Source organism: Mustelus asterias, chromosome 10 (assembly GCF_964213995.1).
Source record: "Mustelus asterias chromosome 10, sMusAst1.hap1.1, whole genome shotgun sequence".
Classification (NCBI taxonomy): domain Eukaryota; kingdom Metazoa; phylum Chordata; class Chondrichthyes; order Carcharhiniformes; family Triakidae; genus Mustelus; species Mustelus asterias.
The window spans coordinates 56,858,299-57,002,477 of record NC_135810.1 but is presented as its reverse complement, the minus strand read 5'-3'; the positions used below and the strand labels follow the sequence as shown (position 1 = coordinate 57,002,477).

Genomic DNA, 144,179 nt, shown 5'->3' with positions numbered 1-144,179 from the left:
ATTCATATGCTTCACCTCACCCCCACACACTTGGCATTGCTACAAATCCGACACTTACATTTCACAGTTTGCACACACTGTTGGCTATTCAACCATGACAGCCACATCATTCACACACTGCACACACTCACAAATACATTTCTCTCTCTTGCAAGAGAAGGTGGAGCACTGCTAAAGGCAACAGGAACAAACTGGAGGGGACATCTGAAACTCTCATGGAATGGAGAAGATGGTACTCATCATTATGGAAGAACCATTGCTGAGGCCTTAGCTGTGGGCAGGGCTGAAGCCATTGAAAATGATGGTATCCTCATAACAGCTCCTCCTTCTCACATTCCACCTCACCCCGATGCTACCATCTTTTCTGATTAACAAACTACAGATGGCCCAGGCACTGAAAGGACAGCAGAAAAGCAGTGAAGATGGTGAAGATGCGCCATCACTTGATCACGCTCACAGCCACCAGCTCCGATACTGACACTGCATATCATAGAGGATAGAAAGCAGAGGGATCTGCATGTGTTCTGTAGCCAGGGCAAAGAGCAAAGACAGTGCAGAATGGACCAGGCTACACAAAAAAGGTGGATATACTCACAGCAAAATTTTTCATGCATTGGGAAGCTTGCCAGAAAGCAACTGTTCAATGTTAAGGAGCATGGTGAAGTCTGACACTAGCTTGGCACACAGCTTTGCAGAGGGTCTAGTGCACATCCTTTCCAGCATGAAACTAGTGGCCAATTCCATGAACACACTTGTGAATCCCCCTGGTGGCTCCTATCTCAGGTTTCACTGGGGCAGTGGACTAGACCCAACCATTTCCAGCTGCTTCATTAATGACCATTCTACCTACATAACATCAGAAGTGAAGATATTAGCTGATGAATACACAGTGTTCAGTTCCATTTGCAGCAATTCGGGTATGAAAGCAATCCCTGGCTGCATGAGGCAAAACCTAGACAATGTTTAGGCTTGGGCTGATTCATGACAAGTAACATTCATGCCACATAGGTGACTGGAAATCACCATCTCAAATAAGAGAGAATCTACCCATCTCCTCTTGACATTCAACAGCATTACCATCACTGAAACCATTGACATTATACGGATCATTATCGACTAGAAAGTTAAATGGGTCAACTATATAAAAACCTTGACTACAAATGCAGGCCAGAAGCTGGGAATTCTGTGCAGGTGACTCATTTCCTAACTACCTAAAGTTACCATCAAGACACAAGTCAGAAGTGTGATGGAATGCCCCCTACTTGCCTGGCTCACCTGGGGTGGCACAGCGGCACAGTGGTTAGCACTGCTGCCTCACAGCGCCAGGGACCCGGGTTCAATTCCTGGCTTGGGTCACTGTCTGTGCGGAGTTTGCATGTTCTCCCTGTGTCTGCGTGGCTTTCCTCCGGGTGCTCCAGTTTCCTCCCACAGTCTGAAAGAGGTGCTAGTTAGGTGCATTGACCAGAACAGGAGCCGGACTGTGGCGACTAGTGGAATTTCACAGTAACTTCATTGCAGTGTTAATGTAAGCCTTACTTGTGACTAATAAATAAACTTTACTTTACTCACCGCAGTTCCAAAAACATGAGATTCAACACCGTCCAGGACAATGAAGCATGCATGATTAACACCCCACAGATCCACCAAATATTCACACTCTCCACCACCAACCCAAAGTTGTGGCAGTGTGTACAATACAAAAGATGCACTGCAGCAACTTACCAAGCCTCTTTCAACAGCACCTAACCTCATGATCTCTATCACAATAAAAGAGCATGGGCTGTCAGCTGATAGAAACACCAACATCTGATCATTCTCCTCTGGGTCACATCCCATTCTGACTCGGTACTACATCACCTATCCTTCACTGTCACTGGGTCAAATTCCAGGAACTCCTTCCTTCGCAGTATCGTTGATGTACCAACACTATATGAAATGAAATGGTTCAGTTAGGGATGGGCAATAAATGCTGGCCTTGCGAAGGATGCCCACATCCCATGAACGAATAAAAAAAATTATTAAAACAATGTAACAATCCTGGAAAATCAGGATGTTGTGTGGGAAAGCTAGAATGCTTATCTCAGCATCCCTACAGTGCAGAAGGAGGCCATTCAGTCCATCAAGACCTACAGAGGACTTACCCAAGCCCTATTCCTGTAACCCCACGTACTAAGGAGCAATTAACTACGGCCAATCCATCTAACCTGCACATCTTTGGACTTTGGGAGGAAATGGGAGCACCCGGAGGAAACCCATGCAGACACAGGGAGAATGTGCAAATTTCACACAGACAGGCAACCAAGGCTGGAATTGAACCAGGGTCGCTGGTGCTGTGAGGCAGCAGTGCTAACCACTGTGCCACCGTGCTGACCCTTATGGGTCATATCAGATGCTTATCTCTGTAATAGATGATGGAAATGCTGTTTATGTATAATCGTAACAACTGATTAACAAATTTTTGTGGAAAAAAGTCAAAGCGGTAATATTGGGTGGGATTCTCCGGCCCGTGCTCACCCCAAAAGCGGAGAATCCTGCCCGAGGTCAATGGGCCTTTGCGTGGTCCCCCCCCCCCCACCCGCTACGATTGCTGTGGAGGCGGGACGGGAGAATTCCCCTCATAGATTGTGTCCTTTTGATAACATAAACATGTGTCTATCTTTCACAAAGTGACCTGTGCCAAATGGTTTCTCTGCAATCACAGATTTTCCTCAATGATTAATCTTTGAATATTTCACATACCTTGCGATAAAGTTATTACTTTTCAGTGTACAAACCTCCTAATGACGCTCTTTTTTCACTGGGTTTATACATGCCGCTGGTCACACTCTGCCCTTCATTTCCTCTCCTGATGGTTATCCACCATTCTGACGCTTCACTGTGCAATTAGTCCAATAGAAATCAAAGTTGCTTTTCGACAGTATGATACTTTCAAAGGAGATTGTTGACTGTGCTGTTGTGGTTAAAGGTGAGATCTGTGAAAACCCACAGTGTAAGCAAAAGCATTTTGATAAATAGTGTTTTAGCAAATAAAAATCTGGGAAAAAAATGCAACTGTAAAATTTGAAACTATATGAATGAATGTTTTCCAAAAGCGTGGCTGTTTCTTTCAACGGTGGTTCTTGGGATTTTACAGCCACGCTCGAGTGAGACCGGAAATTCCCGCCCGAGGTCAACGGACATTTCCGTTGTCCACCCCTCGCCCGCTCTGATTCTGTGGTGGACGAGGCAGTTGAATTAACCATCCTGCAATCCTTAGAGTCAATGAGAAGTGAATGGAACATGCAGATTAACTGCTTGACGCATAACCCTTGCATTTAAATGAGAGTACAGATGAGTTAAGTTAATGCACTGTGCAGACTGCCATTTATTCCATGATATCCATCTTAGATCTATGTCGGCTCTAGAAACAGGTATTTGAGGAAGATTTTAACCTTCAAACAAAACACTGAGCAGTTAATAAGTCACAGGTTACTTAGTCACTGGATAGATGTCCAGACATGATCATTTCTGATTGTAATGGATGTCTCAGGATAGGGGACTGAGCTGCTCACCCAGAGATGACAGGGTCTCACTCACTTCTCCAATTCTAACCGGAGTTTGATGATATCATTGAGCGGCAACAACAGTCTTAACTTTGATCTGAGTGGAAAAACCTAACCAGGTGAAGGATACCATGGGGAGGATCAGGGAGGTGAAGATGCTTCCAGGAAAGATTTTTAAGACTTTTCTTCAAGCCATGAGGAGCTGATGTTCTCCACTGGATGCTGCAAGGACAATTTAGCCATCCCTGTCATGGCAATGCCTCTTTCCGACTGTTAGACTCTCCTAATGAAACTTCTCCACACTGGTGGGCAGGTAATATGGGCCACATAATTTTTCCAGAGGCAAACAACCATATCAGGCTCACTTCCCACCCTTTCCAGTTGGGGGGAAGGATTGGGCATGTGATTAAAAATCAGCATGGCTTCTTGTTGCCACATCATGTCAGGAAACTAACTGAGCCAGAGGTTTCTCACCAGAAATCAACTGGCAATGGAAGAATTGAAATTCAGCTCCTCTGCTCCCTGCTACCCCCCCCCCCCCCCCCCGGCAAAAAATGCCACTCATCAAATCACCCTCCCCTACCTAGTGTAGTAGAAAGTAAATTAATAAAGCTTAGGACCTGCAATATTGCGCCTCTCCTTCTGGAAGCTCTCAAAAAGTGATGGTCGCTCTATGACTTCCTCACATTAATAATTTCAGAGCACTGGCCTCTTTGTCAGAGTGTACTTGAAGGTAAGAAGCTCTTAAAAAGTTACGAACATTCACTTGCCAAAGAATAACAAACACGCTGTTCTAAAATTACATTGCTTGGGAAAAAAAATCCTGAAATGTTCTCATTAGTCTAAGACCGGCTGAGAGACAATTTTCCTCCAAGGGAAAATTTTTGTCTTTAAGGGCATTGACCTCCAGGAAGAATTCATACCTCTACTGAATTGGACAGGAATGAGCCCGGCCTTCTGGTTAAGCCAGGGACTTATTGCATCTCGTTACAGAATGACAAGCTCTCATACTACAAGGAAGAGTTAATTGCCTTAAGATGAAAAGTTATGGGGAATTATAAAATCTGATTTATATCCCCACTGGTAAAGGTGGCCCATAATTCACGAACCAATTTGATGAGTTACATGTTATTGTTGTGAATGGGACTCTAAATGTTGTTTCACAAATCCCAGTAAAATGTTATTCTCAAACCATATGTACAATGCATATAAAGTCACATTGCTGGATAGTTTTCACATGCCTTGACAATGAATCCCAAGTTAGATGTTAAAATACTCAGGCTTAAATATCAAGATAACTACAGTGGACTGTTAAAAGGGTCAACAGTGCCTATATATTGTCAAAATGAACTTTATTTTTCTGCATTTCAGCTCAGAAAAAAAGTTAGAAGTAAAACATGAATAAGAATTAAATGTACCCAGAGGTTAAAAGATATTTTTCTCTCCAAAATTTGTGGAACAGAAAATCCAAAGAGGGAAAGAAATGAACACTCTCTTGCCATGCAGTCTTCTTGTTATCTGATGGTTACTAAACATGTATTATGCCCAGATATCATGAAGGGGCATTGTCTAATTAGAAACACAATTGGAAGTTATACAGTTAGATATGGACAGAGAGGTTTATACAGGATATTTTCTGATAGCTCTATTGTCCATGTTTTAGGACTAGGAAATATCAAAACTCTGATATTAACTCTTTATTAAATCAGTAAAATACTAAAACTGAACACTTTGGGGAGAATTTTCCTGTCCCGCCCACCACAGGAATCGCAGTGGATGGGGGCGGGCGGGTACGGACTATGCAAAGGTTCGTTGACCTTGGGTGGGATTTTACGGTTTTGGAGTAAACACGGCCGGAAAATCCCGCCCTTTATGTGCAATGTACATGAGATATAGGGATCATTTATAACGTTATAATTCACATACCAGGGATAGCCTTTGGGACATCAATGGTATGTCTCAATTAACCACTTAAACTAGTCTGAGCAAGACAAGAAATCCATGGTTTCCCATCCTTGAAATAATGTTGGTGAATCTACAATGTTATGCTCTCTATAATTTCCATGCCCTTTCTCTGGGTACCAGAACCACACTCGGTACTTTGTGTTCTAACCGATGTTTTGGATAGATTTATCATTTACTAGATTACTCTCCTTCTCCATGGCTCACAGGAAGTGACACTTTGGCCTGGAATTTAGTCAGGAGGCAGATTCTGGTGGGGGGGAGAAAGTGGGGTGGGGGGGGGGGCAGGGGGGATGTTGCTTTGAAGGTGAGAGACATGGAAAAGTGGGTTCCCCAGGAGTCCTGCAGAATTTAACTGGAGGCTGTGTTAATTTTTTTTCTGTGGGTCTCCCATCCATAAGCGGCCTGATTGGCAAGCTGAAGGTCTTTCACATTGGAAACCTGCTTCATAAAACCAAAGCCTATGAGAGCAGGTTGCTGGATTGGAGGATTGCAAGCTCCTGTGAATGAGTCCAGATCACATGATGGTGGGAGGTGGGGTGGTGGACCATGGGGTGGGGGACCATGGAGTGGGTCCAGATTAGGGGGAGTACGGGGTGGGTGGGGGGGGGGGGGGGGGGTGGGGGGGCACTTTGCAGTGTGGTCTGATTTGCAAAGAGGGTTCAATGTGAGACAGAGTAAGTCTTGATTACAGTGAGCATCTGATGATGGTTAGGATTGAGGGAGCAGGCAGATCACAAGGTATGGGAGGTGGTTTGCTGGGTAGCATGTTGAGCCTGGAGGAAGCATTCTTGCTCCTCCTGTCCCACAAGCAGTGCTGTAAATGCCAACCTGGTGGATCCAGCCCCATTCACTTCCTTTAAGCTGCTGCCTTTCCCGAAACTCAGGAAGAGTCTGTGGTTAAAATAGAGTAACTGTTCAAATGGAAGCAGGAAGCTTCATTCAAATATTTAATTGACCAATCAGCTACCTGTGTGTATATTGGTTATCTGCCTTATTCTGCATCCGTTAAAATATTTTGAACTTTAGCCTTTAACACCTGTTTTTAGAAGTCAAAATTCAGCCCTTTCAATAACGCAAAAAAAAGGGTAGTCATGGAGTAAGTGATTTCCACCATTATTGCTTTTAATGCTTTCCTAGAACTATTGTGTTATTCCACCCTTCCCTTGCCAAAATTGGTTGAAAAATAGTTATCATAGCTAAACCCATAATGAAATCAATGAAAATCACAATTTTCCTGCACATAAAAGTGTCTCTTGCAAGGTCCTAAGTTATCTGGCATTGTATGATATTACTTTTATAGTGTATTCATTAGATTAGACTTTAAATACACAGAAAATAATTTTGAGGTTCCAAAGAATTTGATTTATTTGGGGTATAAATAAAAATGATCTGTGAGCTAAGATTTAGCAAGGAACTGTCAAGAAATGTGACCCCTTCTACTTGGTTAAAATAAACATCCATAAAAAACTCAGGAGGCAGATTTACAAGCTGTGTGTGTTTACCAGCTCTTAGAGCATTCAAACCAACGTTATCAGTGGAAAGCATATTTTAATAGCTGTTCCGTATTATCTGGCATTTTTTACAAACACGAGAGTTTAATAGACCTTACAACTCATGATATGTGCAACTGCTCGAGAAAAATAAAATCCAATTGAAGGAATGCAGCCCTCACAAGTCTCAACCTTGGAGTCTCATTGAAATTATTTAGAAGAATGCAAGACAACCTTATTGAGACATATAAGATTCTCAGGGAGCTTGACAGGGTAGGGGCTGAGAGATTTTTTTCCCCCTTATGGGAGGGCCCAGGACCAGAGGGCAAAACACCAGAGGAAGAGATCGTCCATTTAAGACAGAGATAAGGAGAAATTTCTTCTCTCAGAGGGTAGTGAATGTGTGGAATTATTTACCTCAGAGAGGCTGGGTCATTAAGTATGTTCAAGGCTGAGATAGACAGATTTTTAATCAGTAAGGGAATCAAGGTTTATGGGGATAAGGCGGGATAGTGGAGATTGGTCTTATTGTGGGCATGAAATACATTCATGTAGTTTCTACTGCCACTAAACTAGACTCCTTACTTCTGTAATGATCCCAGCTGATGTTGCTTATGGATAGGCAGATTCCAGAGTGTGTCCCTGGCTCACTGGGTTACAACTTTTTTTTAGGAGATGCGGATGAACAGAGTCACAGGATTACCAATTAACTTCCAACAAAAGAATAAAACATTTATTAAACTTGCCTTTGCCAAGGATCCAGTTCAATATCTCCCTTCAGTTTTTCTCCTCCTTGAATTGCTGTATGCATTCAACAAATTGACTGCATCCTGCTTCTCACACAGCACAACCAGTTCAAAATTTGGAAATCAAACAACCCAGAACCGCTGAGATAGTCCACATTTGAGGCAGGATGCACAAAGCAGCAAGATGGGCATTAGCAGAGTTATTTAAAGAACCAGGCACCCAGTCAGGTAAGTTAAATGTATGGAATGTTTTTCATCGGAAGGTGCCTGAAAGTATTCGTGAGTTTTTGGAGGTTTTAGGGTATTTGTCAGAGAGTGTTGCTGCATCTTATCTCTCCTTGATTTTCAATAGCTTTACTATCATTGAATCCCCTACCGTCAACATCCTGGAGATCAGCATTGATCTGAAATTTGACTGGATCAGCCATATAAATACAGGAGGCTGGGCGTTATGCGGTGAGTAACTCATCACCTGACTGCCCAAAGTGTCTCCATCATTCACAAGACCAAGTCAGGAGCATGATGAAACACTCTCATTTGCAGCTTTAAGAATGCTCAAGAAGCCTGACAACATCCAAGACAAACCAGCCCGCTTGATCGACACGCCATCTACCATGTTAAACATTCACTCCTTCCGCCACCAGTGCACAGTGATAGCAGTGTGCACCATCTACAAGATGCACTGCAGCAACTTGCCAAGCATCCTTCAACAGCACCTTTCAAACCTGAGACCTCTACCACCTAAAAGGACAAGTTGGGCAGATGCATAGGAAAATCAGCGCCTGCAGGTTTCACTCCTAGTCGCACATACGGCGCTCTATCATCATTCTTTTACTGTTCCTGAGTTGAAACCCAGAAACTCTCTCCTTAACAGCACTGAGGGTATGTCGATACAACACGGACAGCTGCAGTCCAGGAAGGTGTCTCACACTACCTTCTAAAGAGCAATTCGGAATGGGCAATAAATGCTGACCTCACCAGTGAAGTTCAAATTCCAAGAATGACATTTTTAAAAAAGAACTGAAGAAATACTAAAGGTGATGGCCAATTCCCTATCTCATAATAAAAACAGAAAGTGCTGGAAATACTCAGCTGGCGGAATTCTACGGCCTCGCTCAAGCGACACCGGAAACTCCAGGCGGAGGTCAACGGATATTTCCATTGTCCACCCCTCGCCCACTCCGATTCCGTGGCGGGCGGGGCGGTAGAATTGCAGCGAACAGGCCTGGCAGCATCTGTGGCAAGGGAAACAGAGTCAATGGCCTGGATTTTCTCTCCTGTGCTGGGTACCTACCTATCTCTGAAGAACGTACCCTGAATGGCAGGAAGTTCCTTCTGGGAAGGCAGGTATAAAATGGAGTTTGGCCCTCTGCTCCTGGAGATCAAAGGTTGTCAAGTTTCAAGGCGGGTTGTTTAAAAGATCCACTTTGATTCTCTGGGGCTTTTCTTAAGCATTGAGCCCTCTATTCCTCACATACCTCAACCCCCACTATACCCCCATGCCTATACATGCCAACTCATGATAACCCATTCCCCCTACCCACCTCCAATGGCTTGTCATAGCCTCCATGCTCAGTCATAATATTCACCCATCCCATGACTTTGTAGCTCCTATATCATCTTAGTGCCAACACCTGCCATCTTATGAAATCCACCCACTTCAATGGATCCTTATAGCATCTATGATAACTTTGTGCAAACCCATGCCAACCACCAATCCACGTGGTACCTTTTAGCCCCTATGCCAATTTAAAGCCAACACATGCCTTCCAGCCATCCCATGGTCCCTTATAGCCTCTGTGCCAAGTCACCCAGTATCCATCTTGGGCAGACAACAGACCTTGGGAGCCATGTTGAGATGAAATAAGATTGTGATAATGAGAGGTTGTGGAAAGCAGTTGAGCATTAATAATACTATAATATTAGCATTTGCTGTTATGTCAACAAACAGCTATTGAAATTATTAAATTTTTAAAAAACTGACTGACAAAGGTGGACAGTTTATTTTTCAATTTTTAACAACTGAGATTTAAGAAACTCAACAGCTTGAGAGTTATACATACCTTACCTGTTCAACAGGAGCACTTATGCCTACCCTAAAAAAATGTAACTCATACACTGCAGGATAAAGCCCTTGCAACCAGCAAAAAATGGACTTTGTTTGAACTCAGCGCTGAGTTCAAATGGTCCCGGTGGGTTCCATACATGGAAGTCACCTCCCATTGCACCACCCCTGATTTCCCCACCAGCAAAAGTGATTTCTGTCGGATATGGGCCTGGGACCTCCAGATCCGGGGTCCATTTCCTATTTTGTATACGCCACACAGTCTCTGCAACTCCATAGAAATCCAGGCCTAACACCCTTATCAAAATGGCATCTGCCACAACCTGCATCAGAAGTGAAGGCCTGCTACAGTTGGTATTTTGGCACAAAACCGCACCATGAACTAAAAATATGAATATTATGCAACCAAAATTTGCAATCTCAATGTCAGTTCAACTAAATTCTTGTGGCAAAAGGGCCAAATTACCAAAGGAAATTCTTATTTTAACTATAATTTAGATTCTTTTTTCATCCACTGCACTAAATGTCAGCTTTTGCAGTATCCTGGTGAAATTGCAAGAAATGAGTTCCTGTGAACACTGAAGTGTTACATCATACTTACCTTTAGACCACTCAACTTATTGGCAGGAGAAAAAAAATAATGAAATCCCTACTAAAGAAAAAAATGAAAAATATTTAGAAATCTACAATATAATGAAAATGAATAATCAACGTGGATTTTAAAAGGGAAAGTCTTGCTTGTACTATTCATTGAAGAGTAACAGAGAGAATTAACAAGAGTAATGTAGTAGATGTAATATATCTAGAGTTCCAAAAGGCTTTCAATAGCATACCAAATAACAGATTAATGAGGCACAAGTCGTGACTGGATACTTCACTGCCTGCCAGACAGAAAGCAGAGAGGAAGGATAGAGGGTGCTACGCAGAGTGGCAGATGCTAAGAAATGGGATCTGTCTACTTCTTGTGCACACTCCCATCACTTAGACTAACACCCTTATCAAAATGGCATCTGCCACAACCTGCATCAAATGTGAAGACCTGCCACAGTTGGTATTTTGGCACCAAAACAGCACCATGAACTAAAAATATGAATATTATGCAAGCAAAATTTGCAATCTCAATGTCAGTTCAACTAAATTCTTGCAGATTTTTATCAAATTGAAGGTGCTGGACTTGGATAATTCTGTGCTAAGCACAAATGTTGGGTGACTTGATTGCTGGTTGATATCCGAGCAAAATAAAATCCATGTCACTTTTCTTGTTTACATGAGAGAGTTTGCATTAATGAATTGTAAACTGTTGGATTTTGCACTATAATAACAGATACTCAGTCTTTTCAACTACTCTACTGTTTAACAGCGGGTGTGACTTTGATTTATTTGTATCTCTTGTCAATTTAGATCATTGCCAAGCCCCTATCTATTATTTCAATTGTAACAACCACATGTTGTTTGCCTGCATAAGTAGCTTGTGGCAATATCCAGTCGCAGAGGCCAGCTGTAAAAGATCTCAGAAAATGACAATTTGTTGTTACAAGCTTCCATACTGATGAGAACATTTGAACATGGGTAGAACAGTCAGCCTCGAACCTATCGCACCATTCAGTAAGACCATACTGATCTTGACTCCATCCACTCTTTATTGGATCCATATTCATTAATATTAATAAAAATTAATGGCTCCGGGAGGCTCAGGCTAATGGTTCCGCCGAGATCTTTCAACATAAAAACATGGGCTGACTACCTTTCACTTACCCCAGGTTCTGTGCTAATTATTTAGAGCTTCTCCCAGAAGGTTCAATGGGCGGCACGGTGGCACAGTGGTTAGCACTGCTGCCTCACAGCGCTAGGGACCTGGGTTCAATTCCGGCCTCCAGTGACTGTCTATGTGGAGTTTACATATTCTCCCCATGTTTGTGTGGCTTTCCTCTGGGTGCTCCAGTTTACTCCCACAGTCCAAAGATGTGTGGGTTAGGTTGATTGGCCATAATAATAAATTGCCCCTTAGTGTCAGGAGGGCTAGCAGGGTAAATAATTGGGGTTGTGGGGATAGGTTGGATGAGATTGTGGCCTGTGCAGACTCGATGGGCCAAATGGTCTCCTTCTACACTGTAATGATGTTATGATTCTATGATGATCTGTTCTGCCTGCATCAAAGGTTTCAAAGTATTTCATTTCATAGTCTTTCATGACACAGCTGAGTAACGGAAATCTATTATGAATGCCTGGCTGACCCCCAAACCCACTACAGCCTCAGCACTGGAGGAGAATATTTACACAGCTATGAAGTGAACAGTTGTCTATGTTTGATTGCTAGTTTTATGAGCTTGGAATAACTTTATCTTTTTCTCAAGTATTTCATAATGTCTGTGTGTTAATTTTGACAAGATTAAGCGGTTATGAGGATTACAGCTTTTTTTAATGGGAGGCTGAATGACTGTGCTTTTATTCACAGTTTTATGAGCTCTCAGGGGAATTCTGTATCTTTAAAATGGTTTTTGAATTGATGTTTGTTTACCTTGACTGTTTTATGAGCATTTCAAAGACTTACCAGTATTATTATAGAGCTTGTTTGTTCTATATCTTGTTCATGCTGGGAGAATGCGGAGAGAAAATGCATGGGAAGTTTGGAAGGGTATGGGTGGTATGATACTGGACTCTGGAACCCACATGAAACAATATTACTTTTCTCTGTGGTCTCCGTACTATACAGCTTTCCTCTACCCTTCTTTTACTTATGAATGCTAAGGAGGCAACTTTGAGACCCTCTTCCTATATTTTGAGTGTGTGCAAAAAAACTAACCTTTTGAGTTCATGCTATCTCAAGTTTGCTGTGGGGTTATTAATAAAAATTGGGTTGGGAAATACACCACTGCTTATGAAGGGGGGAAGCAAAACCAAAGCATTTTTCTGTTTACCAATAAGTGTCAAGAAGAGAAATTAGTGCTGTTTAAATTAACTCTTTTCCTGTCCATAACACAAACATGTTGCGAACTAGATTGAAGGCCCAGCAAACAGGCCCAATAGCCTTCTAATCTGCCCACCTCAACATTCATCCAACTTCCAACTCCTGATTCCTGCCTCGAAGACAAAAGACCAGTCCAAAGTAACTTTTCAATAAATCGGGTGTTTATCTGTCTGTATTTGTGATATTACCCAGATCCCTTTTTTCAAGTGCCTTTATAACTGTTAACAACTCATTTTCCTTCAAATAAAATGAAGAAAACTGCTCATGTTAAAATCTTGATATTCCTCACAAGTTTCACTCTGTGTACCCTTTTGGCAGTTCTTACAATCTTTTGTTTCTCCTTTTACTGTTCTTTATAGTCTTTCCCTGTCCCCATAATCAGGTAAAAAAAGAGGCAAAATAATAATCATTTAATAAAACCTCCAATCAAATCTAGCCAGGATGATGTATGAATGGAGAAATCAACCACAAATTGCTAACTATCGTTGCTCAGCTGAAGGGATAGAGTATCTGAGTCATTGGCCCAGTCCTTATTGTTGATGGTAAGGCTGTGGCTTTTAGCCCTGACTACACTGGGAACTGGGAAAGCTTATGGTATTTGCTACCAAATAAACCTGTTGGACTTTAACCTGGTGTTGTGAGACTTCTTACTGTGTACACTGGGAACCACAGCTGGAATTCTATGACCTTGCCTGCGGCTGGGATTCTCCGATCCTACTGCAGTGAATGGAGTTTTGGCTGCGCGCCAAATTCTTGCTGGTAACGGTGGCGGGGCAACAAAATTGGACAATCCCACCCCACACATACCTTTTCTGGAAGAGCTTTCGGGACTCACTTCCTTGGTTGAGGGATGCAACTTCCAATGAAGGGAGTAACAAGGGGCGAGGTGCAGAAGCACGCAGGCCGTGCCCCTTTTGATATCATCAGCATAAGGAACAGCAAGTTTCAGCAGTCTGCAGGGTAATGGTGAGGTTTTTAAAGAACTATTTATAATCTTTCAAAGCCTTTTAATTGCTTTGATGAGTTGTATAACCTTTTATTTGCTTTGAGTTAACGTGGGAAAGTCTTGAAATGAATTGAAAAAATGCTTCAAATAAAATAATTACTAGAAGTATATTAGATCACTGAGTACTTTGATGTTTTAGAATTACTTGTTTATCCGATGGATTATAAATTGACACAACTGTTCCCAAATGCATTAGGGCTCAGCATGCATTGATTTTTACTAGTAAATCAGTTGGCTGCCTACCACAATTCAATGATCTTTTTATCGATAGCAACTCATATGATATGTTTAATTTGTTTAAAGAAACAAATTTAAATTCTTAAACCAGTGTTACATGAATTCTTAGAACTCAATATTCAAATATGTAGCATCTATTTTGTGGCATTATGATAGGTGATCTTAGAAACTAAAATGTCAGGAGCAGCCTGTGTGCACACTTCTGATGTGAGTCACGCTGGATACCATTTTGGTGAACATATTAGCATCCATGCAGTGAATGATTGCTAGTAGTAGGCAGAGTAGGCACATCATGATGTCAATCAATGTGTAATCAATAAGGAGTGGAAGATGCTCCACCAGATTGTAGCACCCCCAGAATATTGTAAGGAAGTCTGGACTTGTGTTTGATGTGGTGCTGCCATTGAGGATTGCAATGTTCCAGCTAACAGCCAGTCTTGATCACACACAGGTGAGCAGACATTGAGCAACAGAAAGAGTGATTTAAAGGGATCATCAACTACTTACAGATTAGTGTTGGTTCTTTCTAGAGATGCTTAAAGCCACTAAAGTCCACAGGAAATGGTGTGGCATGTTCTGAAGGTCTTGGTCCTGACTTTAAAGATTTTGCACAAACTAATTGCAGACGCAGACACAGGAGGAGGAATTCATCTAGGAATACAGCACAACTGGAAGATGTTGATATTTCCATATGATTAGCAGGCTCAGGATGGTATTCTCTGGGCCCGCTAGTGTCTCCCCCCTACCCCCCCCCCGCCAGGGATGGTTCCATCCAACAGCATTTACGACTGTTCCCCATGAATGGGAAACAAGCGCCTGACCCCGCTGGAGGAAACAGAGTCCCTTGAGGCCCCCCAGGAGGTTGGGTGTAAGGGGTTGCCCCTTGGGCAGTGCCAGCCGGGCAGTGCCAGCCTGGCACCCTGGCACTGCCCAAAGGAAAAACTGGCACTGCCCACTGAACACCGGGCAGTGCCAATGGGGCAGGGTCGGAGGGGGAGGCCGGGCCTTCTGGGGGGGCGGGGCCTGTTGCGGGGTGATCGGTGGGGGGGACCTGCTGTCACACTGCAAAAAGGTCATGGGGGGGCGGGGGGTTCAGGGCGACATAGGGCCTGACCCAGGAGGTCCAGAAGACCAGCAATCGGGTGGTGAGGGGTTTGGAGGCCAGTGATGGGGGAATTGCAGGGAAGGCCAGTGATTGGGAAAAGCACTTATCGGGAGGCCGGCAATGGGGGACCACTGCGCATGCGGTGATCTCCACTCTGACAAATCAGTGCATGTGCAGAGGCCTGCTCAGCGCTATGTTGCCGGCCTCTTGGGCAGGAATAGGCCCCGCCCCCTACTTCCCAGAGTGAATCCCACTGAGGTACTCTGCATTGCTCAGAGTGTCGGAAACTCACTTTGGTAAATACACTAAAAAAAACAACGGGAACTACTCCCATTTTCCCACACGTTGGGAACTTAGATTTCTTTGGGAGAATCCCTGCCAAAGTATCCATTTCTAGATGCCATGCTAACAAGTAGGACCCAAAAATGGTGTTTGAGATGTGCACACACACACATCCAATGAGAAGCATGCAGGAATTTGTAAAGGAGTTTGTGCTCACATCTCACACCTGCCAACAGCATGCAAAGCAGAGTAGTGATGATGGGAATGAGTGTGCATTGCTGAATTGGACACTGCTGCTATTTTGTAGCACCACAGTTCAGCAATCATTCCGTATGAACCTTGCTCAACTGAACTTGACTTTAAACAGAATGAAGAAGCCTCCATCACTGTTATTTAAAGGGATCATAGGGTATTTACATTTTGTATATTGGGAATAATTCGTCATGGTAATTGTACGTATTTCCTATACTTGCTGTCTTCTATATTCAGCAAATCTTCAATATATTGCAACATGGATTTATTCAAAAACAAGCACTCCCACTATTTCTTGCAGCAGCAATGCACCTCCCCCAAAAGAGGCACAAGTTATGTTTAGGTAGTGCTCACCACCCATGATATTGGGTTCCCTGCTGCTGCATTCACCATTGTAATGAACGATGTGAGCAGTACAGGCTACATGTAGCATCCCTTAGAACAGCAGGCAGCACACATTTAATGAGCTACCTGCAACACAATGAACAGTGTGTGGTTATCTGCACACCACAATCCTTATTCTCATTTTTGAGAGGTGTCCAATTTAAGCCACCTTGACTTCTAATGATCCAGATATCCGTTTAGTTCGGGAAAGTGGCCCTGGGTTGGGCAAATATCTCATAATTGCTTTTTCCTCCATTTTCTTCCATATTGTTATTAGAATGGGAATATTAACAAAAATATACAGTACTGTGTTTTCTGGACTCAATCATCGGAACTATAGTTGCCCAAAACCAATTTGCCTCACCAGTTTTTAATATTGTGCATGTATAAAACTGTTGTGACATTGTTTTCCGATTAATGTAATCTTTTAATTTCCTTAAGAAAACTGCAGCTCCAGAGATTTCTTTCTTTAAATCACATCTGACATAATGCACCTACGGGGTATTGCGTGAATGAAAATTGTACCTTTCAAATTGAACGATTTAATTGTACCTTGTAAACATTTATTTTATTTTCTGATGGGCTCATATACTACTGGAGATCCATTTCGAAAAGAGATTTTGACACTTTTTCAAGGAGTATGAAAAGCAAGATTTATGATTAAGTAGTAGCATAGAAATAGCTCATTTTCAGCTGGTAGATTCATTAAAATATACACAATCATTACTTTCCCATGCCTGTATTCTTAGTTTGTTTTAAGGCTCACAGTTCACTCAATCTCATAAAACATGTTTTCCATTAACAAAAATAACTCATTCCTCACAAATTGTAAATCTAGTTCCCGCAGACCCATGCTTTATAACTCAAACTCACTTAAAATCAGAATCCAAAAGGGAAATGCCACTTACTGAAAATGTACACATGTAAAAAAATAATGGGAGGAATTTTTCGATTGTGCCTGCCCTGAGACTGGAAATCGAGGTCAACAGGCCTGTCAATGGTCCACCAAATTTTCCATCCAGCCCGCGACAACTTCCCGGCAGGCAGGATCGGAAAATCTACCTCATCATTTGTAATCCATCACTTTATTTTTCCATGTTCTTGTTGAAATAGGACATCGGTAACCAACTGATGTGACTGAGGTAAATATTTTCCGGAATATATTTACACTTCAACAGAACATTCAAATGAATGTAGAAGCACAAAGTTCCTGTTCTTAACAGTGTTGCAATTAGGAGAAGAAATAGTGAATAGAGCTAGTACTGGATAACTGTTATGTATCTCTGAGTGGACAATAGAGAGAAGAAAGTAGCTACAAATCTCAACCATATAATGACATGACCAGCAAGAAACAGGGACAGAAACAAATAGATGAAGCATCAAGATGTTGCAGGGTTTTTTGGTGTTCAGCCTTTTAATTTATTACAACTTTGTTCCCTTCAAGTAGCCAAATCAGGTCATGGCATTTTCACAGCGGCTGTTTAATTGAGCTATATAACTAGGACCCTGGACCCTGGAAAGTCAGCTAGTGTCCAGCCAGAGTACAGAATTCAGTATTATACAAGCCGATACAGTTTCAGATTTGATTACAAGTAATTAACATATACCAATCAAGGCATAGGAGTTATCTCTTTCACAACTATTGATTAGAGTTACATCATGCATAAGAATCATCTCACCGCTCTGAGATATTTTAGATCATTTCTCCAAGCAAGTAAGTATTTGAGCTCTCAATCATTCTGATAGCATAAATGTGGAAATTTGTTTCTCTTGTGTAGTATGTTCTTAGTAGGGGTATCGAATTTCCACCTTCCTTTCAATCCTGATCCTCAGAATATATCTATATTTTGCAGACTGGTGGATAACTCCTTACTCTCCAGACCCACTCGGATTGTTGATAAATAAGGGATCCAAAAGTCACAAGGAACTCAGATGTTGGTATTTTCCTGCTTGAGGCAGAGTTTTTACACCACATCCAGCCTGACAGTCTGTGAGATGATAGTATATTTGAGCAGAAGGAGAGATTATAAATGTGGCTGTTAAGATGGAGGTGGAAGGTTAGACTTTTATGGAAGAGAGCAATGACACAAGTTCTGAACAATGCCTGTGGAAAACAATAGTGGATAATACCAACAAGTATTAGGTCACTTCAGTGATCAAAAATAAGTGACAAACATAAAAACAAAAATAAAATGCTGTTGATTGAGCAATTTCACAATCTTTAAGAAGAATTAACAGGTGATAGTTCGCCTATCTATCATCATATGGTGAAGTAGCATTATTCCTGTCAAATGGAAATAGTGTTCCACGTTGATATGTCCTCAACACCTCCACCCTCAACAGCCCGCTTTCAGTAAGAAGTCCCACAACACCAGGTTAAAGTCCAACGGGTTTCTTTGGAATCACAAGCTTTCGGAGCACTGCTCCTTCATCAGGTGAGTGACTCAGCACTCTGAAAGCTCATGATTCCAAATAAACCTGTTGGACTTTAACCTGCTCTTGTGAGACTTCTTACTGTGCCAATCCCAGTCCAACGCCAGCATCTCCACCTCAAGTCTACTTTCAACCACATATTCAACCAGTCGAATGTGATTAATCACATAGACATGAATCATTCTGTTGGAATAATATCAATTGCTTTCCAAGTCAATGATATTCACCGCCTCACTCTTACCTACCGAGTCAGTAACCTCCTCAAATAAATCTGCGATCATTTTGGCCAAATGTCAGACGTGGTGCTGGAACTCCTGGAGGGCTCTATCTCTGTCCCTCTTCTGCCCATAGAGTCATCTTTGCCCCTCTTCTGCCCATGCTCAGGGCTCTATCTCTACCCCTCTCCTGCTCATGCTCAGAGCTCTATTTCTGCCCCTCTTCTGCCCATGCTCAGAGCTCTATCTCTGCCCCTCTTCTGCCCATGCTCAGGGCTCTATCTCTGTCCCTCTTCTGCCCATAGAGTCATCTTTGCCCCTCTTCTGCCCGTGCTCAGGGCTCTATCTCTGCCCCTCTCCTGCCCATGCTCAGGGCTCTATCTCTGCCCCTCTTCTGTCCATGTGCAGGGCTCTATCTCTGCCCCTCTCCTGCCCATGCTCAGGGCTCTATCTCTGCCCCTCTCCTGCTCATGCTCAGAGCTCTATTTCTGCCCCTTTTCTGTCCATGTGCCGGACTCTATCTCTGCCCCTCTCCTGCCCAAGTGCAGGGTTCTATCTCTGCCCCTCTCCAGCCCATGCTCAGGGCTCTATCTCTACCCCTCTCCTGCTCATGCTCAGAGCTCTATTTCTGCCCCTCTTCTGCCCATGCTCAGAGCTCTATCTCTGCCCCTCTTCTGCCCTTGCGCAGGGCTCTATCTCTGTCCCTCTTCTGCCCATAGAGTCATCTTTGCCCCTCTTCTGCCCATGCTCAGGGCTCTATCTCTACCCCTCTCCTGCTCATGCTCAGGGCTCTATCTCTGCCCCTCTCCTGCTCATGCTCAGGGCTCTATCTCTGCCCCTCTCCTGCCCATGCTCAGGGCTCTATCTCTGCCCCTCTCCTGCCCATGCTCAGGGCTCTATCTCTGCCTCTCTCCTGCCCATGCTCAGGGCTCTATCTCTACCCCTCTCCTGCTCATGCTCAGAGCTCTATCTCTGCCCCTCTTCTGTCCATGTGCAGGGTTCTATCTCTGCCCCTCTCCTGCTCATGCTCAGGGCTTTATCTCTGCCCCTCTCCTGCTCATGCTCAGGGCTCTATCTCTGCCTCTCTCCTGCCCATGCTCAGGGCTCTATCTCTACCCCTCTCCTGCTCATGCTCAGAGCTCTATTTCTGCCCCTCTTCTGTCCATGTGCAGGGCTCTATCTCTGCCCCTCTCCTGCCCATGCTCAGGGCTCTATCTCTGCCCCTCTCCTGCCCATGCTCAGGGCTCTATCTCTACCCCTCTCCTGCTCATGCTCAGAGCTCTATTTCTGCCCCTCTTCTGCCCATGCTCAGAGCTCTATCTCTGCCCCTCTTCTGCCCATGCTCAGGGCTCTATCTCTACCCCTCTCCTGCTCATGCTCAGAGCTCTATTTCTGCCCCTCTTCTGCCCATGCTCAGAGCTCTATCTCTGCCCCTCTTCTGCCCTTGCGCAGGGCTCTATCTCTGTCCCTCTTCTGCCCATAGAGTCATCTTTGCCCCTCGTCTGCCCATGCTCAGGGCTCTATCTCTGCCTCTCTCCTGCTCATGCTCAGGGCTCTATCTCTGCCCCTCTCCTGCCCATGCTCAGGGCTCTATCTCTGCCCCTCTTCTGTCCATGTGCAGGGTTCTATCTCTGCCCCTCTCCTGCTCATGCTCAGGGCTTTATCTCTGCCCCTCTCCTGCTCATGCTCAGGGCTCTATCTCTGCCTCTCTCCTGTCCATGCTCAGGGCTCTATCTCTACCCCTCTCCTGCTCATGCTCAGAGCTCTATTTCTGCCCCTCTTCTGTCCATGTGCAGGGCTCTATCTCTGCCCCTCTCCTGCCCATGCTCAGGGCTCTATCTCTACCCCTCTCCTGCTCATGCTCAGGGCTCTATCTCTGCCCCTCTCCTGCCCATGCTCAGGGCTCTATCTCTGCCCCTCTTCTGCCCATGTGCAGGGTTCTATCTCTGCCCCTCTCCAGCCCATGCTCAGGGCTCTATCTCTACCCCTCTCCTGCTCATGCTCAGGGCTCTATCTCTGCCCCTCTCCTGCCCATGCTCAGGGCTCTATCTCTGTCCCTCTTCTGCCCATAGTGTCATCTTTGCCCCTCTTCTGCCCATGCTCAGGGCTCTATCTCTGCCCCTCTCCTGCCCATGCTCAGGGCTCTATCTCTACCCCTCTCCTGCTCATGCTCAGAGCTCTATTTCTGCCCCTCTTCTGTCCATGTGCAGGGCTCTATCTCTGCCCCTCTCCTGCCCATGCTCAGGGTTCTATCTCTGCCCCTCTCCAGCCCATGCTCAGGGCTCTACCTCTGCCCCTCTCCTGCCCATGCGCAGGGTTCTATCTCTGCCCCTCTCCTGCCCATGCTCAGGGTTCTATCTCTGCCCCTCTTCTGCCCATGCTCAGAGCTCTATCTCTGCCCCTCTTCTGCCCTTGCGCAGGGCTCTATCTCTGTCCCTCTTCTGCCCATAGAGTCATCTTTGCCCCTCTTCTGCCCATGCTCAGGGCTCTATCTCTGCCCCTCTTCTGCCCATGATCAGGGTTTCTGATTCTGCTGCTCAGGATGCCACTCACCCCATCGCCACCTGTTTGCAAATGCCTGACCAACAGAACTCCTTGGCAACAATGAGAAATTCCACATTCCACAAGAGAATGCCCCACAAAAGGTGGGATCCAGCATCCAGCCCAGAAGTCTGAATCCAGGTGTCGCGGCTCTGCGCAACTGGTGGCCTTTAGCTGCACATCCATCCCAGCAGGCATGGAGTGCCTAAAGGCCCATCTGGAGAGCTGGTGCCCCAGCCTGCCACTGTGTGCCCATCTGCCAGCAATAAACCTGCATGCCACAATACAGCAAACTGGAGGCCTATTAGAAAATCTCAGTGGGCCTCCATAACCCAGGCTTAACAAGACACTTATTGAGCCTACTTGCCTGTCTACCTGCCTGCCTGTCTCATGGGGGCAGGCAGCCTTCCTGAGCTCTGAACCCTTCTGGCCAACGCCAAGAGTGGGGTTGACAGGTCAACATGTCAACTGGCCTCATAATTTGCAGGCCTCATCTACCTTTGCACTAAATGTCAGTGATGGGGGTGAAAATAGTCTTCATGATACCACAGAGACAGTCAAAAGCAGACATGTTTTTCGCTTATCAAGATTTGAAGTCAATGGAAAATACAATGGGACAGGGCGTAAATCAAGCAACGATTCATTACCAAGCATTCCGGATTACTGCCAAAGACCAAAGCCACCCCCATCAACTCAGTGAGACTAAATCAAGAGCTGTGAATTTTAAACACCTGAAGGGAAACATTAAGCAGCACAATCGTCCCTAAATGTTTCAAAGGCTCAATTTTTATGCACACATTATAATTTACAATAAATATATAATGCAATTCATTTAATACTCAGTGATGCTCCCTTTTAATCATTCAATTTCAAACAGATTAATGAACTGATCCTTGAAGAGTTTGTATTCAGTAATATTGATGCTCTGTAGAAGTTACTTCAATCATCACGGGTTTTAGGTTTTCATTAATCTTTTCATGTGGAACAGAAAGTGAAACCCGATCAATTTGAATCATATTCCCCCCTTGTCTTTGGGAAGCAGGGAGGGTGCAGATACAGCTGAATCCATCAAAACTGGTCAGGTGTAACTTCAGCTCCAAGGCAGGATCCCAGTCCCATTCTGTAGCTTTGTCACGAGCCAGGCTGCCTGAGTCGATGGGGGTGGCTTTGGTCTTTGGCAGTAATCCGGAATGCTTGATAATGAATCATTGCTTGATTTACGCCCTGTCCCATTTTATTTTCCATTGACTTCAAATTTTGATAAGCGAAAAACATGTCTGCTTTTGACTGTCTCTGTGGTTAGATTTAAGGGAAGTTAACCCTATTCTGTTTTTGAACTCTGTGATGGAAATAGAGTGAAAAATGTGGACATTTCCTGTCTGAGTCAGCCTTTTACATTTAAAAGGTTAGTGAGAGACTTGTGGAGGGTGGTTTCCCCGCAATTGGGCCAGAGCTGAATTTGAAGATTACCGTTCAGTGAAGAAGGGTTTGGCAATTGGGAGGGAGGTGGAACATTGACAATTGGGGAACATGGCAATCATCAACCTGGAGGCTGGGGAAGATTGGCAATCAGTGTTGGAGCAGTGATCAGTTGGAGCAGGGGACAAAATAGAAAGAGTCGAGAGCTTCAAGTTTTTAGGTGTCCAGATCACCAACAACCTGTCCTGGTCACCCCATGCCAACACTATAGTTAAGAAAGCCCACCAACGCCTCTACTTTCTCAGAAGACTAAGGAAATTTGGCATGTCACCTATGACTCTCAGCAACTTTTACAGATGCACCATAGAAAGCATTCTTTCTGGTTGTATCACAGCTTGGTAGCTCCTGCTCTGCCCAAGACTGCAAGAAATTACAAAAGGTTGTGAATGTAGCCCAATCCATCACGCAAACCAGTCTCCCATCCATTGACTCTCTCTACACTTCCCGCTGCCTCGGAAAAGCAGCCAGCATAATTAAGGACCCCATGTACCCCGAACATTCTCTCCACCGCCTTCTTCCATTGGGAAAAAGATACAAAAGTCTGAGGTCACCTGCCAACCAACTCAATAATTGCTTCTTCCCTGCTGCCATCAGACTTTTGAATGGACCAACCTTGCATTAAGTTGATCTTTCTCTACACCCTAGCTATGACTGTAACACTACATTCTGCACTCTCTCGTATTCTTCTCTATGAACGGTATGTTTTGTCTGTATAGCGTGCAAGAAACAATACTTTTCACTGAATGTTAGTACATGTGACAACAATAAATCAAATGAAATCAGTGGGGGGGAGGGATGAAGATCAGCATTCAGAAGGAAGAGAAAGTCAGCAGTTGGGAGGGCTGAAGGTAAACTAGCACTGGTAAGAAAGTTTCAGTTAGGAATAGGGGTTATTGTGGGAGGGGAGTTGACAATGAACCGGGCTGGAGAAGGGGAAGCTGGAGAGCAGGTCTGAGGCCAAAACCTTCCTGGAATTGCAGAATGGAATACTCCTCCTTTGCCTGGCCCACACGGAGGGTTGGAAGTGCTGCTGCCTTGAGGAGCCAGCACCTATATTTCATTATCCATCTCATTTAAATGTTAGCTGGTTCCTCCCCTGGAGTAAACAGATAAAAAAAATCAAAGTGCTCTTTGTTTGGAAATTCAATAAACAAATTTGTGAACAGGGTAAAGCTACACAATTCTGGTTTCTATAATTCAAATGTTGGCCGGGATTCTCCCCAAAAAATCTAAGTGCCCAACAGATGGGAAAACAGGAGAATTTCCTACCCGTTTTCTGGGCACACTTACCTGAATAAATCTCTGGCACTCTGGGGAGTGGGGTGGAGCCTCATCCTGCCTGAGAGCCTGGCAGCATAGCGCTGAGTGGGCGGCTGCACATGCACCGATCTGTCAATGCGGAGATCAGCTCATGCGCACTGGTCCCCCATCGCCGGCCTCCCAATCGCTGGCCTCGCAATATTTACTTGGACTTTAACCTGGTGTTGTTAAACTTCTTACTGTGTTTACCCCAGTCCAATGCCGGCATCTCCACATCATGACTCGCAATATTTTCCCAGACCCCCTTCACCCTGATCACTGGCCTCCCAACCACCGCCCTACTGAACCCCCCCGGCTCAGCCCCGACCCCTGCAATGGCCAGCCCCGACAACCCCCCACCAATGGCCAGCCCCAATCACTCCCTCTCCCACTGACCCAATTGCACAGTGGCAGCGGATCGTACCCCACCACAACTGATCAGTCCCCATAGGCCCCACCCCCAGTATGTCCTGCCCCCTCTGGCCCTTCCCAGTGCACAGTAGGCAGTGCCAGGGTGCTCAGTGGGCAGTGCCAGGGTGCGAGGCTACACTGCCAGGCTGGCATTGCCCAAGGGGCACCACCTTGCCCCCAATCTCCTGAGGGGCCTCTGCCCATTGGTGGGGAGCAGTTGTAAACCCCGCTGGTAGGAAACTTTCCCAGCAGGGAAGGGGAAGACACTGGTGGCCCGGAGACTACCATTCAGACCCGCTAATCATATGGAAATTTCTAAAAAAATACAGCCTCTGAGACTTGTGGTTGGCTGGACACTGGTCACAAGTCCCGCTAAAGACCTCCCGCTGATGTCTCCTGGCCCGCTGCGCTACTCGAGGAATGCAGCGGGCTAAGAGAATCCCAGCCATCATGTTAAGATCTATAGGTTTGTTTTATATGTTAACAGTATTTTGTCTGCAGCGCCCCCTTGAGTCTCTCAGTAACTTTTTCGATGTAAAAGGATGATTCAGACAGGCAGTGTCCGTATTTTTCACTCTGTCACCATCACAGAGCTCATAAACAGAATAGATTTAACTTCCCCTAAGTCAGCTTAACCATACAGCCTAACCTTAATCTTGGAAGTGTGGCAATGGGGGATTGTTTTAATTCACTTTTTTTGTCGCTATAATGAGTGACATTGCTAATTTGAAATTCTCTGGATTCCTATCCAAAGAAACAGCTAGGATTTGAGCTGACCAAATTAATATTCCAGTTCATACAATCTTCAGCTCACTAATGTCATCTTGAGAATGACTCCCAATATTCCACATGAATGGGCATTGTGATGTTAGTGTACCTTTAAGAGTTTTTTTAAGAATCATGTTCTCTGTTGCTCACAGCCTTAGCTGATCTCACTGTGGCACCGGGTTATCTACTCGGAGACCTTTTGGGCCCGATTTTACCATTTTCATTCTAAGTGCTGAATCTGGGCGCAATGCAGATCTGACTTAGAAACCTGCGCTCAGGCGCCCCCATACGCACTCAGCCTGAAAAAAAAATTGCGGGTCTGATTCGCACAGTGGGCGGGGGTTAGCGCAGCCGAAATGATCAGAGCTCTGAGCTGCGCATGCGCAGTTAGAAAAAACTTTTGAAAAAGCGCACCTGTGTCAGATTGCTCCTGGGCCGCAGAAAGCGGAGAAAGCGGCCCGGGAGCGAAAAGCAGGAGCAATGTCCCCCTTATCCACCCCCCCCACTACCCACACACATCACTGTCCCTCTTATCAACCCCCCCCACTACCCACACACATCACTCCCCCTTATCCAACCCCCCCCACTACCCACACACATCACTCCCCCTTATCCAACCCCCCCCACTACCCACACACATCACTCCCCCTTATCCAACCCCCCCCCACTACCCACACACATCACTCCCCCTTATCCAACCCCCCACTATCCACATACATCACTGTCCCCCTTATCCACCCCCCGCTACCCAGACCGATTGTCACCCCTCCCCCTCACCCCCCACCGATTGCCGCAGAGTGGCAGCGGACTCCCCTGCCCATGCCCCCACCAGAGATCCATCTGCCCCCCTCCCCCCACCAGTGAGTGATCGGGCCTCCCCCGCCCCCCCTACCAGAGATACACCTTGTCCGCCTCCCTCCTCTCCCCCCAGACAATGATCTGGCCTCACTACCCCCGCCACCCCCCCGAGAATGGTCTGGCCTCACTCACCGCCCCCCCCCCCCCCACCCCCCAGACAACGATCTGGTCTCACTCATCCCCCCCCCAGAGAATGCTCTGGCCTCACTCACCCCCCACCCCCCCAGAGGAACATCTGACCCGCGTCCTCCTCCCTCCCGACCAGACAACGATCAGCCCTCCCCCCCCCCCCCACTACCAGACAACGATCAGCACTCCCCCCCCCAGACAATGATCGGCCCTCCCCCCCGCCCCCCCGAGGAACATCTGACCCGCCTTCTCCTCTCTCCCCACCAGACAATGATCAGCCCTCCCCCCTCCCAACCAGAGAATGATCTGACCCGCCTCCCTCCTCCCCCCCACCACTGATCAGAGTCAGAGAGCCGTTGGAAGCTCGGAACTCGCTCTTCAGAAGCTGGAGCACCCGATTCAGACTTTTATTCAGCAGGTCCATTACGGCGCGGTTCCGGATTGGCAAACACGGTGGTAAAGGGGGAAATGCTGATAAAGTTGGGCGGGCAGTTCATTAATTCAATTTAAATACATGCAAATACACTTAAATCGTCGTTGCGCCCGTTTTGGGCACGAAGCGGATCGCCGCCATTCCCGGGTTTCGGTAAAGTGGCAATCTGCGCGGACGCGGGCATGGATCGCATTAATAGCCTCACACCCAACTTTACCACATTTTCGCACCCGAATGGTAAAATCGGGCCCTTTATTGCTCCTTAAGTGACTTAAATGGGGGTTGTTTATTTTTATTTTGGGAATTAGTTTTAAATCCCTGCACTGTCAGAAGGAAGAATGTTTGCAGGTCAGGTGATAAGAGCTCTTTCATTTTCAGTCCTGAGCTGCAGGCCTTAATTTTAGAAGGGAGTGGACATCAGACTGAAAGCAGTATCTCTCTCTCTCTCTCCCTGGTTTTGGGAAATTCTGCTGGTTAACTGAAAGTAAGACTTCTTGCCTTCCTGCAGTAGGAAATCTGCTGTTGGTGGCTTGACCAGAGTCTCTCCCTGGTGTTTTGGGAAACTGTTCTGACTTTGAACTATTCTGAGTGTATTAATAGAACCGCGGCATTCATCCAAAGGACTCAGTTCCAGGATCACGTGAGCTTTAGTCTTTGCTGTGTTAAACCTGCAGAAGGGTTTTGTCTGATGGAAATGTTTTGTTTGATTGGAACATCTTAGATATATTTGTTAAGTGTTATACATTATTGGGGTTGTTTTGTTTTTGTTTGTAATTGATAAAAGATATTACTAATTTTCTTTCCGTACATGTTAGTGATATTCTTAAATAAACTTTGTTTGATAAAAGCTCCCTCGTGGGTCAGTTGAATCGTACCTGAGGTGAACATATCCTGCATATCCTAGCCAAATTCAAGGTGCAAAACGTATGATCCAGGCAGGCTTCTTAAAACACTTTGGAGTTTCTGACCTGAACCATAACAGCTTCTCAAGGGAAATGGTCATGTTTGTTGGGGGCAATCATCTCAACATCAATACATCATTGCAAGAGTTCTTCAGGATGGTATCCTAGGTCTGACCATTTTTTGTTGCTTCATGAATGACCTTCTCTCCAACATGAGATTTGAAATGTTGGTGATGAGTTCAGTTCCATTTGCAATTGTTCAAATACAATATTAGCCCATACCCTCTCATCACGTAGGAAAATATTTGCATTATCATCAGTGTCAGGCAATGATCATCTCCAAGGAAAGACAGTAGAACTACATTCCCTTGACATTCAATGGAATTACAATTATCAAATCTTCCATATCAACATCCTGAAAATCACCATTCACCAGCAATTTAAATGGACCAACCACATAATTCCTGCAGTTACAAGAGCAGATATGGCTGGATATGCTGCAGCAAATGATTCACAAGTTAAAGTTCCTGTCCACCATTATGAACACCAGTATGAGATAGAATCATATAATACCTGCAAGCAGTGCAGAAGGAGGCCATTTAGCCCACTGAGTCTGCACTGGCAACAATCCCACCTAGTCCCTATCCCTGTAACTCCACATATTTATCCTGCTAATCCCCCTGACATCCCCCTCACACTAAGGAGCAATTTAGCCTGGCCAATCAACCTAACCCACACATCTTTGGACGAACAAAAAACTTCCTTTAGTTACTGGCTGGTTCATCGAAAGCCTTCTGTGAACACCATATGGAATTTTAATTTTAGTTTCTCCAGCCCTCACAGTTATAATTTAGTTTATTAAACTTTGTTTTAAATAGTCAGACCCTGAAAAAGGTAAGCGAAGAAACATTTGACTGTATCCCCATCGGATTCCGCTTATCTGGGGCACTTTAAGATAGAATACTTTTGTAAATACGTGTATTTACAAAATAGGATCTCATTGATGGGGAAAAGACAAATAAATATTATTCCAGTAGATAACTGCAGCCGAAGGTCTAGCAGCAGCTAATGGTGTGATGGGCCGGCTGTCCTTCACTATTGTCATCGCTATCATTACACAGGATCCCATTGATACTTCACACAATTGCTGTTTAATGTTGCAGCATGCATTACATTAATTTACATCTTAACACGCCTTCCATTCTTTAACCTAAAAGCTTAATCCAGATCATTTTATATTTGACTATATTTTTCAACTAGCTACTAAGCTTGACATAATCAGCAAATGTCATAATAGTAAAAAATCTCAGCTCCAAATCATTTATGAATATTCATGTTTCTACTAGTATCACAAAATGGAGTGTTCTTATTCTTCAAAGCTTGTATTGTGTGTGTTAGAAGATGTGACCGTCCAGTCTGACTAGGATCAATTTGTTCTTTCTTTCCAGAAGTTGTTATGTGTGATATGCAAATACGATGTGAGAAAAAGCTTTTTCACACAATGTGTAGTTTGGGTCTGGAATGCACTGTCTGGAACTGTGGGGGGAGCAGGATCAGTCGAGGCATTCAAGAGGGCATTAGATGATTACTTGAATACAAACAATATGCAGGGGTACAGCAATAAGGCAGGCGAATGGCACTAAGCCACGATACTCATTTGGAGAGCCAGTGCAGACATGATGGGCCAAATGGTCTCCTGCATTGTAACAATTTTGTGATTTATTGCAGTAATTTCCATTTGGGAAAATCAAATGTATATAAGAATAAAATCCAACTCCAGTATCTTTGATGTATTCAGCAAAAATATGCCATGTAATTTTGCTGTTTCTTTAGCAGACAGAAGCAATGCATTCACTCAACTGCTTGAGATTCTGAAATCTATCATTAAGTTATACCGCATCTTGTACCAGTAAGACAACGACAGCGCTGTGATAAGTGTTATGCAGCTGATGTTAAAATGCACATGACTGCACTAGGATATAACGTGGCTTCAAGAATCACCATATGATCCAAATACAACTTAAAAATTTGTGAATGTAAATTTTAACTTGCAGTTCATGTGAAAATGTTAAACACCCTGCTCTTCACACAGAAATCAGTGGATATAATTGATGCACTATTCTTGACAATTTAGTTAATGTAAGTGAGTAAAATTTCTTTATTTGGAACTGACTTGATTCAAGGGAGTATGCAATCTTCCTTGCTTAAGGAAGAACTGTTATCCAGTAAAGTGATCATTTTTCCTCAATATGAATCATATAATTGCTGATTGCATTTGCATTTCATTTTAAAATATATACCTTAATTTCCCTTCCTTTTTTGTCTATGAATGTCACAAGAAAATATTCTGGCTGATATGCAAGCTCTATTATCCCATTCCAGCTTGCAAACTACAGACAAGATTCATCCAGTTGGCTTATCCATTGAATATACTCTTTCCCCCTATTGTAATGTGCCACCTCCTGAAATTCTAGCTAAGGATATTGTGATAAGAGTAACACAGAAGCTAACAGGAGTAAATCGAATCGCAATCATAGAATCATATAGTGCAGAAGAGGCCCTTCAGCCCATCAAGTCTACACTGGCATGTGAGAAACACCTGCTGACCTCCCACTTAATCCCATTTACCAGCACTTGGCCCATAGCATTGAATGTTATGATGTGCCAAGTGCTCATCCAGATACTTTTTAAAGGATGTGAGGCAACCTGCCTCTACCACACTCGCAGGCAGCGCATTCCACACCATCACCATCTCTGGGTAAAAAAGTTATTCCTTACATCCCCCTGAAACCTCCTGCCCCTCACCTTGAATTTATGTCCTCTCGTGACTGACCCTTCAACTAAGGGGAAGTTGCTCCTTATCCACTCTGTCCATGCCCCTCACCTGGTGTTTGTACATGCACAGTTAAATGTGGAAACCTGGAAGCTGCTTTCAGAGATCCCCATTCATCCACAAGGTTTTTCTGAAACAGTCCTTACCATTGGACGCAGCACTAAAAGATCCGCAATGCTATGGACTTGGGATACTCGCCCACGAGTTCCCCACTAAAGGCACTAAAAATATTAGGGCTGGTACATTCAGGAGTGATCGTTGGTATGATAAATGAAATCATTGACAAATAACCTCTCTGGCCCTGAAAAATAATTTTACAAGGAAGGAGTCTCAGAGGACAATTAGTTTTGGGATTTTTTTTTCAGTCTCTTGTATATCATTCTCTCTGTTAACCCCATGTTTATTTCCCAATCTTCAATTCCTTTTTGGTACAAGATTTAAATCTAATTTATATTTCCTTCTTTACAGTTCCTGGTTTAGACTCTGTGGGGGGAAACGTTGATAACCTTGTAACTGGGCACATGGCTCATGATCATAATGTTTAGCCCACTCGCCTTGTTTTCACTGCAGGCAGCTTGCAAATTTGTATGATTGCTGCATGCAGCCAATTCTAAACATCTGCTGAATGGCTGTGCACCTCCACAATTCTAACACAATTTCAAGTTAGCCCGCTTAAAGTTAAAGGCAAGCTGTACCTTTTAAAGGGGAGGTGCATTCTGGCTGGAGCCGGAAACATTTCTAGAAGTAAAATCATAGAATGCCTACAGTGCATTGGCCAATGGAGGCCATTGAGCCTGCAATGACAGCAATCCCACCCAGGCCCTATTCCCATATCCCCACAGCCTCACATATTTACCCAGCTAATCCCCTTGACACTAAGGGACAATTTAGCATGGCCAATCAACCCTAACCAACACACCTTTGGAACGTGGGAGGAAGCCAGAGCACCTGGAGGAAACCCAGGCAGACACGTGGAGATTGTGCAAACTCCACACAGTCACCCAAAGCTGGAATTGAACCCGGGTCCCTGGCGCTATGAGGCAGCAGCGCTAACCACTGTGCCACCGTGCCGCCGTGTTAGACTTTAAATGTTAACTCTGCTTCCTTCTCCACAGATGCTGCCAGATGTGCTGAGCTTTCCCAGCTCTTTCTGTTTTTATTTCAGACCTTCATCTTCTGCAGTGTTTTGCATTTATCACATTTAGGTGTTCACAGCTTCACCTCGTTCTCACGCACATAACATTGCTACAAGCTGCACCTGTGTGCTGACCAACAGAAACCAGAAAAGCACATCTCTTGTACACCTTCAACCATTATTCAAACTGATGACACCACACTCACTGACCACTTTCTTCACTCTTGCAGCATGAGGTGAAGCGTAACAGTGAGCACAGATGTGGCTGAAAGTCTTCCCTCCACTGGACAACACATTGCTGAGGCCGTGACTGTAGTGGCACTAAAATCATTGAAGATAATTGTATCCGCAGACCAAATCCTCAATCACACATCCCACCTCCCCCTCATCCCACAACTTCTTTGATTTACAAGTTGCAGATGGTACAAACATGCGCCTCTTACAACCACACCCTGCCGACGTCTGACCCACCCCATCACAACATTCCTCACCAAAACCCTACCCTTGGATCTTTCAGAGCTGCAGCCTGGTTAGAGAATGATGAAAGAGCAGGAAGACAGCGATGATGAAGAAACATTGTCAATCACTCTCATCTTGCCGTGATCAGCCCAGGCGCTGACATTGCACTTAACTTAGAGGATACCTGTGGTGAACCATAGATGGTTACCACTATGGGTACTTGTATTTATGTTACTCTCGTTGCTGTTGGGGTTAGGGTTGGGGTGTTCCACCTGTTATCACTGTTTATGTGGTACACTCCGTTCGGCTCCGCCCAGGACTCCGCCTTCTTACAGGAGTATAAAGGTCACTGCTACTTCCTAGTAGTCTTTAGTCTGGGATAATATTGTTGAGTAGTGTATTTGTAGTGAATAAAAGCCTTTATTCCCGGGTACGTTCTAGCCTCCCGTGTGAATCAATCGCGCATCGCGCATCAATACCTTAGAGCAGAAGTGGATTGACTGTGAAACACACAGCGCTGCAGCGCAGGGCCCGGCCAATGTGGGATGTGTGGAGGGGGGCAAACTGAGAGGGGGCTGTGGGAGCATCAATCAGAGCCTGGTAGCTCTGAATTTACTGATAGGCTCTTGAGAAAAGATAGGCTCTTGGGAAAACACACTCTGTCCCAGTTGAGAGGTGGTGCTGACTTGAGAGCAGTTCAAGTGGATTTTTTGATTGTCTGGTGAGGTTTTGGATCTTTTTCCCATTAGTAAACCAGCAGCCTTCCGACATTCAGGCAGGGAGCCAGAGGCAACAGTGAGGTCCCTATTACATCAGGGTGCAGGCCTCCAAGGCCTACAGCGAAGACCAAGGAAGAGATGCTGGCAAACAGCCATCGAGGGGAGCAGCTCAACCTCCAGGCTAAGGCCAAGGAGGGCAAGCAGACACACAACAAACCAAACGAGGACAGAGCAGAGACTAGGCCAAGGTAGGCCTGATTGAGCCAGCGGCAGCCAGGCAGTGAGCAAGGCTGTTATTGAGACTTGAGGCCCGGCCACCTGAGCAAGAGGTGAGCAGTCAGGAAGTGCGAGGGCCAGGCAGGTGCCAGCATGGTTTTCGGGGAGCAGCGAGATGAATCGACCAGAAGACAGGTATGAGAGTGAGGACTGTGTGGTGAGGGCAAGAGTAGAGGCCAGACAGTCAGCAGCAGCAACCAGGGCAGGCTAGATAAAGGCAGAGTCAGTAGCAGACTGTAAATTGGGGTGGGGGCTTAATGTCACTTGGGGTGGAGCTTAATGTCACTTGGGGTGGACCGCCACATCACCGGGTGCTGAGCATTAATATCATGGGGAAAGCCCAGCACAGTGGCAGAGCTCGGGGCCCCCAAAAGTGTGAGTCCACCTCTGCCTTTGAGACAGGGTATGCATGCAGTGAATTCTAGTTGTTACAGGCCTGCAAACGGACAGAGGGCAAGAATAGTCCAGATGTCAGCTCCCCACAGGGCAAGGTCACACACAGCTTCTGCTGTAGGGAACTCAGGTGAGAACTTCAATAGTGTAGATTTCAGAGCAAAGCTAATGTGTATGAACAATTGTAACGATGCACTTTCACAGACTTCATTAACAAACACAAAAGGTATTTATAAATAAGAATTGTTCAGCAGCTACATGGCTGCACCTAGCTCCCGACATGAGTCTTACCGAAGAGGACTCCATCCATTGGGATGATTACCCACCCTGAGGCCCAATTGGTCACCCAAGCCAGCTGACCCTTTACAGCTCACACAACAAAAGCAGGAAATGCTGGAAAATCTCAGCAGGTCTGGCAGCATCTGTGGAGAGAGAATAGAGCCAACATTTTGAGTCTGGGTGACCCTTTGTCAGAGCTGAAGACAATAAAAAATAGGGTGGTATTTATACTGTTAGGGTGAAGGGGTTGGGGGAGAATTGACAAAGATGTCATCGACAAAAAGACACAGGGAATGTAAATAGTGGTGATAAAGACTGAGAATGGTGCCAATAGTGGCACATTAAGGGATCAGAATGAACAAAGGTAAGCAGTGTGTCAAAGGACAATCTGAGGCATGCAACAGATGACCCAACTGGAGTGGGGGGAGGAGAAAATGTAGTAGGGGGGAAAAGATGGAAAGTGAGATTTTAAAAAAGGTGGAAAAATGAAATGATGAAGGAAATTACAATTTTTTTAAATTTAAAAATTAAATGAAATGAAATAAAACAAAATGAATGAAAATGGGATAACACGACAGCATGATGGCACAGTGGTTAGCACTGCTGCCTCACAGTGCCAGGAGCCCAGGTTCGATTACCACCTTGGGTCACCGTCTGTGCGGAGTCTGCACATTCTCCCCGTGTCCGCGTGGGTTTCCTCCAGGTGTTTCGGTTTCCTCTCACAGTCTGAAAGGCGTGCTGGTTAGATGCATTGGCCATGTTAAATTCTCCCTCAGTGTATCCAAACAGGTGCCAGAATTTGGCGATTCGGGATTTTCACAGTAACTTCATTGCAGTGTTAATGTAAGCCAGTGTTAATAATAAATAAATAAACTTCAATAAAACATAGAGGAGAGAGTTCATGCTCTGAAGTTGTTGAGCTCAATGTTAAGTCTGGAAGACTGCAAAATGCCCAAAAAAAGATGAGATGCTGTTCCTCCAGTTTACGTTGGGCTTCACTGGAACATTACAACAGGCCAAGGAGAGACTTGTGGACATGAGGGCAGGGTGCTGTGTTGAAGTGGCAAGTGACAGGAAGATCTGGGCCCTGCTTACAGACGGATTGAAGGCGTTCTGCAAAGTAGTCACCCAGTCTGTATTTGGTCCCTTCAATTAAAGTAAAGCGCATTGGGAGCAGTGAATGCAATAGACCAGATTAAAGGAGGTGCACGTGGAGCGCTGCTTCACCTAAAACGAGTGATTGGGCCCTTGGATAGTGAGCAGGGTGGAGGTAAAGTGGCAGGTGTTGCACCTCCTGTGATTGCATGGCAAAGTGCCGTCAGCAGGGGGTGAGGTATTGGGTGTGATGGAGGAGTGGACCAGGGTGTCCAGAGAGCATCAGAAGAATCATGGAAAAAATCTTTTCAGCTGTTTGGTCTTAAAGGGACAATCACCACAACAATGAAATCCTTGGTGAATTAGCAAACCTATCAGAAAGCCTATACATAATGTCAAGGGGTATGGAGAAAACCGGCACCAACATTACACTGGGTTTTGCTGAGAGTCATGATGTGGAGATGCCGGCGTTGGACTGGGGTAAACACAGTAAGAAGTCTAACAACACCAGGTTAAAGTCCAACAGGTTTACCTGTTGGACTTTAACCTGGTGTTGTTAGACTTCTTATTTTGCTGAGAGCACAGGGATTCTAATTTCCAGGATACAAATGTTAGCCATCTGTACGGCACACTTGTGGACACAAATGTGCTGCACTCTGTGATGGACAATATCACAGCTGCTATTGCAACACAAGCAATGTAAAGGATGGAATTCTCCCATGCCCCTGCTGGAAGGATTGTAGATGGGTGTGGGGTGGGGGGAGGGGTGGCAGAGGTGGGGGGGAGGTGGGTGCAGGGGGAGGTGGGTGCAGAGAAGAATTTGGTGGGAGGTCCAAAAGTCAGTTTCATTTTGTCATGAAATTACAACAGGAGCTTCGGATGTTGCCCACCATGGTGGAATGGGAATCCTGCTGAAGTCTAGTTTGAAACCAATTTGCATCCCGCTAATGGATTTCTGATGAAGGTCCAACTGCAATCCTCTCTTCCAAGTCAAGGCACAGTGGCACAGTGATTTTCACTGATGCCTCACAGCACCGGGGACCCGGGTTCGATTCCCAGCTTGGGTCACTGTCTGTGCAGAGTCTGCACGTTCTCCTCATTTCTGCGTGGGTTTTCTTTGGTTGCTCTGGTTTCCTCCCACAGTCCGAAAGACATGCTGCTAAATTCTCCCTCAGTGTGCCCGAAACAGGCGCCGGAGTGTGGCGACTAGGGGATTTTCATGGTAACCTCATTGTAGTGTTAATGTAAGCCTACTTCTAACACTAATAAATAAATCTTTAAATTCTCCGCCAGGCCAATGGGAAAACATGCCTGAACCAAGGGGTGTGCAAAACACGGGACTTACGTGAAGATGGCATTGGGTGGATGACAACTCTGAGTTAAAAGATCAATCACGTTATTATTGCTTTAAGGAACAAATGAGTAAGATAATATCTGAAATTGTTTCCCTCCAAGAGTCCTAGTTAAATGGAACATCATTTCCTTTTCTTATCCCAATCCTTTGCAATGCATTTAAAAATGAAAATGCAATTCATGATTGCAATTGTTTTGAAGTTTGTTCACAGCTGCTGCAGTTAGTCCCAGAAATAAAACCTCACACAACTACAGAATGTCATTGTTCCACTCTGCTCACATATCTTTCTAGCTTGTTCTGTTTCAAGTGTTCATGTACTTTTCATTTCAAATGTACAATGATCTCTCTACGCCCCACGAAAAGCCAATACAAAGTCTAAAACTTATCTTCGCAAAGACCTTTCTCCTAACCTCTCTCCTCACCTTCATAACCTCTCGCTGTTGAACCTCCAATAGATTTTTTTCCGAATAGGAAATTTAATAGATTGGAAAATCTTGGGCTGGGAATTTTTCTACCATGCACTCTTGGCATGTACCAGGTGCACTGAAGCAGGTAATAGTTTTCTAAAGTGCATCAGACATCTGCTTGCCTCCTCCTTTGACCTGTTGACATCCTACTGAAGTCTTGCTGTTCGCAAACCCTCTGCCTCTGTATAATCAACATTTATGCATTGATCAACAGACAATCGGATGTTTCAGAGGAGGTCTGCGCAGAAGAGACTATGGTGGAATTTAATGTCCTGCCCCATGGTGAGTTTGGTGGTGGGGGCATTTAATTGGGCAGGAGGACAAAACTGGGTGTCCTCCTAGTTATACAAATGGCTCCAAGATAGAACAGTACTGCCGGATCCTGGGGAATAAGTTTGCTGGAAGTGCTCAGACCGTAAATAATAAACTCAGCTCACAGTATCATTGTGCTGGGAAAAATGATCAATTCTCAGCCCAGGTTTCTAGGAGGGGCTGACAGCTTCAAATAAGAACTTATGAAGGCATTAAAATGCATAGGAGACAATTCAGTCTATAAATATGGGAGTGATATTGTCCTGAAAGTCATTTTCTTTTTACTTTATTTCCACCTTTATTTTGTACATTAAATTTTCAGTTAGAGAACAAATAATATGGAATAAGATACATTTTAGATATCACTTTGTGTGATTTGCAGCAAAATGATAATATACCACCTGGGCTGTGTTCTCAGCCCCCTACTACACTCCTTATACACCTATAATTGTGTAGCCAAATTCCCCTCCAATTCGATTTTCAAGCTTGCATTAAGCTTATCTTTCTCTACACCCTTGCTATGACTGTAACACTATATTCTGCATTCTCTCGTTTCCTTCTGTATGAATGGTATGCTTTGTCTGTATAGTGCGCAAGAAACAATACTTTTCACTGTATGTTAATACATGTGACAATAATGAATCAAATCAAATCAAAATAATTAAATAGTGCCAGCATCTGTAATCACAAAGTGACAAGAAGCAGTTAACAGAAGGTGTTTCATTTTTATATGGAAAAGATACAAAAGTGTAACCAAAGCTTGGGCAACAGGAAGCAGGGTTCCACGGATAGATAACAAGGACATCTATTTCTGCCTTTGTTCCCAGGTGTTAAAAATGTTATATTAATATAAAAAATATATATTTGCATCACTGTGGACATGGTTGCCCATGGGCAGGAAGAGGGGCAGAAGATCAACTTTTCAGCACGCCTGCATTTCAACTTGCACCCCTCCCTGGTCACCATGGTAATCAAACCACACAGGCTGGTTGTGGGGCAGAACTTATAACAAAGTTTAAAGTTAATTTATTAGTGTCACAAGCAGGCTTACGTTAACACTGCAATGAAGTTACTGTGAAAATCAGATCAAATTACTTCATGACTTCATCTTGCCTTAATTGAAAGAGACAGTTTAAGACATAACCATCTTCTAAAAAGTTGCATTCATATCACCCTCCCCACGAAAAATCTTTTGACAATATCAAAATTTAACATTGTAAACACCTTGACAACTAACTGGATATATAAAGTACAAGTAACATTCACTTCATTGTGACATTTTACATTTAAACAGTCTCTCGAGGTAGCATTTTAAGGCATAACCCAACTGACCCAATCTCGTGATATTAGGATTTAAAATTCATATGCGTCTTTTCATTACAGTCATGTTACCCCCCCCCCCCCCCCCCCCCCCCCACACACACACACCCCCACCCACCGCCCCAACCCAAGACTCTGACTTTATAAATTCAGTCTGTCTGGAGGTTTCTGGTCACATTTGGATGAGTGCTAGACTCTGCTAATTTGGGCAACCACTGTTCATTCGGAGTTTGAGTTGTAGTCTGTGTTTTGAGCACTTGGTTGTCTTCTAATTCACTTTATCCTCTCCTGAAAGTTGAACTTCTCTTTGTCAGCTCCCCATCTGCAATGCTTGGGGATCACTGTCTTGTCCTATTCTTCCTGGAGAGGGTATTCACCACGTTCATTCATTGTATGGATCCAGATTTTCTTTATCTGTGTTGTCCTCTGTGGGAGTTGAGGTGTCTCCCTGTCATTCGGATGTTCCTCGTCAGTGAGTTTACTTTGCAGTTTGGCTTTTACCACAACACTGTGTTCACCCATGTGTCTCTGTGTCTCATTGAAGTGTGCTCTGGCAAATTGATGGTCATTAGTTCCTTTCTCCAGCATCACCTTGCAGCTTTGCATGTTGGTTGGAGGTTGCCGTGTCTGTGCCATGATGTTTACAGATAGTGTGGCAGCAACTGTTGGAATCTGAGGTTGGGGCTCATTCTTCTGTTGCTAGTCATTTTCCTGTGTGTCTTCCACTCGAGGTACAGTGGTTATTATCTGAAGGTTTAACTGGTCTGACCAAAGAGGATTTTCTGCCGCCTGCAAAGTAATTGGACAAACCAGCTTTGTGAAGAGTGAAGACAATTCAGAGCTGAAGTCCCAGTCAAGAGTTGCTTTACTGCTGGGCCTCATGGGAACTCGCCGTCCCAAGTAGCTGCCTTGAAATCTTCTGCCATTTAAAAAAGTTAAGGGCAACACAGGCATTTCTGTTCAAGAGAGAAAAAGACTGGTTTTGGATAGTGTACATGGTTTTGAGTATCTGCTTATTGCTATACTTTAGTTGTCCTAGGATCTTGCCTATGACTGGAATGTGTCTGTGGTTTGTAGCCAGAGGCCTCTCAGCAATGGCTCCTTGCCAGAGAGGACCATAACACTCGCTCCCATGTCCAACTTGAAGTTGATGAGATAACCGTTTACTGTGAGGTTTGCGTTCCAAGAAGAGAATCCAGGATCCCTAACCGTATCCAAGAAGCATGGTTGGGTCTCTTCCTGGAGTGATATCTCAATTCCATGCATTGTCTTGGGATCCTTCCAAAACAACTGGCACAAATTCCCAGAGATCTCAGACAGGCCTTTTAACCAGCATGCCTTGACACTCGACAGTCCCTGCAGTTACCTTCAAACTGTTTAGAGTGCGCCAAACCCGGCTTCATCACACAGCCCTGCCTCGGAATGAATATCACATCCATCGAGACGTTGTCTCCACAGGCAGGCATGCTGAGCCAGAAAATTTCCCAACTCCCACTTTCCACTTCTAATATGAATATCCAGCCCTTCCTCTGGATTCTGCAACTCCCTTTATTCTTCTTTAACGCCTTTGGTTACATTGTCATCAGGGTGCGGATCTTTCACTGCTGTCTTTCATCCACCTTATTCATGTTTAACTCTGTATTTTCATTCTCTTTAATGTTTGTAGCTTTTTAATGTCCAGGTCTGTAATGAAAGTCTCAGTGGGCCATTCAGCTAAATCGTCCTCCTCCTGTTCAAATGCAGGATCACTGCTGTGATCAGTTCATTCCTGTGGTTTAAATTCCCAGAGTTCTTCTCCAGGATGTGCAGGAGTAGCACTTTGTCCTTTAGTGCAAACTACTCATTCTCCCATCAAGTAAAATCCTCCTGAGCTACTTTAAGAACTCAGTTAAAGATTGATGAAATTAAAAAATCCTGATACTCTTTTTTTAGTCACTGGCTCTGGTGCTAAGTCAGGTGAATGGAGAAAAGCAATCTTCGCCATATCACAATCACCCTGCCTCACAGCGACAGGGACCCAAGTTCGATTCCTGGCTTGGGTCACCGTCTGTGTGGAGTCTGCGCGTTCTCCCCGTGCCTGCATGGGTTTCCTCCCACAGTCTGAAAGATGTGCTGGTTAGGTGCATTGGCCATGCTAAATTCTCCCTCAGTGTACCCGAACAGGCGCTGGAGTGTGGTAACTGTAACTTCATTGTAGTGTTAAATAAGCCTACTTGGTGACACTAATAACTAAACTTTAAACTATATCCAAAAGAGATGAGTACACCTCCAACACTTCCCCCCCAAACATGTCTTGCAATAATTTTTTTATACTTTGCAGCTGCCTAACAATGATTTCAAACAACACCAAATACATTCAACTTCTTCCTCGCTGAATTGAGACACTAAGTGAATATTTCTTACCAAATCAAAAGCAGGAGTGAAATCTGAATCACGGTCAACATTTCCTGCCACCCCATCTGCACCATCTAAGTTTTTGTCTGTCAAGTTCAAATTTCCTTTCTAATTTGTCTCATTCCAGTTTCCCTTTATCTCCTGATCTTTCCCAGTGAGGTGCAATGTTTATTTTTCATTTGTTCTTTAAAATTCAAGTTCAAGTTCATGTTTTCACATTTCTCATGCTTCTCCCTCATTTTCTTTCTGAAGTGCAATTTTGTTCATTTCTTTTCGAATTCCAGTTGTTTCACTCTATGTGCTGTTGAGATTCTGTTTCCCTTCCTCCAAGTTCAGGTATTGAGCCAGCACTTCAAAATTTCTGCTTTTTAGCTTCTATTTTTCAATCTATTTCCAATTTCTCTGCTACAGCCTTTAGATTAACCTGTGCTCACTGCTGCAAAGCACTCAATCTTCCTATAAAACACCTGAGCAACAGACAATGCCATGCTGGCTGTTCAATGAACACAGCAAAGGTAACTGTGGAATCTTGTTTGCTTAAACTCTAGCATATTCCATACTCATACCAGCCTCTGATTCATTTCTCAAAAGAGCTCCCAATTTCTTAAACTTTCCATAGAGGCTGATAACTTTTAAATTCCCAGTGACTGACTTAAAGAAATCACACAAGTTTTAAGATTTTTATTGTAAAAAAGCAAATTAAAAGCAACATCAACTAAATATTTCTTTAAACATTTTCAGTTTTACTTGTTAAAATGTGTGGATCACTTTCCTCAGAATTTCTTTTACATCACCCTAACTTCAATATATGCTTGGTGGAAACCCCATTTATGCACACAAATAAGGTTTCCACTGGTAGAATTTTCTTTTATTTATTCTTTTATGAGCTGTGGATGTCATTGGCCTACTTTCCCTTGAACTCAGCAGCTTGCTAGGCCATTTCAGAGGACAGTTATGAGTCAGTCACATTGCTGTGCATCTGGAGTGACATGTAGGTTAATGACAGATTTCCTTCTTTAAAGGACATTAGTGATCCCAATGGGTTTGTCACAACAATTGATGTGGCTTCCTCATCACCATTACTGAAAGTAGATTTCAATTCCAGATTTATTAATTGAATTTAAATTTCTCCAGTTGTAGGGGGATTTGAACTAGGCCCCCGATTAGTCTAGTGACATTTGCCAGTACACCACAGTCTCTCCTGTAAATTGTATCAACAGAGTGGGAGATGCCCTGGGGAAATTTGCCTCCATAGTTTTGAACCATGTAACAAAATGAATAAAAGGAAACAATCCTGATTTAAGTGATCAAATTCAGTTAAATACACACACGTGAACGCACATTCACACAGAGACACACACACACACATATGCAGGCATGTATGCGCACAACACACACACACACACACACAGACATACACACACAGACACATACACATTTCCTCCTACAGTCTGGCTAGATGCATTGGCCATGCTAAATTCTCCTTCAGTGTACCCGAACAGGCGCTGGAGTGTGACGACTAGGGGATTTTTACAGTAACTTCATTGCAGTGTTAATGTAAGCCGACTTGTGACACTGATAAATAAACTTTAAAAGTTTTGTCTGAGTCCAGTGAGCTGCATCAAGATGTCAGATTGTCACTCACAACTCACCAGTTAAATTGAGGCCATTAAATTGAATAGGCAGGCACTCTGCCAGTTACCCACCCACATGTTAAAATCACCCCATGAGATAGAATTTAGCTTTACCTGTATTGCCAAACTGGAGGCATCACAACAACTGTCTGTTATACATCTTATCCATTACTCTTTTCTATTGTCTGGAATGGCCAACTATTTTGTGCCCAGCAGTAATAATTTATAATTTAGATCTCAGCCAAGTTAAAATAAATAGACAGCATTAATATCAGAATGCCAGTAGGGGGCAGTCAAGTTCACAATTTATGATCGAGTGCTGAAATTCATTTATTCAGTATGGTAACCAGATTCCTACATTATTCCTTCTCTTTGTCAACATCTGTGAATTCTTTGTGTTGAAAATTACATCAGACATTTTCAATAGGAAATTTTCATTTACTTCACCTAGAAATGTGCTCCAGCTACAGAACTCGAGGCTCAGAGACAAGAGTGCCACAGACCTCCTTAGACATAATGTTTATGTTCCTTCCAATATGTGACAGAAGTGATGCAGTTTCATCAATTTTCCAAAGTCACAGTAAACCTTCAGAGTGTCAGAATCGGTATCCATTCCATCTCACCAATGATAAAGTCACAATGGTGAACTTCCCACTATTCCAAGATCAGCCTGCAGTCAACTTCAACAACAAGTTCAAAGAGCTCATGGATTTTTTTATCACTAAGGTTAAGACCACCTGTTCAGTTCCCTCCACTATAACCCTCACTTCCACCAGCCTGCCAGACCAAATATCCTTGATATCTTCCTCCTGCCCTACTTCATAGTGGTTAGCACTGCTGCCTCACAGTACCAGGGCACATAATAAGAATATAAGATCTAGGAGCAGGAGTAGACCATCTGGCTCCTCAAGACTGCTCCACCATTCAATAAGATCATGGCTGATCTTTTCGTGGACTCAGCTCCACTTACCCGCCCGCTCACCATAACCCTTAATTCCTTTACTGTTCAAAAATGTATCTATCCTTGCCTTAAAAACATTCAACGAGGTAGCCTCAACTGCTTCACTGGGCAGGGAATTCCACAGATTCACAACCCTTTGTGTGACGAAGTTCCTCCTCAACTCAGTCCTAAATCTGCCCCCCCCCCTTATTTTGAGTCCATGCCTCCTAGTTCTAGTTTCACCTGCCAGTGGAAACAATCTCCCTGCTTCGATCTTATCTACTCCCTTCATAACCTTACATGTTTCTAAAAGATCTCCTCTCATTCTTCTGAATTCCAATGAGTATAACCCCAGACTACTCAGTCTCTCCTCATAAGCCAACCCTCTCAACTCTGGAATCAACCGAGTGAATCTCCTCTGCACCCCCTCCAGTGCCAGTATATCCTTTCTCAAGTAAGACCAAAACTGTACACAGTACTCCAGGTACACAGTACTCTAGGGACCCGGGTTCAATTCCCGGCTTGGGTAACTGTCTGTGTGGAGTTTGCATGTTCTCCCCATGTCTGCATGGGTTTCCTCCCACGGCCCAAAGATATGCAATTAAGTTGATTGGCTGTGCTAAATTGACCTAGTGTCAGGGGATTAACAGGGTGAATATGTGAGGTTACGGGAATAGGGCCTGGGTGGAATTGTGGTCGGTGCAGACTCAATGGGCCGAATGGCCTTCTTCTGCACTGTAGGGATTCTAAGGAATTAGATGTTTCACTTGGGGCAAAGGGGATCAAAGAATATGGGGGGAAGATGGGAACAGATTACCGAATTGGGTAATCAGTCATGATCAGAATGAATGGCAGAGCAGGCTCAAAGGGCCGAATGGCCTTCTCCTATTGGGGTGGCACAGTGGTTAGCACTGCTGCCTCACAGTGCCAGGGACACGGGTTCAATTCCAGCCTCGGGTCACTGTCTGTGTGGAGTTTGCACATTCTCCTCGTGTCTGTGTGGGTTTCCTTCGGGTGCTCCAGTTTCCTCCCACAGTCCAAAGATGTGCGGGTTAGGTTGATTGGCCATGATAATTTGACCCTAGTATCAGAGGGAATAGTAGGGTAAATGAGGGTTACGGAAATAGAGTCCAGATGGGATTGTGGTTGGTACAGATTTGATGGGCTGAATGGCCTCCTTCTGTACTGTAGGGATTCTATGATTCTTTAGCTTTTCTCCTATCGCTTCTCATGTCCTCTGTTATCTCATGTTGTCCAGGAGACCCACCTCATGTTCTCATAGAATCTCTACAGTGAAGAAGGAGGCCATTCGGCCCATCGAGTCTGCACCAACCACACTCCCATCCAGGCCCTATCCCCATAACCCCATGTATTTACCCTGCTAGTCCCCCTGACACTAAGGGGCAATTTAACATGGCCAATCCACCCAACCTGCACATTTTTGGACTGTGGGAGGAAACCGGAGCACCCGGAGGAAGCCCAGGCAGACACGGGGAGAAAGTGCAAACTTCATACAGACAGTGACCCAAACCGGGAATCGAACCCAGTTCCTTGGCGCTTTGAGGCAGCAGTGCTAACCACTGTGCCACCATGAGGTTCTGTCAAACCTACTCCCACCAAACTACTGACCATCCAACTTCCTCCTTCACCCCAATGTTGTTATTTTGTTACGTTTTCTCACTTAACATACTGCCCCTTGCCTTCAAATCTGCTATAACCAACCTTCTGTTCAAACTAATAGCCATCTCCAACTTCTCTTTCCTTTCCAAAGTCCTTGAACATGCTGTTGCCTCCCAAGTAATATCAGCTGGTAAGATACCTCGACAGGGGAACTGCATCACAGAACCAGCTCCCTCCCACCCAGCCAGCTCATCTGATCAGAGCCAGTAAAAGCCTGGTCTTTAAATATGTCTCTTTCCTCACAGTGCTGACAAATATGCTATTTCCAGGATTTTCTGTTTTTAATTCCAAATGGTTTGCAAATTTGGTGTCATTATTTAACTCCAAAATGACCTTCATTTCTTTTTGGCTTCTCTCCTTCCCATCTCAGTTATCACATCCTGCCCTATCACCCTTTGAGATAAAATGCATTTCCATAATTCTGGCCACATTGGCAGCCATGGCCTCAGCTGTGTTGAGACCCTTTGCACTGGAGTTCCATCCTAATCCCCTCCACCTTTCCTCTTCAATAGGATACTTAAAACCTGTCTCTTTGGTCAATCTTTTGTTATTTGTCCCAATGTCCCTTTACCTGCCAGTATCAAACCGTGTTTGCTAACACTTCCGTGAAACACTTGCAATATTTTACGATGTAAAAGGCATTTTATAAATGCAAGTTGTTGCTGTAGAGTTGTTTCCTTCACTACCATCTATCCCAAACATATTGTTCCAACTGCTGTTGGTTCTTAAGTCGGTAAATACAATAATATTAACTGACCCTGCAATTTCTGATTGGATCAATATTCAGGGTATTGGGTAAGCAGAGGTCCTGTTCCACTCCAGACTTTTGGAGGTCCAAGCCCTCTGCTGTAATTTTTTCTTCTTTTCCTTCCTTCTAAACATTTACTGGTTTCCAATATCCTGTAGAATGTTTTGGGACTCTTTTTGTACATGAGCATTACAGAAATGCATATTATACGTTCACTGCTTTTTAATTTTCTTAACACTGCTTCAACATAAACATCAAAAGGTGAGCAATATTTTATTTCAATGCCAGGATTTTTTTCACCGTGACAAAAAGGTCCACAGAGGGTGGGGGGGGAGGGGATGGGTGCGGGGTGTGGGTGCAGGGGGGTGGTGGTAGTAGTGCATGGTAGTTAGCACTGCTGCCTCACAGTGTCAGGGACCCGGGTTCAATTCCAACCTTGGGTGACTGCCTGTGTGCTCATTCAGAGAGTCAGTGCAGACTCAAATGGTCTCCTTTTGCATTGTAGGGATTCTATGGTTCTTTGGAATGAATCCCATCAATTATGACAACCCCACGGCCATTTCATTGGCTAGTGGCATCACTGAGAGTTTTTGACCACCACTCTGAGCTGGGACTGCAAGCAGTCCAACCAGTCTATGTACCAGAGCCCACAAGAGCAGTCAGGTCCAGGTCTCATGGCAGGGATGTGGGAGGGTGGTTTGGGTTAGTGAAGACAAGGCCAGGCAGGGAGTCAATTTTTTGGCCTCTCCAAACCCCTCTGCACCTCCCCTGGCAGAAGCCCATAAAATTCTGCCCAGTCTCTTTTTGCACCTACAATGTTCAATTAGGCAGGTATGTTTTATCATCTCCATCAATCATTTTGGAACTTACAAGAGCAACAAATAAATGTTTTATTCTTAAATAGTTAAATTATGAGACAATTCCTTACTCAGGAGATATGTCTGTGTATTTAAAGATTTGATATGATTTCCTACATGACATTTCATTAAATAAAAGAAAATGAAGTTCTAAAGTTTGGATTAAGGCTGTCTGGACAGAATAGTAAAAGGAAATTAGAACATTGGATAAGATCAAAACTAGTGTGCAATCCAATAGAGGGTGGATATTTTTATCAAGAAACCATGAGTGGCGTGGTGGAACAGTGATTAGCATTCACAGTGCCAGAGACCTGGGTTCAATTCCGGCCTCGGGTGTGTGGTGGACCTCAGTTGTGCCTTTGTCCTATATGGACCACCGTTGTGTGTGTTTGTCATACCTGGACACATCCCCTTCCAGTTTGGTTCCTCCCCTCAGCACCTAGTATAAAGGTGGCTGTCTCCTCCCCCTTGTTCAGTCCAGGTGGGTTAATTGTTGGGATCTGCTCCTGATTCTGTTGTGAATAAAAGCCTACACTTACATTGGCATATCGGTAGTCTTTCGCCTTATTGATAGCGCATCAATTTTATTCACAACAGAATCAGGAGCAGATCCCAACAATTAACCGACCTGGACTGAACAAGGGGGAGGAGACAGCCACCTTTATACTAGGTGCTGAGGGGAGGAACCAAACTGGAAGGGGATGTGTCCAGGTATGACAAACACACACAACGGTGGTCCATATAGGACAAAGGCACAACTGAGGTCCACCACAGGGTGACTGTGTGGAGTTTGCACATTCTCCGCGTCAGCGTGGGTTTCTTCTGGGTACTCCACTTTCCTCCCACAGTCCAAACATGGGCAGGATAGGCGGATTGGCTATGCTAAATTGCCCGTTGGTGTCAGGGGAAATTAGCGGGTAAATACGTGGGTTATGGGGATAGGGCCTGGGTGGGATTGTTGTTGGTGCAGACTCGATGGGCTGAATGGCCTCCTTTTGGGCTGTAGGGATTCTATGAAAGAATTTACAATTGAGAATCAAAATGTTCATCTGCTATTTACAGTTTAACTGATCATCCATCTCTGGCCTTGTGGTATCTTACAGTTGCTACATTCACATACAGTACAGTAGTTATTAATGTATTTGAAGTACTTTGGGCAGCCTATTTTGCATCCCATTGCACCGAAAATAACTTATTCTTTGAAGACCTGATGTCTACTGATACCATCCGTGTGTTTCCAAACCTTGAGTTTCTGGTTTAAGATCCTTTGTTCAATCATTTAGTTCTGCAGTGATGTATCCTCTTCAATACCACTGGGTATCCAGTGTAATAGGGACCTTTAAGAAATGGTATTGTTTAGAGCTGTATAGCTTTGTAATGAAATTAGCTAGCACAGCATTAATCCTCCCTCTGGAAAAATATCAGAAACAATTCTAAGGAGTCAGGGACTAAGACAAGACAGAGCTACAAGGTTGCAAAGATTGTGCTGCCCGCACTGAGGTCACTAGACTTTACAAACATTCCTGAAATGATAGTAGGAAGCCTTCTGGCACCGTGTACCTCTATATCTAGCAAATGGCCTCCAGCATGAGGTTAAAAAGTGACCAAGTCAAAGTGATGGTCAAGAAAAGGTGACCACCCTGACATCTTGGATACTTGTCCTGGATTTGTTGGTCAGAAGGGTTTGAATGAATGATTGACATAGGGTAAACCCCTAGAAATATATATTGAGTGCTCCGAGAAAGCAGGCCAATCCTTGTGAGGCAGCAATGCTCATCAGGCTTGTTCAGATGGTGGATGGACAGGAAAGTGCGAGGAATAAGGGGGAAAACACTTCAGCTAGAGAGACAAGCTACTGAGATCAACACACTCCACCTGTTCATCCTCTGGGATCAGTGAACTGTTCTCCACTCTCACGGTTACATACTTGTCTATTTAGTGAAAGCATCATGTTTAAATTGTCACTTCTTAAAATTACTTTGAAATACTTGACTGCCTTGCCTAGGTATCTGTGACCCTTAAGCTCAAAGTCTTAGGGCGGAGGTTTTTCTGTCCTGCCTGCCACGGGAATCAATGGGAGGTGGGGGGAGTGGGGAATCGTGCAGAGATCCATTGACCTTGGGCGGGATTTTCCAGCTTTGGGGCGAGCGCTTCCGGAAGTGTCAAAGTTCCTCTTGAAAACAGGAATCCCAACAGGAGTCTGACACACATACCTCATGAGCCTTGACCAAGAGGATGGGTTGGGGTTAAGTCAAACCAAAGCTCCATCCTGTCAGAATACCACCCCATTTTTCAGAACTGTAACATTTCATAGGATTATTGCAGTGCGTTGCTCTTTCCACATAATGCAGTGATGTAACAATACTGACATCATTTACCTCACGCTCAGCAATGTACACAAGAACCATGGTCTTCCTGGTACAATGATTTGTATCAAAATTATAAACTATATTGTTAAATAGACATTTTACAATAAAATTTGCACGTAGCTTTGGCACTTTAGGTTGATGGCATTTCTCTGACGTCATCAGCTCAAAACCTTAACTCAGTTCTTCCCTGCATAAACACTATCTGACCTGCTGCTATTTTTATTTTGGAACACCAGTATTTGGCTTTTATTGTAGCTTTAACTTATACATGATATATCCATTAGAGTTGTGTTAATATGTTCAGGTATTTGTACAACATTGTAGGGAAGAGTGCAGCTTCTTAATTGCAAACTACAAAGCAGCTTCTGTTCATAAGAAAGAATATAGTGTCTTTTGGAATCAATTAGGAATAATTAGGACTGTCATTTCTATGATAATCTTAGTTTGAGGGTCTGCCAGTATGCGAGTTTACCAAGACCACTCAGCTCCTGACCCCTTATTACAACCTTAATCTAAACATGGACAAAAGACTTGAACTCCAGAGGTGAAAGACTGCCCTTGACAGCAACGCAGCATGTAAGCGAGTATGGCACCAAGGAGCCCGAGCAAAGCTGAAGTCAATGGGAATCAGGAGAAGTCTCCAATGCTTAGTGTCATACCTAGACAAAGGAAGATGGTTGTGGTTGTTGGAAGTTAATCATCACAGTCCCAGAACCTTACTGCAGGAGTTCCTCAGGATAGTAGTGCCCCAGACTCAACCATCTTCAGCTGCTTCATCAATGATTTTCCTGCCATCATAAAGTCAGAAGTGGACATGTTCGCTGATCTTTGCACAATGTTCAGCACCATTCGTGACGCCGCCAATATTGAAGCAGTCCATGCCCACAAGCAGCAAGACCTGGACAACATCCAGGCTTGGGCTGATAAATGGCAACTAATATTCACTCCTCACAGGTGCCAGGCAACGAATATCTCCAGCAAGAGACTTTCCAAACATCTCCCCCTGACATTCGATGGCATTAGCAACACTGAATCCCCCACTATTATCCAGAAACTGAACTGATCGAGCCACATGAATATTTTGGCTGCAGGACAGTCAGAGGCTGGGAATTCTGCAGCGAGTAACTCACCTCCTGACTCTCCAGAGTCTGTCGACCATCTTTCAGGAACAAGTCAGGACTGTGATGGAATACTGCCCACTTGCCTGGATGAGTACAGCTCTAACAACACTCAAGAAGTTTGACATAATCCAGGACAAAGCAGCCCACTTGATTGGCACCCCATTCACTACCTCCAACATCGACACCCTCTACCACCATGCACTGTGGCAGCAGTATACCATTTACAAGGTGCCTTGCAGCAACCCACCAAGACTTTTTTGACAGCATCTTCTAAACGCGTGACCTCTATCACCTTGGAGAAGGGTAGCAGATGCAAATGAACATCATCGCCTGCAAGTTGCCCTCCAAAGCTCACAACATCCTGACATTGGAACTATAATGACTATTCCTTCACGGTCACTGGATCAAAATCCTGGAACACCCTCCCTAAAAACACTGTGGATGTCCCTATACCACATGGACTACAGCCCACCACCACCTTCTCAAGGACAATTAGGGAGGTATTAAAACTGCTGATGTAGCCAGTGATACCCATGCCCCATGAAATAATTTTAAAAATTGTTAGTACTTAATGTAAAGCATAAGTGGGCGGCACGGTAGCACAGTGGTTAGCACTGCTGCTTCACAGCTCCAGGGTCCCGGGTTCGATTCCCGGCTCGGGTCACTGTCTGTGTGGAGTTTGCACATTCTCCTCGTGTCTGCGTGGGTTTCCTCCGGGTGCTCCGGTTTCCTCCCACAGTCCAAAGATGTGCGGGTTAGGTTGATTGGCCAGGTTAAAAATTGCCCCTGAGATGCGTAGGTTAAGAGGGATTAGCAGGTAAAATATGTGGGGGTAAGGCCTGGGTGGGATTGTGGTCGGTGCAGACTCGATGGGCCGAATGGCCTCCTTCTGCACTGTAGGGTTTCTATCATTCTATCTATCTATAAACATACTTTTACTGTGCTTCAGGAACTGCCAACTAGCTAAGTGCTGTTGACAAGACAGTGGCAGCATAGAGGTGTAAGCAAATATCACATTTGGTATTGGCAGATGTTAGCTTAGTTATAAAAAGTGTTACTTTATAATTGGGTTATAACATCCAACACAGCCACATTAAATTATGAGCTTCTTTGAACAAATTATGAGCATGTTTTTTGAGACGTCACCCGTTGCCAAAAAAAAACTGCACTGCCTGGTACTTTTGCCCCAGTCACATTAAAGAAGACCACACATAACACCCACTACATTTTCTTATACATGCAAGGCCCCATTGGTGGTAAGCAGCTTCAGAAGATTCTACCCCAAATAGCTAATGGCAACATAAGTGGCTCTTCAAACTCATTTCCCCATTCAGAGAGAATAAATTGAAATTAGAACAACCATTTTCAAAAAGTGTATATCTTTTGTTTGTTTAATGCAGCATTAGCAATGTTTACACAATGCCACTGAACGCACAAAACACAAACACATTCCAGGTCAATGCAAGCAAAATCTCTCATCAGTGCAGGACTTGAAACCTTGAGAGAAGATCACACGCATACATCTTAGGAAGGCAGAAGCTTCATTGTTTGCCACATGTTAATACAAACTTCGTGCATATGAGAATTGCAATAATTGTTCATATCCATATTACAATCATTCTGAAAATTTTTACATTTTTCCTTCATCTGCTTTCTTGTTAGGGTTGAAAATGGCTAAACGTTTTTTTTTTAAATGTAGTTTTTTCGCGATAATGGGTGGGATTATCAGCCATTCATGTCGGTGGGATCTTCAGAACCAACCGACCACACACACCCCTGCCAGAACCGGGTGGATTCAATGGGAAATCCTATTGACAGTGGTGGGGCCAGATCTGGCCAATGGCAGGCTGCTTCCCACCGCCAAGAATGACACCATAGGGAGGCCAGAGAATCCCACCCAATATGTTTCTTTTGCCCTAATATGCCCATCATGGATAAACATAAAACAGCTTAAAACTCCCTCCTTTGAAAATTATAACCTATCTCTTGAACAGTCCTTAGGTTTGTAACAATGAGAAATTGCATATTTATCAGGTGGATTTCTCCATATGTTAGAGCATGTATCAAATGCATGGCAAAGATCTGGGACAGTGAGTGACATATAAATTGTAATCATTTATTTATCAACAGTGTTTTGTTACATATGGTTGAATGTTTCAAAACCTTATGACATAGTTTATCATTAAAATCAAGACTTTGATGCTAAGAACTGTTAGTAAGGTCTGAATGACATGGTCATTATTTTCTAACTTTGATTCCACACTGGGCTACAACTGAATAAAAGTATATGGGACAGTACAAACAAGAAACTTTGACCTAATATTACTTTGCAGGCAATCCTATTTCATTGCCATAACTTTAAAGTCATAGAATCATTATGGCACAAAATGAAGCCATTCAGCCCATTAAAGCATTCTGAAGAACAACCCAGTCAGTCCCATTCCCCCACTCTATCCCCATTATACTGCAAGTTAATTGCACTCAAATGCCCATCCAATTCCCTTTTGAAAGTATTTATCATCTTTACTTCCACTACCCTTGTAAGCAACGAGTTCCAGGTCATTAACACGTACTGTGTAAAAAACACTTTTTCTCACATCATTACCCAACAACACCCCCCCACCCCCACTCCCCACCCTCCCCGGACCCCCAGATCTCTTGCCAGAAATGTTGCAGAAACCCCATTGGCCTGTGTACATGTATTTTCCATGGCACTTTTGGTGAAGTTATAGCTTTAGTGAGAATAGTTCCGAGGAAATTCTCGGCTTATTATTCCAGTTTATTATGAGAACAATATAAATACATGATATCTCAACAGATACAATGAAAAACGGCCAATTTCAGTGATGTGAAATAGATGCCACAAAATAAAAGCACATTTAAGTAACAAGATGACACTGAACACATTTTGTTGTTCTATGGAATAGTAAATGAAAGACTGTGGCAGAACAATAAAAACATTCATTAAGAACAGTAAATGATTTTTGTTTCAATTGATTCCAAGCTGAAATTAAGTTAGGCACATTATTGGACATCGGTCAGGTTTGTACAGCTCATCACTTTATCTTTAAGGATCTGGATGAAAAAACAGACAAGAGACATTAAAGGATCCATCTTTCAGGAAGAGTATCTGTTTAGTACATGCCATTGACATTTTATCAAACATTGTGTACATTTAGATCCAAATGCTGTTAAACATTTTTGAAAAAATCTCAAGTAAAGTAACAAATTTAATTGCATGAAAGTACTCGCTGAAGAATCAACTTGGTTCCCTCAATGGCTCATTGGCCAAGAAGAGCAGAAATAGATAGGGAGGATAAACGTGTAGCTTGAGTTATGGCTTAGATGGGAGAGCTTCAGATTCTTGGATGTTGGAACCAATCCTGCGGCAGGAAGCATTTCTTCACAAGGGACATGTTGCACCTCAATGCAACTGGGACTTTGCACTGGGATTCACTGGTGTTGTTGGGGAGAGTTTAAACTAACTTGGCAGGAAGGTGACACCAAAATATAGGAGTCATAGAGAAGTAGAAAAGAGGAATACAGGGAGTGTGCTGGGTAGGAGCAGAAGGGCCTGTGAAAGGAAGTTGGGGTCAGAGAATGTGGAAAGGTTTCCAAAATCTTCCAATCCAGATACTTAGGAGGTGCCAAAGGATTGGAAAGTGGCAAATGTGAAATTCTTATTCAGGAAAGAATGCAAGGAGATTTCTAGAATCTACAGGCTATAGACTCTAGTCTAGTTTAACAGTTAGTTTAACATCGGTGATAAGGTTTTAAAACAATAATCAGGGGAAAAAAATCTACAGACACTTGCAGAGAATTGAGTTAATTGAGGAGATCCAGCATAGATTGGTAAAAGGCACGCCATGCTTGAATAATCGAATTGAATTGTTTCATGAAGAGAAGGTTGATGAAGGATCTGTAATGCATGTTGCCTGCATGGATTTTAAAAATAGTTTGATAAAATACCATGTAAAAGGTTGGTGAACAAAACTAAGGTTCATGGAATAGGAAGATTGGTGTCAGCTTGGGTAAAATAAATTGGCTTAAGTACAGAGTACAGTGAGTGATAAATTGTTATTTTTCAGACAGCAGGATGGCATGGTGGCACAGTGTTTAGCACTGCTGCCTCAAAGCGCCAGGGACTCAGATTAGATTTCCGTTTGGGTCACTGTCTGTGTGGAGTTTGCATGTTCTCCGTGTCTGCGTAGGTTTCCTCTGGGTGCTCCGATTTCCTCCCACAGTCCAAAGATGTGCTGGTTAGGTGCATTGGCCATGCTAAATTCTCCCTCAGTGTACCCGAACAGGCACCGGAGTGTGGCAACTAAGGGATTTTCACAGTAACTTCTTTGCAGTGTTAATGTAAGCCTACTTGTGACTATAAATAAATAAACTTTGTTAATAAAAACTAAATAAAACTTTGCTAGATTGTGGTGTTCCTGAAGGGTTAGTGTTAAGACTACTGATTTTTTCATATATATATAAATGACTTGGATGGCAGAATTGTGATGGGATCAGACTCTGCAAACCACGGATCCCATCAGTAGAATCATACCCCACCCCGACTTCACCAGTGCCTGACTAATTCTGGCAACCCTCCACTCCACACATGGTGAGGACAGTATCCATTGATGCATCCTCTCAGTTGGGTACAGGCTCAACACTGGCCACTGTGTCTAATGTGCTGCTGGGGCTAAAGTGCTACAAAACCCTCCAATTGACTTGCAGTTCTTGGAGGTGGGATCTCAATCCTGAAAGGGAATGGAGACCCGGTTCATTAGCTGCATGTCAGGCCTGAAATCTGGCCGAGGATCCCACAAATGGCCAAGCTGAGGTTGCCCTGGTTTCTCAACCCAACATTAGGCCACCACTGATAAAATTCAACCAATCGAGAGAGTAATTAGCAAAGCATTTAAGAACTTGGGCTTCATAAATAGACAAAAGAAAGGGAGTTCTGATTAACCTTTATAAAGCTCAGACCACAACTACAGTACTGCAGCCAGTTTTGGTCACCCCACTTTAGAAGGGGTGTGAGAGTCCTTGAGAGGATGCAGAGATTTACCAGAATGGTTCCAGAATGAGGGATTTTAGCTACAAGGTTAGGCTGGAGCAACAGAGTTGTTCACCTTGGAGCGAAGGGAAGATTTGATAGAAATGTACAAGATTTGACAGGTTTAGATAACTTAGACAGAGAATATCTATTCCCATTAGCCAACTGCACAAAGACTAAAATGACAGATTTATGGCTCGGGGCAAGAGATGCAGTGCCACTTTACACCTCTTCTGCACTCCCTCTAAAACTTGGAGAGGTTGGGGGTAGGTGGGTCAGTGGTGGGAAGGCCACCCACTGGGTTTTACTTGCCAACCCCATCTTCAAATCTGCCAGCAAAATGCAACCTGGCCGTGATCTAGTGGCCATGTTGACTGTGGATGCAAATCCCATAATTACTGCTAAATCTCCCCTTCCCCTGTTTTCAAAAACGAAAACCAGTTGAGTTGATCACACTAGCACAGATAAGTATAGGTCCCAGGTGGTGAGGGACATGCCCGGGTATTTCCCTGGCACTCCAGTACTTCTAGGAGGCCCTCTGGAAAGCTCCATTGCAGGATTTCCCTTTATCAGTAGCGGTTGGGAAAGGTTGTCCTTCTCCGTGGGGATCTCGATGTCTGTGGGGAGGGTGTCCTTTACTTAAATTGGAGCACCCTTAAAAAATGGTGCCCCGATCTCAGGATTCCCCACGTTGCTGGCTTAAGCCCAGCCCCTCCAGCTGACTGCATGAATCTCACTTCACCTTTGTGAGTGCTGTTCAATGCTGCGAGAAAGCCAATTGTGCAGCCTGCGAGTTTCACATGAACCAACACTCCTTGTGCATTTTTGGGAAGATTCCAGCCTCTAACTCTATAATGTGGCACCATATTTAATTGACCAGTAAAATTGGATCTATAATCTATACTAAACGGGCTGAATTAAACAATTCTGAATGGTGGGGATGATTTGTTTGTGTCCCTGGTCCGCAGAGTGGAACAGAAATCAGCCAACTCTCATTAGCTAGAACAAATTGATGTTGGCTGCTATGTTCTTCCAAGTGACAATTCTCCCTAAAGGTTTACCTATCCCTGCCTTTAAGTTGCTTGACCTATAGTTTCAAGAGTCATATCTTTCTCTTTTAGAACAGGGGTGTAATATTTACTGCCAATGCCATGCGTGTGCAGATGTATGTGTGACTGCCAACTTTATAGGTGGCACATGTCCAGATGCCATCTACATAGGGGGCAATGTGTGACATGAATCCAGCTTATTTACTTTAAAGAACTATGGACCATGCATCAACATAACACAGTTGTCAGTACATTGCAAAATCATACATTTTTTCTATTCATTTTTACGGGACATGAGCATAGCTGGCTGGGCCAGCATTTCTTGCCCATCCCGTTCTCAGTGTCTGTGTGGGTTTCCTCTGGGTGCACTGGTTTCCTTCCACAGTCCAAAGATGTGCAGGTTAGGTTGATTGGCCATGGTAAATTGCCCATTGTGTCAGAGGGACTAGCAGGGCAAATACGTGGGGTTAGGGGATTGGGTCTGGGTGGGATTGTGGTCGGTGGAGGCTCGATGGGCCGAATGGCCTCCTTCTGCACTGTAGGGATTCTACGATTCTATCCCTAACTGCCCTCCATTTCAGAGGACATTTGATAGTCAACCACATTGCTGTGGATCTGAAGTCAGACTGGGTAAGGATGGCAGATTTCCTTCCCTAAAGGACATTAGTGAACCAGATCGACAATGGTTTCATGGTCATCGCTAGACTTTTAATTCTAGATTGTTTAGCTCTGCAACATCATTAATTTATTGATCCTTCTTAAACTGAAGGGGTTTGAGAATGTGACAGAATATGCAAATATTTTAAGGCAAAATCCTGCCCCTTCACTAAACCACTTGAATTAGTGAGCTCAGTATGTGGTTGCACAGAATGTTGAGCAACATATTTTCAGGGTGCTTATGAATAGTGAGACAGAAATCATTAAACTGAGTTGAATCATAGGCATTCAATGATGATTCTGGATTGTCTCTGTCACCCCTGGTAAAACACTAACATTTTCTCTATGTGTCAATAAAATGCTTGTGAGCTAGATATTCTCAGCAGCCTGCCAGCTAAGTGATGCGTGGGATCCATGCTAAGAGCAAATTGCAATAATGGAGTTAGAAAACAAAATGAGTTAGTGGTGCGCTGAGTAAACTGATGTGTGCACATCACTGGATTTCTGCGCATTCAGAGACCAGTGCGCACGTACCGATGAGTATCAGTGGCCATCTTGCATGGCCATACTGCATTGGCAGAAGAGACAGTGGGCGAAATTTTACTGGCTTGCCCCACCCATTGATAGGCTGAGCGAACCTGTACAATCGCGCAACAGCCAAGAAATCAGGATCATGCCAATTTTTCAGCTCTCGCGATTTTACAAGAGCCCAATTTCCGGCGAGGTCAGCCTCTCACCGGAAATGGGCGCGAGGCTGAGTAATTTATTCAAATGTATTTAAATGAGGGTTTACATGTATTTGGTGAGCCTGGCATTCAATCGTCCAGGCTTACTTGCCCTTATGGCCTCGCCAGGAGAGGTTCTCTCCACTGAGGAAAACACCTGCTCCCCCCGAATGGGGAACAGCCCTGTTGGCCTCGCCAGTGGAACAGGAGGCCATTGAGGCTCCCAGGGAGGGGGGGTGGTGCCCCCTGGGCAGTGCCAGCCTGGCATCTGCCCAGCAGACACCTTGGCACTGCAGTTGCGATAGGATCAGGGAAGGGAGGGCCTGATTGGTCTGGTCGCGGGGAGAGGGGCGGGGGAGGGATCTGCACATGCGCAGTCATTCCCTCTGCAGGCTGGCTGGCGAATTAAGCCCAGCTCACTGCCTGCAACAGCAAGAAATGGGCTAGACCATTTTTTCAGTGACTTAAGTGCATAAGATTGGGCGTGAAAACTCGCACAAAAAACGGATCAGGAACTCTCTCATTTTCACACTGGCTGGACACTTAGAATAAATCTCGTAAAATTCCACCCACTGTATTTATATCCTCTTGTCTTCAAACCCCACTTCTTTTCTAAGGAGGATTGGAAGATTAAAACCAGAACACGCACTATTTTTACCTTTCTTCCCTCAAAAATCTAGACTGGGTGCTTTTCCAGTTTCAGTACTACTAAACATTTTATCACTTCCTCTTTATTTCCTTTTATCCTACCCAATCTCATTATTACTTCCTCCCTCACTAATAACATTGGCAGCATCCTGGACTTTAGTGATAACAAATGCAAAGTACTCATTAAAGTACCTCAGCCATGCTCTCTGTGTGCACGAGATCTTTTTTTAGATCCATAAACGGCCCCATGGGTTTCTTCAAATCTTTTTAAGCTTATAAACTATCAAGAACAACTTTAAAAGGCATCTGTAACGTCAGTAATTATGTTACTCAATTGAATTAGTTTTATCTTTAATCATACGGAAAATGGGTAGGATTTATTTACCATCTGTTTCTTCTAATAGGCAGCCATAAACCTTACCGTAACATTTCTGATCAAGCTCTGTAATTTTGGAACTACAACATCCGCCAAGCTCCACCACGTCCTCCAGAATTTTGCTCAAAATACATGAAGTCCTGAGGGGAAAAAATGTTTCACAACCGTGTTTGCAGTACATTCATCAATCTGTTGCTGGTAAACATCAAAAACATTTCCAATGTATTATAAGGATCTTAGTCACCAAAGTTGTGGTCGAAATTCTCAGAAGATTTGGACTTGGATTATACAGGGCACATGGGAACCTTGGCTCTAAAAACAGAGGTATATGGCATATGAGTTTAGCTAAACCTTTATGAAATATGAATCAGACCCCAGCTGGACTATTGTGGCCAATTCTGAATGGCATAAAAGTCCCTAATACTTTGGAGTAGAGAAAATATTTACCAGAATTTAACATTGTAAATGGCATTGACAGTTTCTCCTCATTTTGTTTCCAGTGGTATTAGAGTCAGTAACCAAAATATATTCAGGGGAAAGATTTGTAGAGCTATGGAGAATGAGCAAGTAAGTAAGGCTAATTGAATAGCACTTTCAAAGAGCTAACAAAGAGACAATGGGCCAAATGGCCTCCTTGCATTGTATAATTCCTTGATTCTATGATGTTCTATGTAACTCCTGCTGGGATTGGGGCCAGAAGATGGGATCAGCAGTGGAGTCCACTGTTTTGCTAAGTGTCTACAACTGAGAGGATTTCAAATCATTGGAATGCAGTCAAGACAAAGTGGCAATTGTTGCAGGAACATCTGCATATTTTGGTGCTTTCAATATCGCAGTAATGAAGTGCACATTTATTACAAGCCAAAAGTGAGCTACCTGCCATAAGGGTGGAATTCTCTTGTTTTGAGAAAAGTACCGTGGCAGGGGTGGGAATGTGGAGTGTTTCCTGCTGTGGCAGCTGGTGGTAGAACGTGCCTCTGTGCACGAGATCTCTTTTTCTCTTCCTTATGCCTCAACCTTATTAATTATGGAGCCAGGTGCTTCACACCATATTCAGTGGTGGGGTAGGTTGACTGGCACATAGTCCATTATCATGCCCGGGTAGAATATCGAAAAGGCACCCAATATCATTAACACACTATTGAAGAAAGAAGGTGGACCATCTATAACGAAAATGGATCACTGGGAGCACTCTCTGAACAGAAGATGGACCTCCTGCAAACAAAGATGGATCTCCAGGAACATTCTGAAGATGGACCCTTTTCAGGACACCGAATCTGAATGGTCCACCTGCGGGTGCTCCCTCTGACCCACTGGAGGTAGTCCCAGGCATGGTTCAGATGAGTCTGATATCTGCACGCCACATTATTCCAAACATGTTTCACGCCGGCATGATTTCCCGCCAGTATTGCGGAGAATCTGGCATGGGCAGGTCGGACATTCACTGCATCCCATTAATGAGATGCAAATGAGGTTCATACCAGCCTCCAGTGGGTTTTCCGGCCTGGCCATGGCGGGCACCAGCAGAAGACCCTGCTGTAAATTTACGCCAGTGTGAAACTGATTTCTGGACCTCCCGCAATGTTCTCCCACCATGACCACCATCAAATCCACGGGTGGGGGCTTGAGAGAATTCTGTCCATTAGTGTCGGCAACTCCACTGACATCAGGAATACCCATTAGAATTATGCTAAAAGCCAAACTGGTTTTTCAAATACGATTTTGTGTTTTTGCAGAACTGCTTCCAATTTTAATATGAACCAGTGAACGACTCAGCAGCTGCTTAAATTGCCTTCAAAATGCAGCACAACCTAGCAGGAAAGACCTCTGTTCAGAACTATGACAAGGGTCCACGCTAGTTTGCCATTGTCAGCTGCTGGTTAATTTCCAGGGATTGTTTGATGTCTATTATTGAGGATGTAACAATCAAGGTGGATAAACGGGAACAATAGATATAGTGTATTTGGCTTTCCAAAAGTCATTTGATAAGATGCCACACAAAAGGTTACCACACAAGATGGGGGCTAATATATAGCGTTGATAGAAAACAAACAGGAAACGGTCACAACATATTGGGTCATTTGCAGGTTGGCAAATTGGAATTAGTGCCACAGGAATTCGAGCTGGGGCCTCATCTATTTACAATCCATATTAATAATTAGATAAGGGGACCAAGTTTAACCAAATTTCCTGGTGATTCAAAGTTAGGGAGGAAAGCAGGTTGTGAGGAGAACACAGTGATTTTGCAGATATAGATGTGAAGTGCTGGGCAACATTTGGCAGATGAAGCATGAGAGAAAATGGGAGGTTGTCCACTTTAGTGGGAAGAATGGCAAAACAGAATATTATTTAAATGGAGAGAAACTGCAGAATTCAACAGTACAGAGATCTGGGTAGCCTGGTACATCAATCACAGAACGTTAGCATGCAGTTACTGCAAATAATTAGGAAGGCAAATGGAATGTTGGCCTTTATTGCAAGGGGATGTGGTGTAAAAGTAGGGAAGTCTCGTTACATCAGGACAGAGAATTGCTAAGATTACACATGGATTTCATGATTTAGGAAGGAAATACTTGCTTTGGAGGCAGTTCAGAGAAGACTCACTAGGTTGATTCCTGTGATGTAGGTGTATTCTCATGAGGAAAGGTTGAGCAGGTTGGGCCTATATTCATTGGGAGTTTAAAAAAATGTGAGGAGATTGAACTTAATTGAATCATACAAGATTTTGAGGAGACTTGACAGGGTAAATGTTGAGAGAGGTTTCCAGTCGTGGGGGAAATCTAGAACCAGATGGCACAGTTTCAGAATAAAGGATCTCTCATTTAATATTGAGATGAGGGGGGTTTTCTTCTCTCAGAGAAGAATCTTTTAATTCACTACCCCAGAGAGCAATGAAAGCTGTGTCATTGGATATATTTGACATTGAGTTAACAACATTTTTGACCTATGATGGAGTCAAAGATTACGGGGGTAGACAAAAAAATGGAATTAAGGTCACAAGCAGGTCAGCCATCACCTTATTAAATGATGGAGCAGACTCAAGGAGCCATGTGGCTTATTTTTGCTCTCACATCTTATCTTCTTATTCTAAATCAGGAATGTTCATTTTGTCTAAAGAACAAGATGTTCATGTTGATGTGGTTGTTGGATAGCTACGAGATAGTTTGACTGCAGTTAGAGCAGAAAGAGCTGAATATGGTTTCTTGGTTTCAGACAAAGCTCAGCACAACATCGTTGGCCGAAGGGCCTGTTCTGTGCTGTACTGTTCTATGTTCTATGGTGCTGCTCAAGGATAGTGTGGGCGAAGGCTTCCTGAGGACAGAAGGACAATCCTTTTCTGATTCCTGCAGTTAATCACGAGAAGTGGTCAAAAGCGAAAATGACCTCTAAAGCAGCTTCCCTTTAAACAATTATCTTGCCTTTGATGAGGGGATCCTATAAACAGTTATTGCTGTTTACAATCAGAAGATATCATGCAAAGTTTGAAGTAATTAAGCGAGACCTGGCAGCATAATCTCACACTAACATTGTGATCCACATATGACCGTGACCAAAGATTCACCCTTCTTTATGCCATCCTGAAACTTCCTCCAAAATATAAAGTAGCGGCTTTGGGATTGAAACCCACAGGATCTACAAATTCCTGCCACCATATAAGTGAAAACTCCAATTCCTGCTGTGTCCAATCCAAGGAATTTCCGAGCCCTAATCTTTGAACAGTGAAAAGTTTGACATTGCTTTTGGTCCTTGTGTCCTTCCCTCCCAGTAATGCAACTGTAATTTTTTTTATTACTTACCACCAGTAAACATGCTCCAAGAAGTACAGCCTTTATTTTCACATCCAAATCCATTGGAAACTGAATTCCAAAGTTATCAGTATCTGTGAGGTATTCTCGAATAAGCCCTCCCCACTGCTTTGATATCTTTCCAACAATGCTGCTTTCATCCAGACTTACAATCTATTAAAAATAGTTCAGAATAGAAAACACTATTTTGATCAAAGCTAAGATAATTAGATTACATTATTCTTTTTCTTCAGCTGACTTTCAACTTGTCAATTTAAGTAAAAAGGATAGGCTATTGAACAGAATGCTGGTAATCCCACAAGTGATTCCTTTCCCCACTTAGAAATCAAGGTCGCTAATCAAATAATGTTCTACCATTCTCACTCAATGGGCAGGATTTTCTGGCTGTTTCCACTGGCGGGATCTTCTGGTCCCACCGATGGTGGACACCACCCACCCCCTTGTGGGTTCCATGGCAGTGGTGGGTGCGAACAACAGAAAATTCCGTTAACAGCAGTGGGACCAGAAGGGAGGGAGTGAGTGGGTGGGTGAGTGGGTGGGCAAGGGGCTGGGGTGGTTGTTCATGACAGCTGATATCATGATTTTCATTTAGCACATGGGCCAGCGTACTTCTTAACACTAGGTATGCAACAATACAACCCCCTTCCTCCTTCCTAATCAGCCTGGATAGAAGACCATCCAATAAGAATCATGTGGTTGAAGTAAACAGAAACTAGGAACAGGAGTGAGTCATTCCGCCCTTCAAGCCTGCTCCACTTTAATGTACTTGTGGGACACATCCTAATGTAAAAAAATCAGTCTCACCTCAACCAAGGAAAGTACAACATGGTCTTTAACACACTCTTGAGGCACAACCCACCCTTCTCCTTTCCACCATACTCAAATTATCCCAAAGAGGAAGAGAACAGCATAGAAAGGAAAAATTACCAAGAACCATAACTCATTCAGACAGGCAAAGGCAATAACTACAATTAAACGATGGGTAACAACCTCCTATTTTCTAATAATACAATGAATCTCAGAGATCATAAAGAATAGAATTGCTTTAACCCTTAAACTTTCTATGCTTCCAGCCCAAGCAAACATAGGCTAAGACACTTTAAAGTGCTTGTAACTAATGCACGTGACTATGTAAATGTAGAGTAGCTGCCTAAAATATATATTTATACAGAGAAAGAGTTGAGTGTACCAGAAAAGGGTTTCGGGCCTGACAACATCCTGGCTGTACTGCTGATGATTTGTGCTGTGGAACCAGCTGTGGCCCAAGCCAAACTGTTCTAGCACAGCTACAGCACTGGCACCTACCTGAAACATTTCCCAAAATACGTCCCACCCACAAAAGGCAGGATACATTCAATCTGGTCAAGTACTGCCCAATCAGCCTACTCTCAATCTGTTTATCAATGAATAGTCCTACAAGAAACACTTGGTCCCAACCTCAGTACAGCTTTTCTCCAAGAGCTGAATTCTAGAGATGAGGCAAGAGTGATTACACTTGACATCAAGTAGCCAGAGTACAATTGAAATCATTGGGCATCAGGCAAAAAACTGTCCACTGGTTGGGGTCATACCTGGCACAAAGGAAGGTGGTTGTGGTTGTTGGAAGTCAATCATTACAGTCCCAGGACATCTCTGCAGGAGTTCCTCAGGGTAGTGTCCTAGGCCCAACCACCTTCAACTGCTTCATCAATGACCTTCCCTCCAACATAAAGTCAAAAGCACGATGTTCAATGATGATTGCACAGCAATTACATTCTCAATACCTGGATATCATTCTGCTATGGTTGATAAGTGGGGTCAGTAACATTTATGCCCCCCATGAGCCAGGCAATAACCATTTCCAAAGCAAGAGATTCCTTCCATCTCACCTTGACATTCAAATTCCCATCGCTGACTCTCCCACCAACAATAGTCTGGTGGTCAATATCACCAGAAACTTAACTGGACCAGCCATATAAACACTGTGGTTACAAGAGCGGGTCAGAAGCGGCATATTATGCAGTGAGTAACTCATCTTCTGACTCATCAAACCCTGTCCACCATCTACAAGATGCATTGCAGCAGCTCACCAAGGTTTCTTGAAGAGTACCTGTCAAGGCCACAATTCTACTGCCTAGAACAAAGTAGCAGGCATAAGCTAACACCACTGCTTGCAATTTCTCTCCAAGTCTCACACCATTTTGACTTGGAAAGATATTGTTGTTCCTTCATTGCTGCTGAATCAAAACACTGGAACTCCCTTCCTAACAGCATTGTTAAGGTGTCAAAGATTATTGCTGAATCAAATGCATCTATTTCCACTCCTGTATTATTGCCACCTCTCTCCTAAGTCCATTAATGTGCCTCCACAGTGATTTTATATACTTCAGTCACCTCCAAATAGCTATTCTAATAGTCCTTTGACTGACGTCTTACTGTTCACCTATTAACTTTAGCCAATGCAAAACACTGCTACCACAGGATCTCCTTATCATTTCCAAATCAAGTCCTGTCCTCACTGAGCTATGTTAACTCTTCTGTCTTTGCAAATTGCCATTCTATTGACCAAAACCTTCCCACTTCAAAGCTCTTGAGTATGAGGTTGCCTCTCAAGTTTGTGCCCGTATTTCCCACAACTTCATTTGGTTCTCTCCAATTAAGGTCTACTCCTGCAACAATATGTCTGAATCAGTCACAAATGGCATCGTCTGTGATGGTGGTGCATTATCCCCTTCTTCTTAACCCTTCTGCAGTCTTTGACACAATCAAACACAACATCCCCAACCACTGCCACTCCTCTCTTGATGTGGAGATGCCGGCGTTGGACTGGGGTAAACACAGTAAGAGTTTTAACAACACCAGGTTAAAGTCCAACAGGTTTATTTGGTAGCAGTCCTGTCAGACAGGCTGTCCTGTCTGGAGACAATACACATCTCTTTAACCTGTGGTTAATGCTCCCTCCACTCACATTGTCTGTATCTTTAAGACCTGGTTGCCTGTAGAGATTCGCATTCTAATCAGTATTCTGTAACTTGATTTTGTGTCTCTGTGCCCTGTTTGAGAGCAGATATCCATTCCATCTGACGAAGGAGCAGCGCTCCGAAAGCTAATGGCATTTGCTACCAAATAAACCTGTTGGACTTTAACCTCGTGTTGTTAAAACTCTTACTGTGTTTACTCCTCTCTTGTCCAGCTTAGTGCACTGTCGTCACTTAGTTCCACCATACCTTTTCTGGACATAGCCAAAGCCCCAGAAGAAATGATTTCTGTTACTGCACTGTGACCTCTGGAGTTCCCCAAGGATAGATTCATTCCCTTATTTAAATACTGCCATTTAACAAAATCATCAGAAATCGTGACATCCAATTCTGCAAATATATTGACTGCATTCATATGTACTGGGCAATTTTTAAAATATTTACGCTGTTTTGGCTCTGCCAAGAAAACCGGCATGCAGCTCCCCAGCTGTACAGCTGGTTTTTCTTGCCAGGTAATGCAGCGCTTAGAGTCAAAAAAATGCTGCAGGTGTCTCTGATGCTGTAACACTGACAGGAGAGGGCCTAATAGATCTGGCACATTGCTGGCCTTCCACTTCCACCCCCTCCCCATTGCTGATCTTCCAACCCCCAATTCCCCCATTGTTGACCTTCCTCCCCCCTCCCCACTCTCCCCCATGCTGACCTTCCACCCTGAGCCCCGCACCCCCAACACTTAACGGGGAAATTCCCCCCCTTCCCACCGATAAGGGAAACCTCCATGCCCTCTCCCACCCCCCTCTTTGCCCTACACAAGCACCAGGGAACAGTCCGCCACATACACACCAGGGCAACCACTCCCCTTTCAAGCATTGGGGAATAGAATCATAGAATCCCTACAGTACATAAAGTGGCCATTCAGCCCATTGAGTCTGCGCCGACTCTCCAAAAGAACATCCCACCCAGGCCTTCCCCTCCACCCTATCCCTGTAACCCCATGCATTTACCATGGCTAATCCACCTAACCTGCACATCTCTGGACTGTGGGAGAAAACCCATGAAGACACAGGGAGAAAACCCATGGAGACACAGGGAGAACGTGCAAATTCCACACAGCCACCCAAGACCGGAATCAAACTTGGGTCCCTGGTGCTGTGAGGCAGCAGTGCTAACCACTGTGCTACCATGCCTATCCCCCCCTCCTCCCACCACTCCCAAGCACTGGGGCAACTACCCTTTCCACATATAAGGGGAAACCCCCCTTGCCCATAGAGCTCCCTAGAGGAACCCCCTTGGCACTGCACCCTGGCAGAGCCACATAAGGGAGGAGTGCCGGGGGCAGTGCCATTCACCCCCAGTGGCTTCCCTTCGACTGCTTCACATTTTAAAATAACTTGTAAACCTCGAAGGTGGGGGATATCTTCATGCATGTAATCATATCGTGGGGAAGCCTGCTAATCACTTACAATTTATTAAAATGTATTGAAATTAGGTCGCCACCCCTTTTTTAAACTCTCGCAAGATCTTATGCCCACTTTGCCATGTGATCATGGTGAACACGGGTGTAAAATCACCCGACTGATTCTGCCGGGATTCTCCTGAAAAAAAAAAATCGAAGTGCCCAACGTGCAGGAAAACGTGAGTAATTCCTTCTGGTTTTTTTTTTTAAGCGTACTTGCCAGAGCGAATCTCAGACACATTGAGCACTGCAGAATGCCTCAGTGGGATTCACTCTGGAAAGTAGGAGACAGGGCCTATCCCCACACAAGAGGCTGGCAGCATAGGCTTGAGCGGTCCACCGTGCATGTCAGAGCGGCGATCGGCGCAACTGCAGTGGTCCCCCATTGCCGGCCACCCAATCGCTGGCCAGCCCCGCACCCCCACCCCCTCAATCACTGGCCTCCTGGATCTCCCGGGGGCCAGTCCCGATGTCGACCCCATCCCCCCACCCGAAGGTCCCGCACCCCACCTCTCCCCAATGATCAGCCCTGACCCCCCCGGCAATACCAACGCCTCCCCCCCCCCACCCCCACACCCCAATGGCCAGCTCCAATAGCCCTCACTCCCTCCCTCACCGATCCTCTTGCAGAGTGGTAGCAGGATCCCCTCCCACGCCCCACCAATCACCCCCAATGGGCCCCCCCCCACCTCCAAGTGCCCAGTGGGCAGTGTCAAGGTGCCTGGTGGCAGTGCCAGTTTGCCCCTTGGCAGTGTCAGGCTGGCATTGCCCAAAGGGCAGCGTCCCCTTAACCCCAACCTCCCTGGGGGGCTTCAATGGCATCTGTTCCATCCAATAGAGTCATGTGCCTGTTCCCCATTAGTGGGAGCAGTCGTAAATGGCGCTGGATGGAACCATTCCCGGCGGTGGGGGGGATGCTAGTGGGTCTTTAGAATACCGCTGATTTCAATATGATAATTAGCTCCACACCAATTTCTGGCGCGAAATTGATAACGCTCAAAAATGTAGCCTAGGAGAGGTCCGGGCACCCAGCGTGAATCCCACAAAATGGCTGCCGCTAATGTCTCCCGCTGCACTACTCGAGCAGCACAGCGGGCTGGGAGAATCCCAACCATTACCTCTGAGCTGTCCAATCATGTTACAACAGCAGTTACACATCAAAAGTACATCATTGGCTGTGCATCACGATAAGACATCCTGAGGTAAAGGAAGGAGATGTATAAATGAAAGCTCTCCCTTCCCACTTAACTTGACTTAAACATTCAAAGAAACGGATGCAAACATTATCTCCTGGCAAAATTTGATGAAATATTTAATCAGCCATCTTTAAGATATAAACCTAGAAATCTCTGATATTCACTCTAAAGGTTGTATTAACTGAAATATTTCACGCATTTTGTCTATACTTTTAATGCAGAAGTTAACCTTGCTTTGCATACAATGCTTTGACTAAAACACAAGACAATTGAAGGAGATCCAGGTGTGTTGACATTTATTCACTTATGTGGACAACAACAATCTGTTAGTGGTAAAGAGATAACCTTACATGTTATCCAATTAAATAACTGATATTTGTCCCCCATATCTATGGGAAGTAGGAAGGAAGTGGGGGTGGGGAGGAAGGCCAGTGTATGTTTGCTGTCAGGAAATGCAGAATGCCAGTGATGGGATTTCCTGCATAGTTTCCCACTCACCCCAGCTAGATTGAGAAACTGGCCATCTGCAAGGCAGGAAAGCCAGCAGTAGATGGCCACAGTCAGGAATTTCTAGAGACAGTCCCTGGCAATTAAGGAAATCGGGAGCTGCAGAGGGCAGGAATGCTTGGTGGGTAGCAGCAAGAAAGAAGGGAGGAAGTGAGAAATCATGCCACAAGTTTTGCTCGAGGGGCTGGGGGTGGGAGTGGGAGCCCTCCTGCTCCTCCTGGCCCACAAGCAGTGCTGTAAAAGCACTTGCTGGATGTGGCAGCTCCTACTGCCTTTCAGCTACTGGGTTCCTCTTGCCCTGGGAAACTGACCCACAGCTGTTAAATTCAAATGACTCCACAAATCTGAGGAACTGAGCTTCATTAAGATGTAATTACTGGCTGACTGCTCCAGAGTGGGTTACTCAGACATTCTCAATCCCGCCTGGATTAAACTGGAAATAGGTACATCTGTGACAGATTGGTATGGATTTTACATTAAAATAAAATTAACCCTGATCCCTCATCCTGCCCGAATCACACCTGCCCATTGAGGGAGTTAAAATTCTTCTCGTCACTTATATCAGCAGATATAAACACAAGAGTAGGGAATAGCATGTTGGAATGAAACTTTGGCTGCATTGTATCTGTTTTCGTGCAAGTTGTCATTGAAAGTCACTAAAATATGCCCTTATTTTACTTACATCAAAGTTTACATCACCAAGACAACTGAATGCCAAGCAAGGACCTTTGACTTTCAACACAGTTTCATGTTTTTCATTCTGGATGCTGAATTTAGGTATAAAGGGATGCCATTCCTGGGTAACATAGCCAATAGTCTTTCCTGGTGGCGCCTGAATTTCCATCTGCAAAACAAGTATAACAAATATATTAAACTGCTGACATATTTTTGAATATTAAAAGGAATTTAAAGAATAATCAGACACTATTTTTCAAGATTATAAAATAAATTGGAAAATAAAACAAAATCAATTCAATGTAAAAACCAATAAGTGTTCAGGACCGGTCTTTAAATATATGTTACTATCACATAATAGTTAAACAAGTTTCAATACAAATGCACAATTGTTTTCACACCTCGAGCTTATAATATACTTTGCCCCAATCACAATTTTACTCATCTCTCTATTCGAACGTAATAATAATTTATCATTTCTTTGACCTTCTGTTTTTCAAAACTTCAAGTATGCCCTCCTACACAATCCTTCCTCCGCTGTGCTCATGATGCTGATGCCACACACAATCTCTTACTCTAACTCATTCTTTGCCAGGAACCACCAACCAAAGGAATTCTTATTTCCCCCTCAATCTTTTCTTCCTCATGCAATGTACAGTCTTTTAAGCCAAGACTGTGAGCAGCTAACCATTGTCTTTTGATTTATTCCAAATCTCTATTTGTTTCCCTAACTTTCATTGTGTCCTAAAATAGACCTTATCTCTTTATTCTGGATTTTCACCATAAAGAAAACAGAATTTAATGCTCACCAAGGGATATATAGGCCCACATATTTTCTAAGAAATGGGAAATAAATTAAAGATCTATCTGAAAAATGCATGCATTACCCCGTACATCCTGAATAATGTTTTTAATTTATTTTTATATGGTACAATTTTTGCATAAATTCTGTGCACTTGCTTTCTATACATCTACAACAAACGATATGCTCTAATCACAAATCTTATTGTTGAAAAACACTTCTTCATCGCATATTCCATGATTGATATGAAAGTAATAAAGATCTGATCAAGATTATCAAAGGTTCCACAGAATGGTAATTAATCTCTTAGGAAGAAGAATTCTATCAAATCTTGAGCATTCCCTTTAGCTGAACCATTGTTAGCCACAACTTTATGTAAATCCTCTAAATAATAAATTCCATGCAATCTGTGTAGGTAATTTCATTGTGTTCAATGCACAACGTTGCATTAAGTGCAAACATTCAATACCTTCATGCGAACAAATACAGAAAGTACACAAGGTTCTTCATTCTGTTAATTACTGGATTAATAATTCTTAGTTTTCGGGTAATTTCATAAAAGATATTTCATAATTTCATGAAGGCACAAGTCAGAAGTGCGATGAAATACCCTCTAGTTGCCTGCAGCTTCACCAACATTCAAGATGTTCACTCGCATCTAGAACAAAGTAGCCGACTTGATCAGTACCCCAGCCACCAGCTTAAATATTCATTCCCCCCACCACCGATGAACAGTAGCAACAGTATGTACTGTCTATGATCTGCATCAACTCAGGATGTTTCCTCCTGTTGGCAATCTACAACTAAGGGGCCCAGTTTCAAAATAATTCAATTTAAGTCAGAGATGAGGAGGCATCCCTTCTCTCAGAGAAGTTTGGTAGTTTTTGGAATTCTCTTCCCCAGAAAGCAGTGGAGGTTGGGCCATTGAATGCATTCAAGGCTGAGTTAGGCAGATTTTTGATCTAAAACGGAGTTATGGGGGCGCAGGCAGGAAATTGGGCTAAACCCAAAGTCAATTGATTTTACTGAACGTTGGATGAGGTTAGATGGGCCTATTGGCCTACTCCTGATCCTTTTACTATGATTTGATCTTACGCTTTTTTCCACCAAGGACAAGGGCAACAACTGCATGGGAACACTTCCAAGTTTTCCTCCAAGCCACACACCATCCTGACGTGAAACTACACTGCCATTTATTCACTATTGCTGGTTCAAGATCCTTAAGACATTGCCCAAGCTCTTCTGGTCCCACCAGAAGTCAAAGAATTTTTGGCTGGCTTGCCGCATCCCCTGCGGCAGGGTCCTGAAAATCCTGGCCTTTCTTGCTAATAGCACTGTGGGTGTACATGCACCACATGGACTATAGTGACTCAAGGTGGCTTACCACCACCTTCCCAAGGGCAAACAGAGATAAGTCAAAATGCTGGCTTTCTTGGTGATGCTCACATGACATTAAAGAATACAAAAACAATACTACCAATGTAATTGGAAGCTACTTTTGCTATGTTGTCGAAAGAATGCAAATTATAAAGTCTTTGCTTAATGTCAATTTTCTTCTAAAATCCTCAGAATCTCAACTGTATTAAACTTCCTTCTCATTATATTCTAACCCTCCTATTATATAAATTAACATTCCATCAGCGTTTTGATTTTTCATTGTACCTGATTACGCCGCTTTGGTGAGCTGTAAATCTCTTTAGACCCCCACTATTTTCAGCATTTTACCACTTAAACAATTCTCAGATTTATCCTTTTTGGTTCAAAGTGGGATGGCATCACACTTGTGTTGAAATACATCGTCCATAATTTTGCCCATTCACTATCAATGTCAGTCTGTAATCTGATGCCTGTCTACAATATATCATAACCAGCTGGCTACATCAGCAGATATTGGACAGACACCAATACATGGGGAGCAAGGTCTCATTTAGCCTTTCTTGCTAATAGCAAGATTTTTGACGCAAGAGAAATACATGATAACAAACCTATAAAACCCAACAGATCCTCATGAAAAGAGTTTTGAAGCAATCTTGAAACAATTATTAAACTTTGAAATGTTATTTAGTTACAGTTTACGTATTTAACTGCAGCAAAAACAGAGCATGCAAGCGTCTGGAAAAATAGTTCACTTTTTCCATGACCATCAAAAAGACAACCACCGGACGGACTCCTGTGGAACATTATGAAGCACTAGATTTAAGCTAATATGCGAGTTAGCAATTCTTGAAAAGAAGAGTTTTTGACAGTGACATCGGGTTGCTTCTGTACCATTGCAATCTTTAAAATTGTAGATTATTTCAAAGGGAGTTTTTAATTATATTGTTATTGCAGAGATGGAACGGTGAGAAAGACAGTTTGATGGGGTTTTGAAGAATCATTGGAACTTTGGAAAATTATTCCGTTTGTAAAGATTTAATACATTGTCAATGTGAAGCAGGTTAAATTATCATTCAGACCCAACGCTTAACATTTATTGACATTTTCACTTCCTCTTTATGCAGCAGATATTAAAAAAGTTATTGAGCTCTCAAATCTTTATTTCCATCCATTTACCTACCAGCCCTTTGGAAAACTTCAATCTGCTGAACTCAACTTCAAGAATTGAGATCGAGATTAAATATTTATGGAGTGTTGGTGGAGCAATTTTGCTCTGCAGTTTCCAGTGCATGATTTCCCATCCTTTAAATGAATGGGTAGAAAATTGTGGGCAGAGGAGCGGAGAAACAGAACATTCCAGCTGATTGTCAATACAAGTGGTGGAGAGAAAATGTGTACAAATTTAGAGCTGCTCCAGCACTGGTTGGTTCACTTGGCAAACACCAGCATTGGCCTCAGTCACGTGAAACATGCCCACCAATTTCAGTCTCTACAATCAACCTAGAAATATAACAATACATGATGTGCTATAAAATATGTTAATCACTGAATGGCTACTGCATGAAAGGAGGCCATTCAGCCTATTGTCCGTGCTGGCCTTCCAAAAGGTATAATTCATCCAGTGCCACTCATCTGCCTTTTCCCTGTACCCCTTAATTTGGTGGCACAGTGGTTAGCACTACTGCCTTACATTGCAAGGACCCGGGTTCGATTCCTGACTTGCTTCACTATCTGTGCGGAGTCAGCAAGTTCTCCCCAGCAAGTTCTCCCCGTGTCTGCATGGGTTTTCTCCGGGTGCTCCGGTTTCCTCCCACAGTCCGAAAGACGTGCTAGTTACGTGCATTGGCCATGCTAAATTCTTCCTCAGTGTACCTAAACAGGCACCAGAGTGTAGCGACTAGGGATTTTTCACAGTAACTTCATTGCACTGCTTATGTAAGCCTACTTGTGACACTAATAAATAAACTTTTAAACTTTAAAAAACCCTACAAATTGTTCCTCTTTGAATAATGATCCAATTTCCTGATGACAGCCTCATTTGAACCTGCCTCCAACACATTCAGGCACTGCATTCCAGATCCTAACTGTTCGCTGCATGAAAACGTTTTTCCTACTGTTGCCATTGTCTCTTTTGCCAATTACCTTAAATCTGTGCCCTCGCGTTCTTAATCCTTGTACCAATGGGAACAGTTTATCCCAGTCACCTCATGATTCTGAGTACCTCTACTAAATCTTCACTTAACCCTCCCTTCTCCGAGGAAAACAGTCGCAACTAGTTACTAAAGTTCCTTATCCCTGGAACCAATCTTGTGAATCTTTTCTACACCCTTTCTAATTCCTTCACACCCTTGGCAATCTGATCCTATTCCCACATATTGATTTGTGCCTTTCATGCCCTCAGCACACTTGCCTTTCACCTGCTCCCTGGCCTTCCATCTGTTTTCTCAAAGCCCAAGATCTACCCTCAGCCCTACTCCTACCTCACTTTGTTTTGCTGCCCATGATTCAGAAGATGGCAAAGGGATTTGTTCCTACTAATTATTTTAAACATCCACGTAGATTTACTCAACATACGATCATTTAATTTTGAAGATCAACTTTAAGACTTCTTTAAAAAAAAGCTTCAAAATGATTGGTGCTTTGCAAATCAGCTGATCTGTGACTAATGGAACAGGAGGAGACCATTTGTGCCTTTAGGCCTATTTCACCATTCAATAAAATCATGGCTGATCTGATTGTGGTTTCAACTCCACTTTCCTGTCTGTCTACCCATAACCCTCGACTCCCTTTTCTATCAAAGATCTATCCAACAGAGCCTTGAATAAATGCAATAACCCAGCCTCCACTGCTTTCTGGGGAAGAGAATTTCACAGCTTTGTGGACACCTGGGAAGAAGAAAATTCTCAACGGGCAGGAACATTTTCTCCCACTCCACGGCACGTTTTGCTGTGGCGGGGGGTGGTGCGCCACTGCTGACAGTGGGATCTTATGGTCCTGCTGTTGTCAACGGGGTTTCTTGCTGAATACATCCTTCGCCGTATGGAAACCCGTGACAGAGATCTGCCATCGGCAGGATCGCAAGATCCCACCAACGAGAATGGCAGCAAGGTTTTGGGACCTATCTTCTTCTTAAACTGTGCTGTCTAGTTCGAGCCCTTCATCTCGTTCTGGTCTCCCCAACAACAGAATCCACCCTATTGATTTCCTCAAGATCAATAAATCACCTCTCATTCTTCTAAACATCAATGGGTAAAGGCCCAACTTGTTCAATTTAACATGGCCAATCCACCTAACCTGCACATCTTAAAACTGTGGTAGGAAACTGGAACACCTGCAGTAAACCCACGTGGTCATGGGGAGAACGTGCAAACTCCACACAGGCAGTCACCAAAAGCTGGAATTGAACCCAGGTCCTTGGCGCTGTGAAGCAGCAATGCTAAATTCATCAAAGTCATTGCTATGGATTGTAAGTAGTCAAGGACACATCACTAATCTCTGTGGCATTCCGGAAGTTTAAGCTTGCCAACCTGAAAAGGATCCAATATCCTGACTGTCTGCTTCCTGTTAGTTGGTTGCTTTCAAACTGGGGTGCCCCTGGTGAAGTTGTTGGGTATAGTGGCGAAGAGCAGTAGGGGTGATGAATCACTGACCACACAGTATTAGTCCATCCTGCACAGTCAGTTAATCTCTGATGGCGAAGAATGTGTGGAGCTTGCGAGGAAGCTCCCTTGAGGACTCTGGCCAGCTCTTCCATAATGACTTTGTGCAGTTGCTTGATGTGATGTCTGCCTGAAAGACATCTTTGAGTTCCTGAATTCAGAGAGAGGACAACACCTTTACAGATCATGAGGAAAATGTAGATATTATGAGAGTTTTAATTAGGTGGTGCTGGAGAGGGCATCAGCCAAGTACAGCTCCCTGCCACATTTGTAGATGATGCTCAGACGAGGTTGCAGTATTGCAATTTTAGCATCATATGTTTCACATGTGCCTTTGCAGCATGAAGAGAATAGATATGAGTTGCTGATGACAGTTTCAGACAGACCACAAATGAAATCCTGAGATTTTTGACATGTGAAGACTAAAGCAAGAAGTTTCTTTTCAATCTGAGCATAGCGAGTCTCAGTTTCAGTGAGGGCCCTTGAAACAAAGGCTATTGATCTGCCATTCTGTAAGCAGACTCCGTCAAGTCCGTACTGGGAAGTGTCTGCTGATGCAAGTATGTGTGCTTGAACATCAAGGTATTGTAATAGTGGGGCTGCAAGTTCCTGCTGGAGTCTGTTGAAAACTGTTGCTCTTGCCAGCACCATTTGACACCCTGGTGGAGATGGTGATGAAGAGATCCAGTGACCCCATATACCACGGAATAAACTTAGAAAGATAATTTGTCACGCTAAGTAATCACTGTAAAGAGTGCTTGTCCAAAGGAATGGCCACCTATTGTATAGCCATTGTCTTGTCTGCATCATTGGCCCACATAAGTGTAAGGGACTGAGGAAAATTTGTGGGGAAGACATTTACCAGTGTTCTTTGTCCCTTGTGGGTTTCAATGTCCTGTTTGCCAGGTGGGTGCTGTGAACAGGATGCTGTTGGTTGAGTGATGTGGGCTGGGCCAATGGGATTGCTCTGGGGGCGGGAGGAAAAAAAAGGCGCCAGGAAGTGAAGCAGCAGGAGAGCTGGAGAGAGGGAGAGAGCTGAAGAGGGAGAGAGCTGAAGAGGGAGTGTGCAGAGAGAGAGCTTTTCCCAGGCAGTGAGAATTCGGTTTGGAGTGAGAGGCAGCCAGGCGTTCCCCTGCCTGTTCTTTTCATTACTGCCGAGGAGGACAGCCTTCAGCGCACTCGACCTATGTTGCTGCACGGATAGCTCGCGGCACCTCTGCCTCCTGCGGCATCATCTTCCACACGTGTCTCTCTTCTGGACTGTGTGTGGGTGTCGTGAGTAACTGGTGGGGACTATACAATCCAACTGGAACAGTATCTACAAATGTGTTACTGGGGATGAGTTTCCCCATGTGTGCACCAATGGATGGGCCCCAACGGTTATAGATCAGAGCTCACTGTTTTATGTCTGTTAATTATAATTGTTATTAAATTTATTTTTGATATTCCGATTACAGTACTGACATTTATGGGTAAACAGGGAATTAGCCAAATCAACATCAACCGCTAGGAATTCGGGATCCTGCTGATTGAATATTTAAATAGTAGCCCCATATAGTGGTCAGCAGGGGGTTACATAAGGAACCTGGTTGACCCTGAATCTGCATTTCACAGGGTTAAGCTTTAATTGGATTCTTCTGATTCTGTTAAGAATGAGACAAAGACGTGCATCACGTTTTTGCATAGTATGACCCCAAACCAGGATGTCACCAACAAAGATCTCACAAGGTTGGCCTGCAAAGAGTTGTTCCATGCGCCACTGGGAAACCTCACTGCTGGTGGAGATCCCATGGAACACAAGAAGAAAACGATACCTTTCTACTGGAGATATGAGTGTGGTTATCTTTGAAGGTTCCTCACCTAATGGGATCTGCCAGAATCCCATTTCACATTAGCATTTGGCATGTCTGCTAACACCTGCATCCTGACTGTGCCATCTTTCTTATCTGCGGGCACCATTGCTAAAACCCATTCTGTGGCCTCGTCAATAGGATTTATGATATCCAGGGCTGCAATGAGATGCAGCTCTTTGACTACTTTCTGATTATTGGTACTCTTCTCAGAGCACAGCCTGTTGATGGTACCGAATCATTTAGTCTCATGTGATATATAACTGGTAGCTTTCCAATAATGTCACAGTTGAAGATGTCTCTATATGCTGTCATCTCTGGGGTTGGAGTTGTAGAGCATGCAATTCTAGTTGAATAAGCCCCAATTAAGACAGAAATAGGTAGGTTCTTGATTGGTAAGGCGATCAAAGGTTATGGGGAAAGCTGGAAGAATGGGGTTGAGAAACTTATGGTTGAATGATGGAGCAGACTCGATGGGCCGAATGGCCTAATTCTGCTTCTATATCTTGTGGTCTTATGTAATGTTTGCTTTCCCAAAGAGCGAGCAGTGGCTTTACATTCTGGTCAACTATATTAAACTTGAAATTTCCATGTGCAGTGGAGGGTAATTACACCTTCAGCGCGAATGGTTTGTCCACCATAAGCCATGAGGTCTGCCTGGCTGCTAGGTCTGGTGCTGCATATGGGTCTAGTTCCCATAACATTCGACTGGCTAACACATTGACACTGAAGCAAAGTTCAATCTTAACCTTTTGGCTTGCGTTACTGCTAATTCAAGTTCTCACCCTTTTCTGTGATGGTTTCAACATTCTCACAATAGAGTTGTTTGAGGCTCTGTAGCTTTGCTGCTTTGGCTGAACTCCAATTCATTCACTTTACTGATGCTCATATCCATGGAGGTCCGACCAGCTGTCATGTTACGGATGGCAGGGAACAGATGTCGTGGTTTCGATCTACAGCGCTGAACAAAGTGATTCCATTTCCCACATTGTTGCATCTCTTGCCATATGCAGGACCAACTGTTCTGTTCAGAGGGTGTTGCCCACTGCAGGGCACCCCCTGTGCTGCAAATACTTTGTTTCCCACCTAAAATTAGTGCTTCATTTTTTCTGATCATTCATTTAATATACAGGTACCACTGGCTGCTTGTAACGTTGGGTCCTTCTCCCACAGTAGTTGTTTGCATACTAAATCGTTATGAATTCCACAAAGTATTTGATCCCTGATTAATTAATCGGTGAGAGTTCTAAACACATGTTTATTTGACAATATCTTCAGGGTGGCAGTGTAAAATTGTATCGATTCATTTGTTCTTTGGTTTATTGAATTGAACGCTTGTCCATCTAGGATTATATTTTTTACCGAGACAGATATTCTTGAACTTTTTTAGGATTATTTCAGGGTCCTCTTTTTTCTCCTGTTTGGAAAACAAAGGAGCCTATGGGCCCACTAAGGTTAATAGAGTATGAGCAGGTACCTTTCTCAACTTGTCAGTCAACGTGGCAGTGCAGTAAACGCGCCATTTCTTCTTGAACTTTTCCCAACTATCCACAATATTCGCAAAGACAAATGGGTCTATGCAACAAAGTCCTTGTGCCATACTGCCAACTTCTGACACCATGTAAATGTTGTGGATTCCCGAATCATTGATAGCAAGAACTTTCAACAAAGAGTAGTTTATTCACTAGCTTAGCAGCTACTTCAACACTTGTGCCCTGCTCACTCTCCCGGGGATAACTCCCACACTCTCATCACATGACCTCTTTTGTAGCTGCATCATCACATCACATTACCAGTCTAAAGGGGGATTCGATGATGGCAATGCCATTGATTTTCAAGGGAAGATGATTAGATTCTCTTTTGTTGGAGTTGGTCAATATTTGGAACTTTAATAGCAATTCATATTTGTGCCACACATCAGCCCAAACTGAAATGCTGTCCAGGTCTTTCTGCATATCAACAGAAACTGCATCAGTATCTGAAGAGTCGTGAATAGCACTGAACACTGTGCAATCAATGAATGAACATCTCCCCTTCTGACCATATGATGCAAGGAAGATCATTGATGAAGCAACTGAAGATGGTTGGGCCTAGGACACTACCCTGAACAACTTCTATAGCAATATCCTGTGATTGAGATGACTGAACTCCAAAATCCACAACCATCCTTTCGGCTGGTTATAACTTCAACCAGTGTAAAATGTTCCCTGCTTCCTATTAACTGTGACATGGAGTTGCCGGCGTTGGACTGGGTAGGCACAGTAAGTAGTCTCACAACACCAGTTAAAGTCCAACAGGTTTATTTGGTAACATGAGCTTTCAGAGCATTGCCCCTTCATCAGGTGAGTGATGAAGGGGCACCTGATGAAGGGGCTACGCGCCGAAAGCTCGTGCTACCAAATAAACCTGTTGGACTTTAACCTGGTGTTGTGAGACTACTTACTGTCCCATTAACTGAAATTTTGTTAGGGCTCTTTTATCCCACACTCAGTCAAATACTGTCTTGATATCAAGGGTTTTCGCTTTCAATTCACCTCATAAATTGAGCTCTTTTGAACATGTTTGAAGTAAGACTGTAATAAGGTTAAGAGCTGAATTACTCTGGCAGAGCCCCAGACTTATCATTGAGCAGATTACTGCTGTGCAAGCCATGCTTATTGAGCAATGTAAACAAAACCTTCTATCCTTTTTCTGACAATTGGCCAGATTGGTTTGTTCTGCTTTTTGTGGACAGAACATTCTTGGGCAATCTTCCACATTGTTAGGTAGAAGCCAGTGTTGTGGCTGTTCTGGAACAAGTTGGCTTGGCTAAGGGCTAGGCTAGCTTTGGCACACAAGTCTTCACTCCTACAATTAGAATGTTGTCCTGGTCCATAGGTATTTGTGGTATCAGTGCCTTCAGACATTTCTTGATATCACATCAAGTGTAGCAAACTGGCTGAAGACTGTCATCTGTGATGCAAGGAAGCTCAGGAAGAAGCGGAGGTGGATCATCCACTCAACACTTCCGGATGTAGATGATTGCAAAAGATTTTGCCTCACTTTTGCACTGATGTGCTGGGCTCCCCCATTGTTGAGGACAGGGAACATTGGTTCTGGAACCTGGATGTCAGGGTAGCATTCAGACTGTAGCTATACAGTAATAGAAAGTAGTGGAAATTAGTATCAATTAACCTCCTATCAAAATACACCGGAGCCACATGTTTCTATATGACAGAGTGCAACAAAAAATTCAGTAAAAACCGGCAGACTTTGCAAATCAATCTTGAAGAGCACCTCAGTAATGGAGCTCATTTCCACTGCATGAATCAGGGATAGAAGACCAATGCTTTGATTTGATTTATTATTGTCACATGTGTTAGTATACAGTGAAAAGTATTATTTTTTGCACACTATACAAAGTATACCATTCATAGAGAAGGAAACGAGAGAACGCAGGATGCAGTGTTACAGTCATAGCTAGGGTATAGAGAAAGATCAACTTAATGCGAGGTAGGTCCATTCAAAAGTCTGATGGCAGCAGGGAAGAAGCTGTTCTTGAATTGGTTGGTATGTCACCTCAGACTTTTGTATCTTTTTCCCGATGGAAGAAGGTGGAAGAGACAATGTCCAGGGTGCATGGGGTCCTTAATTATGCTGACTGCTTTGCCGAGGCAGCAGGAAGTGTAGACAGGGTCAATGGATGGGAGGCTGGTTTGCGTGATGGATCGGGCTACACTCACGACCTTTTGTAGTTTCTTGCGGTCTTGGACAGAGCAGGAGCCATACTAAGCTGTGGTACAACCAGAAAGAATGCTTTCTATGGTGCATCTGTAAAAGTTAGTGAGAGTCATAGCTAACATGCCAAATTTCCTTAGTCTTCTGAGAAAGTAGAAAGTGGTGGGCTTTCTTAACTATAGTGTCGGCATGTGGGACCAGGACAGGTTGTTGGTGATCTGGACACCTAAAAACTTGAAGCTCTCGACCCTTTCTACTTCGTCCCTGTTGATGCAGACAGGGACATGTTCTCCTCCACGCTTCCTGAAGTCGATGACAACCTCCTTCGTTTTGTTGACATTGAGGGAGATTCCTATCGCCGCACCAGTTCACCAGATTCTCTATCTCTTTCCTGTACTCCGTCTCATCGTTGTTTGAGATCCGACTCACTACGGTGGTGTCATCAGCAAACTTGAAAATCGAGTTGGAGGGGAATTTGGCCACACAGTCATAGGTGTATAAGGAGTATAGCTGGGGGCTGGGAACACAGCCTTGTGGGGCACTGGTGTTGAGGATGATCATGGAGGAGGTGTTGCTGTCTATCCTTACTGTTTGTGGTCTGAGAGTTAAGAAGTTCAGGATCCAGTCGCAGAGGGAGGAGTCCACGCCCAAAATATTAACTTCTCTGTTCTCTTCTAGTCTGAGGAATGTTCCCAGTATTTCCTATTTTTGTTTTAGATTTCCATCAACTGCCATTCCCTTTTTTGTCTTTTGGACAACTAGCTCAGATACATTTGCATTAATAAATCTCCTGAACACTGGCGCTAGAGTTTCTTATGGTCCCAGAGCCAATGTTAAGCAATTAAAACAATTTCAAGTGTCAGGTTCCTATTTACAGCAAAATGCAGGAGAAGCTCTTTCTTTAGATTGTTCAGGATTGTGGTTTACATGATGGAAGAAAAAATAAAAAAACTTTTTGTAGTACATTTAAAAATGCACAGCTATTACAGCATGGCATTAAAAGCTACACACATTCCTTGGGATTATGAGCTTCAAAATCTAAATTTGGTACATAATCGAAGAGTACAGACCTTTTATAACTTTACAAGGCGGGATCATTTTTGTGTCAGTAGATGATCACAAAAATAGCTGATAACAAAAAAAAAGTTGCAAGGTGAAAGAAAGGTCTGTGAACAGAAACAGTTTCAGACACACACCAATTCAATGCTTATGCACCTACCTGATGTAGACAACAAGGACAGCAACATGATCCACATCCTAGAGGACGCACGAAGTGCATAATAGTGTGTCCTAAGTTATCCAAAATCTTTATGATAAATGCTCGATTAGACCCACAACATATTCGGTTACAGAATTCACTGTCTTCAACTGCATAATAAACTCTCTGTCCCAAGCCGTTCTTTAGTTCATACTTGTTTTTGGTCTCAAATCCTGTTAAGGCTGAAAACAAAACAATACCATACTTTAATACGCAGCATAACCTTGGTGTATAATGAAGCATCATACTACAGGTGTGACGTTAGAAAACATAATAAATGTCTGTAAATGAATTAATAATAGTTAAGAGACTGGAAGAGGTCATAAACCTCTGAAAGCCAAGAGTGTGCTACAGTCTAGATAAACTTCCAATTTTAATTTAAACCCAGTCAGCTTCCTCTGACATTGAATATGCATATCTGAAAAATCCACGGTTGCTTTTCCAATCACCTGCTCTAATATTATCAGATCATCACTGAAATCCTAGAAAATAGCCTAGCTATTCCTTCAGGTTGCAGGAGATCAGAGGAATCCCTGAAGTCTCCTCTCCTAGAAGGGCGAACTTCAGACAGGAAAGAGAGAAAAAAGTTAAAGATTATTTATTAGTTACAAGTAGACTTACATTAACACTGTAATGAAGTTACTGTGAAAATCTCCTAGTCGCCACACTCTGGTGCCTGTTCGGGTACACTGAGGGAGAATTTAGCATGGCCAATTCACCTAACCTGCACATCTTTGGACTGTGGGAAGAAACCAGAGCACCCGGAGGAAACCCATGCAGACACAGGGAGAATGTGCAAACTCCACACAGACAGTGACCCAAGCCGGGAATCGAACCCGGGTCCCTGGCACTGTGAGGCAGCAGTGCTAACCATTGTGCCACCCTGTGCTGAGTATTAAATTCTCAGGTGTAATTGCATGTACACATATTTCCTAAAATTGTTTTTATTTATTCAGCACGTTCAGCATGACCCCAAAATTGGATCAGAGAGAATTCAGATAATAAAAAGACAACTTTTCAAAAAATGTTAGGTTGATAGTTCTTAACAGCTGCATGCAAGAATTGCAGCACTGGCTACCTTGATTGCGGTCTGGTCATGGGGTGGTTGTCAGTTATGGAAGAAATCTGAAAAAAAACAGAATGCTGGAAAAATTCAGCAACAACTGTAGGGAGCAAGATGACTACAGATGCTGCCAGACCTGCTGCTTGTTTCAGATTCCAGCATCCACAGTATTTTGCTTATTATTATGGAAGAAATTCTCTTGTAGGAGAAGATGATGCACAACCGGAGACAGTAGGAACAAAGTGGAAGGGAAGAGGCACACCTGCATGTTCTAATCCCCCATGGAGAGGACAGTGTTGGCCATTATGGGAATGGCCATTGTTGAGACATGGGGGGTGATTCTCCCAAAAAGTTCTAAGTGTCGAATTTGTGTAAAAAGTGAAGTAAATCCTGCTGTTTTTTCCCCAGCAGGTGTTTAAAAATGAATCTCCCACAATCTGTGCACTGCAGAGTGCCTCAGCGTAAATCCTGTTGAAAATCAGTGGGTGGGGCCTATTCTCGCTGGAGGCCAGCGGCATAGCACTGAGGGGCCCACTGCACATGCACCAATCTGTCAGCGCCAAAATCAGCACATGCGCAGTGGCTCCTGTCTGCCGGACAGCTCAATTGCCGGCCCTCCACCTCCCCACAGCCTGATTGCTGGCCCCAACTCCCCCCCCAATCCTGGCCCGCCTCAAATCTCCCACACACCACCCCTGACTCCCCCCCACAACGCCGACCGTCCCCCCTCCCCCGCAGCCCTAAACTCATAGCAGGCTGCCTCCCCACCCCAATGGCCAGCCCCGATCGCTGACCTCCCTCCCTCCCCCACCGATCCTGACTGCAGAGTGGCAGCGGGACCCTCCCATCCCCAGCAATCGCCCCACCAGAGGCCCCACCCCCACGAGATGCCCCACAAGATACCCCCTGGACATTGGCACTTTGCCCCTTGGGCAGTGCCAGGGCCCAGGCTGGCACTGCCAAGGTGGCACACCCCTAGCAGGTGACCCTCTGGGGGGGAGGGTTTTGATTGCCCCCCACTTCACTCCAGCGGGGTCGGGCTGCCAGGTCCCTGCAGTGGGGGCTATATTAAACTCTGTTGGAGTGTCCCGCGTCCGATAATAGCATGGAGATGATGTGTAAATTAACAGCCACATATATTATGCAGCTCTGCGCCGATTTCTTGCGTGGAGCTGACTACATCTGCTATCCAGCACTGGCAGACACAGTCCGGCCCGGACGCCCAGCATGGATCGCGTGAATTGGGCGCCGCTTGAATCTCCCGGCCCGTTGCACTAAAAAAATCAGTGCAGCGAGATGGGAGAATCGCCCCCATGGTCATTGGCCAACATGAAGTCATTGAAAATAATAGTGTTAGCAAACTAATCATTCTTCCTTATTTCATTTTTTACTTATCCCACAATCTGTTCTAAAATAGAAACTGCCGTTGATGTAAAGCATGTGCTTCTACTTTTATCCCCTCAACTCGCCTCATCACAATCCTCGCCTTGTCCCTGCTTCCATTCAGGCATATCCGACAATTGCAACATTTCCAGGCAATGGAGCAAGTGGACAGTGAAGACATACTGCCATCAATTTCAGAGTCGCAGCCACAAGCTCAGAACCTGACACTGTGTAATATAGAGGATCATACAGAGGTGGAGTACACACATGCTGCGACACCAGGCATGGAGAATCGGGCTTGGGTAGTCAGGCCTCCAATTACATCTCATTAGCGGGATGCAAATCAATTTCACATCGGCCACTTTACCAAGTGGCATCCAGCGTACTTCTTGTCCGACAGCTGCCCTTGCAATATGGATGGCATTTTGGAAACTTAAAAGGGCCTCATATTGCCCCCAAAAGGTTGCTACTGAACCAAACTTTGCCCCTACGTAGCATAAAAAGGAGGATGAGAGAGAGGGAGAGTACGGAGTAAGCTAAAACTCTGGGATAGCAGACGCTGTTTTCAAAGCCACAAGATTTTGCTACTTGAGTTTTTTCAAACAATTAAGTCAGCGAATTCATGAGTTAATGGGTGATAAATACCTTTTCGATCTTCACATTACTCCCATTTATTACAGTGCCAAACACTGTTCAGTTCAACTTTTAAATTAACTTGGGAGTGCGCATTGGGGGCAGATCCCGCTCCTCTCCCCACCCCCAAAACATATCTTCCCGCCCCGTCTTTCCCATCCTCCAAAAGCTGATCCCTCACCACTCCTGCCCCATCTCCTTTCGGTCCCCAATTCCTCCCCACCAAAATAATCCCTGACATACCTTCATCTGACGTCCCTGACACTTATTCCTGGGGGACTCCTGTGTAGTCTCTACAGCTACTACTTGCTTCTAGCACTGCTGGGGCTACGCACCAATCTGAGTAGCTGGCAGCTCTCAAGGGCAGTACTTCCTTTTTCTGAGGGGCTGAAGTCCCACACTCACCTCATTAAGGCCTCCCCCAGCTGTCCCCAACATATTATCTTTGTGGGGAGGCCTTTTTTAAGTCAATTAGTTTGTGACTGATGTTTTACAGGGGGTAGGGTTGCACCCCCATCTCCACTCACCCAGCAAAAGCTAGCCCTTGGCTGAAGTTACAAGCTATTGTCAAAATTACACTCACCTTCAACAAGTTCAACAACTTGATGAACGAGTACTTGGTCGATCTGTGGAGGAAAGAATGATTCTTTCAGTATTTGACAGTTCTCCAAATAATTTTTTTCACTGAAAGTCAAATGTCCCCATGCAGTATATAAGTGGAGTCAGTGTACAAAGTTAACTGCTGACATGTGGATACTCCCTCCTTTAAATAAAGCTTCCATGTCATTTTAATGTCAATTGTCATGCAATAGAACCAAATTATTTTAACACAAAGTAATGTAGCCATATTTTTATAGACAAGGACTTGCATAATCCTCTGTCCATACATCAAGAAACACAAATCAAATGCCTGTCATTGCATTACCAAATTGCAGTGTGCTTTAAATAATGAATGCACAATCATAACAATACTGCAGTAGATTCTAACAAAAGTTATGAATTCTCTTTCTTCTATCTAAAGCATAATATTTGGAAAACCTTGCGTAGAATGCCACTCCTGAGGCCTTTGTAAAAAGGAGACTGGCTGAGGGGGAACAGTTGGGTGTTCTGGTCTGGGAGATTGTTGACTGGGTTGGGGAAAATGGTGGCCGGGCCTGAGGCATGGCGAAATCAGGAGTGGACCATGTTACTTTACTATGAGGCTCCTGCTCCTCCCAGCTCCGCATTTAGATAGCCGTATTTTTAAATCTTTACAGTTTAGGTTGCAGAAAACCCACTCCCCCCAAAACAAGATCCCTCCCCTCAAAACTGGACCCCATTCCCACTCCCCTACTCTGTCATAAAAGCCCCAATTATCCTTGGATCAGCATCCAGGAACACCTATTCTCAGGAACTCCCACGTAGTGCCAGCTACAGCGCTACTTGTTTCTGCACCAAACTTATTTGGTGGCAGCTATAGAGGCAGAATCTCCTTTCCCCGAGGGGCAGAGGTTCTACACTCACCTCATTAAGGCATCCCCCTAGCATATTATCGCTGCTGCAATCTTTTTTTTAAAGACTATCTCCTTAAGGCTTTCCTAGAAGTGCAGAAGGCAATGTGGTTGATTCCTTAGGTCAAACCAAACGGGCCTAATGTTCTTTGCACATGGAAATAAAGTGCCTAATACCTGTTCCCAATGTGGACTCCACATGCCTATGTTTTGGCATTTAACTAAAATGTTGGCGGTACACTTCGGAATCATAATGATAATGCAGAAATGCCAGCGTTGGACTGGGGTAGGCACAGTAAGTAGTCTCACAGCACCAGGTTAAAGTCTAACAGGTTTATTTGGTAGCATGAGTTTTCAGAGCGCTGCTCCTTCATCAGGTGAGTGATGAAGGAGCAGTCACTCACCTGATGAAGGAGCAGCGCTCTGAAAGCTCATGCTACCAAATAAACCTGTTGGACTTTAACCTGGTGCTGTGAGACTTCTTACTGAATCATAATGAGCGCGAGCTTCCTGCCTTCAATACTGGAGGCTGAGGGGGCTGTTCAGCAGCAAAAAAAATGTTCCAGTCCATTACGTTTGAGAAAATGGCAACAAGGGATTATAGAATAGAATCATGTTCAATGATGCACACATACAGAGCCAAAGAAAAAGTCTTTCAAATTGTTCCCCCTTCCAACATTTTAATCTCTGCAGTATTGTCTACTTGAAAGTTCAGATCAGAAAATATATATGAAAACTCCGACTGTTCTTTGCTTTTACTCTGAGGTGTTCAGCAAATGGCCTATCTGCCCAAACTGAACTAATCACCTAGTAGCACGACACAGTATATCACTCCTGCTGAAGATCACTCAGCAGCCTCCACAGATTAAAACCATCGAATTGTCTTAGTATTTAAAAACAAGCTCCAAAAGGCAGGCAACTTATGTAATAAAACAAGGGACCATATTACTGAAAAATATACCACTAATGAGTCAGGCATGGAAATTAATTTACCTTGCACTTGAATTCGATTGGTTTTAAAACATTAGTTCCGATTAAAGTAACAGATGTCAATACTGGGAATAAAACTCTTGATTTCAGGCAGCCACGCTCTGAGAACACTAACTCCTCAATGGCCTCTCTGATCGAAATTGCTAATTAATGTTGAATTGGAGAATGTTATTGTAAACAAATGCCACTCTGAACCAAAAGGACTGAAGCTATTCAAATTCATTTCCCAGAGGGCCTTCTCAGTTAGAAGACACAAGGAAGTCCAATCTTTCATTTATGGCTGTATTTAAATCAAGAATCCAGACAAAAGAACTCAGTCCCCCAAGTCCCCCCTGTCCTTTCATGAGTTATATATCTAACATGCAGCAATTTATTTTGAGCATATATTGTGCTTTATTGAAATATATTTTAAAAGTAATAGAAGATAATGTTCCTAAACCTTACCATGAGTTGAGAATATAATGATCACTTGCTTACCGTTGTGAGGTACTCGAGTCCAGGTGGACAGTTTGGAATAGGAGCTGGTGTTTGCATCCACTGAACTTGGGGCTGAGATGGTGGCCCACCTGCTTGATGAGCTAGCATAGGAGCACTGGATGGAGGGTAGACAGCATATCCTGGCTGTGCTGCATAAGGACCTGCTCACAAATGCATGCATTCACACACACAAAGAGACAGAGAGAAAGAAAGGCTCAATATAATTTCCAATCACCCCCTGTTGCAGTCCTCTCTGTGAGAATGCAGCAACACGCCCTGCTAAATCCAAGAACTCCATATAATGTTTCAAAAATAGTCACACTATTTCCAGAGACTTTGCAGTTGAGTAATTCTAAGTGATCTTACTTGCAAATTGAGCACTTGGCCCTTTTAAATAACGTTACTGCTAGGCTCCTCTTGTAGTTGAATGTATGTTCTTTGGTGAGTGACAAGCAAATTAGTTGAACAGACCTGCATGGTCTAAGTTTATAAATAAAGCACCAAATCAGCCGGTAGAGCATTTGACATAATGACAGTGCCAATGTGTAGGCTCTTGATGCACAGTATATATAACCCATATGATTATTCATGTATAGATTAGGTATCATAATGCATAAACCTAACATGTTTATAAATATAAAGCTAGCGAGCTAGCAATTGTTGGATAGGAGTTTAAGATCATGAAATGGGCAATTTAAAACTATGATGTGGAGATGCCGGCGTTGGACTGGGGTAAACATAGTAAGAAGTCTCACAACACCAGGTTAAAGTCCAACAGGTTTATTTGGTAGCCAAAGCCACTAGCTTTCGGAGCACTGCTCCTACGTCAGGTAAGTGGGAGTTCTGTTCACAAACAGGGCACATAAAGACACAAACTCAATTTACAAAATAATGGTTGGAATGCGAGTCTTTACAGGTAGTCAAGTCTTAAAGGTACAGACAATGTGAGTGGAGAGAGCATTAAGCACAGGTTAAAGAGATGTGTATCGTCTCCAGACAGGACAGTTAGTGAGATTTTAGTAAGAACACACCCGTCAACTCAACAGACTGGGGAATTTAGCAACTTGTTAGAATTATTTGATGAAAATCAGCTAAATTCCAGGGAATGCAATGTGAAATATACATCAATTGTGTTTAATTGTATGCAGGTGGTTGACATAAACTAGGAATTCACTTGTGCCCGTATAAAGAGGAACAGACAAACTGGTTTTGGGGTTAGGGTACGTTTGTAACATGCAGCTCTGGCACAACTGGCTTCAGTTCTATCCTGCCCCACTTGGCTTTCTGGATTATAACATACAATACCAATTTGCGTAATGTAATTGAGTCAGAGTCATAGGGCAGGATTTAACAAAGCCTGTCAGACCAGAATCATGGTGACTGGGCCCATGTAAATCACAGGGGAATCCCTGCTTTAATCTCCCAGTTGAGGGAGAACTGCGCCTGATCAAGTCAGGGCAGAGGGGGGAGGGGGTTCCGGGAAGAGAATGATGTGGGATTCCCAGCCCCCACCTATGGGATGTCAATCAAGCTCTCTGACGTCTATTATCACTGAGGCCATTGCAATTTAGTAGGGCCTCAGGAATTTAATAGATGCCACAAGGCTCTTTAATGCTCAATCAGGTTTGCAACAGCCTCCTGGGGTGATTCCTCATTATCATTATCCTTCTTTATGTGCCTATATTGGGAAGGAGGGGTGGTCTGCTGAAAGCCACCATCTGCTCAATTCCTGACTCACTCTACTCTCTTCCCTTTCATTTGTTTTCAAACAATAGTCAATACTACTCCTGAGCCGCACCCCACTACTTACTAATTTAAACCTTATCCAGGTTTATGTGTCAATTCATTCTGATCTAGGAGGTTTTATCTTTCTCTTCAGCTGTCTCCATCCTAATTTTGTAGGAAAAATGGATGGTTTGACAATACATTTGTAGAGGGATTATCAGAAATCAGCAATGTTGCTCTTGGTAATGTTAACCAGCCCAGACAAATATACAATTTTCTAATCCAGGACATGGAAAAGCTGTAGTCTACTCAAAATGAGAAAGGAGACCAGAATCATGGAAACAATGGAAAGTGAAGCTACCAGTGGCAAAATAAACTCTTGTTTGGAAGAAAGTTGAAATTTTAGAAAAATTAAACTGAACTTCAAATCCTAAATGTTACATGAGATTGGGTGTAACCTTATAAATCTGTCAAAACAGACTGTTTAATGGTAAAATGTAACAAGGGAGAAAATATTACTTGTACTGTGCATTGAAAATTAATTGATAAGACACTTATAATGTTACATTTCAGTAGTATTGTCGGAAAATTACCACAAGAATAATTTTTCATTTTAAGGGGGAGATGTTACAAATGCAAGGTTTTATATGATTGCTTTAAACTGTCACATTAATTCAAGATAAAATGGGGTAATGAAGAGCATCATATTGACCTGCTAGAAGTTCTGTCTGACGATAAACCTATGGCTGGTTTACCATGGGACTGGGTGCCCAAGTCGAATGCTATTGAATTGCTGCTGTAGGTTTAACACTGTAACATAAAGGGAGGGGACAAATGGCTTTTGCTATTGCAGACTTACTGTCTCAAAGACTTTGAACAGGGAGTTAGAGAGAGATAAAGAAAGCAGCAGCCCTTCTGGGCAACAGGGAAAAGGCTGTTCTCCGTTCACCACCAGGCAAAATGCTACTAACAGTTTGTCCCCTGGCTGAACCTGCAGAGATGTAAGGGCACTGAAACATTCACCCTGGACATTCTGGGAGAGGGAATCACCAGAGTGAGCTTTGCTGTTGGAAGTCAGTTTGGGGATTCTCAGAAGTCTGAGAGAATCAATTTTCGAAGGTCACTGGACGACTCAACTCAACCAAGTGCGGAAAAATGAGCCCATTGGAAGCTGCAAGAAACTGAGCTATTTCCTTTAAAGCCTGCAATTCTGCAGAGAGCATGTTGTAATGAATACATGAGGCATGGGGGTCATCAGGAGCGTTAAACCACTAATAAGAATGAACTTTTCTGTAGTTTAGAGTTTTATTTGCACATTAAATAATACTTAATCACTGTTGATTTTAGTTTGTTTGTTACAGTATCTTAAAACATAAAAACTTGTGTGATTCCTGTAACTTGGTCAATGAGAATTCAAATATATTTTTTTAAGTAATCAGTTTCTAAGAGGATTGAAACAATATAGTTATTGTGAGATTATCATTCATCCTTGGGACATGGGCGTCACTGGCTGGGTCAGCATTAATTGCCCATCCCTAGTTGCCCTGAACTGACTGGTTTGCTAGGCCATTTCAGAGGGCAGTTTAGAGTCAACCACATTGCATGTAGGCCAAACTGGGTAAGGATGGTAGATTTCCTTCCCTAAAGGATATTAGTGAACCAGATGGGTTTTTCTGACAATCGACAATGGTTTCATGGTCATCAGTAGACTCTTAATTCCAGATATTTTTGTTAAATTCAAATTCCATCGTCTGCAATGGCAGGATTCGAACATGAGTCCCCCGAACATCAGCTGAGTTTCTGGGTTAATAGTCTAGCGATTAATACTACTAGGCCATTGCCTCCTCAGTTTTTTAAAGTTTATTAAAACTGTTCTGCTCAAAACACAATTTGAAAATCACAATTTAAGTTGCACAAGTTTATAAAAATGTGTTACCAGCATAGCCAGCAGGAGGAACACCATAAGGATTCAGAGGTGGCGGATATGGATCCGGAGCATGCTGGACTGGAGGATATGGAGGCGCAGTGTTTCCATAGGCAGGGTACGAATAAGGACCTGGAGGGAAATCGTATTCGGCATTTTAAACACTGAAACCTATTGAATACAAACCTAATTTTAAGATCTATATTCACACAACACAAGAACAGTTTACAATTTTTATAGGTTGAACTAACTATTGAAGATAAATATATTAAAAACATGTGTGTATATTTCTATCTTGCAAGTGCAGGGGAGGCCTAATCTTTCCTTAAAGTGCTCAGAGGAACAGTCATACTCCTAGCCAGACAAGGAAGTTTTAAAAAACCTGTCTGAATGGGTCCCTGATGTTCCTTGATTTTCTTCCTATTATCTTTACTTGGTTGGAAAGCCATGTCCACCTGGGTTTAACTGTCCGGACATCCAATTAATCTCCCACAAGGTGTCAGCTTTCAATGTCCAATGTCACAATCACACTATTTCAATTATAGCTGTATCTTGCGAACACTTCACACACAAACACACACCACAGTGCAAATACACTAAGAAAAGTATGGAATAAATTAAATTTGGCTCAAAATTTGATTTAGTGCCTTCTCATTAAAATATATGTACTAAATGGAACTAAGCTTGTATTTAGAACTTACTGGTTCTTCTTTTTAAATTTCTGCTTCTCAATCCACTCTTGCAATTAGAGCTTTTCTTTTTTCTATTTCTCTTTGACACCGAGCTGGAGTTTGGAGTTCAGGAGCCCAAAATGGTGTGGACACACTTCAGTCAATGGTGGAATGTTTATACACAGATTTTCTGAAAAGGTGCAAGGAATTTTGGGGGTGATTCATCCATCCCACTGTGCTAATTCTTTAGGGATGGAGGCCAGTGATCAGGGCAGGCTATAGGGGTGGGATTTGGGCCTGGCCTGGGAATGGTGAGGGGGTCCAGCAATCAGGAGGCTGGTAGTGTGGAGCTACTGCACGTGCGCCGATCTCGGCACTGACAGATTGGCACATGCGCAGTGGCTCGCTAGCGCTATGCTGCTGGACTCCTGGGCAGGAATAGGTCCTGCCCATTGATTTTAATGATATCCATGTTAGTGACCTCTGCAGTGCACAGAGTGTGGGAGATTCTTCTCTGAACTCCCACTGGAAAAAAAAACAGCATGAATTACTCCAGCTTTCATACAAATTCGACACTAAATGTTTTGGGAGAACTCCGGCCTTAATTCCTCCTCTCTTTCCCTCCACAAGAAACTTCATGTCCATTTGTTCCATTTACTGATAAGTTTTCCTAGGGCAATCATCCATATCTATAGCTTTCTGCCAATCCAGTTTCTCCAGGATTCATACCACTTACTTGTCGCCACGATTGAGTAAGCAGAAGGTGAATTTAAAAAACGTACTCTAATGAGAAACATTTCAAGGTAAGGAATCTTTGTGCCTAATTACTATTAATGCCAAGTTTCTGGCCAATAATAATAATTTTGATCATTTCCTTTAGTACATATTTTGCTCATAAATATAAGCGATACTCACCCTGAGCTGCCATTTTGTCTCCTTTTGTCTCTTAGTTTGACTGAAAAGGACTCAGGAAGAAGGAAAAAAATAAGAATTAGAATGATGTACTAAACTAAGTTATATATTTCTGTTACTTAATTTTCTATTTCACAAATTAAGAATTAAAACCTATGGACTGAATTTTCCGCGCCGTCAGCTGTGTGTTTTGCGGCAAGAGGCGGCTCGCCATTGGCTAGTACTGGAATCTTCTGGTCCCGCTGCTGTCTATAGGGTATCCAATTTTATGCATTCCCCACCACCAGGAAACCCATGGCGGGGGTTTGCCATCAGTTGGATCCTGCCAGCGAGAATGGCCGGAAAGTTCTTACATTTGGCTAACGACCTAATGATTTGTGAAACACAGGTGTTTAAGGAAAAAGAACATTTCAGATTTTTATTTTCTGTCGATAAGAGAATTGTCAAAATTCTGCAATAACTACTGATGCTTCTGTCAGACAGCACCACAGGGTAAATCCTGAAGTAAAAGAGGGAATGTATACAAACTGTACATCAAGGTTCAACAATATTTTCCCTTTTGTAAAATGATAATTTTGGTGGTCAATCTAAAATTTGAAAACACATTGGTGTTTTACCCAAGTCCAATTTTGTCATCCCATCCATTAAAATGTGATGAATAAATCATACAATCATAAAAACAGTAAAACAAACTCCAGCCGCTAGCTCTCTCCCCTCACTCCCATACACTCCACATTTCCCCCCACCCAAACCCCCATGGCCCCTCACATCCTCCATGCCAAAATTGCCCCTCAGTGCAACCTATGAGCCTTCATACCTGCCATATCAACTTACTGCCAGCACATGATAAGCCCTGGTACTGTTCCCCCCCAATTATCCCCATAACCCTTTATACCCATTGCAAACTAATGACATTCACACCTGCCATCCTTTGCCCTTATATCCTCCATATCAACTCACCTAGTAATCTACCATGGGCAGGTCTCAGTAGCCATGCCAAGATTAAATAAAAATAAAGCTTTAAATGTTGATTATAGAAATCATAGAAACCCTACAGTACAGAAAGAGGCCATTTGGCTCATCGAGTCTGCACCGACCACAATCCCACCCAGGCCCTACCCCCATATCCCTACATATTTTACCCACTAATCCCTCTAATCTATGCATCCCAGGACACTAAGGGGCAATTTCAGCATGGCCAATCAACCTAACCCGCACATCTTTGAACTGTGGGAGGAAACCGGAGCACCCGGAGGAAACCCACACAGACACGAGGAGAATGTGCAAACTCCACACAGACAGTGACCCAAGCTGGGAATCGAACCCAGGTCCCTGGAGCTGTGAAGCAGCAGTGCTAACCACTGTGCTACCGTGCCGCCCTATAGACTTCACTATTTTGACAAAAACCCATTCAATACATTTAAATCCCCTCAAGTACAAGTCCCTGCTTACAAAAACAAATATTTATTTCTCGCACTTAATCCCTTATTAAAGCAATCATCAATATTCATGGACCCACATCAAACACAGTTAGTCCCTTTTTAACAGTTGCATCCAACCTTTTTAGCATGGTGAGGGTACAACATTTCAAATCTTTCCCTACTCAAGTGGCCAACAAGCAAATTTCAGAAAGATAAAGTTTGGCACAAGTTAAACATGAATTTAAAATAAAACAGGTGTGGACAGAAACAAAGTGCTGAACAATAATCATGGATAATGAATAAAAATGAAGATTAGAGTGTAATAGAAATCATAGAAACCCTACAGTGCAGAAGGAGGCCATTCGGCCCATCGAGTCTACACCGACCACAATCCCACCCAGGCCCTACCCCCACATATTTTACCCGCTAATCCCGCTAACCTACACATCTCAGGACTCTAAGGGGCAATTTTTAACCTGGCCAATCAACCTAACCCGCACATCTTTGGACTGTGGGAGGAAACCGGAGCACCCGGAGGAAACCCACGCAGACACGAGGAGAATGTACAAACTCCACACAGACAGTGACCCGAGCCGGGAATCGAACCCAGGACCCTGGCGCTGTGAAGCAGCAGTGCTAACCACTGTGCTACCGTGCCATAATAGGGTGACAGTTTGTGTTTCCAGCTCGCTCTCAGGGTGCTGAGTCATACTTTCATACACACTCTCACCCACTGTCAGTGTGTATGCGTATACGCATTCGTGCGTGTAAGAACCCTGATATTGGGAGCAATGTCATCTGTCCCAATACACTCCACCCCCAACACTCGTACGCTCCCTCTCTCCCCCTCGTGTGCTCCCTCTCCGCGCACTCACTCTTCCCCCTCACACTCTCACTCTTCCCTCTCCCTGCTCACACTCTCCCCCACTGATTCTAGTCACTCACTTCTTCCCACTTGCTACCCGCCGCCTATGTGCCCTGAGACCCATCCCTTGGTCTTGCTCCCCAGGACTGATTCATTGGCTTCCCAGCCCTTAGCTCCCCCCTCCCCCTTGTTCCAGGGGCTTCATAGTGGAGCTTCGAGGGTTGCAAGTGGCCTCCAGGCACACATTGGACAAGCCTGCTTTATAACCATTTGGAGCTATAAATCAAATTGAATTTATAGCACCCACCCCTACTGTGAAAGGTTGCAGAAGCAGCACTAATGCTATAATTATAACTCAGGCATATGACAACAAACATCTATTGAAACTGCCAGCACCATTTCTTTTTGACTGAGTCACTGCGGGCTATTCTTTTTTCCCCCAAACTTTAAAGGACAGAGGATTTAAATCACTTGACATTTCTGGAGATATTCACCTTTTACACACATTGTCTAATGTTCACAATCCTAAAAGGGTACCTGACCACTCCAAAGAACTCCAGTAGGTTTAGACCTTTCCTTCAAATGTCTACAGCCCATGAGTCGTGTTTCAGAAACCTGGGTGACGAAAATTGCTTCTCAGTCACGGCAGCTGCACGTTTAAATGTGCTGCTGTTTAAATGAACGATGGTTCTGTGAAATACTTCCTGCCTTTGCCCGTACCCACAAAACTTTGGCCCATTGTGTCCAAACAGTGGGCTCTAGCAAGCCCATAAATTGTGACATGGCAACTGAATATATAGCCTAAACAAAAACAAAAACTAAATGCCATGTATTGTCAAAGATTTTTCTTCTTAATACAGTGGCGGTAAAAGGGGCAAGGGTAGAACTTCAGTCTGCCCCCAAGTCTGCACCTTGAGCATTGATGATTTTCCAAGGATAGGTATTGTGAAGAATGCTGGCAGGCACTGCCAGCAGATTATCCACTTCAAAGAGAAGGTTTTGATGGCGAGAGGCTGAGTTTGGGGTGAGGTGTGGACGAGGTAAGAAAAATAAATTCAATCGTTTTCCCTCCACCTTTAATCAATGCATTGCCTACAATGGGCAAGCTAGCCTTTTTGAATTTAAATCCTTGCCTCACCACGACCTTGCAGTAACTGTGGACACTTGAGATTCCCAATCCAGTGCTTGTATTCCAGTCATTTGCATATTATAATTTAATAATTCATATTCAGCATATGCAATGCAAGGGATAAAAAGTGATTGACACGATTTGGTATAGTGGTATTAAAGGTGATGAAATGAGAGATAAAAAGGGAAAGTTATCCATCTGAATGGAGGCTAAAAAACAACAAACTGTTTAATTAATTAGATAAAAAGATACAAGAGCATTACCTTATTCCAATATAAAATTACATGTAGGAAGCACAAATGTCAGATTAGATTGAAGTCTGGTCTGGTCTCTATTTTAAAAATAGTAACATACCGAACATGATACGATTGCTGACATTAACATTTGGCTACACATACACTATTAATAGAACTTGGGCAAACATGAAATCCTTCTATTCCATTAAAAAATTAAAACAAAAATGTAGGAATTTCCATTGTGTCCAATTCCCAAAGGAGGAAATTCTAAATATAATATCTTATACTTATTTTCTGTCCATTAATTATCCGCAGTTCAAGTGATCTTTATTGTCTAGAACTTAATCTTACTTTTTCAAAACAAATGTACCCAGGAAACAGTTTTCATTAGGTACCTCACCCTGCTGTGAGTAAGCCTTGGGGTTAATTGGTACTATTCCTGTCTCTGAAGTAGAAAATGTAGCACGTGTACCTGCTGCAGATAGTCCCAAATAGTAGAGGCCAGAGCTTTGCTCCTGAATTCTGGGTTGTTGATAAGAGAGATATCAACATCCACTGAATCATAGATTTTACAGTGCAGAAGGTGGCCATATGGCCCATCAAGCCTGCACCTACAATAACCCCACCCAGGTACTGTCCTTTCCCCATAACCACACATATTTATCCTCCTGATCCCCCTGACATTAAAGGGCAATTTATCATGACTAATCAATCTAACCTGCACATCTTTGGACTGTGGGAGGAAAGTGGAGTACCCGGAGGAAACTCATGCAAATACGAGGAGAACGTGCACACTCCATACAGTCACCTGAGGTCGGAATCGAACCCAGGTCCCTGGCGCTGTGAGGCAGCAGTGCTAACCACTGTGCCACCGTGCCGCTGCATCTGGGTAGCCCACTCAGTATTGCGGATTGTAGAGATGCACAAATTGCTCCACTATAGAGCTAACCACCCCATCATCTAGCATAAGGATGGTCATGAACATGAAAGGGGCATTGGCATTATAGCTTGTTCAACGGCTGAGGGAAGAATTTTAAACTCAACTTATTAGTGTCACTAGTAGGTTTACATTAACACTGCACTGAAGTTACTGTGAAAATCCCCTAGTCACCACACTCTGGCGCTTGCTCAGGTATACCGACGGAGAATTTAACATGGCCAATGCACCTAACCAGCACATCTTTCGGACTGTGGGAGGAAACCAGAGCAACCGGCGTAAACACACGCAGACACAGGGAGAATATGCAGACTCTGCACAGACAGTAACCCAAGCTGGGAATCGAACCCAGGTCCCTGGCTCCGTGAGGCAGCAGTGCTAACCACTGTGCCACCATGCCGCCCATATATGAAAACCACCATGTCATATTAAGATTATAGGGTGATTTTCCTGAGTGGCCTTCAGCACTTAGCTAATGGATTGCATCTGACATGCCCTTTGATGGTGGAACATTGGGTGGGGAGGGTGGAGCTTCAATGCGCTTGCATTTCCAGGATAATCTCATTTGCAAAGGCTGTAAATGCACAGACCATGTGCATGTGCAGCCAGAAGGTGCACAAATGCAGAACAATACAGAAGTAGCAGTGCAGTAACAGGTATTATTAAAAGGCACAAAATGCCTAAAAGGACAACAGATATCAAATCTTGTATTCTTTTTGATGAGCACAGACTGTTCCAGTGTTTTCCTAAACAGCAAAATTCTTGGTGAAGAGCACTAGAACAGAAAGTTTCAAAACTTCCCTTGTAATGGCAAATTGAAACAGTAACATACAGTGATTCTACAGTGATTCCCTGATAACTCCAATGTCTGTTCATCCTGACCTGCAACTTGTGGTTGGAACACAATCTGACTGCAAGAATGACATTTGATCACTGTATAAAGGTGACTTGCATAGAGACATCAAGTTCAGGTATGAGCACGAACAAAGAAAATCACTGACCTACAAGAAAGTACAGTGCCACATTTGAGAGATGTGGAACCAGGATTCCAAGTTAGAAAAACATGCTATTATTTGCAAGTCCAAAAAAATTCAGACTTTCAGCACACAACCCAGAAAAACTGCTCCTTAAAATTCTGATTTTGTTGTGTGTTGAATACAAGTTCAGTGTCTCCACAAAGTATTCTGTAAATAGTGAGAGAGTCATTTTCAAGAAGACAGAAAGGAAACAGGATGCAAAGTCAGTAACCATTGCGAATGATTGACAATTTCACCGAAAACAGGTTACATAATTCAAACTTCAAGTGTGGGGAATGATTATAAAATTAATAAGCTTCATGCAGGATCAAATTAGAAACAGGTTTATTCCCTGCATCATAATGCATGGGAAATGCATTTCCAAATAAAAGCTACTTCTGTATTTTAACTCCTTAAACAAACACATCATTCTTCAAAGCACTGAAAACATCTTCTTAATAATTGAATCCAATTTCAAAATTGACACCTCAGCCGAAAACATGAGTTAAATGAAACCACACCTGATGACAGACAATATCTTACTCATGAGAGAAGACGTCCACCATTCTCATGTTACAAAGTGAACTATTTTCAGTTGGCAAACAAATCTTTCATTTCATTGTGTATGACTGAGTGCATTCTTAAATTAATACAATGGTTAGAATATATAACAGTGTTACGAGCGAAGTTTATTGTTAACACTTTTGGAAACAAACCATTCAAAGGTCTTGATTAGACCCTCCCCCTACCAATCATCAAAATTGAAAGGAGTGCCAACTATCCCCAATTAACCCCTTTAAGCTTTAGTATCACTCGACTGAACCTGCTGTGCCGTACCCCTCAACGGTTGTTTGCCCAGAATTGAACAGGGATGCAGTCTGACCAAGACTTGGTACAACTGAAACATCACTTCCTCAATTTTGTATTCTAAACCTCTCAAGATATAAAAAAACTGGTAGGATGTATTCTATTTATACCTGTGCACTGGCATTTAGTGATTTGTGTACATAGGTGCCTAAACTTGTTGGATTACAGAAATCAACATGATGATACTTTTCATGAAGATAACTTTTCAAAAGAAAGTAAGAATGAATTGGCAAAATTAATTAAAATAGGCACCACAAATGGAATTTAAGATTAGTATTTTAATGAGTACTAATTAATACAGTAAGAAATTCCATAGCACCAGGTTAAAGTCCAACAGGTTTATTTGGAATCATGAGCTTTTCGAACGCTGCTCCTTCATCAAGTGAGTCTGATTTGGCGTATTGAGGTGTGAATTTGGTCCCTATTGCTGTTCCATGGGTCTGGATAAAGAACTGGTTGTTGAAGGTGAAGATATTGTGGTCCAGGATGAAGCAGATGAGTTGTAGAATTGTGTCTGGAGATTGGCAGCTGAGTACTGAGGCTGTTGCAGCAATGCCATCGTCATGGGAGATGCTGGTGTAAAGTGCCAAGACATCCATTGTGACAAGGAATATTCCTGGTTCAACCGGTCCATGGGTGCTGAGTTTCTATAAGAAGTCTGTAGTGTTGCGACAGAAGCTGGGGGTTCCTTGTACGATGGGTTTCAGGATGCCCTCGACGTAGCTAGAGAGGTTCTCACACAGGGTCCCATTGCCTAATACGATCACCTGATGAAGGAGCAGCGTTCCGAAAGCTCGTGATTACAAATAAACCTGTTGGACTTTAACCTGGCTTTGTGAGACTTCTTACCATGCCCACCCCAGTCCAACGCCGGCATCTCCACATCATCTCTATCAATTAATAAGCATTATTAAGATATTAAATAGGCTCTATTTTATACAAATAAATTTAAGATTATGCAACATATAGCTGAGGCAAGTGCTGAAAGTTTAACCCAAAGACTGATATTTTACCCGTCCCGAAAGTGCCTGAATATACTAAGTAATGCAATGGTCTAGTGATTATGTTATGGACTAGAATGGCCCAGAAACACAAATTCAAATTCACCATAGCCCGGAGAATTTAAATAAATTCATTAAATAAATCTTAAGGGGTGTGGAATGGACTGCCTGCTGTGATAGTGGAGTCGGACACTTTAGGAACTTTCAAGAGGTTATTGGATAGGCACATGGAGCACACTAGAATGATAGGGAGTGGGATAGCTTGATCGTGGTTTCGGAAAAGGTTCGGCACAACATCGTGGGCCGAAGGGCCTGTACTGTTCTATGTTCTATGTTCAAATTAAAATGCAAATACCAGAATGGTGGCCATGAAACTAATAGATTACCACAAAAACCCTCTGGTTCATTTCCTTCAGAGAAAGAAATATGTTCCCCCAGCATGGGTTGGTCGATATGTGACTCCAGATCTATAATAATGTGACTGACTCCTAATGGCTCTCTGAAAGGGTCTAGCAAGCCAGTAAGTTGCAGTCAAGAAGCTAGCTTACCACCACCTTCTCAAGGGAAAATAATGCTGGCCTTCCCAGCAATGCCAACATCCTGTGAATTTTTAAAAAATTCTCTAATGCAATAAAATGGCGAAGTACCCAAATCAAAACTGATATGCCCATAATCCGAATCCACCTTTTCTGGTAGAATCCTATCTATCATATGGTCCAGCGAACAAGATGCTCATTGGTACTAATTTGTAGATTGCAAGAAGAAATATGAGCAACACCCTGAAGGCCACACCTCCCCTCTCCAACTAAATTAGTGATCATAGTCTATATGGGAGAACCACTGCTGCAATGGTAATGCAACTGACCAAGACAGAGACATATGTCCTTTAATTTGCTTGGTCATTCCATCCTCCCAATGCACAGGGAAAGAAAGCACACTTCACGTCAAATCAACTCTACAGTTTTAGTTGGGTGGAGGTATCTAATCTGAAAGGCGATGTGACCATATGTCTAAATATAGACCATCACTATTTCAAATGTTTGATATTTAAAAAACACACCGCACAGTCTTAGTTCTGTGTAATGTTACAATGACACATTCATATACGAGGCGAGTACTCAAACCAGTGGATACTTTGTAGTTAGCATCCTACTACTGCACAATTTTAATCAAGATTTATAATAAACCCTTCTTACTCCAGCTCTTTAATTAACATAGTACTTGCATACAAGGCAAAGCTTCAATAAAACAACAAAATAGTAAATTATTTAGGTTAAAAATATGTAGTAAATGTACTACAATTAGTTTTGAAAGTGCTATGATCCTAAACCATGCTTGGATCAGATCCAGTCAGGGTTCCATATGTTTTGTTTGAAGTAGATTAAGGCCAAAATTTTGCAGTCCTTCACACTGGCTAGAATTTCCGGCCCCACCAATGTGAACAGGGATTTCAATGGCTCACTGACCCCATTGCAGGGGAACCCATGGTGGGGATGCTGAAACATTCTGGCCAAAGTTTGGGAATACAAGACATTTGCTCAGGGGAACAGTCGCAAGATTCCTTGGGCACGATGAAATCTGTTGGAAGAAATGATGTAGAAGTTCCCAAATTGTGGATCATGGCCTCCAATGGAGTCACAGAGGTCACATTTGGGGTCACAAACTTCTCCTGCTCTGAACAGCAAAGGCAACTCCAGAGAGGAGACATCCCATCCCAGATTGGAGGCAGTGCTGGGATAGCCATGGATCCATTGGATCAATTCCACCAAACAGCAATGGACGGGCAATGAACTCTAAACCAATGATGGGTAACCTAGGTTAGCGAGTGGGCCTCCTTCAACTCAGTAGGCCGCAAGTTTGAAATCAGGTTTGTTCATTAACTATGAATAAGATTAAATACATGCTGAATATTTCACAGCAAGTTATATAAATGATTTAAGCATTTTCTATATTAATAAAACTATCAACTTCAAACAGCAAGAACAAAAGAAATATTTACACTTTAGATGCAGAGGGAGTGCACGGCTCTCACAGTCGATGCTGTGTGCAGTCAGCATGTACCTCACTTCTGTTGCCCTTGCTTTATGTGTGTATAACTTCAGTCATACAGGTCAGAGAAAAACTACACGGACGGAAATTAACAGAATATGGCAACCCTGCATGTGGGCAACGATTACCAAAATGTCTCACGAGTCGTACTCAGAACCCAGATCAGCCACATCCGGTCCCCAAGTCATAGGTTGCCCATCACTGCTCTAAACCCTGTTTAACTTCAGGAAATATTTCTAGCAACAAGTTCAAGTGGTTCTGAGATGTTTCCGTGCCAACTTGGTGCAGCTGGAAGTCCATCAGCGTAATTCAGTCATTGCCTGAGTGCGGGAAAATCCATCAGGTTGTGCAGCTGAGCCAGGAAGGCGAGTGGTGGCTTCAAACCTTCTTGTGTTTCTGCTCCCTTCTGCCTGTGTAAAGGTTCCTTACCCCAGGATAGTGACTCTGCTACACAGGTACCAGCAACTAGACCAAAAGGGGAAAAGGCCAGAGGAGTGAGTGCATGAGGAAGGGGGATTGGCAAGAGGGGCTGCTGAGTGAGTGGGATGAGGGTTTGGAAAGGGCATGTGTATTTGTGCACACATGTGCATGTGGTAGGGAGAAGTTCTGATTATATATCGGGTCTGTACAGGTGGAGGGAAGAGGGGCTTCACTGAGTCTTCTGTCATCAAGGAATGCAGAGAGCTTTGTTGAAAAATAATATTTTTGCAAAGTGCTTTAAAAAATAGATTTTCATATTTTTTAAATTTACTCTTTCATGGCTGGCAAGACCAACATTAATTTACTATCCCTAATTGACCTTGAAAGGTCATTTCAGAGGGCAGTTAAGAGTCAACCATATTGCTGTGGGTCTGAAGTCACATGTAGGATAGACCAGGTAATAATGGCAGAATTCATTCCCCAAAGGACATTAGTGAACCAAATGGGTTTGTACGACAATTGATGATAGGTTCATGGTCACCATTACTGAGACTAGCTTTATATTCCAGATTTATTGACTGTACTCAAATTCCACCAGCTCCTGTGATGAGAATTGAACCCATGAGCCAGAGCCTGGGTCTGTGGATTACTACTGCAGTGACATTACCATTACATTTCCCTCACCCTGTTTTTTTAAAATAAAACAAACATCTGCTCATTGATATCTCTAAAAATTTAGAACTGGACATAAAATAGCTGAATCTAAAAAACCTGAACATAAAAGAGCTACCTGACAGTATCAGGGAAACTCGCAAATTGTTATCTCTGAAGAGCCACGAGTCCCACATTTTGGGCTGCACTGACCAAATTCAAAGATAGCTATACAAAAGCTATCTGCATTTCATAACCCAGGCTAGCCAACAAGCGTGTGCTCGTCTGCCAAGACCAAAGCCCCACTATCTTCCTTTCAATTCTGAGTGATCGAGTGACTTAATAATGTTGGGGACCCAAAAGAGGAATACACATCCTTTGTCAAAGGCAATGTGGAGAGGTGGGAGTCCTGCGGCATGTGTCTCTAGTTTGTGGAATCAGTAATATTGCATTTCTGGACTGTAAAGTCTTATTCTGCTGTTTTACCATCCTTCTAGCACGTCACAGAGCTTAAGGAGCTCTGCTCAGATGAAAGACATGGCCCCTTCTACACTGCTTCTGCTGGAAATTCTGTACCATCGCGACAAGACTGTTTCAACTCGACACGCCTACCTTATTTTGTGAAGTTCACTGGAAAGTGAAATATACAGCATTTGTTTTCAACCCACCAACCTCATTGGATTCTGATTCTGGACTCTGGAACCCCATGCAAAACAATATTTCTTTCCTCCCTGGCCTCAGCACTATAAATCTTTCTTATCTTTATCCCTCTCTTTACTATCCAAATACGAGGGATGTTGCAAACCCATTTTTTCATTTTGAGTATGAAAATAAACTAACCTTTTGAATTTATCCTATCTTGAGTTTGCTGTGGGGTTATTAATATAAAATTAGATCACACCAAAACCAAGCTTAGTTATAAACACAAATCAATTCTGGCCTCCCAGATCCACAGCAGACGTACAGTTTGCTACTGCCGCAGCAGATCCACAGCAGACGCCATCTCCCTGGCCCTGCATTCAACCCTGGAACACCTAGACAACAAAGATACCTATGTATCGACTACAGCTCAGACTTCAACACCATTATTCCCATAAAACTCATCTCCAAACTCCATGGCCTGGGCCTCGGCTCCTCTCTCTGCTACTGGATCCTGAACTTCCTAACCCACAGACCACAATCAGTAAGGATAGGCAACAACACCTCCTCCATGATCATCCTCAACACTGGTGCCCCACAAGGCTGTGTCCGCAGCCCGTTACTATATTCCTTGTACACCTATGACTGTGTGGCCAAATTCCCCTCCAATTCAATTTTCAAGTTTGCTGATGACACGACCATAGTGGGTCAGATCTCAAACAATGATGAGAGAGTACAGGAATGAGATAGAGAATCTGGTGAACTGGTGCGACAACAATAATCTTTCCCTCAAATGGCAACACAATGAAAGAGAAAGTCATCGACTTCAGGAGGACATACCCCTGTCTACATAAATGGGACGATGTAAAAATGGTCGTGAGCTTCAAGTTTTTAGGTGTCCAGATCACCAATAACCTGTCCTGGTCCCTCCATGCCGACGCTATAGTTAAGAAAGCCCACCAACGCCTCTACTTTCTCAGAAGACTAAGGAAATTTGGCATGTCAGCTACGACTCTCAACAACTTTTACAGATGCACCATAGAAAGCATTCTTTCTGGTTGTATCATAACTTGGTATGGCTCCTTCTTTGTCCATGACTGCAAGAAACTACAAATGGTCATGAACGAAGCTCAGTGCATAACTCAAACCAGCCTCCCACCCAATGACACTGTCTACACTTCCCGTTGCCTCGGAAAAGCAGCCAGCATAATTAAGGACCCCATGCACCTCAGGCAGACTCTCTTCCACCTTTTTCCGTCAGAAAAAAGATACAAAAGTCTGAGGACACATACCAACTGACTCAAGAACAGCTTCTCCCCTGCTGCCATCAGACTTCTGAATGGACTTACCTTGCATTAAGTTAATCTTTCTCTACACCCTAGCTATGGCTAACACTACGTTCTGTACTCTCTCCTTTCCTTCTCTATGTACGGTATGCTTTGTCTGTATAGCGTGCAAGAAACAGTGCTTTTCACTGTATACTAATACATGTGACAATAATGAATCAAATTAAATCAAGGGATTGGTAAATATGCCACTCTATACCATTTAGTCCCTCAGCAAAACATTTACTGATGTTATAGCTCATTGATGTGGAATTAAATGTATTTATCAATAAGAATTCCAAATGAAACATGTTTGGATTGATGCAACATTGTAAAAATATCTGGTGCTACATTTATGGGACTAGAGATCAGTGAACTGATGCAAATGTTAAATGGCTTTTGAAACTTGCTTAATTCAACAGGAAACGTAATGATTATCCAGTCTAAAAGAAGGGTGGAGGGTTGGTGGTTAGCAATTGGCTAGCCATCTAGTGTGTGGTTCAGAATAATGCTAACATTTGGAGTTTGACATCTGTTCCAACTGATGTAGACTTGGGACTAGCCTCCTCGACTTGCTCAATGGCAAACTCATGGTATAAGGTGTGGTTCAGTGTCCCTTAAATAATTGAGGTTGCTACCTAGTGAAGTATGTCCAAAATATAGGGCCTGAACCTCCTTAAAGTGGCAATCGGAGTGGGATTTACCTTGTATAATAATTCCAGGAGTCAGCTGTGAAGGAGGCGTGCTTCTGTCGCACAAAATGAAAATAAACAATATCCACAAGCTTGTGGTGAACATGACAGGTCCCAACCGGAACTAAATTGATAATGGACCCACTCAGGGTCTTGCTTTATACGGGTATACGAGCTCCACCTAATCAGCTAATTACTTATCCCCAGGGAGCTCGTATTCAATGTGCCCAGCTGGGAGGTCAATTAGTGATTCCCCATGCAGATCATGAGGGTTATCACACCTTGCCCAACCTTGTGACTCAGGCTGAACAAGTTCTGGGCAGTGTGGTGCATCTCTGGGGCCTAGCGCTCAGGAGCAGCTCTGTCAGATGCAAAGTGGCCACGGTCCCACAGGTAAGTTAAAGGCCCAGTGAAGTTTAAAGGTCCTTAACAGGCTAAGGGAGAAGGAAAGTGTAAAAGATAAGTTGGAAAGGGAAATCCTGTAAATTCAAGAGTTCTTATCGGGGTGAGGGAATGTCGTCTTGTGGAGGGAGGGGCATTTCCCCAGCCCATCATTGGGGTAACCCACAATACAGGCCTGGAGCTCATAATTTTTGACTTCGAGCTTAGTGCAAAATCATGCCTCTGCCAGGTCAGTCATCAGTACAGTTCTGGTTCAGTCCCAGGGTCTGAATTGCAGGGGGATGGAGAGGGAATTCACTGAATCTTCTGTCATCAGGGAAATTGGAGAGCTTGGTTGAACTCTACATGAGTTCAGAAAGTAATAACATTTTGATAAACTGCTTAAAAAAAACAGATTTTCCTCTTAATATGATGTACTATGTTGGCCTAAAATATACTAATGCTAATAATTATATATTGAATGTTACTTGCTGCTTTAATTTTTTTGGCATTTTGGGTTAAATAAACTTTCAAGTGTTAAAATGGGATGGCATTGGGACATCGTTTGGGAAACATTGATTTAAGAGCTCTAAATTTTGTTGTCATCCATCCCTGCCGGAAGAATAAAGAACAGTAAAGCTTGACGAACATGTTGGATTTTTATGAAGATGTGACTAGGGCGGTTGATGGAGGAGAACCGGTGGATGCGGTGTTTTTGGATTTCCAAAAGGCGTTTGATAAGGTGCCCCATAAAAGGCTGCTGAAGAAGATTAGGGCACACGGAGTTGGGGGTAGTGTGTTAAAGTGGATTGGGGACTGGCTATCCGACAGGAAGCAAAGAGTCGGAATAAATGGGTGTTTTTCCGGTTGGAGGAAGGTAACTAGTGGCGTGCCGCAGGGATCGGTACTCGGGCCGCAACTGTTTACCATTTATACAGATGATCTGGAGGAGGGGACGGAGTGTAGGGTAACGAAGTTTGCAGACGCCACAAAGATAAGTGGAAAAGTGAATCGTGTGGAGGACGGAGAAGATCTGCAGAGAAATTTGGACAGGCTGAGTGAGTGGGCGAGGATATGGCAAATGGAGTATAACGTTGAGAAATGCGAAGTTATACACTTTGGAGGAAATAATAACAAATGGGATTACTATCTCAATGGAAACAAATTAAAACATGCTACCGTGCAAAGGGACCTGGGGGTCCTTGTGCATGAGACGCAAAAGCCCAGTCTGCAGGTACAACAGGTGATCAAGAAGGCAAATGGGATGTTGGCCTATATTGCGAGGGGGATAGAATATAAAAGCAGGGATGTCTTGATGCACCTGTACAGGGCATTGGTGAGGCCGCAGCTGGAATACTGTGTGCAGTATTGGTCCCCTTATATGAGGAAGGATATATTGGCATTGGAGGGAGTGCAGAGAAGGTTCACCAGGTTGATACCGGAGATGAGGGGTTTGGATTATGAGGAGAGGCTGAGGAGATTGGGTTTGTACTCGTTGGAGTTTAGAAGGATGAGGGGGGATCTTATGGAGACTTATAAGATAATGCGGGGGCTGGATAGGGTGGAGGCGGAGAGATTCTTTCCACTTAGTAAGGAAGTTAAAACTAGAGGACACAGCCTCAAAATAAAGGGGGGTCGGTTTAAGACAGAGTTGAGGAGGAACTTCTTCTCCCAGAGGGTGGTGAATCTCTGGAATTCTCTGCCCACTGAGGTGGTGGAGGCTACCTCGCTGAATATGTTTAAAGCGCGGATGGATGGATTCCTGATCGGTAAGGGAATTAAGGGTTATGGGGATCAGGCGGGTAAGTGGTACTGATCCACGTCAGATCAGCCATGATCTTATTGAATGGCGGGGCAGGCTCGAGGGGCTAGATGGCCTACTCCTGCTCCTATTTCTTATGTTCTTATGTTCTTAGTACAGCACAGGAACAGGCCCTTCAGCCCACCCAGTCTCTCTAATCTAATATTTTCTTGCCTCCACGTGGTCCATATCCCTCTATTCCCTGCCTATTCATGTATCTATCCAGATGTCTCTTGAATGTTGTTACAGAATCTGCTTTCACCACCTCCTCCGGCAGCATGTTCCAGGCATTTACCACCCTGTGTGAAAAACTTACCCCTTCCATCTTTTTTAAACCTTCCCCTCTCACTTTCAACCTATGCCCCCAAGTAATTGACCCTTCGACCATGGGGAAAAAGACTCTGACTATCCACTCTATCCAAGCCTTTCATAATCTTGTAAACCTCTATCAGGTCCTCCTTCATCCTCCGATGCTCCAATGAAAATAATCCAAGTTTGTTCAAACTTTCCTCTGAGTCCATATCCTCCAAACCAGGCAACATCCTGGTAAATCTCTTCTGCACCCTTTCCATTGAGTCAACATCCTTCCGGTAGTGTGGTGACCAGAATTGTACACAATATTCCAAATGCGGCCTAACCAAAGTCTAATGCAGCTGCAACATGACTTTCCAATTCTTATACTCAACGCTCCGACTGATGAAAGCCAGCATGTCATATCCCTTCTTGACCACCTTGTCCACCTGAGTTGCCACCTTCAGGGAACTGTGGATATGCCCATCTAGATCCTGCTGTATGCTAATATTTCTAAGGGCTCTAGCATTTACCGCATACTTTCTTTCTGCAGTAAACCTTCCAAATCACATCACCTCACATTTGACCGGGCTAAATTCCATCTGCCATCTTTCGGTCCAAGTCTCCAGCCAATTTATATCCTGCTGCATCCTCTGACAATCCTCCTCACTATCCGCTACTCCTCTAATTTTTGTATCATCTGCAAACTTACTAATCAGACCATCTTTTCCTCCAAATTATTTATATATATATATATTACAAACCACAGAAGTCCCCAGCACTGATCCTTGTGGAACACCGTTTGTCACAGACCTCCAGTTAGAAAACTACCCTTCCACTGTTACATTCTGCTTTCTATGTCCAAGCTAGTTTGTATCCATCTCACCAGCTCGCCTCAGATCCCATATGACTTCACCTTCTGTATCAGCCTGCCATGAGGAACCTTATTGAAGGCTTTACTAAAGTCCATGTATACACCATCCACTGCCCTGCGCTGGTCATTTCCTCAAAGAACTCAATCAAGTTTGTGAGACATGATCTTCCCTTCACAAAACCATGCTGCCTATCGCTGATAAGCCTATTCTCTGTGAGTACATGCTGTCCCTTAAGAATCTTCTCCAATAATTTCCCCACCACTGATGTAAGGCTCACAGGCCTATAATTTCCCGGATTGTCTCTTCATTCCATCTTAAACAGAGGAACAATGTTAGCTACTCTCCAATCCTCTAGTACATTGCCCATGGCTAAAGAGGATACAAAGATTTCGGCTGAGGCCTCAGCAATTTCTTCCCTCACCTCTCTGTATTCTGGGATAGATCCTATCTGGCCCTGGGGACTTGTTCACCTCAATGTTTTTCAAAACCTCCGATACCTCCTCCCTTTTCATCTCATTCCAGTTTTAGAGTTCGATATTCTCCACCTTGTGCAGGAATCAACAGTGGAAAATAGTCCAAGAACAGACATATCAAAGATGTGTATATATAATTTAAGTATAGTATTGTTTATTATTGACTCAATTATCCTCGTAATATAATCCAAAAACCTCTCAGTATCTTCTTTCGAATTAGCCATCTTGCATTGCTTTCAAAAAGTGATGAATTATTAATGCCAGGTACATTTTCTTATTCTTTTTATCTTTAACATTTATCCCTACACAGTATAATACACAGGCAGTTAAGACAATCCAGACATAATTGTATACATTAAATGTTACCTTTCACATCCAGGCCAATTCATTTAAATGTTCAAAATCAGTCTGCAATACAATGCTTTTATCTGAATTACAAACCTCCACACTTTTTGTATTAAGGCTGGTTACATTGAACTCTTCTCTAGATTCATGAAACATAAAACATAGTGATCCCAGTACAGAGTGTTGTGGAATCAATTGTAATAAGGCCTCAGTGGATGCACTCCCATTAATAACTGTGTTTACAAGATTTCAACCAGCTATCCATTTAATACATTTTAAAAATCCTATAAGCTCATGAGAACCAATGTTTTCCAATTGTCATCTTATCAATTTCTTATCAAGTGCCTCTGCAAGCAACCAAACATGTTTCAGTCATCAATTCTATGCAGGTCCAAGAAGATAGTATGGAGACAGTTCAATCTTCACTATTTCAGGACTCTCCTGGTCACTTGCCTCATGCGACTCTAACAAAATACTTTTTCTCTTCCAGTCAAGTGTTTTGGACCACAAGCATCAACAACTCTTAGACATCAGCACTAAAGTGCAATCCTTCTTCCCCTTTACTTTCTTCCATCCCTCCTGCTAATCTCACTATCCCATGTCTTTCCTTCTTTGTACCGCAAAGATCAATCCTCAGTAAAGGTCTCAGCTTCTGCTCATGCCTCTACCCCAATGAATTTCAAGCTCAACATGATGTTGAGCTCTATAGACTATCACTTTCAAGCCCACCTCTTTGTACAAGAATCTTGTGCATGCATAGCAGACCTTTCTCATCTCCTGAATTTCTGTTTGATTTGGAGCCCTCCACCTTACCCTCTCCTACCTCTTCATTATGAGCAGCCAGCGTGACATCAGCCACCGTAATTTCTCTACACCTCACATATTTTAATCTACCTTCCTCTGTACTTGCAGTGCGCTGCTCTCTCAGGTTCAACCTTAATTTTGTTAAAGCTGCCGGCCAGGACAACACTTTTGTTTTTTAGTGACCAGACTTCCAGGTTATGGAGGTTGACCCCCAACTTTACTCCTACCTCCTCCTGGACTTTGACGCCATCACCTAACATCAAGCCATTGTTTCAGAGACCAAAATTGACCTCATCTCCTCTAGTGACCTTCACTCCAGGACCTCCAACATCATAGCCTCCAAACTCATTTGTACCTCCTTCCAAAGATCCACAAGAGGACTGTCCTGAGAGATATTTCAGCCTGATCCTAACCCAGGGAATTGACTGCCTTTCTCAATTTTCTCCCTTGACCTTTCTCTTACATCTGTAACATCTCCAATACCTGCCACCACTTTACTCTCCACCACATTAACTATTTCAAGTTTCATAGCCTCATCAGCCTCCATGTTACCATCCAATTTCCCTACTCCTTCAGTCATCATCAGGACAATCCTGTATCTTCCCTGAATAGAGACGCAACCAGTTCCCATCCAACAACACTAAAATTTGTCTATTTGATCATGTTCGTCATATTGAGTAACTTCTCCTTTAGCTTCACTCACTTGCTCCAAATAAAATGTCGCTATTGGAGTCCATATGGATCCTAGCAATGCCTGCCTTTTCATAGTGTCCTCTTGTTCTACAGGATTGTTTCCACTCATACAGAATTCCATCCCTTTTTGTCCATAATCTCTTTACATTGCTGAATTTTAGTGTAATTTTTATTCTTACCCTGACTGGAATGAAACATCTATTTTGCTTCCAATTTCCACCATTCTCTCCCCTTCATGTTCTATGTCTGAATCTTCCTTTTCTCCGTTTTGGAAATAGTTTGACTGTTAAAGTTTCAAGGGATGTGGGTTTTGTTGGCTAGACCAGCATTCAGTGCCATCCCTAATTGCCCTTGAGAAGGTGGATGTTAACAGGCTTCTTGAACTACTGCAGTCCATGGGGTATAGGTACATCCATAGTGCTAATACACATCACAAGCCCACCACCTCCCATAGCTACCTTGACTACAATTTCTCTTCTTGCAAAGGATTCTATTACATTTTCACATTCTCACAGCTTCTATGGCTCTGTCCCAACTGTTCTAATGAAGCCAATACTATGTCTTCCATTTTCCGCAGCCGAGGATTTCCCTTCACTGTGACCGTGTCCATTCCATTTCCCACACTTCTTCCAAGAAGCACTATTGGATTTCCTTTGTCCTTGCCTTCCACCCCAGCAGCTTTCACATTTAAATCGATCACTCAGTACCATTTACACTACTTCCAGTACTATGTAATGTCCATGCATCTTCCCCTCCCCTTTCATATGAAAAACGTTCTCCGCGACACACTGATCCACTCTTCAAACGCCATCCCCACTTCCACACCTTCCACATTCTCAAGAAATGCAACATTTGTCTTTTACGTCCCCTTTCCCACTAGCTACAGCCTCCAACACTCCTTCCATGTGAAATGGTGATTTACTTGCATTTCTCTTAACTAAATAAACTGTAGTCACTGTTCCCAAGAGATGGCAGGTGGGGTAGTGCAAACACATGTCCATTCAGTCTACAACAGCGCCCCTGAAATTGCCATTTTAATTCTCCATTCCAATCAAAAGCCGACCTCTGTCCTCAGCCTCTTCCTCTGTTCCAATAAAACTCAATGAAAACTCAAGAAGCAGCAACTCCTCTGTCAATATGGCACTTACAGTTTTCCAGAATCACTTGGAGTTCAGAAACTTTAGATCATAACCACTAATCCCATTTCCTCAGAAAGCAGATGCTGATAATGGCTCTGCTGCTATCATTTACCCGTTCTCTGAATTTATCTTGTGCTTATTATTGTCCTCAACCTTATAGCACAAACCCTTTTCTCATTTAATCACCCTATCACAGAATTTATTTTGTTCCTTCATCACCTTCACCCATATTTTTGTACACGGACATCTCCCAGTCAATGGAAAGGTCATTGACTGGCAATGCTAATTTTTCCCCCTCCACAGAGGCTGTCTAATGTATTGAGAGATTCCAGTATTTTCTGCTTTTATTTCAGATTTCCAGAATCCACAGTATTTTATTGCCTTTCAAGTAAGAAAATTTCAATTAATTTCACTCAGGCCACATGGAATAAATGTTCGAAAAATATCATGAGATCCAAAACATCAACTGTTTACTAGTTTTTCATTGAGTGGCTGAGCCTGGCACACCAAGGAGTTAGCAGATTTTACCTTCAATCTGAGTCAAGACAGCTATTCTCAGCCAATAGGAACATACACAAACGAAGGACAGAAAAATATTGGCTCATCACGCTTGCCGTATTTCGTCAGGATGTGATTTAGGCTCTCTGCCCAACTCACCACTAGTGAGAATAGAGAAAAACCATTGCTTTTATAGGAAAATACTCAGATTCCTTTGTTCCCCCACAAGGCAATCAGGCAAGTTTCAATGGACCACAGTGGCTGAGACACAAATTCCCCAATTCCCCTCTTACCTTTTATGTTGACCACACTCAGGAATTCAACTCTAAATGCTTCAAGTGAAGTCGCATTACCATGCGTGCTGGCAACTTACTCCAGAGATCCACGTCTGTCTGCAGAAAGTAAAGAAAGAATGTGAACTTAGGAGTGCCTTTCACAACCGAAGGATGACATACATACTCCTATTCCCTGCTGCTGTATAATCTTTATCATACACCAAATGTAATGTGATCATTACTTTAAAGACCTCAAACTAATCTCCTCAAAAGTCCACACTTAAAATGGAAAACCACATCTCTCTAAAAACTAACACAGAAGATACAGTCTCAGTATTCCTCCTTAACAAGGAAGAAAATCAGTCAGCGTTGCTATTTCTGATCTTCATCCAGAGTGTGAAATGCAATAATAGAAAACAAAGGCAAAGTCTCTCACCTGAATAGCCAACCAAAAAGTAACAGACACCAGAGTGATTGATCACTGGAACTGTACTTCAGCAATGTTTATCTGTGCTCTTGTGACACCATGTAGCACATCAAATTCAAGCTGGTTCTTTGTGCAGCTATTAAATCAGGCTCATTCCGTTTTCTTTTATTATTGATTTTACAGGATGTGGACGTCACTGGCTAAGCGATGATTTATTGCCCATCTCTAATTGCCCTTGAGAAAGTAGTGGTGAGCTGCCTTCTTGAACTGCTGCAATCCCGGAGGTGTAGGTACCCCCGCAGTGTTGTTATGGAGGGAATTCCAGGATTTTGACCCAGTGACAGTGAAGGAACAGTGATATCGTTTCAAGACAGGGTGGTGAGTGACTTGAAGAGTAACTTCCAGGTGGTTGTGTCCCCATGTGTCTGCTGTCCTTCTAGATGGTAGTAGCTATGAGTTTGGAAGATATTGCCTAAAGATCCTTGGTGAGCACCTGCAATGCATCTTGTAAATGGTACACTGCTGTTACTGTGCATCAGTGGTGGAGGAAGTGAATGTTTGTGGATGGAGTGCCAATCAGGTGGGCCACTAAATCCGGGATGCTGTCAAGCTCAAGTGTTGTTGGAACTGCACTCACCCCGACAAGGGGAGAGTATTCCATCACACTCCTGACTTGAAGATTGTGGGCAGAGTTCCTAGCATATGGCCCGTTCTTGCAGCCACAGTATTTACATAGCTAGTCCAGTTTGAGTTTCTAATCAATGGTAGCCCCAGAATGTTGATAGTGGGAGATTTAGTGATATTAATGCTATTGAATGTCAATGGGGCAATGGTTAGGTTCTCTCTTGTTGAAGTAGCTATTACCTGGCACTTTGTGTGACATGACTGTTACTTGCCACTTGTTAGCCCAAACCTGGATATTGTCCGGGTCTTGTTACGTTTGGACACGGATTACTTCAGTATCTGAGAAGTCATGAATGGTGCTGAACATTCCCACTTCTGCTGTTATGATGGAGGGAAGGTCATTGATGAAGCAGCTGCAGAAGACTGGGGCTAGGACACTACCCTGAGGCACTCCTGCAGTGATATTCTGGAGCTGAGATAACTGACCTCTAACCACCACAACCATCTTCTTTTGTGCCAGGTATGGCTCCAACCAGCAGAGAGTTTTCCCCCCGATTTCCATTGACTTCAGTTTTCCTCTAGCTCCTTGATGCCAGACTCCGTCAAATGCAGCCTTAATTTCAAGAGCAGTTAATCTATCGCAGATGCCCTGCAAGTTTAGTTCCGTCAGGTGCCCACCCAATTTCCTTTGAAATAATTGATTATCTCTGTTTCCATCACCCTTGCAGGTAGCGAGTTCCATGTCAGTATCACTCAGTGCATTAAAAAAAAGTTCTTCCTCCTATCCCCCACACATCCCTTACTGAAAACCTTAAATCTGTTCCCCAGTCCTTCTAGCATCAGCTGATGGAACAGATATTACTTGTTTATTTTATCTAAGCCTGTTCTGTTATAATCTTGTACACCTTTATCAAATCTCCCTTCAATATGTTTTGCTCCAAGGAGAGGATTTACAGCTGTTCCAACCGAATTTGAGACTGTAGCTAAACTTCGGAGAACCAGAATCTTAAAAAATATTTCCATTTATAGAAGGAAATTTTGGGGTTTGTTGGGTTGAAAAAGATTAACAGTTACTGTCGTCTCCTGAGGTTTGACTTAATTGCCTGAGGCAACTGTAGAGGAATTTCCCAGTATTGGTCCCAAATTAGCCATAGATATTGTTCCTGGAATTTTTCCATGACGGGGAGAGGTGGGGCAGGCAGGGGTGTTGGTAAATGCAGATCAATGATGGGTGTGACTGCACCATACCCAATTAAGTGGGCTTTGCTCCAAACCTTTTGCATGTCCAACTGGAACAGAAATTGGAACAGAATTATGTTTTCCCTATTTGGAACTAGGTAGGGAAAAAAAAACCTACATTTAAGGAAATGCATAATTTATGTTCTGTTAAGTACTACAGATTAAGGTAAAATAATTTGCTAACATGTTAGCTTGCTTTTTCAGGGATCAAGAGAAGGGTGATTTGGGGGGATGGGGAAGGATAATGAAGGTCTCTTATGGAGCTACTGATCTGGTGTTTGCAAAAGTAATAATGGTAAAACTGTCAGTGTCCACTGTCATTACTCCTCTGAAACCAACAGCAATTTCTGGAAGCCACAAAGGCACTGTTGAATATTAAATGTTAAAAAGTACCTGGATGAGCACTTGGCACGTCATATCATTCAAGGCTATGGGCCAAATGCTGGTAAAATGGGATTAGGTGGGAGGTCAGGTGTTTCTCGCATGTTAGTGCAGACTTGATGGGCCAAAGGGCCTCTTCTGCGCTGTATGATTCTATGAAATGTAGAAGTTGCTGCCAGTGATTTTATGCTTCCCATAGGGTACACCGTTAAAGACCCTTAGATTGCAAACAGGTAAAAATCACTGAACTGATTAAATTGTTTTATTCTTGGTCTAGCTATAAAACAAACTTCAGAAAAAGATTGCAACTGAGCTTTTTTTGCTTCCCACCCCCCTCAGAATGTAGTAAGTTCATAATCAGTGCTGAACAACCTCACTGGCTAAAGAAAGCTAATTTTATATTTGTACAATGTCACATTTCTCTAGTAAGAAAAAAAGTGAATATTTTGTATAGGTTTCTTTGAGATTTCAGCCCATGTGTATATGTATGCTCCAATCACTGGTTTTGCAACCTATAACATTTAATTAAAAGTGAAAGTGAATTTTGCTTCCCAATTTGCTTTTGGGACAATACATCAGTGTGATTCGTATGCTCTCATACTGGCGAAGAGGAAGCCCACACTATAGTGATCGCGAGATCTTTGTGAGCAGCTTTCTCCAAGAGTTGTGTCACTTTGCCGCTGACCGTGAAATTTGAACCACCATTAGCTCTTTGAAACTATCCTTTTTTAATATAATTAGAAGTCCCATTTACCATGAGCTATGTTTTCGTTGTTGTGAAGTCTGGTACTGGACCTCCTGTCTGCCATCCCAAAAACCAGACGGACCGAAACCAGCATCAGGCATTGCTGTCCATCACATCTTTTATCAACAAGGGGTTGATTTACAGGATTCCATTGATGACTCCAAACGTGATTATTTTTCCCCTGTTAATTAGTTATTTTTAGATGTATTTTGTGTCAAGCATTGGAGGTGAAGAGGTACTCCCGGTACACTGTGTATCTAACATGGTACATTGATCCCCAGCTCCTTGCGTTCAGCCTTATTTCATGTCAGGATTAACTGCACAGAAACCAGCCTGGTCTGCCCCTCATCCCTTCCCCACCCTGACAGGGTGCAGCTTGGCAGAGAAATCGGCTCAACTTTAAGTTTTAAATATCTTATCCCACGCCCCAACCCTCCCAAACTCTGGAAATTCCCAAAACTGGCAGACATCTGGCCCTGAGCTTCCGAGGTAGAGTGCAGGACCTGTAATTGCTGCCTCATCTAGCCCACTGTTGTTACTAACCATCACTTGTGTTTCCATAGGAACATTTTTATATCTATATTTTGTGGTTTTTATTTGGAACTAGGTCGGGAGAAAGTTTTTTTTTAAGTTCTTAATTTAAGGGAAAATGCACAATTTAAGTGTTAAAAGTTAAAGATAATTTGCAAACATGTTGGGTGGGATTCTCCGGCCACGCTTGTCCCAAAACCAGAGAATCCTGCCTGAGGTCAAAGGCGTGGTCCGCCCCCACCTGCTATGATTTCCATGGCAGGCAGGACGGGAGAATTCATTAACTTACTATTCTAGGGACCAGGGGATAGAAAAGGAGGGGGGGGGGGGGGCGGGAGAGAAGATAATTTAGGTACAATTAATTATTTTTAAAATGGAGTACAACTTTACAGTCTAATTTCTACGCTACAAGTTTCCCAATAGACCTAACTTATATGAAGTTGATCTTCTCTACACCCTAGCTATGACTATAATACTATATTCTGCACCCTCTCCTTTCCTTCGCGGTATGCTTTGTCTGTATAGAATGCAAGAAACAATATTTTTAACTGTATCCCAATACATGTGACAATAATAAATCAAATCATATTCAAAGTGTACATTTATGGGAAGGAGCAAGATAGGCTGTATGTTGCATAGGTTCAAATACTTAGGTATTGAGCACTGGTATATTCCAAGATTTATCGAATAACGTGATGGTGAAGATTGGAAATCAGCCATGCAGGAGGTGTGGGGTGTGGAGAGGGAGTTGAGCAGAGCTGCAGGGAGAGGGAGCGGGGAGGAAGCAATGGAAGTGAGCTGTACCAAGTGGAACAGGCAGGGAGGCAAGTGATTGGAGATGAGGGGAGAGGAGGCTGGGTCAGAGGAAGGGGGCCAGTATTGTGAGTAGAGCCAGGGATGCTGCGAGATGGTGCCAGAGTGTTTTGACACTCCTCACTGAACAGGCTCGACTTGCTAAGAGCAGCCCTAAATAAATCAGTGCAAGTAACAGTGCACGATTTGGTCCACATTTACATACTGATAGGCCCCAGTGGAACCATTAGAGTAGACTCCCATTCAAGGGTCAAAATAATTTGTCCCCACCCGCGAGCACTCCCCCCAACGAGAGAGCGATTTTTTGAATTTCGGGGGTTCCTTTTGCATTTTCACATGAGTAGTTCAGGGTCCCATTCTTCCTTAGTCCCTTAGTATTTTCTCTCAAATTTGGATTCTAATCAAAATTCTGGTTTACAATAATGAACTACGATCAGATTCATTTCAAGCAGCTGAACACCAGCCAACAAAGCTGCCTGCTTCACTGGCACCCTGTCCACAAACATTCATTCGCTCCACCATTGAAGAACAGTGCCAGCAGTGTGCACCATTTACAAGATGCATTGCAGGAACTCACCAAAGCTTCTCAGACTGCAACTCCCAAACCCTCGACCACTACCATCTAGGAGGACAGGGATAGCTGACACATGGGAACACTACCACCTGGAAGTTCCCCTTCAAGGCACCGACCATCCTGACTTGAAAATATATCACCATTACTTCACTTTCACTGGGTCAAAACTCTGGAACACCCTCCCGAACAGAACTGTGGGTGTACCTACACCACAGTACTGTTAGGGTTCAATGCAGTGGTTCAAAAACAGTAAGCAGTCTCACAACGCCAGGTTAAAGTCCAACAGGTTTATTTGGTAGCACAAGCCACAAGCTTTCGGAGCGCTGCTCCTTCACCAGGTGAGTGAGAGTTCTGTTCACAAACAGGGCATATAAAGACACGAACTCAATTTACAAAATAATGGTTGGAATGTGAGTCTTTACAGGTAATCAAGTCTTAAAGGTACAGACAATGTGAGTGGAGAGAGGGTTAAGCGCAGGTTAAAGAGATGTGTATTGTCTCCAGCCAGGACAGTTAGTGAGATTTTGCAAGACCAGGCAAGTTTTGGGGGTTACAGATAGTGTGACATGAACCGAAGATCCCGGTTGAGGCTGTCCTCACGTGTGTGGAACTTGGCTATCAGTTTCTGCTCAGCGATTCTGTGTTGTCGTGAAGGCCGCCTTGGAGAACGCTTACCCGAAGATCAGAGGCTGAATGCCCGTGACTGCTGAAGTGTTTCCCAACAGGAAGAGAACACTCTATTGTCTGGAGACAATACACATCTCTTTAACCTGCGCTTAACCCTCTCTCCACTCACATTGTCTGTACCTTTAAGACTTGATTACCGGTAAAGACTCGCATTCCAATCATTATTTTGTAAATTGAATTTGTGTCTTTGTATGCCCTGTTTGTGAACTGAAATCTCACTCACCTGGTGAAGGAGCAGCGCTCCGAAAGCTTGTGGCTTGTGCTACCAAATAAACCTGTTGGACTTTAACCTGGTGTTGAGACTTCTTACTGTTCTTACTCCAGTCCAACGCCGGCATCTCCACATAGTGGTTCAAGAAGGCAGCTCACCACCACTTTCTCAACGGTCATTAGGGATGGGCCATGAATGCTGGAGTAGCAGCAATGTCTATGTCACTTGAAGTAATTTTTTAAAATTCCATCAACTTGGCCCAGTGAAACAAAAATCGCTGGGCACAGAGCATGGTTGTTAATCTCCAGGAAAAAAATGAACATAAATTCGATCCATGTTGTAATCTAATCAAGGATTTCAATTGTAAGCGAACTGAACTTCACTGACAACTTAGATAAATGCTTCCTCACAATGCAAGATAAATGACATCTTTCCAACTGATTTCTGGTTTATGACACCTTATTTGAAATATCAGTTTAAAATATCAAGATATTAAAAGTAATAAAACAGATCCACCTCTCTCCACCCCCACTGGGTTGGGAGGGAGACTCTCAGACAGAGTTTGTGCTGCTTCCCACCAGCTGCTCCAAAGGTGGTTAGTTAAAGCTGGGCCCAGACAGTTACAGGCAGAACCCCAAGGCCCAGAGCTGGGGCTTAGCGAATCCCTGCCAAGGCAACAAGCGCACAACAGAGAGAGCTGCTCCGTCCTTACAGGTAGTGGTCCCAGCAGCTGGTACCTGCTCAGGGCAAAGCTGAGACCCACTCCCCCAGAGCTCATCTTAGTTCTCCATCAGCCACGTCTATTGACTACTGCACAATGTGCCAAGGGTCACTATGCCATGCATATCGAGACCAGAGCCTTCACCTACCTGACCACCAGAGATCCTGGAGTTGGCCAGCAACATGGCCTGGGACAAGACCAAACCTGCATCATCCCCCACCACCTCCAGCTCACTATTCACAATGAAAAGGAACTCAACCAACTACTGGGAGGGCTCTTCATGGCCCAGGGTGGGGTCCTGCCCACCATCCAGGCCATGCTGCTGTCTAAGAAAGTCAGACACCCCAGCAAGGTAAAAGATGTTTAAAGAGCAGAAGGGAGAACTGTGATTGGGAGCAGCAACATGGGAGATACAGAATCTGTGATTGGAGCAGGAACTCCTCACAGGCTCTGTCCGCCACACTCGCTGCTCCTACAGTCAACATACACCGGGGTAATGGTGATGGTGACCCTGCTTGAATTTTTCACATCTCTCCCCACCCCATCATGGAGTTTTGGGGGCTGTTTGTGAAGTTTTCAGGAAAATGAGTTTAAAAAATAAATTTGCCACTATATTTTGAACCCTACTCCCATGGAGCCATTTCTGACAAACCACACGTTCTGACTTTCAGCGGGAGTCGGTCCTCAATAATGGCGAATATCTCAGTATTTGCCACAATTGGAAATTTAAGATCTGGACCAATATGATTTTGTGCTGCAGACATTTCTGCTAGTTCATTTTCAATATATTTATTTCATGCAGAAACTATGTCTAAGCCTGGCCAATGTAAATCTGCATCATATCACTAGGGAAAATTTGAAATGCACAGCCCCAATCCGCCACAAATTCAGCAGGTTTTGGGGTGTCTGGGTTACACATTCTGCAGCAGCAAGTCTGTAATTATACTTTGTTAATTAGGCGCTCTTTCTGATATTCTGCCATCAATTTAACTTTAACACTGGCTGCATGGTTCAGATTAGGGATCCTAAAATCTCAAAATAAAGTGCAGGTCTCAGTATGTGGAAAGCACACGAAATACAGAACAGCAAAGAAAAAGCATTTCAGAAGCCAGGATTCAGTAAACAAAGTTTGGGGACTCATTCAAAACTCTCAAATTCCACACTTCCACTTGAAACTGGTGTAATATGGCTGCAAAATAGAATAATTTATGCTTCTATCTCTTGCTGGCTTAGAGTAACTGGTAGGCAAATAAGCTCAGTAGAGGCTCAATGGCAGATTTTAGATGGGCCCCAAAAGGGGAAATCACTTCCTCCCGAGGTTTCTTATTCAAAAATCGATTCTGCATGATCCCAACACAGCACAGAGACCAGAAACAGATTCACCCCCATGGATAGGATCCAAGCTTCAGGACAAATATAATTTCAAGAAAACAGATAGTATTGTGAATGGAGTGGTATTGGCATGACATGATAGCAGAATGCCATAGGGGTCTGTACTGTGGCTGTTTTACTGGACAATTTGGAACTAAAGCAAGAACAAGACTAAACTTGCACATTGACACCAAATCTCCAGCAAAGACTGGCGGGTTTTTTTAAATTAGTGTCACAAGTAGGCTTACATTAACACTGTAATGAAATTACTGTGAAAATCCCCTGGTCGTCACACTGCAGTGTCTGTTCGGGTACACAGAGGGGCAATTTAGCATGGCCAATGCACTTAATCAGCACATCTTTCAGACTGTGGGAGGAAACCCACGCAGACACATGGAGAATGTGCAGATTCCACACAGAGTGACCCAACCCAGGTCCCTGGCGCTGTGAGGCAGCAGTGCTAACCACTGTGCCACCAAATGGAGGCAGGGAATAAACATTAGGAAAACAGCATTCCAAATATGCTTTCCCAATTTATGTCTTGTCATCCTTCTTGGAATAATCAAAAGGAATGATTTTTCTTATCTATCAATACTGCTTAATTCTATGCAACAACAATCTTACATCTTGTGCACATCTACCAGGCCATAACTAAAAGGTGGCATCCATAGACATAGAAAAACATGACAATTGTATAAATAACCCATTATCTGCTCTTTTATCCATTCTAATTATATTGGTGAAAATATCCCAAAGTGTTATATATTTAGAAATGTTGCAGGTTGCTCAAGAGCTGATCATATGATTTGATGTTGATGTTATCAGGCTGTTGCCACAGGCTGCTTTTTACTTTCAGTTTGGGGGAAAAAGCCTCCTGGAATAAATCTTTTCTTTTTGTGCAAAAACCCACACCCCTAAAACAGTTAGGACATTACAGAAAAAAAATTGGCGACAAGATGGGATTTTGTTGCATGGAGAACATCAAAAAAGATCCCAAGTAGAAGGAAAAAAATTGTGCGTCCTCCCACTTTGAATATTAGAAAGGCTGGGGGGAAGCAATAACAGGATTAAAGGTTGAAATGCCAGTGAAGGAAGAATCAAGAAAAAGAAAGCTCTGTGGTTTTAAAAGAGGGGGTTTTCTGATCAGAGAAGGGAAAGATTCTTGGCTGTATCTGATGCTTTGCTGCACAGCTGGGGTTGTTCGAAAAAAGTCAGCGATCTCCAGGATAAAAAGGGGAGTACTGGAAGACAGTATATATATTTTTCTTGAGTCACTCGTGCCTGCAAGATGGGTTAATTAGGATCCATGAGTCCTTTCAATGAGGAAAATTAATCATGAAGTTCCTATGCAGAGTGTTTTTATAAGTAAATACCAGCTTTTACAGAGGTGTATAAAATTATGAAAGGCATAGATAGGGTGAACGGTGGGAAGCTTTTCCCCAGGTCGGTGGTGACGTTCACGAGGGGTCATAGGTTCAAGGTGAAGGGGGGGGTGGGGGGGAGGTTTAACACAGATATCAGAAGGACATATTTTACACAGAGGGTGGTGGGGGCCTGGAATTCGCTGCCAGGCAAGGTGGTGGAGGCGGACACACTGGGAACGTTTAAGACTTATCTAGATAGCCATATGAACGGAGTGGGAATGGAGGGATACAAAAGAATGGTCTAGTTTGGACCAGGGAGCGGCACGGGCTTGGAGGGCCGAAGGGCCTGTTCCTGTGCTGTATTGTTCTTTGTTCTTGTTCTTTTCTCAGTACAATAGGAAGTAAAACTTTGCTCTGGAACTTGTTTCATCCAGCAAAGCCAGAAACTAAAGCATATTATGACTTGACAAAGATCCTTGAAGAGCATTACTCTCCAAAACCACTGATCATAACAGAATGGTTCAGATTCCACTGAAGACAAAAGCATTGCTCACTTTATGACAACCTTAAAATGGCTGGCACAACATCAAGTTTGATGACTCATTAGAAGATTCTCTTCGTGATCGTCTAGTTTGCGGTCTCCAAAATGAGGCTATCCAAAGAAGTTTGCTTACTGAACATGCTTTAACATTGAAGAAATCCCAATTCAATGGAACTGGCTACTAAAGAGGCTTCACAATTTGATGCAAGAATGAAGATCCAGAAGTTGGGAACTGCCCATAAGAAGTCAAAACAGCATGTCACAGATGTGTCAAAATTGGCCATTCAGCAAGTGAATGTTGAAGCAAGGATAGTCACTGCAAGAATTGTGGCAAAATGGGTCACATTGCAAAAGCTTATTGGGCTAGACCAGGTTCCCGGATAAGAATACTCAGTAGAAAAATCTGGATACCTTCATGAAGAACAATAAATTGCATTCTTCAAAAAGAATTTACAACATGAAAGAAAAGAATTACAATTGTGAAGAAGAGAATGTCCAGAAAGGTGAGGGGGAGCTCCAACTGAACGTCCTATCCATACAGTGTGGATCACATAGATTCTGGGTCATTTCGAAGTTAAGTGGACAACTTGTTACGATAGGTGATACTGTTGCTACTGTGCCTTAAATTCCAGAGACTACATGCCAGCAAAAGCTGAAGCATCTTCCTTTAAAACCAGCTGATGTGATTTTAAAGGGCATACACTGAAGAGTTCATGCTGTAAAAATGTTACATCATGGATAACGTAGAGTGAGTGGATAAACAGCGGAGTTGCCTCTCCATGTGGTCCATGGTAATTTTCCAGCTCTGTTTGGAAGATCATTGTTGGAGAAGATTAAGTTTAATTGGAGTGCTGTCAACAGACTGGTCGCTGACCAGATCTACGCACATTTCGGACAAGAGTGTTTTCAAAGAGACACTTGGCTCAATGAGTTCAAGTGAAACATAAGATACAGCTATATGCAATTCGTCCCAAGGTCAAAGCAGCATTAATGTGATTTGTTAACACTGGCGTGCTATAACTGGTTACAAATGAATGACAGTGCTACCCCCTCCTACCTGTTATGAAAGCAGATGGTTCAGTTTGCACTCGTGGTGATTCTCATAGAATCCATACAGTGCAGAAAAAGGCCATTTGACCCAAAAAGCCTGCACCTACTCTGACAGAGCATCTTACCCAGGCGCACCCCATCCCCGCAACCCCAAGTATTTACCCTGCTAATCGCCCTAACCTACACATCTTTGGACACCAAGATGTTGAGATCAAAAAGGAGGTGGTACTGGGGTTCTTGAGAAACATTAAGGTAGACAAGTCCCCAGGACCTGATGGGATATCTCCCAAAATATTGAGAGGGGCACAGGAGGAAATTGCTGGGGTCTTGACAGAAATCTTTGTATCCTCACTGGCTACAGGGGAGGTCCCAGAGGATTGGAGAATAGCCAATGTTGTCCCTTTGTTTAAGAAGGGTAGCAAGAATAATCCAGGTAATTACAGGCCGGTGAGCCTTACGTCAGTGGTAGGGAAATTATTGGAGAGGATTCTTCGAGACAGGATTTGCTCCCACTTGGAAATAAGTGGATGTATTAGTGAGAGGCAACATGGTTTTGTGAAGGGGAGGTCATGTCTCACTAACTTGATCGAGTTTTTCGAGAAAGTGATGAGGATGATTGAGGTTAGGGCAGTGGATGCTGTCTACATGGACTTCAGTAAGGCCTTTGACAAGGTCCATTATTGGCAGACTGGTGCAGAAGGTGAAATCACATGGGATCAGAGGTGAGCTGGCAAGGTAGATACAGAACTGGCTCGGTCATAGAAGACAGAAGGTAGCAATGGAAGGGTGCGTTTCTGAATGGAGGGTTGTGACAAGTGACGTTCCTCAGGGATCAGTGCTGGGACCTTTGCTGTTTGTTATATATATATATATATATGATTTAGAGGAAAATGTAACTGGTTTGATTAGTAAGTTTGCGGATAGCGATGAGGACCATCAGAGGGTACAGCAGGATATAGATCGGTTGGAAATTGGGCAGAGAGATGGCAGATGGAGTTCAATCCAGACAAATGTGAGGTAATGCATTCTGGAATGTCTAATACAGATAGGAAATATACAGTAAATGGCAGAACCCTTAAGAGTATTGATAGGTAAAGGGATCTGGGTGTACAGGTACACAGGTCACTGAAAGTGGCAACGCAGGTGGAGAACGTAGCCAAGAAGGCATACAGCATGCTTGCCTTCATCGGCAGGGGTATTGAGTTTAAAAATTGGCAAGTCATGTTAGAATCATAGAAAATCATAGAAACCCTACAGCACAGAAAGAGGCCATTCGGCCCATCGAGTCTGCACTGACCACAATCCCACCCAGGCCCTACCCCCATTTCGCTACATATTTACCCACTAATCCCTCTAACCTACACATCTCAGGACACTAAGGGCAATTTTAGCATGGCCAATCAACCTAACCTGCACATCTTTGGACTGTGGGAGGAAACCGGAGCACCCGGAGGAAACCCACGCAGACACGAGGAGAATGTGCAAACTCCACACAGCCAGTGACCCAAGCATGTTGCAGCTTTATAGAAGCTTAGTTAGGCCGCACTTGGAATATAGTGTTCAATTCTGGTCGCCACACTACCAGAAGGATGTGGAGGCTTTGGAGAGAATGCAGAAAAGATTTACCAGGATGTTGCCTGGTATGGAGGGCATTAGCTATGAGGAGAGTTTGGAGAAACTTGGTTTGTTCTCACTGGAATGTTGGAGGTTGAGGGGCGACCTGATAGAAGTCTACAAGATTATGAAGGGCATGGACAGAATGGATAGTCAGAAGCTTTTTCCCAGATGGAAGAGTCAATTACTAGGAGACATAGGTTTAAGGTGTGAGGGGCAACGTTTAAAGGAGATGTACGATGCAAGTTTTTTTTTTTTACACAGAGGGTGGTGGGTGCCTGGAACTCACAGCTGGGGCTGGTAGTGGAAGCAAATACGATAGTGAGTTTTAAGGGGCGCCTTGACAGGTACATGAATAGTATGGGAATAGAGGGATACGGTCCCCTTAAGGGTAGGGGGTTTTAGTTCAGTCAGGCAGCATGGTCGGTGCAGGGGCTGTAATTTTCTTTGTTCTTTGTCTCATTTAGCATGGCCAATCCACCTAACCTGCACATCTTTGGACTCTCGGAGGAAACCGGAGCACCAGGAGAAAACCCATACAGGCAAGGGAGAACTTGCAAACTCCACACAGACAGTCACCCAAGGCTGGACTTGAACACGGGTCTCCGGCACTGAGGCAGCAATGCTAACCACAGACACTTTGCTGCGCTCTTTTTACAACCATAAATCAACTGTTGTGTGCTAATCTATATCCGCTTCCTTTAATTGAAAATTTGTCTGTTGGGTTATCAGATGGACAGAAATTCATCAAGATTGATCTTTCACAAGCACATTTACAGATGAATGTAGCCACTCAATCTCAACCATACCTTACCATTGTTACTCATCAAGGTCTTTTTCATTATAAAAGATTGCCTTTTGCAATAACATTCATACTCGCCCTATTCCAAAGATTGATGGATCAGATTAAGTCATCTCTCTGATGTACAATGTTACCTGGATGATGGTTCATTTTAATCTGAAACTACTATTATTGCTGGCTTGGGACACTTCACCTTCATGGAAGTGGGCCAGTAGTTTCACATATTATGCCTTCAGGAGAGCAACCACCAATAGCTTTTGCTTCACATACTCTGACTAGTGGTGAATCTAACTAAGCTGAGCGAGAAAAAGAAGCATTGAGTATAATTTTTGGCATCTGAATGACTCATCATTATTTATATGATTATCATTTCACATTATTAACAGATCATCAACCCTTTACTATTTTTGGGCTGTATAAAGAAATACTGTCATTAGTTGCTAGTCAATTGCAAAGATGATCTCGGTGCATTATGGTGTAAAGTATTGTAAATCAAAGTGCCATGCTAATAATTGTCGTACTTACCTTTACCTATTGAGCAGATACCACCAACTAGTTTTGCTAATATTCTTTATTTTTGCTAGTAGATCATTTGCCTGTAACAACTTCAAAGACATATCAGAAATAATCCTGTGATTGGGAACATGATGGATATGGTATTAAAAGGAACGATAGCTGGAATGCATCGTCCACATCCTGATTTGAAACTTCATGCATCACGAAAACTTGATTTGACCATGCAAGGTGGATGTCTATTGTGAGGAATCCGAGTGCTCATTCCTCCTAGTCTGCATGGAAATGTTCTTTAACAACTAGATTCATAGAATCCTACAGTGCAGAAAGAGGCCATTCGGCCCATCGAGTCTGCATCAAGCACAATCCCACCCAGGCCCTATCCCCACATATTTACCCACTAATCCCTCTAACCTATGAAGGACATCCTGGAAAAGTCCTGATGAAGGAGTTAGCATGCAGTTATTTGTAGTGGCTGGGTCTGGATGCTAAGATGAGGAAAAAGTGGGACATTGTCAATCCTATGCATGAATAAAAAATACACCACCAATGTCTCCTTTACACCCCTGGGAATGGCATGAAGTGCCATGGCAACAATTACATGTAAATTTTGGTGATCCATTTGAGGGTTACGTGTTCTTAGTCATAATTGATCTAAAATATCTGAACAAACCATTGAAAAACCTGACAAGATTTGGTAAGTTCTTTGGTAAGTTCTTTGGTAAGTTCTTTGGTAATACAAGATTTGGTAAACCAGAGCAGATTGTTAGAGATAATGGTTCATGGTTTACTTCACTAGAGTTTGAGGATTATCTCAAAGCAAATGGTATTCATCATATAAAATCCACACCCTATCCATCGACCAATGGATTAGCTGAAAGATTCATACAAAACTTGAAACATTCTTTAAAAGCTTCAAAAGAGCAAGGTTCATTATCACATCACATGAATAGCTTTTTGGCATCTTATAGAAACACTACTCATGCAATTATCCAAAGTTCACCTGCATTACTACTCTGAGAAAAAGTTGAGAGCTACATTTGATTTGTTATCACCTCCAGATATTTCAGAGATAGTAGAGCCTCAACAACAATCTCAAGTTGCTGGACTAAAAGTGAGGGCAAAACAACACTAATTTCAACAATGAAGTCGAGTATTAGCATATAATTATGCCATAAGTGAGAAATGGGTGCCAGCCATAGTTTTAGCAAAAACAGGTTCAATTTCTTACATGGTTCAAACTGAAGATGAACTAGTATGGCGACGCCTTGCTGACCAATTGTTATCATCTGAAAACGATTTCTCAGAATCATTTCTCCGAAGTACCAACTTCTTTCGGCCATAGTGTTGTGAAAATTACTATGGAAAACAATTGAATCTGAGTTGCTTGATGATTTTCCTATGCTACTATACAAAGTAAGAATGACAAAAACTTAATTCCAAGAGAAGTTCCAAATGATACTGCTGGGGTCAAGGACAGCCAAATTTCAGAATATCGTATGCAACCAAAGAGGAATAGACCTCCTTCTGATGGACTTTCTTATTGCCTGTGTATAATGATTAGTAGTGCATGGTATGATTAGATATAGTACTGTGTGTAGAGTATTATCAATCCTATTTATAGCATCATAGTAAATTGTTGTCATGACCACAGAAGCAAACGGAGAGGGATGCTATAGATTTAAGAGTTGCAGGTTTCTTTAAGAGCTGATCACAGGATTTGATGGCCATGTCATTAGGGTTTTGACACAGGCCATTGTTTTACTTTCAGTTTATACTCTGTACAGAAAGAAGCTCCTGGAATAAATCTGTTGTTGTAAATTTGAATCTACATGTGCAAACCACCGCGGCGATTCTCCCATAAAAATTTGAAGTGTCGAATCTACCTAAAAACTGGAGTATATCATGCTGTTATTTTTTCAGTGGGAGTTTAAAAATGAATCTCCCACACTCCTTGTGCACCGCAGAGTGCACTAGTATAAATCCCATTGAAAATCCGTGGGCAGGGCCTATTCCCGCTGGAGAGGCCGGCAGCATAGCGGAGATCAGCATTTGCACAGTGTTCCCGCACTGCTGGCCTTCCCAATTGCTGGCCAGCCCTGTGACCCCCGCAATGCCCCTCCCCACCCCGAAACCTGATCCCTGGTCTCCTGGAATAGTCCAGACCAGTCTCGACCCCCCCCACCTCAATGGCCAGATCTAATCACTGGCCTCCCTCCCCCACGGGTCCCACCTACAGAGTGGTGTGGAAGTTGGAACCAACCGTTAGCAGGCAAAGGGTCTGAGTCTGCTTTGCAGTATGAGTGAGCCCTTGAGAGACCACAGAATGTTCCAAGTGCTGCTCGTGGTTCAAGAAAACACAGATGTTTATTGAATATTGCTAAAAATGTCAAGAATTCTGTGCAGCGGTGTGCATAAGTGATAATATTCAAAAGAAGAATTGAAATATTGCTGAATTCTATTGGTTGAAAGTGTGCACCAGACTGTAAGGCTATTGGTGCTTTAACTGGCATATTCTCTCTCGTTGGCTAAAAAGTGCTATAACTGACACTGTTTTGCGGAACTCTTAGAACATCATAGTGAGATCACTGTGTTTGTTCTCCTTGTGTGCAAGTAATAAAGCTTGGAAGATTGAATACTCACCGTGCATTGTCTGGTTAAACCTTCACAGTGACAGTGGGACCTTCCCACCGATTGCCCCCCAGAGGCCCCGCCCCCTTGGCACTGCCCCATGCCAGATGGGCAGTACCAAGGTGCCGCTGGGGCATTGCCACTTTGCTCCTTGGGTATTGCCAGGGGGCCCAGGCTGGCACTGCCATGGTGCCAATGCCAAGGGATTACCCCCTGGCACCTGGCCTCTGTGGGGCCTCGAATGCCCCCCCTTCCTTCATTCCAGCGGGGTTGGGAGATGCTAGCGGGCCTGGCGATTTTATCCCCGGGCCCGCTAATGACATTTAAATTATAGTAAAATTAGGTGGTTCATATTTGTTCAGCTCCGTGCCTATTTCTGGCATAGAGCTGACGGCACCAGATATCCAGCACTGGAAGATGCGTTCAGGCCCGGGTGCCTGCGAAATGGCCCCCACTAGAGTCTCCCAGCCCGCTGTGCTAAAAGAGCAGTGCAGCAGAATGGGAGAATCGCCCTACATATCTTTTCTTTTTGTGAAAAAACCCACATCTTAATATGGTTTGCATTGTGTAATGTACAAATTAATTCAAAACAAATATTCAATTTACTGGACCGACAAGACCAGATACCAATTAACACTGAGCAACCATGCCATTGAAGAACCCTAGGTTTTTCAAATTCAACACCCCAATTTTGAATCAGGAACTACCATAAAATGCTCAAATAATTGTTAAACTACATTCAGCCACATTCAACTGGCCATATGACAAATACATGGAAACATATATAATTCTGGGGGAGACAAATCAAATTTTATCCATTCAAATTAGTAATTCAATCTTAAAACATCAACAAGCTGCTCAGTTTACCTTTCTGTCTCTGGGGGCAAAAGCTCAAATCTTGGTTTTGTTCCAGAATTAGAAATTTCATTGGGACCTATGAGTATTTAGAAGAATTCAGCTCCTGTTGATAATGTGGTGAGGGAGATGTGCATCATCAGTTTTGCGCTTTACAATTCAGGCTTTTGGAAGTACAATATCCAGAGTACACAATGACAACCAGCTAGAACATTTGCAACACAATTGAGAGGCACAAACAACATTGGTACTTTCAGCAACGCTATGGCTTGAGATTTTTGAATGTTTACAAAGCACTTTGACCTTGCACATCAGTTAGGTGGTGACAGAGTCTCTGGGGTAACAGGCGAATCATAATTTGTTTCACCAGAATATAGATGATAGCAATTTTTCATGTTTCAAAGTATTGAAGAAATCCACAGTGCTATTGTGTTGGAAAGTCCTTTGTTTCTTCATGGATAGGACAGCAAAAGGTCAAAAAAAACACAAAAAGGCCTAAATTGTTAGAGCTAGACATGTTTCTGAAACATCTAAAAGGGAACAAAAACAGAGAAAGCTGTAAAACCTTAAGATGGTCCAGCAGCATCCATAGGGAGAGAAAATAGAGTGACACTTCGAGTCTGTATGATCCTTCTTCAGAACTAAGAGGGGAAGATGTGTTGGATTATATACTGTAGAAAGAGGGGTGGAACAGCGATCAGTGGGAGCTGGGAGAGATTGCAACAAAGATGTAGCAAAGAAGAACAAGTGACAGATGGCCTGGTGGGGAGGCGGAGGAAGGGTTTTTACTTAGGAACAAAAAAATGTTTGGGACTTTAAAAAAAAGTTAAATGAAGAAAGGTCACATTCTAAAAGTTGCTCTCATGCTCAAATGTCCGTCCTTGGCCTGTTGCAATGCTCCAGTGCAACCCAATGCAAACTGGAGGAGCAGCACCTCATCTTACAATGAGGCATGTTACAGCCTTCTGGACTCAACATTGAATAAAATTAGGGTTCCCCCAGGGTTTACGGGCGAAATTTTCCCATCCCACCCACCACGGGAATCGTAGCAGGCAAGACATGGGCTATGCAAAGGTCTGTTGGCATTAGGTGTGATTTTCTGGTTTTGAGGCAAGCGCAGCCAGAAAATCCACTCTACATTTCATGTCAGAACAGAGGCCAAAAGGCTTTAAAAATGGCAGGTGGGACACCATTCCAAGATTCTCAACCTCATATCCATTACTGCAAAAAACTGCTGGAAAAGGGCAAGGTAGTGAGCCCAAACACAACACTCCCAGCCTTGCCAGCTTCATTGTAGGCATGGGCATCTCACATCCTCCAGAACATTGATGGGCGTTGGGCCAGCCTTTGTAGATGTGATTCACCGTTCAAGAGAGGAAATGTAAACTCTAGGAGAACCCTTGTTGAATTCAATGTTGAATCCGGAAGGCTGTAATATGCCTTATCGGAAGATAAGGGTGGCACAGTGGTTAGCATTGCTGCCTCACAGTGTCAGGGACCCGGGGCCCTGTCTGTGTACAGTTTGCACATTCTCTCAGTGTCTGCGTGGGTTTCTTCCAGGTGCTCCGGTTTCCTCCCACAGTCCAAAGATGTGCAAGTTAGGTTGATTGACCATGGCCATGCTAAATTGTCCCTAGTGTAAGGGGGATTAGCAGGGTAAATATATGGGGTTACTGGAATAGGGCCAGGGTGGGATTGTGGTCAGTGCAGATTTCATGGGCTGAATGGCCTCCTTCTGCACTGTAGGGACTCTATGATAAGATGAGATGCTGCTGCTCCAGTTTGAGTTGGGTTGCACTGGAGCATTGCAACAGGCCAAGGACAGACATGTGAGCATGAGAACAACTTGCAGAGTTGAAATGACAAGAAACAGGAAGCTTGTGGTCATGCTTGCGGGCTGAGCAAAAGTGTTCCGCAAAGCCATCACCCAGTCTACATTTAGTCGCCCCAATATAGAAGAAACCACATTGGGAGCAATGAATTCAGTAGACCAAATTGAAGGAGAAGCAAGTGAGATGTTGCTTCACCTGAAAGGAATGCCCGAGGCCTTGAATGGTGAGGAGGGAGGTGGTAAAGGGGCAGGTTCTGCGATTGCAAGGAAAGGTGCTGTAGGAATGGGATGGGAGAAATCAAGCTTATTCAACAAAACCAGTGAAATAAAGAGGTTGGGAATAAAGGAAGATAGGTGGAAGACAACATAAGTCAAGACAATTCAATAGTGCCAGTCAGCATGATGTGCTCCCTAAATTTCTATTATTCAATGAAGATAAGTTGTACAAATTGTACTCTGGCCATAATATTCTTGCTACATATTCTCATTATGAAATAAAGTACCACAGCAATTCATATCAGAGTTCAACTCAGGCATTTCCTTGATTTCCTAGATTCTAGAACAGACCAGCAGTTTAAAAGTGAGCATATACAAAATCTCTGTTCAAGAAAGAAAGGTGCGAGAAAACAGGGAATACACAAGTTAGCCAGCAGTTAACTTAAGTAAAACTTAACAATGCACTTAGAAAATCATAGTGTTATTACAGAGTCAGCACGGTTTTATAAATGGGAAGTCACATTTGACAAATTTGAATTTTTAAAGGATGCAACTATTCAAGTCGATAAAGGGAAATTGCAGCATACTTGATTTCACAATTTCGATAAGATGCCACACACAAGATTAAGAGCACAAGGTATGGGTTCATGCAGTTGAAGGTAACACATCAGCATGGCTGGAGGATTGAACAGATAGTAGAAAGCAAGGATAAATAGGGCATTTTCAAGTCACCAGGCTATAACTAAAGGAGTCCGGCAAGGCCTCAGATACTTACAATCTATATTAATAACTTAGACAGTCAAGTTTTTTGAAAATACAAAAGCTAGTTGGGAAGGTAAGCTGTGAGGTGAACACAAAGGTCCAGATTTCCTCACAGCGCCAGGGACCCAAATTCGATTCCCGGCTTGGGTCACTATCTGTGTGGAGTTTGCACGTTCTCCCTGTGTCTGTGTGGGTTTCCTCCAGGTGCTCCGGTTTCCGAAAGATGTGCCAGTTAGGTGCATTGGCCATGCTAAATTCTCCCTCAGTGGACCCAAACAGGCACCGGAGCGTGGGGCCTAGGGGATTTTCATAATAACTTCATTGCAGTGTTAATGTATACCTACTTGTGACACTAATAATAAACCTTTAGATTTACACACCTCTGCTCATGTCAGAATGGAACCCAAAGGGCTTTAAAAATGGCAGGCGGGATGCCATTCTGATGATGCCATCCTCAACCTCATCTCTGGCAATTTTTTCTGGTAATGGATAAGGGCAAGGTAGTGAACCCAAACACAGCACTCGCAGCTCCATTATAGGTATGGACAATTCAGATCCCCCAGAACTTTGATGGAAGTTGGGCCAGCCTTTGTAGGGGATATGATTCATGGCTCAGGAGAGGAAATGTAAACACTGGGGGGGCCTTAGTCTGGCAACCTTGTCAACAAAAGCAGGCTGAACAGATAGCCAAACATCAGTTATGTCAAATGACCTCATTGTGAATGCCTGACTAAGCTCCAAAAATGATTTGCAACTGTGTAAACAGCCCTGTGGGGGGACTGTTAGCTTTGTATAATTCAGTTATATTACGATTTTGTTTGGAGTGCTTTTTCAATGCCAGTGTATTTATTTGGACAGGATTAAACATTTCTTCAATGGGACTTTTACTGGCTGTGATTGATGGGCAGCTTTATGAGAAGGTAAGAAGGGGACTTTTTCTCCAAAGGGAATATTTAATGGCTGATTGCTTTCAGCATTTCAAGACTTGCCAGCATATTTATATGTCTCAGAAGTCCTGTACCTGGTGGATACTAGGTGAGGGAGCATGGAGGATGCAAAGGTGTCAAGAAATGTATGTAGGAGCATGTAGATTATGTGTGTTGGGGCGGGGGGGGGGGGGGGTGAAGGCTAGAGGGTCTAGCAATCGTAAATACAACTGGGCTGATGTCCCAATAAATGGAGGGAGGCCCTCTCACTGTTGGTCTCACCATTTGCCTATCTCTGTTGCCACCTTGCACCTGCCTCCAGAGGTGGTGCACCTGTCTCCAGCCCATGCCCCCCCCCCCCCCACCCACCACCACCATGAAAATAGATTGGGTAGGCCTCCAAAACTGAGATGAGATCAGAGAGTCAGAAAAATTCCCGACTACTGATACCCAGTTCTCAGAGGACACAAAAATATAATAACTAGTTGAGTAGCAACAAGTTGACAGACAATGTTGTTGAATGAGAGGTTGTTCCTTTGGGTAGCAAGAGCAGAAAAGCAGATTTTTCTTTTGGAAAAAAGCAAGAAACTTCTAAATGTTGATGTTCAAATTAGAGTGTAATGGAACATAAAGTTAGTGTACAGATTCAACTCGCAAATGGGTGGCACAGTGACACAATGCTGCCTCACAGTGCCAGAGACCCGGGTTCGATTCCCAGCTTGGGTCACTGTCTGTGTGAAGTTTGCACATTCTCACCATGTCTGCGTGGATTTCCTCCAGGTGCTCCGGTTTCCTCCCACAGTCCAAAGATGTGCGGGTTAGGTGGATTGGCCATGCTAAATTGCCCCTTAGTGTCAGGAGGACTAGCTTGGCTAAAGGCATGGGGTTATAGGGATAGGGCCTGAGTGGGATTGTGGGAGGTGCAGAGTCGATGGGCCGAATGGACTCCTTCTGCACTGTAGGATTCTATGATCTATGATGATCTAAATAGGAAGTGTAATGGCATTTTGTCCTTATTGCAAGGGTATTGGAGTACAAGAATATGGACATCTTGTTACAATTGTTTAGGGCTTTGGTAAAACCATATCTGGAGTACCATATGTAGTTTTGATCTCCATATCTAAAGGAATGATATACTTGCCTTATACAGCAAAAGTTCAGTAGATAAATATTTTGGAAGAGGAAGTTATCCTATGAGAGTAAATAGGACCTATATTCTCTGGAGTTTAGAAGAATGAGAGCTGATCTCATTTAACATACAAGATTCCGAAGGGACTTAGCATGGTAGACACAAAGATATTGTTTTCCCTCGCTGGAGAATGTAGAAGACGGAGACACGGTTTAAGGATAAGAGGTTGATCATTTAGGACAGAGATGAGTGGCATTCTCTATTCCAAAAGGTTGGGTGCTTCATTGTTGAGTATGTTTAAGGCTTAGATAGACAGATTTGTGGTCTCTCAGGGAATCAAGGAATATGAGGTGGGAGACAGGGGAAGAGAAACAGATAGGAAAATATAGTTGAGGAAGATCAGCCATGATCTTATTGAAAAGTGGAGCAGCTTTGAAGGGCAGTATGATCTACTCCTGCCCCTGTTTATGTTCTCATGTTGGCTCATCTTCAGAGAGATTGTAGTACAGACGTAGAAAAATCACAAACATCAAGTTCAAGGCTCATGGGAAATCTATTGTTACATGCTGAACAACAACATAATTGCAAGTTAATTCTTATAAAAACACTGACTGTTATTGGAGCAACTAACTCTACTATACCAAATAAATTATGAACACAAAGAGTCAAGTAATTACCAAAATATCTTTAAAAAATAAATTCAATAACTTTGCCTAATTCCCCAGAGAACCAGGGCCTTTCATTTTGTTCTTTTCTGGGAGCTTGTTGTCTTCTAACTGCTCTCCCCTCAATATGTTTTAGGCTTCCACAGAAACAGGGCTCAATATTCATTGGCATCATTGCCAGGCCATCGTTCAATAGCTTCAGTCTTTCTTAAACAAAAATGTCCTTTGCCCAGCCCAAAGTGGTTCAATACAAAACTAATCTTTGTCTCTCACCATGTAGATTGAAGCCCTGAAATAGCAATACCAAAACATTATTCCATTCAGAACAGATGCAAAATTGTATATAGAAAGCTTTAAATATACAAATAATTATATTTAATACAACACTGTGTTTCCCAGCCTCCAATGGACATCAAATTAAAGACATGTTATTAAAGATTTTCTGGCCTTTCAAAGATACTCTTATACTCTTGGGATTCTGGAGGGGAAAAGTAGTTCACAGAAGTGTTTAGATCATTTTTGAATCAGCAGATTTTGTCTCAGAGCAGGAGAGTCAAAATACTGAGAGGGAAGATCTTGAGTTTTTTTTTTAAAAATCGGCTCTTATAAAGAGAACATCCCTATAAGATTATTGAAAGCGGCAAGTTGGATCTAATTTGTCAAAAAAAAAATAGTTCTAGCTTACTTATCAACATTTTCTAGATGAGGGTTAGGTAGTGAGGGAAGAGAATTTATTTTACTATTCTGCCTCACACTAAATCTTAGTAAATATATCATAATGGAGTAAAGAAATATGATGGATAAAGCAAAGTAGCAGACTCTAATTTCCACAGTGGTCCTGCTAATTGTTTTTCAATTTTAAAAAGCTTTTGAATGCTGTTCTTTATCTGATCAAAGAGCATATTCGCACCATACATCCCACTTATACATACATATATATGGGCAGCACGGTGGCACAGTGGTTAGCACTGCTGCCTCACAGTGGTTAGCACTGCTGCCTCACAGTGCCAGGGACTCGGGTTGAATTTCCAGCTTGGGTCACTGTGTGTGGAGTTCGCACATTCTCCCCGTGTCTCCGTGGGTTTCCTCCGGGTGCTCCAGTTTCCTCCCACATTCTGAAACACGTGCTAGTTAGGTGTATTGACCAGAACAGGTGCTGGACTGTGGCAACTAGGGGAATTTCACGGTAACTTCATTGCAGTGTTAATGTAAGGCTTACTTGTGACTAATAAATAAACTTTCTTATACATCTGCAGTAAAAGGATTACAACCTGCCATCATATTGTACCCACACCTGACCTATACAGATTTCAAGCTTCTTCAACAGTTTACATTTTCCCAGTCTGAAGTAGTTTCATAAAAGTTCTAAAGGAAGTATCGGTTAGTGACATTCACTTTTGTATATCTTGATGACCAAGCACATGTATTAGAGAGTAGATTGAATTATAAAATCAGACTACTGGTCCTTACCAATCTGAAGTAACACTTGTATAAGAATGTACGGTTTAAAAATGTACTGTATAATCACTGATTTTTTGATTACAAGCAACAGTTAATTAATTACAAGCATCCAGTAATTATGGTTTCCACTGTTTTCAATAATTGTAACATGCTGGGCACAGTAAGGAAAAAAACTTAATCACATGATGTGCTTAATTTAGCAACTATGTTAATTCTGGATGACTTGATTTTTTGTAATTATATCTAACGTGGTCTCAGAACTATATTACAAGGCAGCAACACGATTGAGGGGTTGAGATAATATCATAAATAACAAGAGCAAAGCTCGCATTGTTTAGTAATGTCATTTCACCCAGACTGATGTTTGTAGCCACCTTGCAACAGATAATATATAGTACATACAAATTTTGAGATTTCTTACAATTTTTGTAAGACTATCAACTTGCACCTCTGCAGCTTTGCCTACCTCCCTTACTCAGGTTTCCCTAACCCAGCCCATCTGCTGTTGAAACAGTTGTCCATGCTTTAGTCAATACCATACTCACCTATTTACATAGTGCTATTCCAATACTCTCATAGCTACCTAGTTCATTCATCACTCTGATGCAACAAATCCCATCACTCCTGTTCTTTCTGATTTACATTACTCTGTTTTCCCATTTAAAATTTCCCTTCATGGCCTTCCTCCTTTCAATCTTTGTATGGAACTAAATGCCTTAGCCCCTCCCTTATTGCCATTGATTGAGGTTCTCCTCCTCCTCCAAGCTCTCTCTATGAAAGCATATATTTTTTGTACAGGCAGTCCTCGGGCTTATGACACAAGTGGATCCGGAAAATCATGTCTTAAGTCAATATGTCGTAAGTTGGAACCGATTTTCCCCATAGGAACCATATTATAAATAATGGGACTGGTTCTTGAACCCTAATTTCAGTGATACACAATATTACCTTTTCCATTAACTTGTGGTTATGACATTATGAACAGAGGTACAGAATCACCCCTTAATGTTTTGCAGTTTTGAAGAGAAAATCAGATAACAATGAGCGTTAAGTAAACTGAAACATTTTGTACAACAGGCATCTGACTTTCCACTGAGTCAGTTTTAAACTGGGGCTTTTGTCACGTTAAAGTTTATGAGATCTTCTATATCTGAGAAGCAAATGGTCTTTCCTAAGATTGTGGAAGGCAAAACATAAAGGAACATAACAGTCGGTAAAGACCAAGTGTTCATTGCTATGATGTAAAATCAAAACCAGGTGTAAATTTATAAATGTCATAAGTCTCATTCATCACAACTCAAACATCATGAAGTCAAGGACTGCCTGCATGCTTATTCCTTTATGAAGGGCCTTGGAAAGTTTTTCTTTGTTAAAAGCACTAAATAACAAGGCAGTAAATGAACAGAAACATTGGCTCAATGTTTGATGGATCAGGGCATCGCGCAGCAGTCTCCCATTAAGATTTTTCTCTTCACCCTGCAGCTTTTGTGTTGCAAATGCTGGAAGTGCGAGCAGAGAATGACTGGTGAATCAGATTAAACAGTTTATCTAAAATAAAGGCAAAATACTGCAGATGCTGGAAGTAAAAACAGAGAATGCTTGATAAACTCAGCAGGTCTGGCAGATCTGTGAAGAGAGAAACGCAGGGTGGGATTTTCTAGCCCTTCCCATCAGTGGGATCTTCCAGTCCTACTGAAGACTAACCCCCACGGTGGGAGAGGTGAGTAAAGCAAAACGCCATAGAGATCAGCGGGACAGGAAGGTCCTGCCATCAGTAAATGGCAAGCTATCTCTGCCGCCAGAAAACATGCTGCGGGGAAGCCAGAAAACCCCACCCAGACTTAACATTGAGTCCATATGACTCTACAGACTCTGTTTCTCACTCCACAGACGCTCCCAGACCTGCTGAGTCTTTCCAGCCTTTTCTGGTTTTAAACAGTTTATCTCCTGATCCAATATAATTTAAACCTGGAGAAAAAAAAGAGGGAGGACAGAGTAAATCAGAGTGAAATTAAATACAGAAAGGAAAATTATAAGTGGGAAAGAAAGACTGGATTGAGAGACAAAAAGAAGTTTTGCTTTTCCAAAACATTTGCTCCCTTTCTGCACCAGAGAGGTTGCAAGAACACAAATCCCATTTAAAAAGGGACTTTATTAATTTAATACATTTTATCAATGTACATGCAACAATTGCTTGAAACTCACAGGGAGGTTGATGAGCCCTCATTTTTGCTAATAGCAGAGTGACGCAAATTGTCCAACAGCTTGTGGCAATTCTCAGCTCACTTGGGGTGGCAGAGTGGTAGCACCGTTGCCTCACAGTGCACAGGGACCCGAGTTCAATTCTGGCCTCGGGTGACTGTCTGGAGTTTGCACATTCGCCCTGTGTCTGCGTGGGTTTCCTCCCGGTGCTCCGGTTTCCTCCCACAGTCCAAAGATGTGCGAGTTAGGTTGATTGGCCATGGTAAATTGCCCACTAGTGTCAAGGGGGGATTAACAGAGTAAATACGTGTGGTTATGGGGTAGGGCCTGGGTGGGATTGTTGAGTGCAGGCTCGATGGGCCAAATGGCCTCTTTCTGCACTGAAGGAATTCTATGATTTCCTCACCATAAATTGTTGTATTACAAGACATCTTGAAGGGCAGAATATCCTTATCAATGAGCAGTATGCCTTTTGTAAAGCCAGATCAACAGTATCACACTCATCCTTACTATCCACAATCTGACCTTTCATTTTGTCGCATAATGATAAATCTAGCCATTTTCGATTTTCCCAAAGCATTCAATGCGAAGTTACTGGAGAAACTAGATCATTATGGAATCCAGGGAAATATTAAACAACGGATAAGAACATTTCTTACCAGATGATAACAAACTGTCACAGTGAATGGGGAAGCCTCAAACTGAAAACCTGTCTTAAGTGTTCTTTACGCAGAGTGTGGTTGGGGTGTGGAATGGACTGCCTGCAGTGATAGTGGAGTCAGACACTTTAGGAACATTTAAGCAGTTATTGGATAGGCACATGGAGCACACCAGGATGATAGGGAGTGGGATAGCTTGATCTTGGTTTCAGATAAAGCTCGGCACAACATCGTGGGCCGAAGGGCCTGTTCTGTGCTGTACTGTTCTATGTTCTAAGTGTTGCACCCAAAGGTACAGTCCTACTTGTACCACCTCTTTATAAAATAGCATCCAGGGTGGAATATCAAGCCAGATTGGACTCTGCAGATGACTGCCTACTCTACAGAGCCATTACTGAAGCACAGATGAGGTTAGCTTTCATAGAAATCATAGAAACCCTACAGTACAGAAAGAGGCCATTCGGCCCATCGAGTCTGCACCGACCACAATCCCACCCAGGCCCTACCCCCATATCCCTACAGATTTACCCACTAATCCCTCTAACCTACGCATCTCAGGACACTAAGGGCAATTTTTTAGCATGGCCAATCAACCTAACCCGCACATCTTTGGACTGTGGGAGGAAACCGGAGCACCCGGAGGAAACCCACGCGGACACGAGGAGAATGTGCAAACTCCACACAGACAGTGACCCAAGCCGGGAATCAAACCCAGGTCCCTGGAACTGTGAAGCAGCAGTGCTAACCATTGTGCTACCGTGCCTTTCATGAGGATCTAAATAATCTTATCAAATAGGCCAATAGAATGGAGGAATACAACACAATTGTGAATCAGCAATGCTGATCTGCATCACTACCCAACTGCACGATGCATGACCTCCCCCGTGAAGTTATTAAAGAATGCCATTACTCAAGAATCCAGATCCAAAATAAACGGAACGTACAAGTCAACAAGCAGCCTCCAGCGCATCCAGAAAGCCTGGGTCTGTGAAACTGAATTTCCGTCACTCTTCAACCACAGTAAAGGAAATGCTGTACTACTACTTAGACTACACCTCCATTACAACGTAGTTGCTTGGGACATTATCCTCCTTGGGAAAGTTCAATGCTGGGCTGCTCGTTCTCACAAGATACTAGTGTCTCTCAGCTGGTCACATCGCTCAGCGCTGGAAGTCTCTGGAACCAAAGGCCCACAGGTTGACATGCCTCTATAAAACCTTGGATGGACAATTAAATATTTCTAAGCAGTACATTAAGCTAAAAATGACCAAGCTCAAAGGTTTCATAACTAAAAGTTACACCTATGTACATCCCAGAGGTGGACTTACAATTTAACACAGGCATTAATGTCCTGGAGGAGGTGAGGCTGAGGTCCAGCACAGAGGGAGACAGGAGGGCCTCCAGTATGTCCACCTCTGCCCTAATGGACGTCCTTTGCAGCCCTTCCCCCCTCCCCAAGAACAATTAAGGGCTGCAACAATCTGCCACAAACCTTAACCTCCATAACCCCTCCCCACCCACCCACGAAAGATTCATTTAAGAAAAATCTGTTGAACTTTAAAATTCAATCAAGTACACTCATTGGTACATCTCCTGTGAAAATTCCCTTGTGGAAGACTACAGAGAGAAATCTTACTAAGTACCAATTACAAACTAATGGCATCATCATCAGCAACTCAATGTTGTTTTGTCAGCAAATTCTAGCCCCAAAACAAAGATCTAATGCAGGAAGACAGAAATCAGACAGTACGGATTCTCAAAGAATGCCAATTTAAAAGCTGAAAATAGAAATAGACAACTGCAGTTTGCATCATAATTCTTTATTAGTTTTATACACATTGTTAAATGCTTAATGCACTGTTTGCACTATTTCATTTCTACTGCTCCTGTAGTTAGTTTCCATTTGTGTGATATACAACCAAACAGAAGTCCAGAGCTGTCAGTCACTGGATTGGTAAAATGAACTATACTTCTTAATCAGTCAGAAAACCAATTAATATAAACTATGATACCAGTATGACCCTCAATTTCTGACCCTGAAACAAGATTCCAGGAAATGTGAACCTGCACCGGCTGGCAAACTACCGGTCATGAAGAAACACTACAGTAACCATGTGAACCTACATAGGCAGAGAAACTGACATGAAGAAACGCTACAATAACCATAAAACGTTTTCCACAAGACCTATTGAATGTCATAAATAAACAAACTACGTTTTTTTTTAGATACTACTTTTCATGCAAGGGTTGCATGTTTTTAAGATCCAATTCGACATTTTTTAAACCACAAGCCTTCATTCCTTGTTTTAAAAAAGCCGTGTTGGAGCTGCTTCATGCAGGTTAATATGAAAAGCGTCGCCTATACAAAAAAAACACGAAACAGTGGCGCAAGAACATTTCAGCTCAGCAAAAACATCAAGGAGAGAACCACTGGAAGAAATCCACACCATTGCAGGCAGCAGCTACATGTTGTAAAAGCAAGTATCCACTGTGCAGGGGTTTGGTCACAAGCAAGCTGAACAGAGCCAACAGCAGCCAGAACCAGGACAGACTTCCGCATAAGAAGCAAATATAAAAACTCACACAGAAGGACATGCAGCACTGTCTGTATTTACCCCTCGGAAGATACTGGAAAGACTCACGCACTCACTGAGCTGCAAAAACAGCTTCTAACTCCCTGACGTCAGCTGCAGCTATCTTTGGCTTCTGACAACAAGGAGGAGACTTTAATTTGCCTATCTCTCAAAGTTTAAACATTAACATATGATCTGTATTTTCACTACTGCATCTATCATGTGCACTGCCAATGGTGCCACATTGTTAGAAGATAGATATGTTGGTAATGAACACAATGAAAAGGATTTTAATCACAAATTAAATCGT

General features: G+C 43.3%; 1 protein-coding gene across 9 annotated transcripts; it reads right to left on the bottom strand.

The window, feature by feature from the left end:
* Positions 1 to 51,261: 51,261 nt before the first annotated feature.
* Positions 51,262 to 143,968, bottom strand: LOC144499610 (phospholipid scramblase 1-like). 9 transcript variants are annotated; one of them, XM_078221761.1, is made up of 12 exons: positions 143,912 to 143,967; positions 127,972 to 128,051; positions 113,770 to 113,868; positions 92,932 to 92,981; positions 91,358 to 91,477; positions 87,697 to 87,857; positions 85,323 to 85,365; positions 81,622 to 81,842; positions 69,005 to 69,166; positions 62,198 to 62,359; positions 58,446 to 58,540; positions 51,262 to 52,970 (listed from the first exon to the last, which is right to left on the bottom strand). In XM_078221761.1, the coding sequence occupies exons 4-11, from the start codon at positions 92,942 to 92,944 to the stop codon at positions 58,481 to 58,483; spliced, it is 942 nt and encodes a 313-aa protein (XP_078077887.1). In that variant the 5' UTR covers positions 92,945 to 92,981; positions 113,770 to 113,868; positions 127,972 to 128,051; positions 143,912 to 143,967; the 3' UTR covers positions 51,262 to 52,970; positions 58,446 to 58,480. The 9 variants fall into 9 exon arrangements, with proteins under 9 accessions (XP_078077887.1, XP_078077890.1, XP_078077889.1 ...); XM_078221764.1 differs by having other exon boundaries at positions 92,932 to 92,971; positions 143,912 to 143,966; XM_078221763.1 differs by having other exon boundaries at positions 92,932 to 92,971; positions 143,880 to 143,952.
* Positions 143,969 to 144,179: the final 211 nt, after the last annotated feature.

Coding starts and splice junctions, on each gene's coding strand:
- LOC144499610 (XM_078221758.1), bottom strand. Junction 81,843..85,322: donor AGTTGTTGAACTTGTTGAAG/GTGAGTGTAATT, acceptor TTTTGTTTTCAG/CCTTAACAGGATTTGAGACC. Junction 62,360..69,004: donor TTGGTGATGTAAACTTTGAT/GTAAGTAAAATA, acceptor TATTTTTAATAG/ATTGTAAGTCTGGATGAAAG.